The sequence below is a fragment of the Haliaeetus leucocephalus genome, unplaced genomic scaffold (genome assembly GCF_000737465.1).
Source record: "Haliaeetus leucocephalus isolate CR32 unplaced genomic scaffold, Haliaeetus_leucocephalus-4.0 Scaffold140, whole genome shotgun sequence".
Lineage (NCBI taxonomy): Eukaryota > Metazoa > Chordata > Aves > Accipitriformes > Accipitridae > Haliaeetus > Haliaeetus leucocephalus.
The window spans coordinates 15,655,907-15,800,085 of NW_010972576.1; the positions used below are offsets into that span (position 1 = coordinate 15,655,907).

Sequence of the window (144,179 nt, forward strand, 5' to 3'; positions counted from 1 at the left end):
CATTAAAGAAAATGTTTGCTGGTAGAACTGTGACACATAATTGTCTGTAGTAATGATGACTAAATGTTGTGACTGCACAAGTTTTTTATCAAAATTTTCTTACTTTAGATTAGGTGAAAGATGCAGGATGTCTGTTTTGGAAAGCTGAGGAGTGGGAGGGAATGCTCTATGAGTGTTTCATGGGTTAGAGAAGGGAGAGCTTTTCAAGTATACTTCCTTTCTATGGGATGGCTATATTCCTCAGTACTGCCTGTGTCACTACACCCTTATTGCTGCTCAGAAGACACAGCCCTAGCCTGGGAGCCTGCCTGAGCTGCCTGCGAACCACGTACAACTGAAGAACCACTGGTTGCTCATCCTTGTCACTTTTATACCCGTTATGAGTACAAAACTGGAGGCAAAAACTGTATGAAGGGGAACTGGTGGGAAACACCTTCTTTGATTGCGTATACTGATACTGCATATAAGCTCTTTGGGCAAGGGTTTATTGCAGCTAATATTTTTGCAGGATTTTGTGAAAGGTCTTTACTTTGGTGTGCTGCTACCCTCATCATTGAAGAGAAGAAAACACAAGCTTCTGCTGCTCAGGGCTTTGGAAAATGCCTAATGATTTTCTGCCCAGTAACATGCTTTGGAAAATTTGCCCAAAGTAAGCTTACATGTGTGTGTTTGGGAGAGGGAAGGTGTCAGACTTGTAAGGCATATTCAACAACCATTTTCTGCAGACCAGGCTATTTTAGAAATGTAGCAATTGGGTTTTCTGAAAGTCATGCTTCACTTCAGAAAATACTGGACTGTGTTCTTGTGTCTTCTGTCTGTGTCAGTTTGAGAGTTTAAATCAAACGAGGAATCTTAAAGAAGTAGGTCTTTAAGGATTTGAAGGGATGGACTTTAGAGTAAGCGTATCCTGCTTTTTAAAGAAATTGACATTTGTGTCTATGTTGTGCTGCAGTTTTGTGTGTTCACTGTGATGATGGGAATTAATTCCAAGCCAGGCTGATGACCAACTGGCCTGAGCCAACTTTTGTTGAGGTTTCCGAAGCATTGCACAAGAGGTTTGAAGGAAAAAGTTTGGGGGCATGTGACAGTTAATCTCTTTAGCAGTAAGAATGAAGTTTAAGCATACTGTTGGAAATGTACTCTGTTCTGTGCTGCTCTTTGTTTTAATTAACAATCTCCTGCAGAGATTGGGAGTGTAAACTTCTTTGCACTTTAGTCCAATTAAATCATGCTTGGAGGCTGTCAATGGTGGGGGGGGAACTCCCACCTACCCCCCCTTTTTTTAATTGTTCAGTGAGTCTGTTGAATAATGAAAGAATTTGCCTGACAGGGTTTTGTAGTGTTTCGTCGTCTTGATGAATTATTGCAGAGGATAGACGACAGTCTCTTTTGTCCAAAATGCATTGGAATGATTCATCCAATTCCTCAGAAAGTGACAATGAAGCTCATTCAGCCTTTACACAGACTGAGCACAACATAGTTGCAGCTTACTTAATAACAGCAGGTATGGGCATTGGCAAATTGTTGCGTAACTTTTTAAAATAGAACTGTAGATCTGAATGCTCACTTTGTATAGTAACAGCGATGGTATTTCATTTTGTATTACACAAATGTCTGATGGCTTTTCTCCATAGTTTACTGACAAGTTAGCAATCAGCAGGCTGACTGAAGTGTGCAGAAACATCTAAGCTTTCTGTTCTATATTTGAAGGAAGCGTTGTATCTCGAAAAATATATTTTGTTGATACATAATTATAGAATAGAGTGAGAATTGATTTCTGCCAGCTTGCAAAAGAGATAAAAATAGGGCATAGCTGTCACATCTTGCATTTTTCTGTGATGTGCTCGAAGCTATCTTGAGATTTCTCCTGGGCCACATGTTCGTAGTAATATATGTGTAGTCTGAGCATGTGAGCGGGTGTCTGTTAGGGGGATGTAAGGGGAAGGGTTGGAATGTGACTTCGAGGGAGGGAGCTGGTCATTAATCAGAGAAGAGCAGACTCCAGTTGCAGCTGTATTTTTCACCGATGACACATGTTAGAAAAAGCACGCTGAAAGGCTTGACATCGTGTTCATTCCCTGTGACTGCAATGGCCTTTGGCTAAACTTGAATTATTATGGAATTATTTTTTTTTCCTTTGAAAACTTCCTCATTGTTATGACCACAACTACTTCAGTAATGTTTTTCTGAAACATTGAGTGCTATAGCAATGAAATATCAACCTGACCAAAACCTGAAACCTACTGTGTTTAAAAATAGGCCTTCTATACCTTTATTATGGAAAATTAAATCAGTCTATAAATACTTTATTCACAGACTGTACCATATATTTTCTATGCTATAATTAGCTTTTAAAAAACTTTAAAATATTAATGTACTTTAGGTTTATATGAAATAGTATTGCTAATGGTCACATTTTATTTAGCATATCTGTTTGAAGTGGTGACTATCAAATTGCTGTTCTGATAAAGAGGGTGTTTTTGAATGCAAAGGCAATATATTTCAGGTTTTTAGAGAAATCGGTAGAACAGCTACACAGAGCAGTAGACTTGTTAAGAAGCTGTAGAGATGGATGATGGTCAAGTATTGGAAGGCTAGATACACTCTGCAGTACTACCACACTGTTTGCAGATAACTGGATCAATTAGGTGCTGCAAATATGTATGATACTTGTTATTTTAATTAACATTGATTACACTGTATGTAATAAGGTGGTCTTTTCACATAGTTTGACCACCTGGTGTTAGGGATCAAAGCTATAATAGGTGATCAATGGGATTAGTCAGAATCAACCCAGCTCTTCTTAATCTTGCATGGAAATTAAATGTCTTTCAAAAAAAAAGAAGTTGGATTACTTTGTGGGTTTTTTTCTTCTTTTTTTTCTTAATATAATTGGGGGAGTCTAGTAAATCTTTCACCTATAGCTTGGACTTTCCTGTCTTAATGAGGAGTGTTCCTGACAGTAAGGTCTATAACGTCTTTGAAAGTATGATCAATTGCTTTGAAAATGCCTTACCACAGCAAATCTCACACCTGGAAAAATTAAACTGTGTTAATACATAGATGTCTAAGAATAAAAATGAAGTACAGGTACAGGTTCATCATTATGCTGCTTTTTAAAAGGTTTGAATGCTTTTCTCTCTTGCAAATAATTGCTTTGTTTTCTGAGAAGGAAGTAATTGTAAAGTATTGCACTCTACAGTGGTCAGTGTATTAATTTTAGTGATGACAACAGGGATACACAGGCTGCAGGAAGCAACACTGCCTCATGGATATTCTTCACCTTATAATGGTGAAATTCTCTGGTATCATTTTAACTGAAAAAGTAAATTCCATGTTACACACGGACCTAACCTTCAGTGTTTTGATGCTACTACCCGTGTGTCTTGCTTAAGTCTGTTAGGACTTGTCTTTGCATTTGGTCTGCCTTTAGTTTTGTTGCTTCCCTGGGAAGAAGGAAGGTAAGAAATTCTGCTCTTGATCAGGTCATGAGGTTTTTATCTTCACCTTCACAAACCTACAAGATTTAATTAAAGAAATACGGGAATAGTTATCTAGCCCTAAGATGTTTCACAGGCCAAGTGGCAGCATCCATGTGCTTTTTCTGAATCACATGAGTTCGTCCCAGCTGATGATTTCAGGTTACTGAAGGTCTTGGTCTGCACTCCCTGCCCTCTAAGAAATCAGAGAATCATAGAATTGTTGAGGTTGGAAAAGACCCTTAAGATCATCGAGCCCTACCATAATAAACCTAATACTGCCAAGTCCACCACTAAACCGTGTCCCTAAGTGCCACATCTATACATCTTTTAAATACCTCCAGGGGTGGTGACTTGACCACTTCCCTGGGCAGCCTGTTCCAACACTTGACAACCCTTTTGGTGAAGAATTTTTTCCTAATAGCCAATCTAAACTTCCCCTGGTGCAACTTGAGGCCATTTCCTCTCATCCTATCACCACCTGACAGAAAAGACCAGCACCCACCTCGCTACAACCTCCTTTCAGGTAGCTGTAAGAGCGATAAGGTCTCCCCTCAGCCTCCTTTTCTCCAGGCTAAACAGCCCCAGTTCCCTCAGTCGCTCCTCGTAGGACTTGTGCTCTAGACTCTTCACCAGCTTCATTGCTCTTCTAAGGGACACTGCTTAACTGCTGCCTGGAGAAACTTTGTTCTACTTGACCTGATTCTGAGAAACAGGGAAGAGCACTTCTTGAATCTACATGTTGTTTCTCACTTTGTTCAAGATGGAATCCATCTTCTTTCTTCCATTTTGCTCCCCAGAACATTTTTTGGGGGCTCTATTATTAATTTGTTTTAGTGGTGCTAAAATTTTTAAGGAATTGGCATTCATTAGCATTCACAGCTTACCAATTTCTGCTTTCTCTTCCTTAGTTTAGTTTGGTTCCCTCTCCCCTCCCCTCCCTTCATTTTAAGACTGGGCTCTGAAGCATTAAATTTAAGTGTCTAGCAGGATCCTTCTTTCACCCTGAGGATATGACTTTACAGTTCTGTTGTATTTCTGATTTCATTCTTGGTAGCTGTAATATCTGTTAAAGCATGCCTCATAAGAAGCCTGTACTGTTTTATGAACTTGTAATTCTATTTTGCTTCTCCTCTCCCAAGAGATGACACACTACCTACCTGTCAACAGGTGAGGTGACAGAACTGGCACTGCGAGTGCTTTTACTGTGGTGTTAGTTTCCGATGAGATCCCCAGCTCCCTGCTTTTGTTAATTTTAGGGGCTCATAGCATCACATTGTCATTCCTGAAATGTGTGAATATGATAGCTGATGGCATCTATGTGGCTATGCACCTCCAATGTCATCTGTAATGTAATTTTTATGTACTAAGCAGGAGGCTTGCACCTGAGAACAGACACACTTGGTGGTTTTAAAAAGAGAAGGGAAAGAGAGATAGCCAAGAATGAAGTATAATTTCGCCTCATTAGATTTTAAAATTACAGAATCTGTTAAGAGACTTTCTGTAATGTAGGGGGTTGGCACTGATTAATAAAATGTTGCAGTGAAACTCCTTATGTGAGTTTCAGGTAAAAAAGGTACCAATTTACCTAACTGAAATGGAGAAACTCCATTTAAAAGCTGAAGAATTGGTGGTGTCCCTTGTGTGTGTTATCCAAAATATCATCTTTGTCATATTTTTATGCATGTTATTATGATTGCACTGGCTTTCCTTCTGCCCTTTTTCATATTTGTCATGGTATTAACATAGCTCTTGCTGAGCATAGTGGTTCAGATGGTACTTCTGATGTGTATTTGACTTTAGAAATGTCTGCCTCAGTTTGATGCACTGGCGTGTGTGCTTCACATCTATGGATTGTGTTCCTGTGGACTGCCAATGATGGAATCCACAGGACTTTCCATGAAGGAACTTCCATATCAGTACCAGTTGAAGTCTTCAAAATTCAATTGTAGAGCTGAAGTGCTTGAAACTGATTCTTGCCCTCAGGTTTTCTAACCCTGCTGATTTGAAGTTATTGTTTGAACTGCAGCGTGTTTGTAGTCTGACTATAAACTGATGTTAGATTTTTCACTCTGTGCTGCAGCATTGACAGTGACAGAGATGGAAGAACATTGTATAATACTTAAAAACCTTATTGCCCTTTCCACAGAGGCATGTCAGCAAAAGCTAAGTTGTGTGTGTCAGGTTTTTGGTGGTGGCAATAGAGGAGCAGAAATCCTATCAGTGAAGGTGATGGATTGCCAGGGGACTGGAGCAGGATGGGCAGTGACTGTGAAAGAAGATGGGTCTGCTTTTGGAAGTCCGCATTCAGTATGACAGCCATTCGTTCAATCTCCTTACAGAATTATGCCTCAGATCTGTGATGATGGAAACCATAGTGTTTTGATTCATAGGTGAAACTTCTTAAATAAAAAGAAAAATTCTGAGGGGCATTTCCACCGATAACATGTTAGACTTTTACCAAAATAACATTTCACAATGCACTTGTAATTTAAGGTGCCCAGGCTATACAAATGTTTGTAAGTTTAGGATTTGGTTCAGTAACAGCTGTGCCAGACTAGGGAATCCATGAACAATTTAGAAATTCCTGTTATTATTTACAAGTTATTTTTTTAATGGCTGTGTTTGCTTGACCATGTTGGAATTATCCATTTTATTGATAAGAGCCCTGAGTCTTTCTCTGCTGAGGTGCAAGGGGGAGTTTTTAACCTGATTATCTATTTATTAATAGCTTGTATTAATAGTGGGTTAGTAAAAGTTTAGAGGATGGGAGTTTACTCTGGATATCTCTGCAACAGGCTAGAGTCTGAAGAGAATAAAACCACAACAAACCCCCACCCCGTTTTGTGGGAGTGCCATGTAAAGTCACTCCAAGAGCCATGCAGTAGGATTTGGCTAAGAAGGAGGAATAGCGAGAGAAAAGGAGGATCTGGAGGTTTTAATATAGGTCACCAGGATCAGCAGGAAAAGCTTGCTGATGCCCAGCGTCCTGAAGAGTGTTCTGGGCACCTCAAAGAGCATTAAGTCCAAAGCAAATTTCAGATGGATTGGACATGAAGAGAGGAGAATGTACGTTTTAGCTTTAGTACTGTGTTTTTTTATTACAACTCTTTGTCTACTGCCCGTTTTTTGTGTTGCTTAAAAATAGACTTCAGACACAGTTTGGGTCAAGCCAGACCGAAGAGGTTTAAAAACACACAGGTCAGCGAGGCAGGAGCAAGTTCAGTGCAGAGCTGGACTTTCACCATGGCTATGACACAGCCCTAGAGCTCGTCGGGTGGAGGAAACAGCTCTGGTGCAGGCCCAGCCGTGCCACTGTGGCAGGTTGTGCAGATCATCCAGACTGCTTGACGAGGCCTAGAAAGTACCGTCTGCAGCCGCCTGAGCCACCTCTGATGCTTGCGAAGAGCTGGGACCTCATGAGCAGAGAGGGGAGTTGGTCTGGCTAGGATAGTGGAAGCAAAGTCAAAGCTTCTGTATTCCTTTTGCTCAGGATTATTGTCTGAATGCACAGGAGAACCTCTCTGCTGAGAAAGGAAGACCTCAGGTGGTGGCAAGGGCCTTCTGCTAGATCAGGTGCATCATAAGCCCTGCTTTTTTTGCCAGTCACCAACCTGCATTCTTTTTTGCCATGGAAGACAGCACTGTACTTGGTGGCTGGAGTGTTTGAATTGTAATCCTAGATGCTTTGTAATTTCTGCTATGCTTGTTGTTGCATCGGAAGACCCAGGTTCAGCAAAACACTCCACTTTTGGTCCTTACTGAATCCAAGTTACGTAATTGGAAAAGATTTTCTCTCCTTTTCAGGTGTCTATCCTCTTTGCAAAATTGTGCTTGACTGAAAATAAAGCTTGTTTAGGATTTGGATATTACAATAGGCTGCATTTTCTTCTGCATGTATATTACTGGCTGGTGTGTATCTTCTGTAAAGTTTCCCTTTTTCTGTCTTTACAGGTGTGATAAGCATTTTCAGTAACATTGTTGTGTTAGGCATCTTTGTTAAGTACAAAGAGCTTCGAACAGCAACCAACGCAATTATTATCAACTTGGCTTTTACTGACATTGGTGTTAGTGGCATTGGTTACCCCATGTCTGCTGCCTCAGACCTGCATGGAAGCTGGAAATTTGGCTATACTGGATGCCAGGTATTGCAATTCCGTCGGAGAGAAACTTTTGAGCACTTAAAAGCAAACTGAGAAATAAAAAGTAGCTCTACCTGATATTAGCTCTTTTAAGAGACAACAATTTCTGGATATAGGATTTTTTATGAATTTCATTCCAAAATTACATTTATAATCTCAAAAAAATTAAAGTGTAACCTTATATTTATCAACTAGAGATTTTAAAATAGATTTAAGGAGGCTTAGGAAATTAAATCCCCAAATGAAGAAGGTTATAGTAGCATATTCACATTTGTTGGTTTATTTGATAGTTAAAAGACTTTGGACATGGCTCCTGTTTTGATGATGATTTTGACAGATCTTAATGAGTTCTGCTTGGCAAACACATGTTCTTTTGGATGGTACTATTAGGATATCCAAAATGAAGTCCTGCAAGGCTATTTGTCTCCATTAAAGATTTAGCCTAGTTTTAATAGCTGTCTATTTTTAAAAATAGACTGGCTGAAAAATTATACTTCCATAGGAGAGAGATGGTGCCCTTTGCTCACTGTGTACTGTGATTTAAATCTACTTTAAAAAAAACAAACCTGCTGGGCTTAAGTGCCCAGGAGAATGACTAGTAATGTAAAGGCATGTGCTGAAAATGTGACTTAAGGAAAATATTAGCAACACTATACATTTTAGACCTTTATATAATGGATGTTTGTAACAATCTGATGTCAGTTGCCTGAGTACACGGTTATTTCAAGCTCAGAATTCAGTCACTGTTTGACAGGAAGCATCACTTGCAACATCTTTGGATCTAGACTGACTTGTAGTGGGTTGAAGTTGATGTTAAATCTCACTGCCAGTACTCTGGGAGTTAGGATCACTTGCAGCACAACTCGTGTCAACCTAAACCAAATGAATCCTGTGAACGGAGATGGCTGAATGTCATGTGGTTCTATTATAACCACTGGTGGCATGTGGTCTGGCACAGGGCTCTGTATTTCTGGGGTGCCAGTGGTAACAGAGCCCTTCCAGGCATCCTTCCTGGTCAGGCTGACCATGGGATGACTGGGCAGATGCATTTGGAGCATCTTGGGATTGCAGCATATGTTACTCTGTGCAGTCGATCTGACACATGTAAAAATGTGGGTGATGGGGTAAAGCAGTATACCATATCTGTAAAAAAAGTGTAGTTATACAACAGAGGAAAGAGTGACAATTCAGGACCCCACATTTGCTAAAGCCATAACTTTTTTGATGAATCAAATGCTCTTCAGGTTTCTTTAACATATACTGAAAACATGAATTGAGCCCCCCCCAACCTCCAAAGTCTTTATGTCTGAATCTCAAAATTTACTTATTGAAGTATGGTTTTTGTTTGCTTTTTAGACTACTGTCTTTAGGATTTCTGATGTGCACACAAGCAGGTTGCTTTTGAAATGTTTAATTTTAAATGAGCCAGCTCCAAATTGTCTGCATTGAATTAGTTCCTTCAGTACCCTGCTTATGGAAAAGAACACTGGCTGAATGTAATGTATTGTAGTGCCTTCGATTCAGTCCACAAATTTGTGCTTGTACCTTTGAAAGATTTCTCAGAAATGTTTTTGTCTGTTTGTTTGTTTTAATTTCAGATCTATGCTGCCTTAAACATCTTTTTTGGGATGGCGAGTATCGGATTGCTCACTGTTGTTGCAGTTGACCGTTATCTGACAATCTGCAGGCCTGATATAGGTACTGTACTTATGGTCAAAAATCGTTCACTGTTGGTCTTCTATGAAATAAGAGTCTAATTGTATTGTTTTCTCATGAATGACTCCATAATTACAGTGCTGGCATAATTTGAATTTAGGGCATGATCCTACAGTACTTGGTTAAGTTATCTAGTTGGCATGGATGGTACTGCTTGTGAAAGTGAAAATTGCACAATTAGGCTGTTATTCTGTTTATAAGTTGTATTTTCTTGGCTATCTACAGTCTTTAGAGGGCCACATCCATATACAGAAGGACATGAAAAGCCTCTAGCTGTGGGAGGTTTTGACCTCTGTCAGGCTGGTGTGTGCCTCTAAGTGTTGTGTTAACACTGTGCTGGATGTTTTTCTCTCCTCTCTGCTACAGCTGTACTGTAACAGTCAATTCCTCCCCCTGCAATCATGCAAAGATGTACTTGAATGCACTGTTGCATAGTAAGCTTTTTGGCACGGGGTTAGAATTGCCTGTGTGTTGTGAGTTGGAACAGGTGATGGTATTTAAGTAGCATTAAAGGCTGGAAAGCTTGGATGTTCAGCAGTATGAAACAGGTATGTTACAGTGTTCGGGAGTGTAGGCCTTTGAAATGATCATTATTAACCTGGCATACAGTTGCTGGAAGCCACTTGTTCAAGTTCAACACTGGAAAGAAGCAAAAGATGACAATGGTTTGTGATTCTGTGTGCTTGGCCACAGGAAGAAGAATGACTACCCGTAGCTATGCCACTCTAATCCTTGCTGCTTGGATAAATGCAGTCTTTTGGGCTTCCATGCCTAGTGTAGGCTGGGCTAGCTACGCTCCGGATCCAACTGGAGCAACGTGCACAGTAAATTGGAGGAAAAATGATGTGTAAGATTCCCTGTCACCCTTTCTTTTAAACTTGCTGTCTCCTGAAGGCTGAGATTATTTAATTCACCACTATATAAGCATAACTTCTTCTTTCTGAAGTATGAAGCCTGATTTATAAAAATCATTTTAAAACATAGAGCAAGTCTAGAAAAAATACAGGAATTCAGCCATGCTTGAAATGCAAGACTTGCAGTTGCTAATAAAAAAATTAAAGCTAAAGAAAATTTTCCTAATTCTTTAAGAACTTGTTTTAAAATTTCATAATAAATCAAAATATCAAATTCTTCAGTAACTTTTGCTGGATGACTATTTGTAAGTTACTGTGTTTTGTTTTTCTGTCTTATCAGGTCCTTTGTTTCCTACACAATGAGTGTAATTGCTGTTAATTTTGTTGTACCCTTAACAGTCATGTTTTACTGTTATTACAATGTTTCCCGGACAATGAAACAATATGCCAGCACTAACTGCCTGGAGAGCATCAACATAGATTGGTCTGACCAAGTAGATGTGACAAAGGTATGGTAAATGAGGGCATGTTTTGTTTTAAGCATGTTCTTTTGTGGTAAAGTCTTGGGGGCAAAGGAAGAGTGCAGCCTTTTAAGCATTTCTGTTTCCTACATTCCCCCTTTTCCTTTTGTACTAAATATTAACTGAAATTTAGCCTTGGTGAAAACTCTTGGCTTGACTTATAACACTAGATTCTTTACTTTTGGCCTAATACTCTTTCCAGATGAATAGCTACTTTGAAGGCTGGGAACAACATGAATTTTCCTTGCCTCTGCCCTCTGTCATTACATAGAAATGTACCTCAGAGGTGTCCTAGGAGGCCTTTTACTCTGTGTCTGCAGAGTCCTTAGGCTTTCTGCTAGGTTCACAGGTGTATCTGGTCTGAAATGGATTGGTCAACTCTGATTTGAACTCATGGCCTAAAAATGAAAGTGCATTTCCAAGCTCCCAAGCTGTGTGATTCCGATCCCTTGTTCTTTTAAGTCTGTTGAGCTTATCTCTTTCTTATGTAAACAGTAGCGAATGTGAGTTATGGCATAAAATGATATATCCTGCCTGGAAGGCTGACATTCTTTTAATGTATAAAAGTCCTTGAGAAAACTTGAAGTTCACTAGCTCCTATGATTTTGTGTAAAGATATGATTTATGGTTGGGCATGATAAGAATGTGAGAATTGGACAGAAGAGTGTGTACCTATGCTTTTGAATTACTTATCAATGCAAACTTAACATTCTTTGGAAAGCTCTCACTGCTAGATTCTGAAAATGGTATTTTTACTGAAAAATAATAATTTGAGCATTTTGCTCTTCTGAAGAACTTTCAGAAAGCTTGAAACTGAGGGTTCAGTTATAAATTTAGACTCACATTTGTGAAGAAAATGCATTTTCCTGTTTTGCAGTTGAAGACACTGAGTTATATTTTTGGGGGGAAAAAAAAGGAAAAAAGAAAAAAAGATTGAAGCTTTGGAGTTAAGCAGTATCCTTCTTTAGAATTGGACTGCTTGCTTTTTTACAAATTAGCATCTTCTAAGCTTTCTATGCATGAAACTTCTAAATGAAAGGGTTCTTTCTTTACATTATTATCAATAGGTATTGCATTTGTATTTAAATAGGAATCTTCTGTGGAGAGAGGCACTGCTTGTTTATTAGTCATGCTCTAGAACAGCTCATACAAAATAGCCATTTACTTCTTGTTTCTCATTTTGTTTGTCACTGAAAGACTGAATAAGGGTATAGGTAAACACCACAAGGGAATTCTGTACATACAAAGAGCTCTGCAGTTTTGTATGGTTTTCTAGTGATTTGTTTTGTCCTCTTGATTAATTTGAGATTTCCATTCCAGTTTCCATTACTGATTCATGTCCCTGGCAAAAGCCAAAAAAGTCTGTCCCAACTGATTGCTCTCCTACCCTCCCACTACTCCCAGTTTGTCACTGTTGAGTTCTAGCCGTGACATGGTGTGTTCTGGGGTGTGAGCCCCAATGTGCCCAGACTGTTCTTGCTGACAGGCAGGCAGAGAAGACATGACTGCTCAGGTATCTCCTCAGTATGATGCTTGAACGTGGCTATCATGCTTCATTAAACCAAGCAGACACTTCTGGGTTCCTTAAGTATATGGCCTGAGCCTTTGTGTCCTAGAACATTGACTTTCCTTTATTTAACTGTACCATAGTTAAGCCTTATGAAATGATTTTATTAACAACCTTATTAAATGTTTGGCTTAGATTTTTCTCTCTGTTCATATCTATTGTTTGTAATAGCATCCCTGAGTGACCTGTTATGGTGGTCATAATTCATATGTGCAGTTCTCTCTGGCCATTTAAACTTCTGACGGACAGGTTTAACATAATCAGTAGTGCTGACTGTGAAGGAAGATTGTACATAATGAAATAACAGCATGCCAAAATCCATGGCAGTGTGATGTGCTATTAAATCCCCAAAGTGAGATTTCATTATAACCTGTCAAAATTTGTCAGGTGTGCTTGTTTACATGTTGTTGTTTGGTTCTGGATAGCTCTATTTTCACACAGGTGCATGTGCTTTTGAGGTTAGGTTGCAAGGTCTTCATCTTCAGGTAATACTGGTTATGTGTCTGTTCCTCTTGTTTTACAGATGTCTGTTGTGATGATTGTAATGTTCTTGGTGGCGTGGTCTCCATATTCTATTGTGTGTTTATGGTCTTCCTTTGGAGACCCGAAGAAAATTTCTCCTGCAATGGCCATCATAGCTCCTTTATTCGCAAAATCTTCCACATTCTATAATCCCTGCATTTATGTTGTTGCAAACAAAAAGTAAGTGTTTCTAACTTAGTACCAGTCTACTTCATGATTTTAGCATATCATCTAACTATAGAAGGATCATCTGTAAAATATGACAAACTGACTAGTGAAGAGATAAAGGGTAAGCCACTGTTGGTTTACCAAAGATGACTTTTTGGACTGGAAAGTCTAAAAGAAATTGTTTTGATCATCATCAGAACATACTGAATTGATAAAGATTTTTGAGAACATGTTAACAAAGCCTTTGTAAGACAGTTTTGAAAGTCCCTTTGTGGTTTTTCAAAGGGACTCATTATGGAATTTGGGTTGTATTAGCAGTAGACTGGTTTAATGACTGTGGCCAAAATGTGTGGCATCTTAGTGACATGTAACTTCTGTAGATTTCCTTGCTTGATTTGGGATGTGTCATATTCTGACTGATGAGGATGGATTGTCACTTTTCGTTAAAGTAAATACGTTAAGTCTGTTCTTCTGTTTTAAGCAAGCATATCCAATGCTCTAACCAAGCCAGTGCCTCTGACTGAGAACTGAGTTTTGCAAAGAGGCATCCTTCCTTTCTCTTCTACCAACCTAGAAGCAGAGCCTGTGATCTCTGTCTAGGGGAACTTAGCCGATCGTGTCGAGTCAAAGAAAATCCATCTTGTTTTTTCCCCATTCTGTAAGTTCATCTTTATTGTGGCTATACCCTGCCCTGGGATAAGCAAAAGCTGCTGTGACCCCTGTTGTAAAAGAAACACTGAATTTAACTGAGTTATTCTTGTACATGGAAGTGAAAAAGACACAGGTCCTTTTGAATTCCAAATACACCATTTTTTATTAAGTAAGTTTTAATAAAATGGAAAACTATTGTAATACTTAAGGCCTGCTTACCCAGTTTTTCTTTGTATTTGGTTCTCCAGCTAATGATCTTTCTACTTTCCCTTTCTTGTCCTTTGCAGGTTTCGGAGGGCAATCCTGGCAATGGTGCGATGTCAGACAAGACAAGAGATAACTATAAACAATGCCTTGCCCATGAGTGTATCTCAAAGTGCATTGACATCGTAGAACTCATGTCATTTGCCTGCATAAATTAACTGGAAAGGAGTGAAATCTGGGTTAAAGTTAATTAATCTTTTGGAAGATTAATCTTTTGGAATAATAATCTGCCCCAGCCAGCCAGCTGTTTTCTGTTAATCACAGTAATGTTTTTAGATAGGTTAAGAAGACAAAAAGACAAAATCCACTAAGACTTTAGTTTTTGAGTGAGGTTTATTGGCCCAATATGTCTGTCCCAAACAAAAAAGGCTAGTGAAGTGGTCACTGTGACTCTTACAGGGTTGGACAAGGTGACACGGGGGCAGGGAGAGACTGGAGCAGGAAGCTCTTAGGTTTGATTTTGCACCTGTAATTCCTTTCATGAATTACTTTCCCTCAAATTCCCTTGAAAGTTTTCCAGACTTGAAATATTCTGGATTCTCCCTGTGTGAATATATTTCTATACCAAGTGTCCGTGTTGATATGCTTTGCAAAGTTCTGTTTCTGTGAATATGTTAAGTTACCAAAATACCTAGCCAAACCCTATAGAACGTGTTATCAGCTTTTAGGATTTTGAAGGAGTTTAAGGGTATTTAATGTATTTTTAAAGTTTTGGCTCACGCAACTGAATGAATTTGTAGGAAAGACAGCTTTTGTTTTAGTAGTAGTATGTTTCTAGTGCTTGTGACTGCACAGCAAATCCTGAAAATGAGACAAAATGCACCCTAAAGCTTGACACTTGGGAGGCCATAAAACTGAGTAAATATTTATGGTAATTTCTCATCATTTCTAAGTCAATCTCATGGTTATATAGGTCTGTTGTGTAATATTAAAAAAATACCTTTGGCGATGTGCGCAATGGATTTATTCAGGATGGAAAAGATGACTGTGTATAGATTTATCTATAAATGGTAGTATATGCACTTTTGATGATTCTCAGATTTTGAGAATAAATACCTTCTACTCTTATGTATGCATGCATCTGAAGTTTGGCTTTGCAGTGTGTAACTTATTTAAAATATTTTTGGGGGTAAAAACCTGTTTTTATGGGATTTTTTAAAAGCTCTGGAATCTAGGCTTCCTATTAATTTGTAATTCTTAGTATTAAAGAAAATGCCATGCAGTATCCTCATGCTGTACTAGATTTCCTTCAGGAACCTTGGAATGCTTTATGGACAGTAGCTAATGCATTGCCTGTTAGAAGGAGCAAAGAGATATTTTATTACATGCTAACCCTACAAGCTACATATTAAAATAGCCTTGAAACATGCTGGATATGATTTGAAATGGAGTATGTTCTTCTGACAGAACAAAGAATGAGCTGGTTTAACTGATCCCTTTCAGGATACATTTGAAGGTTAAGCAACTACAGATCTCACCTAATCTGATGTAATCTGCTGTTACTAAATGGATGTCTGCATTCACATTCGTAGCACACTGCACATGAGTGCCTAGGAATAAAGTTTTCAAATTTTTTCATATCAGTTCTGCTGGGAGGAAGCCATGTATCTGTTTATTTACTTCTACCTCCTAATGAGCTTTTTTGAAGAAGTGCATGGTTTTTGTCCTTCACAATGCACTTGCGTTTACCATGGCAGAAGTGATGGCACTGGAACAAGGTATATATTTTATTATTTGTTATACAAGGCAATTTATAAGGAAGAGGATTGAAGAAATTGGAAATAACATTCTTATACATTGCAAATTAGTTCTAGCATAGTTGAAATAAAGGCATATTTTATACTGGTTTTATATGGCTAGCAGCATTCCTGAATAGGAGCAGATGGTGATTATGGCTTTGTACTTAGCAGATAGCTACTCTGAAGCTTCAGTTTTTGCAGAAGGCAATTTCTTTCTGCTCCGTGATTTTCCTGCTATTGTAATGTCCTTTCTATTTCTACAAATTAGTTGTCTACTGTCAGGTGATTCTGGTTTAAATAAATACAGTAGTTTGTTCTTTTTTAATCTGCAGGAAAATCATATAGTTTTTGGTAATAAAGAGGTTAGTTTGAAATTTGATGATCTGGGTATTGTTATGTCAATTTTGGGAGATACTGTTTGTCATTGCTACTTATTGTCACGACATATCCAGTATAAAGCTGCATGAGGAGAAAGTAAAATAAATGAATAATATAGAGAAAAGAGGGAGAAAATTAAAGATGGGCTTATTGAGGGGAGGGGAATCTTCAAGCTAATATGTGCAAACAATGTACTGCAAAGAAATTGAAACATACTGATTCTTGGAACTGCTGAGGAATCCCATTTCACTGAAATCAATGGGAGCAGAAAGTTCTTAGCACCTCTAAAAAGCAGCTCATTTCCATGTAGACATCAGAAAGAGGGCTAAGAAAGGTCTCCTTTAGAGAAATATACTAACACTTTCAATTTTCAGTCTATTCTGAAAGGTAAATACAGACAAATACTTTGAATCTTCATCATGCAGAAGAATTGGGAATTAGTAATCCAATATTCTGAATTTTAGTAAAACAGATGGTGTGCAGTTCCCACTTGAGATACATGCATGTATTATTCCTTATACAATGGCTTTTGTTTTTTAGTTGTCAGTAGAATGATGGACAGAAGATGGTGCTTACATGCTTTATAAAAAAGCAAATGTAGATTTCATGTGAAAGTATCATTGCCATTTTGTATTCTTTTTCTCTTTAGAAACTCCATGTTTGTCTTTTCAGTTTTTAAATGCAGAGGGCTGTTCTTGATTTGACATTCTTTATTCTGCTAGTAGTGTTGCAGAAAGTAATAGCATTTGCATTTAAATCTGAAATACAAATTTCTGATAAAGAAATGCCAATACCTCTCTCTCTCTTTTTTTTTTTTTTTTTTAATGCTAGGTCTGTGCTCTGTAATGATCCTGACATGTATGAGATCCCTGTGAATGTTCCTGTGGATACTGTAAAACTTCGTATAGAGAAAACTGTCATACGAAGGATTCCAACTGAAGCCTTTTACTACCTAGTAGATCTCAAATACCTGTGGGTAACTTACAACTGTGTAGCCAACATTGATATCAGCAGTTTCTATAACTTGAAACAACTGCACGAGCTACGGCTGGATGGTAATCTGCTCTCGACTTTCCCTTGGGAATCGCTGGCAGAGATGCCCAACCTACGGACTCTTGATTTACACAACAATAAAGTGACCAGCATTCCTGCTGATGCTGGCCGGTACCTGAGAAACCTCACCTACCTAGACATATCCAGCAACAAGCTAACCACCTTGCCATCAGACTTGATGGACATTTGGCCCCCCTTCTCAGAAGCTGTCCTGTCCAAGAACACAGACATTCTGGCGACCCAGAGAGTCATTTTGGGTAAGTTAAACAGCCTGTCTCATTCCTTATTAGAATGTACCTAAATGTTAAGTTGCACGTGAGAGCAGGTGGGGGACCAGCCTGGGATTCAGGAGAGTAGGTTTCATCCCAGTCAGTCTTCTGGTTTGCTCTGTGAATGTTTATTTATTTATTTTCTGTTGGTGACAGAAAACTATAAAATGAAGATAGTGACCTCCATGTATGTTGTTATCTCAAGGTTATAAAACAAGTAAAATCTACGAGATTCCGGTCTACAGAAATACAGGCCATATAGAGTATTCAGTATCCATATAAATGCAATACTTCCAAAACCTCTGTTTCTGATGACATTTCCCTCATCACTGTGTGTGGTTGCAACTGCAAGCGTGTCCATTTGCAACTGTTTTTTCCAGTGGCTCACAAGCTGAACAGAGAGCTAGAGTTGATGCTCGTATGAAGCCTGTCCTGAGACACAGCGCTGCAGGTAGTGTTGGTGGCTCAAAAGAGGGCAACTCTGCTCTCCCCATGACTCCTGCTGACCTTGCGTTGCTCTAAAGCTGACTGATTATCCTGAAGTTTTTCTCAATTTACATGTTGAATATGAGAGAGAGAATAGGAATCTGATCCCTACAACTTCACAGTACTTTTTATAGTATTTAAGGTAAGTATTTAAGAATAGTTTGGCCAGACTGATTCTTTTCATAATTTTATTCTATCTCTCTAGTATACCATCGCATCAGTTCTGCTTGTGACTTTTTGCTTTATATTACACTTCCTCTCCACTTCCTAGTCCTGCAGGTAACTCCTTTTTCTTCCTCAGACTCAGAACATGGCTGGAACAGCTCTATCAATAGTGTTCTCTTCGGTCACTGTTTATGTATAAGTGCACTTTTTGACAATTTTGTACTGTAGTGTAGCAGGTGGAAGGGAGGAAAACCAGCTGGTGCTCTCTACTACAGTAGTTCTATACCCAATGGTAAAGATCTGCCATTGTACTGCCCAGTATTTCCAATTTCTTGATCTAAACCCCCACTATTCAGTGTTCATTTGTTCAGCTGCTTTGTTTCACAGCAGAAGCTGCAATTTGAAACTCTCATTCAGATGAGATTGTATGTAAGTAACTTAATAGATGCAAGTAGGCTGAACGAGTTCCTCAGATGCATGGTAACTGTAGGTTGCAGCATTAATAGGATCTTCATTTATTCAGGATTAAAAAAAAAAAGAAAAAGCTGTAAAAGTAAGTCTAGCTCAGTACCCCTTTCCCTGTCCCTGCACTGAAGGCTACAGGAGGCAGTAAAGTAGGAGGTGACCCTGCTGGATCTAATCCTCCTGATGATCTCATGTGGGAGTCCCAGAGGTTATTTGGTTTCCTTGTCTTACACAGCCCTCACCGCTTAAAAAAAAAAAACAAACCAAAAGAAACAACCCAAAAAGCAAACACCCCAAAACCACACACACTCTTCTCTCCTCCCCTTCCCCCTGGCAACCATCTGCGGTCTTTGTTGGTGTGGGCACTTTGCCAGCCTCCTCTAGTCCTGGCAAACCCTCTGGTGCCAGCACTGAGTTCTCTAGAGACTCAGGATGTGACCTTTGGATCATTTTCATTTATGAACTACAGCTGGGTTTGAACAGAGATCTCCAGAGGGGAGCACACACTGGGTTCAAACAGGGCCTTGCTTCTCTTTTTTTTAACTTTACCATGCTGAGAGAGGCTCTGCACAGTCGTTACAGATTTGGGTCTGAGAATGCAAAATGCGAGGTAGTACTTTCATTGTGTTGTGTTGAGTAAATCTACCTTAGGTAAACTGTGAATAATTAGCTGAATTTGCTTTCATTGACATCATAGACTTCTGATTAATATATCCCAATGCAGACAGACAGTGCTTGCTATATAAGAAATTCTATAGTGAATAAGAAAACATCCCCTTCCTCTGGAGGTTAGAAAGTGCAGTGCTCTTTATGTCATGGGTTATTTTGACAAGCTTACTCAGTCTTCACTGTTTCAGTTTATTATCTATATTACTGGAGCTTGCAAAGTTGTAGTTATGCCACTCACACTCGCTGCTAGAGGCTCATCCTTAGGTTGCTGGACTGTTAGAAAGCCAGTGTTTTTCAGGAATGGATGGTTGATAGAAACTATTAGGTTAGAAAGATGACCTAGGAGTTGAGATGTCTCTATAATGCTCCAACCGTAGGAGATACCGGCTTAGAACAACAGGAGCAAGATGTGCTCTGTGGCATTGCTTCCCCTCTGATACCCCGACCCCCTCCTGTCTCTACCAGGATTGCTGGAGCCTGAGGGAGGAGAAACACATCCAGTAGATACTCTCTTCCTTCTCTGAGGTAGAGATGAGGATCACAGAGGTGTGTGATCAGGAAGAATTTCAATAAGGTCCCTAGCCTGCTGGGATGCAGATCCAGATGAACTGAACCGTTCTGGTTAAGTCAGTGCTGTTCTTAAAGCCAGACCATTCCAGAGCCTTCTCTGGTAACCTCTTCCAGTGCTTATCTATCAGGATAGTGAGAAAGTTTCTCTTAATATCTAACCTCAATCTCCCTTACTGCAAACTAAGCTGATTACCTCTTGTCCTACATGAGGTGGACATACAGAAAACCTAATTACCCTCTCTTATAGTAACCTTTCATACATTTTCCTTCCCTGTTTGCCACCTTAACTAATCGCACTATTCTTTCACAAGTTTCTTATAGACTATGAGGGATTCTTTTTTCTCATTTTCTACCATAGTTACTGGTTCCCTTTGGACTCCTTTGGGCTTTAAAAAAAGAGGTTTCCCTTAAAGTGTGATGCCCACAATTGCTTTGATGCTCAAGAGTGTCATAAGTGCTCCATCTGTTCTCTGTGGGAGCATTCAGCCTGACCTATGTGCCCACATGGAATGGTAACTGCAGCCAGAGCTCTCTAGATGCTGGAACCCAAAGCAAATAAATGCTGGTTTTGTCTAGTCAGGAAAACAGCAGTCAGATTCTACTTAGTGCAAGCAATTACGGCTTGAGCTGGCTTCTCTCCTAGTTCTGGCAGAACAAGATTGTCACTTGTATTTAATTAACAAGATCAATAACAGCAAGGCCCCCAACTCAAATGATTGTGCATATGTATTTTTTTAACACCAGGAGGCAATTTTATCTTCAGTGTCTTGACTGAGCATCAAGGAGGTTGCATGTAAGAGAAAGTTCAGGTTCCTCTTGTTTACTTCAAGGACTCTTGGAGGACCCACGGACTACTTTTGCCAGGGGACTGGCAGGTTAGCATCTCCTTTCCAATTCATAATCTCTCTACTTAGGGTTTGGGTTTTTTTATTACCTCCCACTGAGTGATGTTCCTCTGTGTGGACACTATGCTAAATGAAAGAGGGTCAGGGAATGATGCCTGGCCCTGTAGCCAAGTGGCTCGCTCTGGCTCTCATCCACATGTTAGGGCCAACTCTTTTTAAAGCTGATTGACTGTTCCACACTTTGTACGATTTAGCCCTTGGTTTTCTCTGGGCTCAGGGGCATGCTGCAGTGACTCTGAAATGTGACTGTGTGGGTGGGGGTGTTTTTCCTCCAGTTCAAACTGCCTGAAGTAATGCCAGAATTGCATTGCAACCCGTGGAGTTGTGCTTTTGTAGTATAAAATAGCAAGCTATGTTGTATGCCTGGTAGGCTGATAGGCATGTAGGATAGTTTGGAGGTGCAAAGCCTGCTGCACTTATACTGGGGGCAAGAACAGGATAGAACGAGCTGTCCTTGGTATGGTCTTATCCATAAGCCTTTCAGGAAGCGATGCCTGGATTGTGAACTGTCCCTGGAGCCCTGTCTGGCTTTGTCTTCAGAGCACCCTTTGGAACAGTTCAAAACAAAGCTGTGGAGTGAGGTGACAGTTAAGCAGTGGAAGTGATCAAGGAACCAGTGTGCGAATTCATCTAACCCCCTCTTGGTTGTCTCTGGAGCTATAGCCTAATACTTTGGTCCAAATCACAGCTAAGTTTCAGCACTGGCTGCTGTAGAGATTGAAATTTCTGGCATGAGTGATGGCAGTAGCATTTTACATATGGGATATTACATCTAGCGAGTCACCGAGAGGAACAGAAGAATCCAGGATTTGATCAAGTGGCAGTTAGATGAGATCTTGCCTCTGTTGCACGTAGAGGTGCCAAAAATTTGAAGTGCTGCAGGTCCATTAGGCTGCCAGCTGTTATGCTGGGCCATTGGGTAGATGCTGCTTTTCCTGAAACTACTCCCTAGCAATTACTGTGTGTAGGAAACATTGGGACACAGTGCAGGAAGTGGGCTTTACTGTTTAGAACCATGGATCAAAAAATTTGTAGCTTGAGTTGGAAGAGAGCCTTGGGTAGTCTGGCCCAAGCTGTGGTGAGTGTTTCCATCGGCCCAAAACTTGAATATTTCACATACTGCCATTTTATAGGAACTGAAAAGCAGTATATTATACAAGTTATGGTCTGAGACTGGTTACTGATTTACAAAGGAAATTTCACTCGTAGCTATTTTGAATGCTAAAGTCCATATTGACACAGCATGGGGAAACCCTGCTTACTGAGAAGACTGCAAAAAAGTGCATGCACAGGCACACATATACATATATTTGCCATTGTACACACAAGCGTACATATAAATATGTGAGAAGTAGATTTAAAATATGCTAAATCTAGAATAAAGAATGTTTTTTAGGGCAATTTATAATCTATATTTAATGTTAAAATACACTGCATTGGTATATTGCAATGCATAAATATTTATCAATGTTTGTTTTGCCTTTGTTAGTATTTCTTTCTCAGGTCAACAAACTGCCTTAGTATTTCTACAAAAGAATCCAGGGTTTATAAAGACTTGGTGTTCCATCAGATACACATGCCATTGGAAACTTATCATTATTTTTATTTTCTCTTCTTAGGAAATTATTTTCCCGATGGGATTCCATCTCATTCCTTTATTAAAGCTCCCCATTTTTTCTGGTTTCTTCTTTTTTTTTTCCTTTTTTTTTAACCTTTTCTTTATTCTTTCATGTGTTTGTTCTCATTTTTACCATCTTGTAAACACAAGCTGTTAAATTTCAGAATGGCCTTTGTAGTTTGGAAACTAGGTTTACATTCCCATTTCTGTTCTCTCCAATAGCTAACTGAAGGATAATCAAATTCAGTGTTTAATCCTTGCTTCCAACTCAATAGTGCTTTCATCTTTTCATTTTGGGAATTCACATGACTTAATGACTTACTTACAATGGCTGTGCAAGTTTACTAAAAATAATGTGAATACTGTCAGATATTGGCAAGACACAGATAAATAGAAGGGATGAGCTGTGGAGGCAAGGAGGGAACTCCTGTAGCTATATATATTATATGTATCTATATAAGTCCTGCTTCTTTAGCCAGTTCCACTGGAAAGCATGATGGATGGGGGAGATGAGGTGACTAACTGAAATAACTCTTTCTTTGCACTAAAGCACGGAAGTAGAGAGTCTTCTGGGACTACAGCTTTCTTCTAAAGCTGAAACCAAGCCTTCAGAATGATCTAAGGTGGTCAAACCTCTGTCCCAGACTGGACTAAACAATCATCCAATCTATTTTGTCAATTTCTGGTACTTACTGTGACAACTTTGGGTCTTATTTGGGACATCAGGAGAATATGAAAGCTATGTATTTATATATATTAGGAAAAAATTTATTCACTGAAAGGGTTGTCAGGCACTGGAACAAGGAAATGTTTGAGTCGCCACCCCTGGAGGTATTGAAAAGATGGGTAGATGTGGCGCTTAGGGACATGGTTTAGCAGTGGACTTGGCAGTGTCAGGTTTATGATTGGACTCAATGTAGTATTAGAAACAATAATAAACCCCGTCCTTTTCTGCAGTAAAGCTTGTAGGATGCAGAAAGGTTGCAGAAGAAATTATTTCAGTAGCATTCAATGTAAGGGAGAATCTGCTGCCTGGTATGTGGGCGGGGAGCCCTACTGATGCTGCAAATCTGTCCTGATTATCGCTGTGGACCCAGAGCTTCTGCCCTACCGCCTGCTTGTTTGTAGCACAGCTGCCCCATGCTTCTGTCCTCTAGATAGCACAGAGGCCATGTTGGGAGTTCACGTGTGTTTTAGCAGCATTTGTCATGGAGGAACTCTGGCAGTTGAGGGCTTGGTTCAAGGGGATCCTGTCTTCCCTCTTACACTTTAGGGGAATTTAATTTTCAAATGCTCGTATAGTCTCTTTCTTAGCATAGTGAGGAAAATTGACCTCTTATAAGCAAGTGAGAATGAAAAAAAAATTACGGGAATATTGTGTCTAACTACAAACTAAAGCTTGCCTAATTTAAAAGATGAGCACAAATAGTTACATACGTGTGCTCGATTGGGCAGAATTTTTATGAGCACAAACGGTTCATGTGTGTAGACCTATGGAAAACATTCAGACGGTATCTCTTTTGCTTGTGAATATGTGGGAAGTTCACAGGAAATTTTTTTATATTTTGGAGGTTTTTTTCTTTTCTTTTAAAGAAAAGCAGTTGCTGATACAGTTTCCTTGATTTCTCCTTCTCCATTCTGGTGGGCAATAAGTAGTGAATAGATGTAAAATCTCATATGTCTGGAAGGGGTGAAATTGGATTGTGATGTCAAAGTCATGGACTCTCTTCAGGTCAACACTTGTTTTAAAGAGTGGGGATTAATTGGGCTTTACCGCAGTTTTAACCAATCACTGCCATTGTGCTTAAAATAACCTAATCTTGGTCAGGCGATAAAAGGAAGCAGTAGATAATTATTCATGTATTCTTTCATCTACAGGTTTCTTCCAGAATAAAAAGCAGAATTTTTCCATTAGCTGTTTTGATAATTCCTAAAAATACACACTGAACAATATTAGCAGGTGTTTCAAGTTTTTTTCTTTTAATTTTTGTTTAATTGATATGACTTTTCTGTTGCACTAATCAGTGAATTCAACAGCAACGGGTTCTTGCATACCATCCCTTGTTTCAGACTGTAAGTTCTGTTTATTGTTAATACTCAAAAAAATGAAAAAGGTATACCCAAAAGTCAAATGAGAAAATATTTGAACTCACGAGTGATGTGCTGTGTGGTGTTTTACCTGGTGAAGCTGCTGTTGCTCTATGAACATAGTGAAGTAATCAATACAAGCTGAGGATTTAGACTTCTATTCCTCAGAAATGGCTACTCTCTTTCACCATAATAAGGTCACCAAGAGGGAGAGGCCTCTCATTCAAAGGCTTTGGAATCAAGAAGCAAATGTTATAGCCTCTAACAGAAGAGGAGACATAGTGTTCTTGTGTGCCATCATAAAAATATTGTAGTCATCAGCTTTTTTCAGGGCCCTTCCCATTTTCTACTCTTCTGGTATTCTTTTTTAATGTATTTCAGAGGTTGTCCCAAATCAAAGCCAGATTTCTAAGAATATTGGTATAGTTCAGAGCCAGATAAGAATTTTATTGGCCTAAAGCTTTTTCTCCTTAGCCTTTATCCTTTTTTGAAGTGGCAGCGATGTTGATATAAGCACTAAACCCTTAAATCATCATGTTCTCTGCAAGCGTTGAAAAAAAGGTCTGAGAAAATCAAACTGTAAGAGCCCAAAGAAGGACTAAGAGCAGAGGAGAGTGATAGGATACAATAGCCCTGAGAAGGTATCTTTCCAGAAGGCACAGGCAGGTGAAAATGTTTCATCAGCCTTAGACACCTTTTCAAAGTGTTTTTTCCTAGATAAATAGCAAAATTAAGCAAAGGTAGTGCCAGGATGTTACTATGCTCCTGTAAACTGTGAAGAAAATGTTTAGCTTAATGAACATTTGTACTGTTCTTCTGCACCTCTGCAAAAACTCCCCCACCAATCAGCTGAAGGAAAAGGGCAAATTGAAAGAGAAAGGATTAACTCAGAATAGGTCCATAGTTCTTGATTGTACTTGGTGGTAGTCATGTGTCATACTGTAATCACAATATCCATATATTGCCTGACAAAATTTTTTTTTTTTTTTCTTTCCCCTCTTCCCTCCCTGCTTCAGGTTTGCAGGATAACCCATGGTTTTGTGACTGTCGCATTTCAAAGCTAATTGAATTTTCCAAAATTGTGGACAACTCCGTTGTACTTCTTGATCCATTGATTTCATGTAGTGGACCTGAGAGTCTGGCAGGAATCTTGTTCCAGAGAGCTGAGTTAGAGCAGTGTCTTAAACCATCTGTGATGACATCGGCGACAAAAATCACTTCCCCGCTGGGAAGCAACGTTCTGCTACGCTGTGATGCGACTGGGTACCCAACACCACAGCTTACTTGGACTAGGTCAGACAATATACCAGTGAACTATACAGGTATAATTGCTCTTTTATAGGAAATGGGAGAGCCTGAAATTGTTGGGTTGCTTGTGCTTTGAGATCATTATAATAAGTAACAATGGACCAGGTATTGCACCAAGCTGGCAATTGTATCCATGCAACAGCTGTTATGAAATTCTTTGTCTAGGTCTCGGTCTGAACAGGTTCAACAGACCATTCTGATTATGGATGTGGTCTGTAATAAGAACAATATGCATGGACGGGGGGAAATGGATGAAGCGGGGGAAGGATTAAGGAGAATGGGCATTGGGATAGTTGGTCCCTAACTCAGAAGCTGAAAAGCAGAAAGGAGAATCCGTTGCTGGAATCTCCATTTGGGTTCAAAATGTTAATGTTAAAAAAGCTAGTGAGGCCATAACTGAGCCACTTAAAACTCAGCTTTGTAAACATAGGATTATCCAAAATAATGTTTTCTATGTTATTTGCAAATGTTTATTGTTTATTTGCAACACCCATCTTGAATGCTGAAGAGGCTGTGATTGTCTGATATTGTTCTAGCTGCTATGATAGATATTTATGCAGTAACTTAAATATAAAAAATGTTTCTTGCTAATGCCAAGTAGTTAGCAGTTATCTTAAATCGTAGATCCGAAGAAGGTAATAGTCCAAAGCACTGAAATATTTTAAGACAAAGGTAATTTCCAAAAATGTTTTAAATGGCTAGTGTGTTCAGTGTCACTCAGTCAGTGAGACTTGTATTTCCTAGTCACTTAGCAGCTTTAAGACATTTGATTTCTCGTTATGAGGTTTTGTTTTACTTAGTGAAACTGCCAATTATATTGTAATTCCTCCAGACATTCAATTCCATTTTGACCCAAGCTGAGCACTTTTCTGCAGTAATATAGTATGTCAGGGAGTTCCATACTTTGTGTGTGGGGTTTAGTTTGGTTTTGGTGTTTTTTGGTGGGTTTGTTTGTTTGTTTGTTTTTTAAAGTTTAATACATGTGATTCCGTCTGGCAGAAATAACGGAACAAGTAGTCTAATATTTTCTCTTGTCCCCTTTTATAATGTTTTACTCTTTGCTTTTTCCTGTAGTAATTCAAGAAACACCTGGAGAGGGTGTCAGATGGTCCATAATAAGCTTGACAGGGATTTCATACAAGGATGCAGGAGAATACAGATGTAAAGCCAAGAACTTAGCAGGAATGTCAGAAGCTTCTGTTACTGTCACAGTGGTTGGTGTAGTTACTACAACTGTGTCACCACAGAAGTATGGAAGGAAGCAAGAGGCAGAGAGACAGAATACCACTCAGGAGGAATCCAAGCCGGAACCTGAGAGGACAACCACACCTCTTCCCACCACACCGACCACCACAGCACTGGTTAGCACTGAAAGATCAACGAGCGTCAAGTTTACTGAAAAGAAGCAATCCAGGCCCCTGTTTGATGGAAAGAAAAATCCAAAGGCAGTGACAAATGGAAACAAAAAGCAGACTGGGGAGATAAGCAAGAAAGGTGAGGAGACTTCATTGAATACAGCAGGTATGGCTGAGCAAAATGTTACTGTAAAGAACCTAAGAGTGATCAGTGAAACTGATGAGAGAGTGACCTTAACTTGGAAAACTGTCAATGCCACAAGCAACTCTGCAGTGACTGTGTTATACTCAAAGTATGGTGAGAAAGATATGTTGCCTCTGAGCACCGATTCTAGCAAAAACAAAGTCACAATTGATGGTTTGCAACCTAGTACTCAATATATGGCATGTGTCTCACCCAAAGGAGTGCCACCTACAAAAGAGCAGTGCGTTATTTTCTCCACTGATAGGTTAAATGATGAAAACAGCTCTCAGTTTTCTATTCTGATATTGGCCAGCAGTGCAGCATGTGTGGTTGTTTTACCTTTGATATTTTTCTTACTCTACAAAGTTTTAAAACTTCATGTGAAACCAAAAACTGCAAAGGAAGCTGACCTTGCAAAAGAGACCTATGTGAAATTTGAAACACTATCTCTGAAGCCTCGAACAGTGAGTGCAGGAGAGCAGCTCTGGGCACGAAGGTACACAGATGAGTCAGAAAGACTTCTCCTTTGTTCTAGGTCAAGCATGGATTCTCAAATGACCTTCAAAAGTGAGGGCTCTAGGTCTGAGTATCTGTGTTGAACATAGGTGAGGGTGGAGGAGATAGAATGTAAGATAGGTAAAATTAATCCAAAATGATGATACTGCATCTGGAAGCAGGTTGGTGCTAGGTGGTGGTCAGAATATATCATCTGATGTAATGCAGTCTACTGAATGGGTAGGGTGGTGGGTAAGAAGGTGAATAGAAGAAAAATGTTGCCTGTTTATTTTCTTTTTTTATGTTTGTGACTTCGGATATAAAGGAATGACATTCTTCAAAGGATAAATACAGCATGAAATGGTTGCCTGATTAAAGATCTTCTATTTTTTGTTCTCATTGAAACATCATTCTGTTTTCTCTTTTCTCACTTTACTGTACGATGTGCTAGTTGCATGTATCAAACATTAATCACAACCTTATAAAAATGGTGTACTTAAAATTAATAGGAAAACAGTTTAAACTACTTCTATTGAGGTCAAAACTTCATTTGAAAGTACAAGCTTTCTTCTGACTTCAGCTTGTGCTTTGAGATGTCATACAGCTCTGTTTGTACAGTATCTTGGACTGGAAGTGATCTCGGGGCAATCTAGATTGAAACTAGGTAACCACAGCTTATGGATTCTTGAGAGGTACAATACACATCATATTGTTGTTTTGCAGATGCTATGGCAAAGGAGCTTCTTTAGTATTCTGAAGCTCAGGTAAGATATCATTATGAGTAACTCTGTGAGAGATACTAGATATTAATAATGTTAATTTACATCAAATGATCTTATTACAACATCTCAGCCTTAGAATTTACTTGGATGCATATGTCTATATACCTCAATTTCAGAAATCTCTGTACAGAAAATTTTGTGGTACTGTGTAAGAGAAAACACACTCTTATATACCTATATATTACATAGATATTGCACAATATTATGTACTATACTGTAGTAATATAATACATTTCGAGATACAGTAAGAGGAGGTCTTGTCCTCGGGTCATGTTGTATGTGTAATGAAGTTCAATGAGCATAGCGAAAGTTAATTGTGAACATGCTTCCCAATGTTTAAAAAATCAGATATTAATATTAATAGTAATGATGAATGCAGAATTGCCTATTAATGATACTAATGATTTGTCTTTTCTGAGGCTGCTTTTTTATTGCCTGAAGTAAATAACAGAGCTTTTATAGTTTTAGGTTCAGATATTATGGTTAGAAGTATGTATGAATTGTTTTTCCTAAGAATTACAACTGCATTGTTTTCTTGGACTTTTCTATGCCTAGAAAAACTGTTTTGCTAGGAAACTGGGAATCTTCTCTTCCCAGAGGGAGAAATTACTCAAAGCTACAAACCAAAGCTTAGTAAGTTAACTTTAAAATAGTGACATTTCTTGGTGTCGCTACTGTAGGATTAAATTTTGCCTGCTGGAATGCTAGAGAGCTTATCTTGCAAGGCATAGCTTGGTGGGAGGAAAACACTTCATCAAAAACCCTCCAGTACTAAAATAATGGTAGAAAACGAACACACTGAAAAATCTCCATAGCATCTACATGATGGTGCTTCATCGTCAGGAATAATAGAATGAGTATTTGAGACCATGGGAGCTGTAGTAAGGAAGCAGATGAGATGTTCAGAAGTGCAAAATTAGCTTCACTGCATATGCTTTTAGAATTAACCTTGATGTTCCTTTCTGTGTTACTAGTATGTGTAGTTAAAGAGTGATCTTTCTTCTTTTTCTATGGATAATTTTGATTGCAGTGAAAATGTTTTTAGTTTTCTGAGTGGAATATTTTTATTTTGACAGTTTTTTTGAAATTTGGTTTGGTTTTTTTTAGGGAAAGCAGATTCTTTTTGTGTCAAAACCAAGGTTCATCTGACAAGCAGTTTATGATAAACCGAATTTTTAACGGGACCTGAAGTGTTACAATATTTGCCTTCTATTTTCCATATAGATAGTGTAGCCAGTAGTTGTTGCTGAAGGTGTTTCCAATTAAAAACACCATGTTTGTCATTAATGAGAGCAATTATTTTAATATTTATCTTTTAATTCCTGGACAATATTTGATTTCAGGTTTCAAACCTTTCAAGAAACTTGAATCTAATTCTGGAGTTCAAAAGTGCTGTCACCTGACTTGTAGATGATACCTCAATATATCGGACTGAGGTGGTGCAAAGCTCATTTGAAAGAGCTCACTTGCAAATGTGAAACCTTTTGGTTTGACTAATCCTTGTGGAATTAGCATGTCCTAAAGTTAGAAATTAATCTCTATGACCGCGTGTGCTATCAGTATATCAAAGATGGAATGTATTATAAAAGGCATGTTCTTTCAAGAAAACATGAGACACGTTATTTTCTCCACAGTTCTTGAGACAACAGAGTTATATAACCCAGACATGCTTCTGTACCTCATGTCAAAACAGCAAATTTTCTGGGGAATTTTGGTAGGAATTTGATCCAAAGGCCAAATCACACAATAAAGACTGCATCTGCATATAAGATGCCCTGGATCACCCAGGACTGGTTTAATTAAAGAGCTGAAGAAATACTTCTGGTAACAGATGCAAATTTTTATACTGTAAATTGTTAATATTAGTGATGGAATCATTATGAGATAGATTTTGTCACCTGTAATCAATTTGTATAATATCTTCTGAAATGCAATTCTGAATCAGTCATCACTATAAGCAGTGATGACTATAATCTGTGCTTGCCTGGTAGGAGAATTTGGAGAGGATTTAACCAATGTTTATGCATCGCTTTTCATATATTTTGCACTTTGTTAGCTCAATTGATCCTGCATTTCACCAAAAAGGTTAGACCTCTTTTTATACATTACCTACAATGGGTGTGTCAAAATTGCATGGTTAATGAAATAACTGAGTAATGTGAGCTGAATTCTAAACAGACCTCATTTTTACTTAAAGCTTTAGTAGGCTTCAGCACTTGTCATAGCTAATCACAATCCTGGCTTCAATGTGCACTTACTAAGCTCAACTTTAGGCATCCATGCATCTATTTTAGTCCTTGCCATTGCTCACAGTGGACTTTGTATTCCTTGCGCTATCATCAGATTGTCATACTTTTCTCAGGCGGGGGATTAAGAGAGAAAACTCTTTCATGTGCACCATGAAAATGTCTGTAATAGCAAAAACATTCAGACTTGGGCTATATCTAAGAGGCTAAACAAAGAACATTTTAAACTCATTACCTTTTCAAAGAAGTAATTAAAATACAAGTTGTTTTGATGTGAAAATAAAAGATTGTTTTTGTACATGACATTGTGTTTGCCTGACCCTTTCATCTTCGTTTATAGCTTTAGACAATATGTGATGAGTGTAGCTGTGGAGACAAGAGGAAATCTGAGAAGAAATGAGAGAAAATATAAAAAGAAGGCTGAGAAACAATGGAAGGGTAATATCCTAGAGAATGGTGGGACTGCGTACCACAAAGTCTTTTGCTTGCAATTCTGCTATGTCCGTGGGAAGGGTGCTGGGGTGTCTGCAGGCAGGTAGCTATAAAAGGATGGATGAAGATACTGCCAGCTTATTGCAATGAGAGGAGCTCTATACATGCCCAATTTAGACAAGGTGGGGGCAGCTATAAAACTGGAGTCTGGAACAAAGGCACTAGGGGAATTTGAAGAATGTACTTGAACCCGGTCTTAAAGCCTGCCTGTGCCCCAGTGAAAGTTGTGAGACCGTTTTGAAGAACATTGTCTATAAACTGAAAAGGGGGGAGTGAGTAGTTTATGCATTTATTGCAAGAAAGAGGGGTATGCATCAGTAGCAATTCTGGCTAGGGCATGAATCCTAGACATAATATACTACAATAGTCCATCATGATCTATGATATTCTTTTAAAAACAACCAATTTGTTAGATTTGTGGCTGGGAGGTAGACCAACTTGAAGTTCCTTCACAAGCACAGATGAGATTTCAAAATTAAACTTTTTAAAATTATCTAACTGGGTGTAGACTGGAAACATGCTGATCTGAATGCCTTCTCTCACAGAATTCATTGCATTGTTCTAGGTGTTATAGTCAGCCACAAAAGCTCCAGGCTAGCACTGTCACTTTCCTTTCTGAAAATGAGAAGTTTTCAATAGCACAGGTGTTTTCTCTTTTCTTTTTAAATCACTGCAAAAATTGTCCTCTGAATTTCAGAAGATCAAAATTCACATCAGACTGGAGGCATGATTAATATATCATTTTTATAAACTACTTTTTATAAGTCTGAAAGGCTCCCTTGCTAAACAGTGGTAAAATCAAACTGAAACATCAGTATGAAACAGCCTATAGCAAGGAGAGAATTCTTTTTACAAAGCTATGTACCTTATTCATCAGTGTTCAGGATGGGAATCTTTTCAATCAGTAAGGCAGAAAGCAACTATGAACAAAATGATATTGTCTTTCCCAAGACCTAGGTAAAAAAGATGCACTTTTTTCCGAGTTACTATTTTTTATGAAATAACATCCTAACCTTGTGTTTAGAAAAGAATGTGAAATTGCTCCAGTTATTGCAACAAGTTCAGTAGCACCTGTCAGGTGTGTATTTTAAATATATCTGGCCTAACTTAAACTCTGGTATTTTTGAAAGATACTTGAGTGGCTTAAGAGTGTTATGAAAGGAGTTGACTGCACAAACAACTAGAACTTTAACCTCTCATAATAGTGGAATACCATTTTGCCGACAGTGTGTGAATTACTACATTTTGGAGAAGATACTCTGAGAAGAAAATACTTTATTCTAAAATGTGATGAGTAATCAAATATTTGGCACACCTTTTTAAGGAGGAGTCAAAGGAATTTGGCATGGTGTGGGGTTTTTGTTTTTTTTTTTTTATGGCACTAAGGTGACTGAGAGAGGACTTGGTGAAATACTTCATGTCCAGAGAAGGCTAAAATGGAATGTGTTTTCTTCTCTCTTAATACAGGAGAAAGGAGCTTTATGTATGTGTGTATTGAGGGCAGGAATAGAGTATTCCAGTGTTGCCTCAGACAGAGTTCAAGTAGTTTCTTCTGAGGCCTCTGGTACGGGCTGCTTGTACTTGAGACATGCTACTGGCCTAGGTGGAAAGTAAGAACAATCCAATATGACAATTGCTAGTAGTTACAGTGCAACTATAATTTAAATTCAATGGGTTCCTTTTAGTCAACTAAACAAGTGTTTTGTTAATATATTTTTAGTCTTTTCATTCATTTAGACATACAGCTGTAGGAAACCTTTAGAGGCCTCAAACAGCTGTTTCTCTAATCCTTCAAAAAGTAAATTCATAAACAAATCTCCGGATCATGTTCTTGCTTAACTCTTTCTCACTTATTCTTTCCAGTTTAATATTGTTTCGGAAAACAGGAACAAAACAATACATATAGTCTGCTTTGTAATATTTGCCAGTCTCTAAAACAATGACACCTTTGTTGAAGAAAAAGGAAATTAAATCCAATAGCCATAAGTACCTTTTTTTTGTAAGAACCTGATTTAATTAATGGCACTGAAGTCTAATGCCATGGGCTGATCGGATCGACTTCTGAGTCATGTGTCTTGAATTTTATGCTGCTAAGATTTGGCCAAATGTTTGAGCCTCCAAAAATAACTCTTACCAATTATATTTTCTGTTTCATAGCCCAGTCCCTTGTGTTTAAGATCATGTGGAAGTTAAATCACAGAGGGAGAAAGAGGACAATATAAGAGTATGGTAAGCAGCCAGCTATAGAGCATGACAAATTAAATTCAGAATAATATTACTTTCTCTTTTAATGATACTTTTCTCTTTTCTTTGTCTTTCAAATTTTATCCTTACTTGATTTTGGATAGAGCCTTCTTCTGTGTTAGACTAATCCTGCAGTGTACTGCTAGCTTCAGATTACACATGAATGACATTATCCGTGGGTATTTTTCCAGAGCATGCTCTCAGGTCTTGAGTGACATGTTCTGGTTTCTCACTGATTGGTGTAAAAAAGAAAAATACTCAGTATTTCTTGTTCTCTAGCATAAAAGTGACACGGTGGAGTGATTTCCTTCTTGCTGAAGCAGGAGTGTGAAAACGGGAATCATAACATTCCTGCTTGTTCTGGGACTCAAACTGCATAATTGAGGATCACTTACACCTTGCAATTGTAGTGTTTGCCATCATGTCTGCCTTGCATCAATATCCACAAAACACTCAGTTCCTGGAGTTCTGTGCAGTCATTCTGAGTTCAGCCTAAAATCTGAGCATAATATTTTAGTAGAAGTTTGCCCCAAATTATTTCTCTACATTAGGAAAGAATTTCTCTAGAATGGCAGAGACACATTTTCATGCACAAAAGTGCTGCTTATTTGTTCCTTAGCTTGCTTGAGCATTCTTTACTCTTTGACAGAGGAACAGACATTCCCTTTGGATAGAGTAATCAGCAGCAGAAACAATGGAAGCCACGTTTTTCATAAGCCAGAAAAATAACGGTCTTTGTTCTGGTCAGGCACAATGATTGAATAGACATTATGTCCAATATGTATATGAACTGCTTCTTTGAAACTGTAACAGGGACTTCATGAGGAGAGGTAACTAATAAAGTTCCTTGTTTATTGATAGGAAAAAGTGACATTTTCTTGTCTTTAGCAATGACTTAGCTCTAGAGATTGCCTGAATGTGAATTGATACAGACAGAAGTTCAGCCTGTCACAACATGATTAAGTTTTCAGTTTCTTACTACTGAAGACTCACGTAGAAGTGACGTCTGGATCAAATGATATGAGAGAAAAAAAATGGTGATTCTTAAAGCTCATTGACCTTCATAAAGAAATCAGAAGAATGGTCATGAAAATTCTTTTAAGGGTTGATCAGCCAAAAATGATGCCAAAAAAAGGAATAATGGTTAAACAATTGCTCTTTTTTTTTATAAAAGACTGGGAAGGCCTAGAATCAGCAGACAGACATTTGGAAAGGCACTCAGTACAAGCAGAATGCATAGATGATAGTTTGGTGGCTGGGACATGAAACAAGAATTTTTAGTATAACTATTTATGTGCAAGTCTGCCTTGGAAGAGAGCATTAAATTGGCAACCTGATCAAACACAGATTCTAAACAAGCAAAAAGGCTGTGGTGAAGGAGAATGCATGAGTAGCAAAGAAGAAATTCCTGCAGGAAACACAGAAGTAAGATTAAGTAAAGAATAAAAACACTCTGCTGAAATGTACTCGGTTCCCTGAGTGGAAAGACCTCATCCACCAATCTTTTGGCTTATAAAATCATGGGCAAGAACTGCAAGGAGGAAGAATAGTGAGAATTTACCAGTTCAAATAACTGGATCCAGGAAAGATCTTCAGCAGAGTTAAGAGAAATCTGGTCTGGGGGACAAAAGATCATGTTCTTGTACATGATTTATTCATTATATTGAATATTAATTCAGGAGTTGAGGTAGCTGCTTTGTAACAAGACTTGTGGAAGGGGAAACCCTAGACTTAGGCTGAAGGAAAGAAAAAGATTGGCTTTCTGAGTCTGATGAGGCTCTATAGGCGAGGAGCCATGTGATTGACAGCTTTGCCATCAAAGGAGTCTAATGGAAGTGTAAGAATGGGATGGGCCACATGTTAAGTGGGAAAAGCTAGGACAGTATTTGATGACAACTGCCAGCTAGAAAGATAGCTGGAGTGAACCTGGACAACACTGCCTGAATGATTTTCAGTCTTACCGAGAAGAATACTGAAACAGAAGAGAGAAATAAACTATGAAGATAATGTACTTTTATAGGATCTGTTATAGTCAAAACACATCCTTGCATATCTTTCTGATCCTTCACAGTTATAGGAAGTTCTGGGCAGAATGAATTGACAAAACTTTTAACTATAGGAAGCCCATTACAGTACAAATAACTTGTGATTCACCAAAAGGGCAGGGGGACGCGCCTGGAGGAAGTTGAAGTCAAATGTCACCACCTAAAAATATATCTGAAATGATGAGGTTTCTTCCTCTGATGAATATTTGGAGTAAATGCCACAAAAGGCCATGCTCTTTATGAACTGCGTGATGCCGACCTTGCGTAGGCTGGGGATAAAACATAGAAATGTGTTCTGAAAAGATGCTCTAAATAATTTATTGACCACATCCTGACTGGGAACTGGCATTTGACAATGTTTCTAAGCCCACAGCCTTTTCCACAAATGCCACTAGCTCGACTTAATGGAGTGGTACTCCAGTTACAGTGAGCTGAATCCTGTCACAAGTTGTTTCAGGCAGCTCTCAGACACCAAGAATAAGTATGCACAAATAGCGAGAGTGTCTAGCGAGAGGTTGGGCCATGGGAGAGATTCAGAAGATGCTTCCACATCTTGGCAATTTCAACAATGTGACAGGTAGATCATAAGCCACTTGCAGTACTAATAAAACAGTAATAGTCAGACAAAGTGCCCCTCACTAATGTGTTTCATACCCATCTCAAAAAATATTATACCAGGAAAGTCTCTAAGGATGACTGACCATCTATTAAGGAGACCACAGATGACTGAGATTCTCATCGTGATAAAGGAGCCTGTGAAGATGCAACTGAATGGCGTCCTTTCATCGCTGTATGAACCTGGTGTGTATAAGTAACCACTGATGACCACAGACAAATGAAAATTATCCGTGTTTTTTTGAGTTCATCTCAATAGCCATCAGGGACCTGTGTCCTGCCTGGCACTTTTGTGCAAGAGGGGGGAGCTTTTTGTTTATGTGCAGCATTTTCATAGCAGTTCCACCATCCTCAAAGGTCAGCAGTTTATGAGAAGCAGCCCTGACAGCTGCCATATGGTTGCCTCTCACAGAGCTCAACATATCCACTGCCTAAGTAATGAGGCTGCAGAAAGGTAAAGTGACTGCCATTTACAATGTAGCATACCATTTCCTTCTTTGGTGTTGGCGGACTACTTTTTCTAGTTTTGTGGAGATGCTGCTTCTCAGTAACTCTGCAGTTCAGCTGATCACAGAAAATCAATTGCTTTGGCTTCAGCACTCCAATCTCAAGAGTATTACTTCAAGCCCTAACCATTTTGACTAAGCACTGATTGCCAAGAGGTTTGCTGCATCAGAAAGACTTGGGTTTTTTTCTTCTAAGCTACTGAATAGTGACCACAATACTTCTAGGAATAGTCCAATTGCTTAGTCAGGAGAAATCCTGATGACTTTGGAGGTAAATTGATCTATTTTAAACACGTGAAGCTAAGATATGGCAGTCTTTTCCTGTCTGTACATTTGTCTAAATTAAACAATATGCTTAATCTGATGGGTCCTGGTAAAAACAGAGTGATGTGAAATATGAATGTTTTCATTTATTCATTGTGGGTGCAGCTGTAGCAAGGGTTCTCAACAGCCATGGAGCAGTACAGACAAACCATTCAGCCTTAAATGCTTATGATGCTTTCCTCTTTTGAATTATTCTGCACTTAACAGGTTGTTCTTCATCTTATGACAAAAGCATTAGTAGTAGCTGAATACTTGATCCACAGAACACTATGACTTGAACAATTTTTAATAACAGATAATTTCTGATAGCATAATTGCTCTGTTGTGTAGTAGTGAACAGGTGCCTGTTATTGGCAGCAAAGGAAAAGGAATTTGATGTCAATTGCTAGTTAACGTTTGCTGCTAGAACCTCTCGTGGACTTAAAATTGAGAAAAGAAATGTCCGTTTCATATGCGCATGCAGTGGCAACTTGTGTTTGGGACAGGTGTAAAAGTGCATAGCATGAAAACTATATCCTGAAGGCTTAATCAGATTGTCCTCTGATTTTGCCTTTACTTTTACTAATATTTTCTAAAATATTAGAAATATTTGTCAATATTTCTCTTATTTCTGAGTATCAGGCCTAAGTTAAATTATACAGGTTTAAAAAGATGCTTAAGTAGCCCCTGGAGAGCATATGATAGAGATATTCTCTCACCCAGCAACCTAATATCTTGATTTCTGTGGGAGAAAAAAGAAATGTGCTTATTTAGAGCTGTGTTGACAGTTAAGACAAGAGTCTGTCCCTTCCGTAAGATAGGCCTAGTCCAATGTTTTTAATGCAGTCAATGGAAGTTTGATATTGAATTCAGTGAGCTCAGGATCAGTTTCTCCTTCATGTCTGGAAGCAAAGGGCTGTCACTCTGGGTATTTCATCCTGGAACGTGATGATGAGCCTGTCATCCAGCAACACTCGAGGAGAGTCCCCGCCTTTGGTCCGCATGTTTTGCAGCAATGAGTGGCTATGAGCATTGAGAATGTATGCAGGAATGAGTGTCTTTGACTTCTACGCCAACATACATAAGGTAGGTCCTTCTGTAAGTCTCTCTAGAGATATATAGATGATATTAGAATTTACTGTTTGACCCAGATATTTTGTGTATTCAGGTTTCTTCTTATGACATGTTCTGCCTTGCCTGCCAGCCCAGCTCTAAATAAGGCAGTCAAATGCAAATGCGCAAATGGAGAGGTTTCTTTAGCATTGGGAAACACATGCAGACTCTCAGAATAGATTTCCCGTGCCCCTCTCCCCTTACTAGAGTCTTGTTTCATTTTGGAAAACTGGGCACCTATGGCTAATTTTCAAAGCACTGCCCAAGAGATACACCAAACCCTCTCCCACAGGCATTGCTGAGAAGTATTTGGGTGGGTACTCCTTTTTATAATTCTGTCTTAATGCCCAGTTGATCTTAACTGCAGTAGGGTTGTAATATTATACAGGATGGCCCTGAAGTACTCTAGTTTTTAATAAAGCTGCTACAATAGGCTGAGGTGAATCTTATAGATGGTAATTTTGGATTAGCTACTACGTTCGTTATTATTGTGGTTTTAGTCTGGTAACTTGTGAAGTGACTTGAGAGTATAAGGCATTTTTTTACATAGCGTATAAGGCAATGAGTCTCAAAAATGCTCTCTTAGTACTTTAAGCTAGCTGGTGTATTCCTACTTATATATATTGTGTTAGTTCTACTAAAGTCATGGAAGGCTTTTGTGTATTTTATCTCATAGCACTAGCAGGAATTTTATTATAATAAACTTAGTTTGCACTTTGAGAAATAAAAGTTTCTACAATATAGTGCAATGATTTTTGGTAGAAATACAGTATAACATTAACATATCTCCTTTGAAGGAAGTATATTTTTACTATGCTTTTCTGTATAGAAGTAAAGTTATATTGCATTCTGGGAGTAACAAATCATATTTAAAAATTTTCGGTGCCTTGCAACACCACTTGGCAAGAAGATTTTTTTTTTATTTCTGATGCAACTAATGTACAAACCCAAATTAATTTTCTCTTTTTCCTTCCGTTTTGTGGCCTAATGTGTTCTCTCTATGTGATCTTAGCAGTAATAAATTAACAATTACTTTGCAGTTTTGAATACTACCTTACAGACAAGGATCTCGGTGCACTTTATAACAGCTATTAAATTAAGTAACCCTCCTTCATGCAAAAGGGAAGTATTGGTCCTTTTTATTATAAAAAGGTGAATATTGAGGTGCGTAGATCTTGCACAGTATGCCAAGATCGTGCAGGAAGCCCGTGGCAGGGCTGAAGATGGAATGAAGGAACCTTTTAATACGCTGTGCATATGGTTATAGCAGCTGCAGAATTTGTCTGTGTGTCCATAGAAATTTTAATTTACAAAGCCTAACTATGCCTGATTTCACTGTTGCTTTTCCTGGCTTGTAAGTGGACAGCCTAGTGTAAGGCAAAGGCTACGCCAACCGATGTGTACTGGCAACCATAAAGGAGATAGCTGTCTCTCTCAGGAATCTGTTTGTTCACTTTTCAGCTAGGCAGACATTGCTTGTTGCTGTGCAGCTGAACAGACGTTTTGTAAGAATGTATGTGACTGTTAATAACCATTTTGCTTGCTGTTTGCTGGTTATAAAATCACTTGCATGCTGCTCTGTTACAAAATGATTTTCCCCGGTCCTTAATGCTTAATCCAGTGCTTAGTACTCGCTTGATCAGTCCCTGAGACCAAGCCTCTGTTAGGTTGTTTCATTTTCTTCAAAACTACCATGGGAATAATAGTATTTCTGACTCCTACAGGTAATCTCAGGGGATTCCTGTAGTTCAGTAGTGTTTGACAGGGCTCCAGAGGCAAAGGGACTACTGCAAAGAACTTTCTGAAATCACTACTGTCACTTGAGTTTGAAGCGGAGCCTCCATATTCACGCTCCCACCAGCAATACAGGATCTGTCTGAAGCTTTGGGGTATGCAGAACCATTATCTAAAAGTTAGATATAATGTGGCCTATTGCTTGTACTTAGTACGCCTGCCTTTTTCTCCACTGCTCTTCTTTCCTTGTCCCTCTCTAGATGGAGAATTGACAGCTGTGGCCTCAAGCAGGGTGTGTTTGGTAGCTGCAGGATTTGGATGCCAAGTTCTGGGATATCATGCTCACAGCGGCATTTGGGGCTGTGATAGGCTCTGGCATTGCGCTGCCTGCAGCTGTGAGGCTTTCTCTGAGGTGGTGTCAGGTCAAGCTGCCTCTTCCATGGCAGAGCCCGTTGCTGATCACTTGCCACTTTCTGGACCAACTACTTCCAGATATGGTATAAGAAATCCACATGCAGGACTCTAATGGCCACTGCGCGTAGCGTCTGACAACCATATATTGTTTTGCTTTAGATCTGTACTGAGCCTGTAAAATTATCTCACACAGTAAATGACATCACACCAAAAACTTGCTCTTCCAGTGCAAGCTTACTTTCAGCAGGCTCTGGGCAAATTCATCAGGAGGTTCTCAATGCTCAAATACTTACTAGTTAGGACATATTTCCTTCTGGAGATCCCTTGAATCTGTTCTATGAATTGTAGGGAAATGAACATTCCCAGCAGTTAGCAATGTATTTTATTACACCTGCTCTTGGTTGCCCACCAATTCACTGATGAATCCTGCTGGCAGCAGCTGCATGGCCACGTACAGGAAAATGTTAAATTTCCACGAAGAGAACGTGGCTTGCAGCACGCTCAGGAAGTCATCGCCGCCTCCAGAGTGTTGGCGCCTGGCAGCAACTGGGAGCATCCTGCAGTCTGCTCACAGGAGCTCAGTACCAGGCACTGACAACATCTTTGGTAACAGTGAATGCTCAGCATCTCTGAAAATCAGTGAAATCAGATTTCAGCCAGTACCTTTGTTCTGAGAGATCTGTTAGAGTGGCTGTTCTAATATGTGCACTGGAAATCATTTTGCTGTGAGTGAAACAGAGCTATCCCTGGGACAGAAAAACAGCAAAAAAGCCATGGGGAGGATACATTTTTTTGACCCTGGTAGTGAAGTAATGCCATACCTGCTAAGATCTTTCCTTTCTTAAATGTTCTCATGTAGCAAGCTGCATAGACCTTATTCATGTTAACAAATGACTTGCTTTATCTTCAGTTTTATCTCCGCTTCAGGGAGCCAAACGACTGTTTCAACATGCTATTTTAACTACTCCTTTATGTCTGCTAACATAGAGGCCTAATGTAGTCATCTAACATTGATAAATGTCATAAGTCAGTAATGTGCTCTGTGGCTTCCCCAGAATGTTTCGCTCTTGTTCTGAGTGTCTGGATACGAGAGACCGAGCATATTTAACTTTCTTTCTGGATCCTTCTGTGGATTCCAGCGTGGTCTAGCTGATGAAATAAGTATTCACTCTACGGCAACTGGTGAAATGTGCCTGTCAAAATGTTAAATGTAAAAACTGCTTTAAGAAGATAATATTGGTTATAATTAACAGGATGGTTTTAACATGGATTTTTTTGTCTTTTTCTTTTCCTTATAATCAGATTGCAGTAGGAAAAATTGTAACCCTAGCAGAAAAGACATGGGACTCAAACTGTCAAAAAAAAATAAAATGCAGTGGGTATTTGTCATAATTGCTGCTGTGAAACGAATTGACATAACTGGAAAGAAACTACCTACAATAGCACTTGGCTTTCATAAAGCTTTCATGATTTAAAGCCCCGCTCTTTAATTAATTTTACTAATAAATTAAATTACAACATCCTGCCAGCCAAATATCATCTCCAAATTGTTGAAAAGAACAATGAGTGACATGCTTGAGGACAAAACCAGAATGGCTGTCATACCTCGGGAAGAGATTTCAGGCATTCCTGGCTTTTAGAGATCACTGGAATATGCCATTCTCTCACGCTGTGCCTCCTCCTGCTCTGTCTGACAGTCAATTTAATATCGCATAATGTCCCTTTTGTCAGAATTGTACACGATGCAGGCTCAACCTGCTGAAATGACGTTAGCAGTACTGAATCAAGCACTGTCATGTCAGAGAGAGTATGGTGATCAGAGTCAGCCCTCTCCACAGTGACACTGAGATCAGGCTTCAGTAAGTAGGTGTGAGGCATGGCTTGTGAAATGTTGTGTATTTTTCCTGAAAGCTATCAGAAATCCCCGGTATAATTGTAAAAGTTGCTTATGTCAATTAGCTAGTGCTCTGGTGGCAAAAGCTTCTTCTGACAGAATGACACATACATTAACACATTGACCCAGGGGCTGGCAGATTCCCTGGGGCCATCGGGGAGGATCTGGAAGCTGTTTTGTGGGATCTGAGTGTTCCTCACTACTCTGTGCTTTTTGTACTAGAGATAGCCACTACACTTTTCCTACTCTATTTCAGTGAACTCTTGCATTTAATCATTAACCTGTGTTGGTGGTAGTTGGGATCGTGATAACTATAAAATATAATTTAACCAGATTAGTATATGCCTAAGGCCAGAATCAAACTTCCAGAGGCTGACAGGAAAAGAAGTCAAAGTGCTGACAAGCTAGTGTAGTGTGTAGTAAGCAAGAATAAACACCAATATATGATTTAAACAATGTGCTAATTAATACAATATAGATACTGAAAGCTCTGGGAAACTGAGGGAGGGCTCCGTTTCCTTCACAGTTTAGAAACAGCCAGAACATACTGTCCTTGAACTAGATAACAGCAGCTCTTTGCCAAGGTAGGGGAGAAGACCCTCTCCATTTGAATCGCTGACTGGTCTTTACCAACTTTGGCAAAGAAAGCTTTCCAAAGCTAGCTGAGATAGCAGGAATTCCAAAAGAAAGTTATAAAATATTTATTTGTCATTCGTTCATCAGTCTCTTCAGTCAGCAGGTCAAACTAAACTAAGTCAGTTCTTTGCATTTGACATACTGGGACAAATAATTTTAAGATCATTTGGACTGATTCTGTGGTGAGCCCTTCAAATGAGACCACTGTGCTATTTTAGTCTAATTTATCATATGAGTGCTAGACTAAAGTAAATTGCTGTACTTAATACCTGTAGGTGAGCACAATAGTTTTCTTTGTAGAAACTAGTTTGAACAACTTCTTAAATGCTAAATGACTTTAGGTGTGAAGGAATTGTGTGCTGAACCGCTTGGTGAAAAATGGTATATTTGAAAAGTTTAGGTGTGGTACAGCCTGATGCATTTCATACTTTATTGAGAACTTTCTGGTTTGGTCTAAGGGGAGTTGATTGGTTCTATCCACTTTAAGTAACTTATTTACATCCTTAGGCCTAGACCATGTTGTATCATATTGTGGGTCTGGGGATTAGTTCTGGTCTGAGCCATATTTGGGTTTTGAGGGCAAAAAAAAAGTAATCCCACTATTAAGCGATTTTTCTTCCTGTTTTTAAACCATTCCTATAGTTCTAGGATGGTAAAATTAATGTCTTTATTAACCATTCTTTACCTGACTGCAGTGAGGGGATCTCTTCTTCCAGAAAAGGTCATTGTGGCATTGGCATGTCAGACAGTTCTGTCTTCATTTTTACTTTAGAGTAAAAAGAGAAATTCTGGTACATGCCTTTGTGTTTTGAGTAAAGGCAATAAGAGGAAATGGAGTGGGGGTGGGGGGAGGAGATTGAAGGAGATGTTCAGAAAAGACAATTTGTGTAAATAAGAGACTAAAAGAATGTGAATAAGACAGAAATTGCTTCTGGGTTTTAATAGCAAAGCGAGAGCATATTAATTTTGTCTCCTTCAGTGAGTTTGTCTGAGTCTGCCCTGGAAGAGGTCAGGGCTGTGCTGGGATGGCCACCCTCACGGTCTAGCAAACACTCTGCTTGCTGGTGGTTGCTCACAAAGAAGTGACACATTCCTTTTGAGCCGTTTAGGTTGTGTGCTCCCAGCTTGAACACTGAAGAAAATTGTGTGAGGAGGAACCGACGGCTGCAGAATTAGTAAAAGAGGTTCACGTGGAACATACCACAGCTCCTGGGCAGGATCCTGTAATCCTAGATGGGATGGCATTATACTGTGCTTTCACATTGGTTGCCCTTTTGTATTCCAGGCGACTATTTGGAGAAGCAAATGCTGTTTGGCATGAGTCTGGCCCTGCATAATTTACATTACTGTTATTGTATTTTATAGCATGCAGAAGAAAGTCTCGGTTCTGAACAGAGTATATGGAAATGTGGCTGCCATTTGTCAGTACGGATTTAATTAGTTGCATTAGCTGTAGCAGTGAAGATTGAGTGAGCAGAATGTGCACACACAGAGGCAGAAACATCAAGAAACAGTTGCTTTTAATGGAGAGCAGTCCAATTTACAATCAGGTTTCATGCTGCTTATTTTCTGACAGTGCAAGTCTGGACTCTTATTGATTCAGACAAATTTGGAAGGGCGGGGGGGGATTTCCCAGAGATGGAACTTGTACAGCTGTAGGTTACCGTCTGATGCTTCTGCTGTATCCAGCTGTTGTATTAGTATTTATTCTAGCACAACACTGCAGAATTTTTAAAAAACAGGGAAAGAAAAAAGTGACAGAACCAGAATGCCTCACAGTAGTTAACTCAACAAAGCCTGGCTGGCGCAGTCAACCATTTAAACACCTGCTTAAATCTCAACACGTTCAAAATTCAGCAAGTCACTTATGCATGTGCTCTAGAGCTTTGCTGGTCTGGGCCAAAGGACTGGGGAAAAGGAGATTTTTTTTCAGTACTGGAAGAATTATGAGCTTGATCACCTGCAATTTGTCTAGTTTATATACCTCAGCAAAACAGGTGTAAAGAGCACTGCATCACAACAGTAGCCTCTTAGAACACTGATGTGTGCATATAATTGACTGCAACATGAGTGAGAGATGCAGACTTGGAGTACGTTGCCCCAGTCTCTGCCCAGGTATTTTCCTGGAAGTGCAGAATAGCCAAATTCAGACCTGAGAGAGATGATTGCAACTCCTTTGAAATCAGAATTACGAACACATACCCTAGATCTGAACTTGACCTTAAGCCAATTTGTATTTCCAGTTGAAATATGTTGGGGAAACCAGTGGGATTTTTTTTCCCCTTTTTGCATGGAATATTTTGATGACAAAGTTTATTTCTGGTGGTAAAACGCATGACAATATTAAAATGAATGCAACTAATTATGATTGAACAGGCGTGGTATAAACCTGCCTACAATCTCTGAGAAACGAAACTTAGCTGGCATGCCGCAGGTACTTCTCAAGCAGGAGGGGCTGCTTTTCTAAATAGACTGTATTTATTATGGGTGGCTGGGTATCTGTATTCTGGCTCAGTTCCCTGTAGTAAGGAACTGACCACATTACTATTTGCAAACACAGGGTTCACTCAAGTGGCACTAAAAAGAGAAGAGGTGGGGCAAGCAGAGCTTTAAAAAGAAAAGAGGAGCCCGTCCAAGTTTGTATGTAAGAAGCAACTGCATTTTGGAGAAGCTCGGTACCTGGAGATCTCACTCCCTATACTCCACTGAGGGCTGTGGTGAACAGTTTTCCAAATTCGCTGTTTTTAAGATTTAAACAGCAGCTTTGCTTGTTGCGAGGAAATTAGCAGTGATCCTTGCGAGCATTGCTTTTAAGCTGTGTTAAATTTGTGGCAAGAGTGTCAGGCATTTCATACTTGGCTTCCAAAAAAGAAAAAAAAAAAAAGAAACGAAAGAGAGAGAGGAAAAAACAACGTGTGTGTGGAAGAAATCTCCCAGGAATTTCTTCAAGGTTGTAGTCAGACACAGTAAGGGCTAAAGTGACAAGAAAAGCAAGGCAAAGATAAAACTTGGTATTGTGATAAGATGTCTGAGTGTAAAGTGGGAGATTGCAGAAACCTTTTGGGATTACACATGCTCATCTTGTCCTGGATATGACTGAATACAAGCTAGTTTTTCTCTCGTGACAGTTCAAAAAAACCTCAAGATTATGTTTCTCTTCCTTGTCGCTTTTTTGCCAGTGGTTTTTAAAATTGGTTTTGTCAGCCTCTCAGCTCTGCAGCACTGGAACTGTCCTAATGGATACAGATTAAAGACTGAAAACTCTGCTTGTATAGGTAAGTTGCTGACCATTCACAGATTAAGAAAACTACATTTGTATTCTCTTACTTGAGCTTTATAATTTTCAAAGAGTTTTTTTACAGATTGCTTGTGTGTTGTACTGGCAGAATTGATAAATCAGCTTCTTGATATCTTTTGCTTCTCATAATGAACAGAACTAATTTTATTTAGTTTGTTTTTCAGAAATCAGTCACTGGTCTGTCAGTTTAACTATCAGAAAGCAGGATAAACTTTTATATGATCATTAAGAGATCTGAACTGTTCCCTAGTTACCAAAATTCCTCGCCATAGCTTTAGTGTCTCTGTACTTTCAATACATGTGCATGCACATATTCATGCTTCTGTATATGTAAAGTTTGTGTATAGATGTATTGTTGTTTCTCTGTATGCATATAGAAAGAGTATTTTAATGATTATGTATTAGTATATATTTAGATGTGGGCTGGATAACTTTAAAAACTATTCTATGTTTATTGGTGCATGTGGATATGTGTGCTTATATTTAATATGATGTCTCATAAAATACATGAATCTCAGGTGTGTTTGATACTGTAGTACTAAAGTCTGGGTGAAATGTGTGACACTAATATTAGTAAAATCACCCCAAGTGATTTGGAACATGTAAAATGCAGGTTCCTATTCTTTACAAAGTGTAAGACAAAGAATGACAGAACCCTTCTCCCTACCCTGCTACCTTGAAGTCCAAGTTTTTTTTGAAAGCCAGCACCAATGAAGTTGTGGGCTTTGCAGTAAGAAGATGCGGAAATGCTCTGTAGTGATTCAAGCAAACAGACCTAATACTTGGAGTTAATGCTTTTGCCTTAAATTGCTTGGGCTTCAGAGGCTCAGACTCAGTTCTTGACATGATTCCAGTGATTTAATAACAGGTGCCTCCTCTGTGCATTCTGCCAAGAAATACCATCTTGAAAGCAGAAAATAGAAGTATGCATGTTAAATGCTCTCGTATTGAGAGAGGAGGAGCTAGGCATTTTTTGTGTACAAATTATAAACCTGACTGAAGGTTTAATTGAGAGCCAAACACACCTAGGGTGCTTCCACACTGATGCTTGAATTCAAATGAGGAGCAGCATACTTCTGAAATGCATCTCCATACTGTCACCTCTTACTATGCTTGTCTTCACATTGCAGAGCACTCTCAAAGTGCACAAAATGGATTCCCTTTAGGCCAACCTAAACCAGAAGCTGTTCCCATAGGAGAGCATCTATCCTCTCTGCTGTTGATGGCCATTCAGTCCATGGGACCAGACTAGACCTGGTTCTCCGTAAACTCAACCTGAAATATATGCAGTGTGTATGTCATATCCTCAGCAACTGTTGCAGTTTACACACCCTCTCCTATAGGTCCATGCTATTTACTGATATGTACGTAGCTTCCACAAGTTAATTAGGATGTGCATTTGTTATGACTTCTACATTACAGGGTTGTCCAATTAAGAGCTCATGTATAACAAGAGAATCCTACTGACATGAAGGGAATTGCTTGGCTAGTGTTTAATGAGTCAAAATGTACTCTAAATATTGACATTCAAAAGGCTGCAAAGATGTATTTGTTATTTCAGTTGACATATTTTGTATACTGGTGTACTTTGCTCTTCCATTAATGGAGATATAACCTGCCCTGCATAATGTGTTTTCTGTTGAAAATTAGATACATTCAGCTGCTGTACGAATGAGGGGAATTAGGTAAAGCACCAAAACAGAATGGCCAGTAGCTCAGCAAACTCCGCAGGAAATAGTAATAGAAGTTGTCTTTTACATAAGAGCTAACATTACTATGACATACTCTGAGCAATTCCATGTAACATAGCATAAATGAAAAATGAGATGTGCTAAGGTATCTTTTTAATTAGAGACCACTGGGTTACAGGGGATTAAGCAAAGGTGAAATTTTGACATGAAATGTAAGACTGAAGGATGCTTTGATGGAATGGATTTCCCCTGTTCTTTCCTCTGCGTGCTGGATACACGTCGTGTTCTGAGCAGAAGAGCGGATGTATGATATTCTAGTTCATTAACTATGTGAGATGGAGGGTGCAGTGGAAGCAAGTGGTAGGAAGCTGGAGGCAGACTTTGAAGGTAATAGAGGGGATAAAAGTGGTGAGTGGGAGACATGACTCATACCACTGAACTGTGAACAATGACAGCAAGCTGAACTGTGGCTTGGCGACCATTCTTGCTGAACTGTAATAAATATATCAATTGTAAAATGTTCTTTATCATCTGTGACCGTGGTGGCATCCTGCCAGCCATAAGGACTACCCTGAATTGAGAAGGTGTCTGCCCTTGGTTAGGGCACACACTTACTGGAAAGTGTGTAGGCTTTTCTAGATTTGTTTTCCATATTGCCACTACAGATAAAGGTCTAGGTCGTGCTCTTCTTACATTGCTAAATAGCTTACTTCTTAATTAGTTCCTTTTATTTCTAGGGATATCCAAAGATCAAAGACCTTCTCATCCTGTGGAAGGATAATGAAATCTAACCCTAAATATCTCACATAATTTTATACAGTTATTTTAAGAGAGATTATTTGATTCCTGACTTGGTATGCCAAGAGAGGAGAGGCCTTTCAGAGGGGCCGCTGTGTCCCACAACAGCAAGGTTTATAAGACAGAAAGTACGGTAGAACAGATCATGAGGTCAGAACAAGACTAGTCTGGTGAATGAACATACCAATTTATTGGCAAGTTATGGTAGAATTGGAAGCATTTCTGCCAGTTTTGACATTGCCATCTTGATTTAATAATTTATTTTAAGCTGATGTCAGGACTGGGGACTCAGTTACCTTTAAATAACTAACCTGTCTTAGACCTGGTGAAAACATAGAACCTTCTACATCTAAAGAAAAATGATCTGGGCTACACAGGAGTTATTATTCCTACAAGGTAAAAACATGTGCATATTTGATCCCGGGAGAGCTTTGATTTCTAACATATTTGACCGGGTAAGCATACCTGGTACATCAGGGGATGCGCCTTATGCCTGTTGAAATCAGTTGCCTGTGTCCTCCTGAAGTACGGCTTTATCAACACTATTTTTTACTCTCTAATGATGTATAGATGCTTTTCCCACTCGAAACCAAAAAGTTTCCCACATGGCACTGTTTATCTGAAAAAGTGCCTAAGCAGCCCCCTGCATTTTCAATTTTAGACTAGATACTAGTGACTGTTAGTCTTGGGCTACCCTAGGTAAATATATCATGTACTGGATACTGCAAGACTGGAGGTGTACTTTGGCTTCAGGGCTGACTTTGAATACTCACTTTGTAAGTCTTAAAAGTGAAGGAAGATAGTTATTTAAAAAAACCCCAACGATATTGTAAAAAAAGCTTTTGAAGAAGGCAAAACATGATCCACATTATTGAAGTTTTACCTAATCATAGGTTCTTAAATTCTGCACATCTCTACTAACTTCTGACATTAACTGATCAGACTTTGTCACTTCTTCAGGGCTAACATGCTGCACATTCCTACAGAGCTACAGCCTGCAACTGAAGGTGACAACTGCAGCTATCTAGGTCAGCCCTTTTGGTCACATGCTTCTTTCTGTGTCTCAAGCTTTCCTCCTTTCTTTCTTGCTGTTCACCACTCTCCTGCCATGGAGCACTGGTGGTGCAGAATATTAAGTTATTCTGCTTTGTATTACATCTTTAAATCCACTTTAATTAGCTAAATCCTGGCTTCACTTTGCTCCATACAGCCTTCTGAAGACACACTGTTAGAACTTCTTATGTTGTATTCTGAGAAATATGAAACGGCCAAGCCTTACTAATTCACAGCTATCCTTTCTTCACAAGTGTCGCATAAGGAGCAGTAAGAGCCAATGAAATGGGGAACTGTGTTGTCTACCCCTGTCATGACATAGGGATAAACCTGTTGAGATCCCACTCTATCCCTCCAGAAAAGCTGCAGTCGACGCATGCTTGTTTCCTTGCTTTCAGTAGCTGTCTTCCAGCTAGCTCACTTCATATTATAATGCCTTAGGGAAACATGCTTGAAAATATTGCTGCCAAATAGTAGTCAGGAATTCTTGAACAGGGGTCTGAACCCACAGACCAATTCAGGAGAAGATTCCCATTGAATTCTCTGGAAATTGGATACAGCTGAATGTGGACAAATACTATCTTTAGCTGTAAAAACTTAGATCAAAATAGGGAGGAGGCAAATAAGTTACAAAAATGACAGAAATGGTGTCACATATCACATGAAGCTTAATCCTGAAGAGGACTTAGGGGCAGACTCCAGGACCAATGACTAATACTGCAAGACTCATCATTGTTTTGCTCAGTGGAAAATAGCAGATATTAATTTTGTGTTCTGTTTTAAATAAAACTGACTACTTTCTAGTATCTAAATTGAAACCTGATTTTAGAGGGAGCTGGATGACAGTATTTGCTGATGCCTTTCAAAGAGGGCCAGATGATAGCCTTATGAACTTCATCTTTGAAAGTCAAGCCCGTAACAGTATGTTGCAAGTTGCCTGATCTGGGAAGTGGTGGTCCATTTTGTAGTTACTAATTTGCACATAGAATTTATTTCAAAGACAAAACCAATATATATTTTTTTTCCATTATAGTGTCCAAACCCTTGAGATCTGAGTCCAGAAAGGTAAAAAATGAAAGATATTGTAGTGCCTTGATCTTTTTTACCATTTCTCTTCAAGATATCTACAAGTGGTTTCTGAATTTTATTTCAATTCTAAATTTGATTCTACTTTATACTTGATTAAATCATATGATTGCTCTCACTGTCATATCTGTGATATGACCACCTCTGTGGCTCTGGACTGGAAGAGTCTGGGAGTTGATAACCACCTTATTGTAATCACATTGTATTTCTTACCACGATATTTGAGCACTTCACAGGCTCTATCCTCTCAAAAATTGAGTGATCAAGTTGTACTTTAAACCTCTTTCAAAATTAGCAAGAGAAGATACTGAGCCATGTCTCACCTATTTTATTGTGACCTGCTGATGAAGCATCTTTTTCCATTTCTGGGTATTTTTTTTTCTTTAAGCTGTATGCTTTTAACAAAATAGATAAAAGGGATGGGCTGCTTTCTTTGTAAGCCAGATGAAATTTGGGTGATGAAACCTTATTGAAAAGATTATGGTGGTGGCTAGATATAGCAGATTGAATTAATCCCCAGTCCAACTCCACAGAAACCAAATTTGAGTGAGGTTATTTGAGTGTGTGTATCTGCACATGTATATTTTATGTATATAATGTATGTATTTGGGGCCATAATGAAACGCAAGTTCTGGTTCACTGTGGTTTCTCTGTATCCCCGCCAGGCATACTAATGCTTCACCTTCTGCAATCAGAGCATTTCTCAGGACTCTCAATAAAGTAGCATATTTGTATGCAAAGTCATTGAGAGCTGCCAACATCATGATGACATGATTCATCGTTTTTGCTGATTCTCAAGGCATTTTTTGCATAAAGAAGCCTTTGAGAACTGAGCAGAACCTCATTCTTCCTTTCAGGGCTGGCTGTCAGGGCGCTGCAGACAGCTTTTGTGTTCACTAAGCCGATTTCTTTCACAGGGTAAAGTTCCCACTGGGGGATGTGGTTGCCAGGACACGTAAAACAGCTACAGCAGGATGCAACTTCGTGCTTTGCTTTGGCACTAAGAGTGCAGGTGAAGGCACTGCTAGTTACACCTGATGCATGGTTTTATGATCGAGTTCTCCTAAACCTTAAGAAACAGCCTTTTTTTTTTTTTTTTTTTTGGTACTTTAAGCAAAGAAGAGAGCATGTTAAGCATAGGACCCCCTTCCATTGTTAGTGCCATAAAAGCTGAATGATCACAGCGCTGCGGCGTGTTTTACAATAGCGCTGTGTCTGTTGGCGCTTCCTGTTTACCACTGGAAGAGGCATTCTCTGGTGGCCAAGCTGCCTGTCGCTGCTGTGCCCCTTGTCTTTATGGGGCGGTTATTCTTCCACTACAGCCTTTCTTCAGCTGGAGCGGTTGCTTGCTTTTCAGTATGTGTGGGATTTGCTTTATTATGTGAACTTTGGTGGTGGTGAAAATGGGCAGACTGATAACTCTGAAATCCTTTCTTCAAGTACAATTACTGGGGAGGCAGTGTAAATTCTTGTAGCCTGATCAATCAGCGTGCTCTTTCATGGAGAGTCAGTTTTGTACACTCATAAAGAGCTGGAAAATCCGTCCTGCAAATAACAGGTCATTGTCTAGTTACCTTGGTACATAGCTCAGTAACCTGTGCTTGGCTAAAGCATGTCTTCCCAGTCTGATCTTGACTTGAGAATATCCACTGATGTTTTTCACATCGTCACAGTTTTTCTCGGTAGCTAGTCCCCTTAGTGAATCATACTTCCTGTTTAATGCGAATTGAATGTCTAAATTTGATTCCCCTGGCTTCAGTTCTCAGCCATCAGTCCTTGTTAAATCTTTTCTGCAAAAGATTATAATGTCCTTTAGAAAACCTGGTACTTTTTCTTTGTGAAGGTATTTATATACTGTGACCAATCTTTTTCCCAAGCTTCTTTCTGATAATCTAAGCAGACTGAACTCTAAGTGTGTCACCAAAAGGCACTTTTGCTTACCCTCAGATCAGGCTTTTTATCCTTGTTGTATACACCTTCTAATTTTTCAGGATCCTTTAACAACCTATATCTGAGGAATACAAACAACATGCCAATATAGTCTGACCACTGCCATATACAGAAGTAAAATTATTTCCCCACTGTTCATGTCTCCTGTGTTTATATGTGTTATGATTTGAATTTTCTTGCCCAGTAACATGCTAAGAAGTCAGTTTTCTGTCCAGTATGAACACAAATCCTTTCAGAGTAAGCAGACTTCCAGGTATAATCTGTAGGTCAGGCCTATCTTTCTTTTTCTTATTTAATGTGCTCTTTATTGTGACTGAATAATAGTTCTTTCATCAGTGTTTCACATTGCTTAGTCAAACAATCTGTCTTTAGCAATCTTACATCTACACAGTTGCCTTTATCACCCATACTTGTGATTTCCTCAGAGAAATAAAATCAGGTTTATTTAACAAGCCACTATTATCATAAAAGTATATTGACTAACATAAACTACATTATAGCCTTTATCAACAGTCTTGCACCTGCTTGTGTACTGGTGAAAAGATCAGATTAACTGTCCAGCTTAGTCAGCCAGTTACTCCAATTGAAAACCAGTGCATCAGGGAGAGATACAAACAGTAGTGTTCATGCCTGCAGACTCCCTCACATCTCTGTTAACAGTGACAGCAGCTGTGACAATGAGCTGAGGTTGTCAAAGCCCTCCTGTATGGGCTATCAAAGTGCCCTTTAGTTTTAATGACATCCAGGCAATGTTAGCCAGGCGTAGCTGGTTTTAAACTGGTAACCTGGAGCTCACGGTTTCTGTAGCCCATTAACAAACTTCTAAACCAGTCAAACCTTTCTAGAAGGGATTTGGAGGAGTTACTCCTTTAATGCTGTGGAGAATGGCATGTACATCCCAAGTACGTGTGGGAAAATATGCTCCTGAAAGCTGATTGTTTGAAGAAGATTGTGGGTTAGAATTAGAGTGCTTTATGGAATTAAATTGCTGAAAATGCTTCTGCTTTACCTTCATAATCTATTCAACAGAAATCAGTTGCATGTACATTGTCAAATTAGTTCATCTGTTATGTGGAACATAAAGTTGTGGGAAAACTCTGAAAACAACATGAAAACTTTCCCTAGTCTGTACAGACATGTCAGATGGCTGTAAAACACTGACATTTTTTTGAACAACTTTGATACCTGACACAGAAGAAACCCCTAAACACTTCTGCACATAGTTTCTTAAAGCAGTTAAAGGAGACAGGTTCCCAGATGCATGGGATATCAGAGATCTGGTTGCTTAGCTCTCCCTAGGTTACTGAGAGAGAAAGTTTCTTTCAAAGTGCTGGTGTGAGTTGGTTAAATTGCAGTTCCTCGTAGTTATCATGAGGTGCCATTTCTGACCTTCTTTGAATTAGGGGAATCCACACCTAACACTCACAGACCTCCTGAAGCACTGTGATAATTGGCACTTGATTCAAATGATCATATAAGTTATCGAAGGAGAAGTTCTTCTTCCATTGCCTTAAATTCTTGATCACGAATACAGAAAAAAAAAATTGTTGTGAGCTATACTTGGAAAAAACTCAATACGTATATGTAGTTCTGGTTATGAATTGATGTCCTTTAGTGACTTAATCGAATGTGTCTCTAAAATAATTTCTGTTGATTTCCTTTTTTCCTGCATGTGCAAAGTCAGACAATAAAACCCAGAACAAAAGCCACTGACATAAAATAGATCTTGGGCAGGGAAAAAGCTGCTCCTTAGAGCAACCCTCGCAATGGTTATACAAGAAATATACCAGGATATGGTACTGCCAGATGTTAAGCACCTTGGGAATTTACTATCGGATGCATTTGGTTTTAGTAGGAACTGAAATTTATCTAAATTTTCTGGGACAATCATCCATGGTACTGCCAAAAGGGTTAATTTCTTTTGCCCTTAGTGTAAAATATGCTACTCGGTGGTGACCTTTTTTTGAAAAATAAAGTCCTTAATTTAGGACTTAATTAATAGTTACTGCCTCAAGCCCTGATAAAACACCAAAAATACATCAAATATCTTTTAATTCCTAAAGGCTCTAGCCTAATCTACAAGTTAACCCCCCAATTTCTAATTAGTTTGCTTGTTGCTTTGGTTTGGGCTTGTTGCTATCAGAATATAGTGGGCTTTTTAGTGTTTTGTATGTGTTTTTGAGATTTGACTCAAACCAAAATGAGCTCAATATGGAACTCAGTGCTGTGGCAGTCTGTCTGCTGCTTTGCTGTTTTGCAAAGTTTGTTAATTTGTTGGCAGAATTATTACTGTGGAAAGAGGGATAAAGATAGAAGGAAGCAGCTGCAGGCAGCATTTGCACAGCAAACGATAACGCAAATCACAGAAATGGAGTACAAGACAAGTCTGTTCCCTGTGTTTGGGCAATCACGGAGGGACCAGAGTGCCCAGACACTCGGGAGAATGGCAATTTCCCTGGACAGTCTTCTTAAAAAGAATAACAATCGCTGTGCGTGTGACAACGGACAAAACAATAATTCTGAAATGAATGCCTGAAGCAATACAGCCATCCTCCTCTCCTTTTTTAATGATGGGATATTAAATTTTGTGACCAATTATTATTAGATAACTATGTCAAGGGTATCCTTTCTCTTTGCTCTTTGCTGCTTTTGCTGGCTGAATTTTCCTGATCTGTTCAAAACCATGTTTCAGATATTGATGAATGCCTTGAAGGTGGTTTGGGAACCTGTGGCCAAACCTGTATCAATGTTCCAGGGTCCTACATCTGCTCCTGTCAGCCCGGCTACACTTTGGATATTGACAAACGGTCTTGCTATGTGAACGGTAAGGTCATTTTCTTTTTTGATGACTAAAAAAGAGCTTTAGAGATTTAGTTAGCATTATTTTTCAAAGTGAACCATGCCCAGCTAGTTCCTACTGGACAGCAACTGGGGTGCTCTTGTTTGCTGATAGAAAAACTGCCTCTTCTACTGTGTGGGTACATGGCAAGGCCAAAAGTGGGTGCCACAGAAGAGTGATGGTGAAGAATGGGAAGTATGGTGGTGGAGAGATGAATGAACAGATGAAAACAAACAAATAAAACTAAACAACGACTTCTTGTTTAGTAGACATACTCTCCCTGTGCGCTCAGAACTGTAAACTTTCTTACCCCATCCTTACTACTTCCAGGAAAACATGGCACTACACAAGATTTTGCTACCTTTGCCTCTTTCAGTCTGTTGGTGTTGATGTCTTTCCAGTGTGTTTAGGTTCACAGTGCTGTGAAATTGTAAGCAGGAAGTCCTTATTTTTCGTTTGGTCCATTGGCAGTTTCTGAATAAACATGAGTGCTACTGTGAGTTCTTTCTCCCCCTTGCTCTGTCCTGAGTGTATAAACTGATTTTTGAATGTGTAAGATGCATTTACATTTTAAAAGTTTTTAGCCCCTCTAAGAGAAAAATATCCACAGTTATGGCCTTTGAATATCCTTCATTTTGTCCTCAACTGATGCTACCCAGGGAAAAAAATCTAGTTGGATTTTATTGATTGGTATAACCCTATATTGCATCTAGAATATGAGGTGGGAGTGCTCTGAAGTTCACCTCTCACTTCTCCACCTTGGTTTCCTGAATGTCTGGTTTTGGTTCCTGTCTGGGATATGCTTTGGATCCAGGAGTTCAGGTTTTCTTTTTCTGACTAATGTTTACCTGGGACTCTTGCTAATGCAGAGATGGGATGTGACAGGGCATGTTTCTGACCCAAGAAGTAAGTAGGAGATGTACTTGAGTCCCTGTGCACGTAGCCTTTGGGACCATGAACATAACCAAAAGTATTCTGCATAGCTCCCAAATTGGCACCAACAGGATCACTTCAGTCAGCTCCTAGAATCATCATTATTGACAGCAACACATGACTCACAAAGACCCGAGCTGGATTTTTTGTACTCCTGCCTAAACATCTCTAGCCCCTTAAATAGTATTTCTAATTTTTTTTTTAATCAAATGTTTTGTAAACTCTTCACTTCTGAACTGAAGAGAAGTGAAAACAAACATGTTACCTCACAGTGATATCTGTGCACAGGTATCTTTCAAAGAACAATCCTACCTCAATATTGGAGGACTTCAACTTTTTTTAACATTATTACTAACATTTATAGCATGAGTAGAAAGTGACTGATGGTTCAGGAGCTACTGTAATAAATAAGGAACCCTCATGCTAGGAATAAACCCTTTCGTTGGGGGTACACCAAGTGAAATACCCTCATGTTTTAAAGACAGGAAACTCTTTGGTGCAGGTGTTGTTCATTAAACCCCTGATAAAATTAAGTCCCAAATCTGACTGGTGCCTCTGCAGTCAAAGTTACATATGTTCGGTCCCTGTTCCATTTACAGCCCTCATTCATGGGTGCCTGATAAGAAATTCAGAGAGTGGAAAGGACAAAACCAAAGTATATAAATGCTCTTGGTCAACTAATTGGCAAAAATGCAGGCAGTACAGCTGTCAAATTCCTGAGATAAACCAACCTTGCTACACTTCACCATTCATTTACCATTTACATAAAGCAAGTCTTCATAGTTTAAATATTCTCACATGGGGTTGCTCAGTGCAAATAGCAGCAGAAAAAAAGGAATCACTATAAATCCTAGAAGCAGCTGTTATAACTGGGTGATAGCTTGAAAACTTGAGATACAAACCAGTCTGTTAGTATAGAAATAGGGCGCTGATCATCTTCATTGTGAACAGAAGAAAATTACGTCTTGGGTACTTGTTGGAACTTTCTTCACTTGGAGAAACCAAAATTGGTCTCATTCCTCTGCTGTGAAAGGTGTTAAATCAAACAGCTTTGCAACTGTGATGAAGGTGGAGCATCTGGCTAAAATTTGTAGAAGTGATGTCTATTGAGTTTAAAGCCTCAGGTTTCATTCTAATAGTGAAGATATTTAGTTAAAAGGTTGCAAAACTGGTCAATAAAACCAATTTAATTTTCAAAAGTATATGTGCAAGAAAACTGATGATAGTGCATCTTTGATGACATCCATCCCTGATAAATGGCGAGTTGCTTCTGCATTGCAGGAAGATCAATTCAACAAGTGATTAGACAGGCTTGAAAGCTGTCATTCTGTTGGTTCTGTATCAATAATTGCATTTCAAAGTCACTTGGTTAGAGCATTACTTGTATGCCATGATCTGTCGTTTCAGGCAACCATGTTATAAATCCCCACCATTGCCACCACAATGGGCTTTCTTTGAATTTTGTTTTAGTGGTAAATTAAAGACTAGGCTGCATACCCCCAATTTTTTATTTTTTTTTAATTAGGAACACCACCCCCACCCCCACTTCTTCTTTGTTTTGGGTTTGTGTGGTGGGGTTTTGGTAGCGGGGGAGGGGCTGCAGGGGTGGCTCCTTTGAGAAGGTGCTAGAAGCTTCCCCGGCTCCAAGTCGGACCTGCCTCTGGCCAAGGCCGAGCCCATCAGTGATGGTGGTAGCGCCTCTGGGAGAACAGATTTAAGAAGGGGAACCGGTAGTGAGTGGGGGGATTGGAATGTGAGAGGAACCCCTCTGCAGACCCCGAGGTCAGTGCAGAAGGAAGGGAGGAGGTGCGCCAGAGGAGGGGATGCCCCTGCAGCCCGTGGTGAGACGGCAGGCTGTGTCCCCCCAGCCCATGGAGGGGAGCGGGGGAGCGGATGCCCACCTGCAGCCCAGGGAGGACCCCACACCGGAGCAGGTGATGCCCCAAAGATGGCCGTGACTCCATGGGAAGGCCCGCACTGGAGCAGTCTGTGACTGAAGGACTGCACCCCGTGGAAGGGACACACGCTGGAGCAGTTCGTGAAGAACTGCAGCCCATGGGAAGGACCCATGCCAGAGAAGTTCATGGAGGACTGTCTCCTGTGGGAGTGGAGTTGAGCCAGGAAGAAGGGAGGGGAGGGGGGAAGGTGCTTTAAAATTTGGTTTTACTTCCCATTATCCTTGTTTTTTATTTGATTGGTAGTAAATTAAATTGATTTTTTTTTTCCCCAAGTTGAGTCTGGTTTTTGCCTGTGACCATAAGTGGTGGGCAATCCCTCCCTGTCCTTGTCTCGACCCACAAGCTTTTCTTTATATTTTCTCCTCCTCATCCCACCGCGGGGGAGGAGTGAGCAAGCGGCCTCCTGGTGCTTTGTTGCCAGCTGGCCTTAAACCATGGCATTTTTTAAATGAAGGCTAAAATGTGACTGGTTACATAAAAACTCCTTTCCTTGCTACACACTTGATAGACATCCATAATATTCAAATTGCCTAAATGAAAACCATTGTGCTTTGGAAATGCAGTTGAGGTTCTTTGGGCAATCTTAACCCTGCCCTGTGGCAATACCCTAAAAATAACAAAGAGGACGTGATAAAACTGGGGTAGTGTAATGTGCAGCCCCAACAGTTACGTCCTACTAATTGTACTTCCATAATTATCACCTGGTTTTAAGGCTGCATTAAGGCTATTTGGACCATCCTAGTTGCTCATCACTTTCAACCTTAATTGGATTTCTAGAGTTTGGGGAACAATTAGAACACCTTTCATTTTAACATATTTTATTTAAGTTACTGATAAGCTTTTACCCTTCACTCAGTATGAATACAGTTTTTGTCTGGAAGGAGATGTTGCTGTTGAGCTGTAGCAGTTTTAAGTACAGGTCTTTAGGTTTCCTTCAGCCTTCTGGATCACAAGAAACCTCCATTGTCTCTACCTTCTTCCTTTGCCCTGTCTTGGGATCTTCGATTTCCCTGTTTAGATAGTTAAAGTGAGACTCCAGACTGCCTCTCTGTGACAAAATCTTGCTACAGCACAATAGTTGGAAGTGGTCTTCAACTTGGTGACGCATCCATGGTATAGTTCTTCTAACCCCTGTTGGCATGCATGCAATGGTTCTTCTGACTTCCAGCCAGGCTGTAGGATTTGGGATTAGTGGTAACGACCACTGCAATCCCAGTTTCATGGCTCAGATTTTTGACCTAGCATTCAGCATTAAATGCAAAAGGACCATTACATTTATATCTTATTGGTTCTCTGTGATATGCCTAGAAAGTTATCATTAAAATATGAGAGAGATGGTTAGATCCTGAACTTTCTCTTTGGCTAGTATAATAATGATGAGAACTTAATTCAGCAAAAATGCAATGCTTATCTATTAATTGGTCTCTTTTTGTTTTCACCACACCAGACCCTGCACCATTCCTACTTTTTAGCCATGGAAATGCCATCTTTAGAATTGACACTGAGGGGACCAATCACGAAAGATTGGTGGCTGATACTGGTCAGTCAACGCTTATGGATTTTCATTATACAGAAGAGAAAGTGTATTGGGTAGACTCTGAAAGGCGACTACTTCAAAGAATTCACCTGAATGGCACAAAACGAGAGGTAAAGTAATCAGTTCTTTGGAATTCTCCAAGTTAATGGGCATAAAATCCTTTATGGAAACCACCTGCTTTTCAGGTACAATTCTGCCATTCCTGTTCATTGGTGAGCACTTCAGACTTATTTAATAGTCTTCGCTGTTGCAATAGTTATGGTCCTGAGTCTAGGCTGTTTTACTGGCATTCACAGTACATTTAGTATTTTCTGTGGATCAAGTAAAGGGGAGGAAGGAGAGGAAATTCAGGCAAACTAAAGCTTTGAAGTCAATAATGTTTCTATCAGTTTTAAATTAATCCCTGGCATTATAGAAGTTTGTCTTACAGATTACTGTAACTCAAACTGGCACAAATGGTATGAGAAGAATGTGCTTGAATTCCTACTCATTTTTTCTCAAACTTTTTATTGGTTTCTATGGTTGCAAAAATGCTTCTTTTAGCACTTCATCCGTTGTTCAGAAAAAGCGGTGCAGTTCATTGCATCTGGCAGATTAAGTAGGACAGACAGGCTGTTGTGGCTGAACTTCAATGCTGTGAGAGCCTTCTTTTGTTTGAGAGAGATTGCCAGTGTTCGTGTACCCATGTGGAGTCTTCACTGAGGTATTTTACGTTGATTTTTAAGGATCAGGGTCCAGCAAGAGTGTGTTAGGAAGTCTTCCATCTGTAACAGTACAGATCTGGGTGCTTAACGATATGCCAAATGCAAGAAGTTGTAGCTAAAAGATCAGTCCAATGTATTTCTTATGGACAACACTTTCCCCTTTCACAGGGGGTCACTCAGTTCATAAGGTGTATGTGCAAGTACAAAGACCAAATGAAAGTGATTACAGAATACAAAAGAGAAATATCTACAGGTCTGAGAGAAAATGAAACAGGCAAAGGAATGAAATGGGAACCTTCAGTCTGGCACCCTATTCCCTATATTGAAAGTCAAGTTTAGGGTAATCATTAGGATGCTTCTTGTTGTTAACTTTTTTTTTTTTTTTTTTACAGAGACTATGTTACATAGACAAAGGCATTTCGGGATTTGTTATTGACTGGATAAATCAAGACATTCTCTGGGCCAATAGACAGAAAGCAACCATAGAAGCAACAGACATGAATGGGAAGAAACGCAGAGTTCTTCTAAGAGATGTTGGTCATCCCACAAGGATTACTATTGATGCTGAGCAAAGGTAATTTTGACTAGGTTAGTAATTTCATTGAAGTGGACTCAAAATATGCAAGGTACAATGATTGTGGTTTATAGGCTGCTGGGCTAGTCTGTGCACAGTGTATTATCTACAGTCCAATACCTCCTTGAACTTTGCCAAAAGAGGATAAAAGATTAATAAGCATATAAGAGATAAATAGAGAAGTGCGTGGGAAAAAGCCCACTGAAGTCTAATGCAGAATCTATACCTCCTGGTCATCAGGGAAAATTTTGCTAGTGAGGAGAGCTGAGGGAAAAGAAGCATTGCTGGTCCTTTCTCAAAGGCAGCAGAAAGCAGGACTGGAGCAACAAGGGGAATGATGCCTGCAAATGCTGGGAGTCCCTTGTGTTGCAAACCTGGCACACACAGAATATAAATTGCTATGTTTTCTGAAAAAAGGTCTAAACTTACAGTTTTGCTCCTGTTTCCCTTGTCACTCTGTCAGTTGCTCTGAATACTGGTTCTGAATCTACTGTTGCTACTTTGTGTCACTAGTAGTTTGGCCTTCATAAAGGTGCTTCTTTCAGCTTCAAGCCATTTACGCTGAGAACCATGCTCACATAAGAGATTTGGCCTCCTCAGGAATTATCAGTATGAATTGTCACAGTGGTCTCTCCATGGTAATTTCTCTTTACTCATAAACCTCTTCCATTAAAGTTGCAAAATAAAAGCTTGAGCAGACTTTGAGATGCTTCTCTTTAGTACAGCAAAAGCATGTTTCTGTTGCCACTTCTGATTTGCAATAAAGTTGCTCAGCAGTGTGTGAAACTGTTTTAATATTAAGGCTTATGTGTCTTTTCCTAGTACATTTATACATAAACCACTAGTAGCATTACTAGTATTCATTGGAGTCTTGTCATTTGGGTAGGATTTAAAGGCCTGAACATCAGCCTATTTTTTTTTTTTTTTCCTGTTTTTTCTTTCAAATGTAGTATTTGCCAGTCTTGGAAATATTCACAAGTCCTTAAAGCCACCGTCAAATGCCACTGAAACACATGTTACTGGCATTATAAGAATATATTTGCTGAACTTAGGCAAAAGTCTGGGGAGATTCAATTGCCTATATTCACCCAGGTGTGATTCACCATGCTTAAAAGCTGTACTCATGTGCTTACAGGGAGGCCAGTAGGCCAGTGATAAACTGTAAAGAAAGTAGACTCCAAGAAGTCTGACATCATTTTTATGCCCTATGGTAATTTCCTTGTATGAAAACTCTGAGGGCTCTATTTTTAATGTAAAGTCAATTAAAACGCCCAGTATGTTTATGTGCACAGGTGTAAGCATGAACTAAATCTGATATTAACAATGTCTTCCTTCAAATGTGTGCAACTCTTAAGTAATGAAGGTCAATGTGATACCCGAATAATAAAGTTTTTCTCAAAAGATGTGTTTGGATATTAGCGGTGATAGGATTATTTTAGTAGTAATAATGTAACTATTGCTGTAAGATTGATTTGATTTTTTTTAATTGTGTTTGGAAATGCCAAAAAATAAGGATTAAAACTAAAGAAAAATAGAAGGCAAATACAGTAAAGGCTGGCAATTACTCAAGCCAGTTTCTAATCTTCATTCTTTTTCTGTCTTCCTGTTTGTTCATATCATATTCTGCCCCTTCAATGATTAGCAAAATTTTCGCATAGAGACTATAACCCTATAGCCACCTTTGTTTTTTAGTTTCCTTATCTGTAAAAAGAGAATCCTAGCATTTCTCCAAACTTCCAAAGTAGTGACATTTCCTAAATAACAGGTGCTCTAGAAATGCAAGCAGATATTAATAAAATGTTTTAAAAAGGCAGTATAAAATTGGGCTATCCTTCTGGAAACATGTTTTCACCTCTACATTAATAACCTATATAGACTATATAATGTGAGGAAAAGCTGTGACGCAGGGGCTGATTCTTCTCACTAGTTTGGTATAGTCCCTTGCCAGGGAGATCTAATCCATTTTGGGGCCTTTAACAAATTCTTAAAATAAACATAGTAAAGCTGGCTTTATGCTACATTTTTTTGTATGTATAAATTCTGCAATTTTGTGGAGACAAGGCAAAATGATGATGCTTCTTGGAATTTTTGTGCATAAGAAACCCAGGCAAAGAATCTAAACCCAAACATTAAAAAATAAAATATACATAAATGAGGGATAACTTGCCATTTTGGAAGAACTGTTGTTAACCTTAGTCACATCGGTAAATCTGGGGTCTGATCCATGAATAACTTGACATATAAGTAGTTTCAGTGCATAACTGTTTTGAGTATTGGAGCTGTATTTTGACTGTGTCTTAATTTAATAACAGCATAGTCTGTCTGCTATAACCAGCAGGAAGGTAGAAAGAAATGAGAACAATCATAGAAATGGTATTTTTAAGTTAAGCACTTAAGTGATGTGCTCAACTAGTTTCTGGAGATAGATTCTTCCCAGAGGCAGAGGGCAATGTGGATCTGCCTCAAAGACATGCCTTTCTCCAAGTTTGCAGGAGTTATCCGTAGATTTGAGAGGTTATTCCAGATTCCTTCTCTGACTGCATGGCCAAACAAAGGAGAGGGACAGACAATAGCGCTTCATGGTTAAGCTGAGCTGATTCCTGCTTGACCTACCTGAGAGAAATTTCTAGTATCTCATTGCTTCCTTGAACAGTCATATAGTCTCTGATAGAAATTTATTAAAATAAGAAAAAAACTGTAACAAAACTTCAGTGGTAACATTGCTTCTGTGAAACAGACAACACTTTGTTGTCAAAAATTATTTCCATTCTTCAAAGAGCTATGTTAAGTGGAGATGTCTGGGGGGCTTTCCTGAAATAGGTGAGTATGTATTAAGTCCCTTGCTTTATTATTAATTTTGGTTCTGAAAGCAGTGTGGTAAGACTGAAAAATTCTGTATATAGGAACAACTAAACAAGGAGTGTGTAGCAGTGATGTGATCTTGCAAATGTGGGGTTTGTTTTTTGGTTTTGTTGTTCTTTTTTTTTTTCCAAAACATACCTCTCTTGCCTGCAGGCTATTATTTTGGTCTTCAGATGGTACAGTTTCCAGCATACACCGAGTGTCCATCAGTGGAAGTGATGTGAGAAATGTTTTAAGAACCACAGTAAAAATAAAGGCCATCTCACTAGATCTGGTTGACACGAGGATCTACTGGATCCAACATGGCCACGGGAAAGAGATTTCCCATATTGGATCGTGCAACTATGATGGCGGAGCTGTTCGTTTGCTCAAAAATTCTGCCCGGTGAGTTTTCCTGAGCTTGTCAGAAATGAAATGCTCATTTCCTGGGGATGCAGTTAAGCTCTCTTCCTCATTGTCCCTTTTATTTTGTCAGTTCATAACACAATAAGGAGTATAAAGTGTAGTGCAAATGGCCTGTAACTGTAAATCTGAAACTACTGATAGAAAAATGGAAAAAAGTCACTGTTGTGAGGATAATACTGCCACTCAGTACTCTCCATCCTCCAAGCTTTTCAGCAAATGATAACTACTTAATCCGTAGAAATCCTCTCTGAGTGTTTATCAGTGGCCTTTTTCTGCAGACAGAGAAGCCAAAAGCAGAGATTAAATGATTTGTCCAAGGTCACAGTGGGTGAGCTCAGGTGTCTGAGCTGTACTCAAGAGACTGAGCTAGATCAGGTCTTTCCCATTCTCCTCTAAGCCTGTTGTCCTCCTGCGCTGCCAGGAGGAGAGGCTCAGGCCCGCGCTCAGGCTCTCCAAGCGTCAGCAGATGTGGCGAAAACTGTCCTACGCAACAGACTTGCTCCCCTCTGATCCCCGGTGCCGGGGCTAAGCACAGGGGGCTATTAGACTCCTGTGCTTTTGGATGCCTTTAATATTTGGCCTTCATGCTTTGCAGTGATACAGATGTTCTGTGGCAGGTGTGTTTTCAGCAAGGTGCTCAGCACTGCAGTTTCTGTGTCGGTATGGCTGGATCAGCATATGTGTAATAGGGATTGCCAACGGCAAAATGAGAAAAAGACGTGGTTTCGCCAGCCTCCTGCTTTAAATATGCAGCACACCATTTGCATATGATGAACACAAAGCTGGTTTCTCCCTATGTTGCCAGCTGTCACATTGGATTTTTCTCTACCCTTTCTCCTTCAAGTTGGCTGGTGTTCACTAGGATATCAACACTTTCCCTTTGAGCCTGGATGATGTAGATTCTCCTTTTTCTACCTGGAATACGTACTGGAGAGTGGAGGCCCAAAATCCCTCTTTCAGTATTTTTCTGCTTTCCCTCTTATTTAAAACTGGACCCTTCTGTGGTTCCTGCTGGCTGCTATAACTGACCAGCAAATGGAAAATAAATTCCTGTGATAGGAGAAGCAGCAAGATGGATTTTAGGAACGTCCTACTCCTTCATCTCCACCCTAATTTCCTGGGACAGGCAGAAGTGTCAGAGCAGGCACTGGAAATTGGGAAATGGGAGAATTTATCTGGCCTACATCCTTTAACAAAGCAAGTGTCCATTTTAGTTGCTGGGTTCTCCAGAAGCAGGGTGATACCTAGGCTTTCTCTGTCATTTGAGTCAGTCCTGAACAACAGGACCTGTTGTACACAGGACAATATAACCTGTGAGAAATGCAGGTTATCCATTTTGCATCTATTTCTTGCAAATCTGCAGGATTCTGGGTGGTGGATTATATGGGAATGTCTCTGACACCTCATCTGATTCTCATATATACAAGATAATATAAGATATATAAGAATACAAAGGTTATTTACAGTGAACTTGACTGAACTAGATGCTCAGAAAATGTATGGCTGAGTAAATATATAGGGATCATGTAATGTGCCACTTTGTGTTATCTTCTCTTTGTTGTAGACATCAATTGCTTGGTATGTCTCTCTTTGCTGAGCACCTGTACTATTCAGAGTTGAAATCTGGTATGATATGGAGAGCCAACAAGTATACTGGAAAGGTTGTAGTCACAATTAGCCTGAAGCCATCATTTTTTCCGCCAGTGGAGATAAAAGTTGTACATCCATTTAAACAGCCAGGTGCAAGAACAGATTCTCAGGATTTTGGTAAGTAAACTGTAATGATACAGTTGTATGTGTGAGAATAATAATGTCATACACTCTGATTTTTCACAATAATAATTTTCTTTGGCAAAATTCCAGGCCTCGGTGAAGTCAGTGTGCTGGTTGGCAGCCGGCTGAATGTGAGCCAGCAGTGTGCCCAGGTGGCCAAGGAGGCCAACGGCATCCTGGTCTGTATCAGAAATAGTGTGGCCAGCAGGAGCAGGGAGGTGATTGTTCCCCTGTACTGGGCACTGGTGAGGCTGCACCTCGAGTACTGTGTTCAGTTTTGGGCCCCTCACTACAGGAAAGACATTGAGGTGCTGGAACGTGTCCAGAGAAGGGCAACGAAACCGGTGAAGGATCTGGAGCACAAGTCCTATGAGGAGCGGCTGAGGGAGCTGGGGCTGTTTAGTCTGGAGAAAAGGAGGCTGAGGGGAGACCTTATCACTCTCTACAACTACCTGAAGGGGGGTTGTAGTGAGGTGGGTGCTGGTCTCTTCTGTCAGGTGGGTGGAGACAGGACAAGAGGAAATGGCCTCAAGTTGAGGCAAGGGAGATTTAGGTTAGATATTAGGAAAATTTTTTTTACTGAGAGGGTTGTCAGGCATTGGAACAGGCTGACCAGGGAAGTGGTTGAGTCACCATCCCTGGAGGTATTCAAAAAGCACGTAGACAGGGTACTCCAGAACATGGTTTAGTGGGCATGGATGATGGTTGGACTCAATGATTTTGAAGGTCTTTTCCAACCTAAATGATTCTATGATTCTATCATTCTAAGTTCAAGGAAGAAGTTTCCTTTAACTGCAGTGATCCACAGTTCCAGCTGGTGTGTGTAACTCCAGCTGGAGTGTCAGGCTGGAAGTGTGCTGAGCATGAACTTCTCATTTCATTAATCTGGATATACATGCCGATAAATGTGATTTTTCTCCTTCTCTTCCCTTTGTTTACACAAAGATGTTTTTATACTTTCCTGCTAAATGCACAAAAGCATACAGCTTTTTAATCCTTCATGTAGATTATCTTCATCAAGTGTCTGCTCCCTTCTGGAAGTTTTATTCTAATCTGCATCCAAACACCTCTGATGATTAGGGCACTGAAGGTTTTTAAGTGCATAGTATGTCCTACAAGTGATACTGTGGATGTCTCGTCTTTGCTGTGATATGGCTGGATGATGAGTCAGGCTATTTTAGACAGACTTGAAGTTACCATAACAACTATGAAATAAGAGCCTTGGGTCTCTTTAATTGATATCCGTTGCAGCCTACAGTATGAGGTGGTCATGTCACTGCCTTTCACTGTGGATCAGAAAAAGAAGGTAGTTGATTATGGATAGCTTACCCTCCTTGAGGATTCCTGCTGAGGCAGTAGGAAGTGGAGGGTGTCCAGGGAAATAATATATTGTTCTCTGATCTCTGGAAAGCAGACATAGAGTATTCTTGCTTTAATGGAACAGCTTTGTCACCAGTTTGCTTGGGTATGAACAACTGACCAAACAACATAGAGGCATTTTTGTGTCAAGCAATGGTTGCAGAACCTCCAAGGGAAGATGGCCGTGGGTTCCCAGAGGTATAGGTAGTATACAGACATGAGGAGAAAGTAGTGTTTGTTCATATGAGCAAAAATGAAACTGTAAATATCTACTATAAAAGAGGCTTTGTCTTTCTTCATGCCAACCAACAGCTTTTTATGGTACCATGCTGTCTCTTCTTCCTGAAGTCTGGTCTGAGTGGGAAAATCAAAATCTTCAAGGGAACTTTCTCCTTCAAATGCTTTGTTTGCAGTGCAAAGAGCTGTTGAGATGCAGAAGAGAAAGTGTTCCTGGAAATCAAGCTTATAGTTGTAAATGCAGGGACCCTCCATTCAGAGATAATACCTGTTCTGTGCTTCCTTTGAGGAAAATGGTCATCCTGGCAAATGGAAGCACTTTTTTTCAACGGACATGTTTGGTGCTCTCATACAGAGTAACTAGGGAAGGATACGTTTGTGGTACAGACACTGTGGCATGTCCACACATCTCAGGGTTGTTACAATGAGATTTGGAAGGTCTCATGAGGCCTCCTTGGGTGTCTGTTACCATGTCTGCATATGCATGAAGTTGGAGAGGAAGAAACAATGACCAAGAAAGGTAGTTCATGACAGTGGTCTCCTGAATCTCAGGGGCTATTGGTCGTGTTACATATGTCCTCTCCACGAGAGTGTGTAGCACAATTTCATCGACTATGGACGCTTAGCTTTTATTCTTCTCTCAGAAGATTAACTCCACTTCTTCCACAATAACATGCTGCTTTCCAGTCTTTCCCTTTCTGTTGGAAAGAGGGTTTCCCCACCTTTATTAATAAATAAACTACCAGTGTTTTTAAATGTCTTGCAGTATATACCCCGGTATTTCCAACATGTTTAGTAAATTTTTGTATGGCAGTAAGTGCTGTCAGCAGTAGGCCTTTTTTTATTCCAAATACCTTCTTGTAAAAATGTCTGGGAAGTGATGGAGTAGAAAGAAGCTTAACAGGCTGAATCCAGATGAACCTTTTGGACTTTACATATATGTTGCTTGGCTTATCCAGTGCAAGAACTGGGATGAAAGCAGGACTAATGAGCCTGGAGTACAAATGAGATTTATAGCTGCTCTTACAACAGAGAAACATGGAGATAAAAGCATACCTAGACTAATTGGATGCTCTGTAGAAGCTAAAAAAGTGTATGTTGCAATGTAGTGTCAGCCGTGAATTATCAGGCTTTCTTTAAAGCAGATAGCAAGTGAGTTCCTTCAGTTGAAAAGGGAACTGATGAGAAGTGCTCAACTAACATGATCTGATTTTTTACTGGAATTTGGATTATTTACTTTACTACTTAAATTCCTTATGTCCCTTCTTCCCTTTCTCTTTTGAAAGACTTTCCTGGATTGGTCAGGGCCAATAAGTAGAGAGAAGAGCATTAATTCAGCTAGGGGGTTGCTATAACCCCACACAACAACTTTAGTACAGTAATATCTGGAAGAGGGCCTCTAATTTACCTCAATTCTTTTTGACAGCTAACCCTTGATTTGATGACAGTATGTGTATTTATAAATGCCTGCTGGAATGTTCTTTAGACTTTTATTAATGGCTCATAAAATATGTTCATTACCTTAAAATCTCAAAGACTGACTCTGGAATTTTTTGGAAGTATCTTCTCTGACAGATTAATGATATTCAGTACACTCAGGATATTTTATTGGAGGAATTATGTTATGTTTCTTTCCAGTGTAAGATACCAACATCAGGCTATTATCTGAGAACACCCATTTCCATAGAAGAGAGGTGATGGAAGGGAAAAAACCAAACCACAAAAAACAAACTAGAAAGTATCGTTCATAATCGTTGTTTTTCCAGAAAAGATTACCTTTAAAACTTCATGATTCATAATTTAGTCACCATTCGCTTTAAATTTTGAAATATGATTATTTTTTTTACGTATTGATTTGGCAATATCGAGTTCTAATAATTATTCAGTTAAAAAAGAATATCTTCTTGAGATTGCCCAGATGGCAAAATTATTGCTTCTGTTATTTGTCCTGTAATTTCTGGTTGTCTTAGGTCTCATTAGACCAATAATGGTACAAGCAAGGGGCAGAAAATCAGCACCAGTGATAAGCATTAGATGCAGCCTTGAATGTGGTCTTGTTTCTGGTTTGTATTGTTTTGTGATTGCATGTACTTGCACTTTTGTCATTCTAATGAGTTCTGTATTTGAAGATTAGACACCCCACTACTATATGTTCCTGATTCAGTTGCAGGAGGGACAAAGATTAAGGGTCAAGTCCAAAACCAGTTCTACAAAAAGAGAGGCTCAACTAAAACTATGTAAAATTCAAGTCTCTCAAAAGTTAACATGCTTAATAAGATAGATAATATCCACCTAGTCATGCATTCATCATTTTTCATTCACTGATACAACTTCTGTCACAGAAGAATTAATCAGTTTGACCCAAATAAGTACAATGTTGATGATTTCAGCCAAGCTGAAGTGTCTGTCTGGGAAATTATTTCAGTCTTTTATAGATATGATTTGTCATTCCACCAAATAGCCAGCATTTTCTCTGTTGTGGCTAGCAGAAGACTAAATGTCAAATTTAAATATTATGCTACTTTCCATCTCTTGGAATTTGGAAGGTGAATTGGAAACAGCACAAGAACATTGTTCACACACAAATTTCTTTGCCTGTATGAGCCCCTGTTCTCTTATGCGTTACACAGACAGCACAGGGCAAAGACAATATTGTGTGTGGGTGGCTGCATACCCACATTCAGTAGCAGCAGTTCAGCTATTCTTAGCTTGGGAAAGGGGCAAACAACCCCAGAAGAAGATTAGGAAGATTAAAACAAAAATAATAGTTTGGGAGGCAGAAATAACACCATAAGCACCAGCTCTAAAAGATAGCTGAGCACAGACACCCTGCAAATTGTTCCCATGAAAAAGGATACGTGGATACCTGTTTGCCTTTTTCAGTGAAGCAGCAGAAGGAGGAAGGCTTCTGGGGGTCTGTTGGGTACTTTTTTCTGCTTCCTTTGAAGAAACTTTGAGCATATCTTGGACATCAGAAACATCCCGAGTTTTAAATCTGAGTTCAAGATTTATAACACTTGTATTTCTTATAGTCAGAAACCAGGATCCACTCCAGTACAAAGATTCTCTAGACTGTGCTGAGACTTCTTGTCCAAATGAAACATATGGTCATTATGATCTGTCCAGCTATTTTTTTTGTTAAATAATGTGAGACTTGAGCACTGCTTTGTGCTAATAATTTTCAGTCTTCGTATACTCTCTCTCTTTTAAAATCTCTCTTCTCTCTCTTTTTGCGTGTGTGCTGTCTCTCTGTTGCTCTCTTCTTTCTGAGTGTTTTACAGAGCCTGGTAATGTAATACTGTGCAGGACTGGTGGCATACAAAGCCTGTTATGCAGGGTTTTCCCTTTCATAGTGACTATAGGTATGCACCCAAACCAAACCGTCCCCTACTTCAGGCTCTCTCTAGATATGCTTATGCTGACACAGAGCTAGAAATTATCATTTGCACAGACCTACTCTTAAGCTTCCAAGTATTTTCTTTTTTTTTTTTAGTGACTTTTTAGCCTGATTTTACCAATAGAAAACAATAGAAGTTATTTCTATTAATAAGAAGTTCCTCGGGTTGAGCAAGTAGCTGTTGAGAAGTAGACACATCACTTTGCTCAGAATAGTTTCTCCTTGAAGGTTGGTATGGTAAGAACCCCATTATGTTTACACTATATTTGTTCTTCCAGAAAAAGGAACCTGTGACTTGAACAAAGAAAAGTGCAGAAGAAGAATCTGCAGGCCAGACTCAAGGACTCATCGGTGTAAATGTTCTAGTGGCTTTATTTTAAGTCGTAATAAACAGTTCTGTGAAGGTAATACATGAATCTCCCACCAGCTTTATTCCATCAGATGAAAAAATTCTTCTGTTCTTTTACTTTACTCATATTTTATGAAAAAACACTCTGAGGTCTTAAAAATTCTAGTTGTGCCATTTCAGTTTTGTGTCCTTCCATGTTCTGAAATAGTCTAAAAGGAGACCTATGAAAGTGCCACAAGTGCTATTCTTGCAAGAAATTTTGGTCTTAGCCTGAGTAGTTAAAGGAGTGTCAGATAAGTAGACATGCTTATGGTTGCTAATTTAATTTTTATTTAAAAATTAAAACAGATATATCACCAAAGGTGAAACATTGAAAAATCCTGCAACAAGATGGCTGTCTTAAGTCCCACTTTCAAAAAAGACACAAATTTTTACCATGCTTCTAAATGTTTTGATCTGGATTGTTTTAATAAAAATCTAACATTACTATCAATAGTAGCTAACATATCACTTTTAGAAGCATCTTTTTCACTATGTAACAAGATTTGAAAAGACATAAAGGCATCAAAATTTCTAGCTTACAGGATTTACAGACCTGCCTGAGGAGCAGCCATCCAGTTCTCAGGAAATTCACCAGGATTGCTTTCTGAATTTCATCTTCTAAACCACTTCTGTATTTTGAGAATTTTACTTAAGTCATGTTGGAGCCAAATTTTTTAAAAGAATTTTTTGTCTGAAGAAAGTGTCTAATGTAAATTTTTTGGGTGGACACAGGATTTAACTGGCACTGGAAATCTGTATGAGAAGGCATACTTCTGAAAGTCCTCTAGGCATCTATGCTGGACACATGCAGCCTGAGTAGGTTTTGCTAGAAGGTTTTTAAATTTTATTTGAATAAGGTCTGCAAACCTGCTTTTTTATCATTCATTAGGGCCAACGTATTTTTGTAAAATGAATGAGAAAAAGAGGTCCTTCTTGAAGACTGTTGGTTTGTTTCATTAATCAAATTCCCTCACACTGGCTGATGACATTATTCTGACAGACCAAGTGCTTCTTTTGGCAGATATCAATGAGTGTGGCTTCTGGAATCATGGCTGTACTTTGGGCTGTGTGAACATCCCTGGTTCCTATTACTGCACCTGCCCGAGAGGTTTTGTTCTGCTGCCTGATAGAAAAACATGTCATGGTAAGTAGCAGTAATACATAAACACTTTGAGTATCATATTGGAGAGAGTCCTCATTTAACATCGGAACTGCTGAAAGTTTTGTGTGTTGCATTGCTTGCTTCTGATCCCTTATTATGTAAGTAGGATCAGCTTAAACTGAGTGAACCAAGTTCAGATGTCATGTTTAAGGAAGTATAAGTTACACGTGAGTAACCAAGTGTGAGCCTCCTCAAAAAAAAAAGAGTAGGTCTCCAGAGAGACCTCTTTGCTCAGATTAGGCTCTGTGGCACGTTCCAGGTAGATAAGCACTTATACCTTTTTAAATGTGGTTTCTGAATTTGGCTCACTCTGGCTATCCTGCATAAGAATTTGCACAGTCTCTGAATGAGCAGCTTACAGCATCATCTTTTTTTCTCTTCAGATCAGGGTTGATAGCATTGCTAATGTGCGTGACATTAATGAAATTAAATGCATGTGCATCAGTTTACAATAAATAAGACACATGGAAGTACTCATAAAGTTGTTTATTCTGGGGATCTGCTGCACCTGTGGGTTTTTTTTGCTTTTATCAATTAAATTGTGTATGAGAAGTATGCCTGAGAGAACTTATCCATATAACATAGGTACATAAAGCAGAAAGCTCTCTGAAGCTGCATAAATGTGAATAAACTAAATGCAGAGAACACAGAGAAACGTGGGGAAAAAACAAAGATCTGTCTGTCAGTAAGCTTCAAGGACCATATTTTAGTCACAGTAGGAGTCAGAGGTGAACTTTTTTTTTCTCCCTTTATGCAGCACTGCGTATATTCAGCCTACAAATGAATTAAGCCTTTTGAAAGTAAGTCTAGAACATAAAATGTGAAATGCATCCAAGTTTTGAGGTCTTGGGATATTCCCAGTCACTTTTCTATTTCATAATGAAGTGGAATTTAGGCATAGGCAAAGGTCCTTCTACCTTGTTTCCATGGAAATAAAACATTGGTATATGCCCCAAGTAGAAGTGCCAGTGCACACCAATGAGTTCAGTCTGGATCACAGCAGGATCAGGACGTAGGGTACATTAAATATCACTACTAGAGAGTAAATGTAGCTGTAGAGACTAACAGACTCTAGCAGTCAATTTATTTTAGACCTCTAAGAGTCACTTGTCCCTCTCTATTAAGAGGGAGCCAGGAGCAGGATTCAGTGACACAAACATGGGGGTCCAGGCTGTGTGTGACAGCTGGAGAAGGCAGCCAGATGTGACAGAAGACTTATGGGAGACCTGCAGCCAGAGGCTATTGGGAGGTGGGATATCCTTTTGTGTCCAAAACAACACTTAGACACTGTGCAACTCAGTCCTACTCTGGATGACTAGCTTGAACTATATGCCTACATTTTGAGTGGCTCAAATTAGATAGAAAATAATGTTTTTCTAACACAGGCTAGGGATGCAGCATGGACAGTATAACTCCTTAACTACTGCAGCACAAGGCAGATATGTCACCAACTGTGCAACTTGAGAGAAAGAGAGATGCAAGGTGAGAAGTCCACATGCTGACCGGACATTTTGATGCTCTCTCCTCCAAGTCCTTTACGAAGCTCTTCATTTAAAGCCACAAGCTCTGGTCAGAAAGAAACATGAGAACAGTTTCTTGACCCTCTTCACTGTGCTTAAGTGGTTAGAACAATCCAGTCCAGAGTGCAGTTGCCCTGGAGAAGCAATATTTGCAACAGCTATGTACCATTTAAGCTGGTGTATGCAGCTGATTCAAAGAAGCAGCTGTGGGAAACTCGCATTAGTTCCAGTCTTCCAGCAGATGTTGCCATATGGCACTAGAATTGGCGTAAAGAGATGCAGCACTGCAATACAGAAGGTGGAAGGAGCATATCCTGTGAAACTGCATTAAAGAAATGCTCACAAAAATGTTGGGGCTCCAACAATTATAATGGAAAGTAAAGGAAAGCTATTTCCAGGTCCTCAGATGGTTTTGCCCCTACAGCTTCAAAAATTGCTGCTAAAGAACATAGCTTTATTTCTGGAAAGTTCATCTCCTGTTTTCATTGATTCTACCTCTGTTACCCTTGGAGTTGTAGGAAAGTAGTCTTTCCTCATTCTCTTTTTGTTTTATACTTATTCTTTCAGTATAACTTCCTTGTAGTTTTCAAAACCAGATCTATTTTTGATGAAATGTAAAAAAGAAAGTTTAAAAAATTATTTCTATTTTGATAACATGTCTTCATACAATTTTGGAAAATTTAAAGCTGATCAGTATAATGGCTTCAGGACCCAGCAATTTTGGCTTTCTCCTTTGCTATAATTACAAGAGGGTGGGAAAAAACAACTTTGGAAAAAAAACAAAAAAAAACCCAGAAAGACCACAGAAGTGTTGTACTCTCAACATCACACTTCTATTTTTTTCTTTTTTCTTTCTTTTTCCTTTTTTTCTTTTTCTTTTGCTATTTAAGAAAGATTTTTTTTTCCTCTTTAAATTACTGTAGAGCTAATTTCCTGTACAAGTAACGACACCGAATGTAGCCATGGTTGCCTTCAAACATCTGAAGGGCCTGTTTGCTTTTGTCCTGAAGGATCTGTACTCAAAGTGGATGGCAAAGCATGCACAGGTAAGTAACATTTTTTCTAGCTGTGGTGACTCCCAAACTCTGTTTATTCTTGGCACTGAGAGCCAGAAGTGAATAAAGGCATTTTACACTCATTTTGCACAGCTGTAAATGATTGGACAAGATAGGAGGCAATGGAATGTCAGGTGCTTTGAGTGCCGAGATGAGCAGTATTCATCTTCATTTTTAATAGATGTTTCTTAGCAGCAACATCCAATGTTTGGAAGCCAAATTCTTTTGTTGTCAGCACAGATCAAGGCATCTCCCACATGTTTGTTGCAAGAGACATCTAAAATTTATATTTGAGGGGAAATGTAGATACAAAATTGGGGCTTGGGTGAAATCTGAAGATGACTTTATTGACATTGTGCAACCCAGGTTCAGAGTCACTCTAACTTACAGCAATTTCATCTAATTACCCACAAATGTAATTTTTGCAGTCAGAATATTTGAAGCTGCTACACCCACTAATTTGTCATTCCCCATTCCAGCAAGATTTCCAAATTCAGGGACCTGTAGCTTTTCAGCTGTATCTTTTCAGTCTTAGGGATCCATTAATGCCAGACTTAAACCTTGAAAAATCCCCTTCCCTTTTACATCCCTTAAATATTGTGGACTGTACTGTATACGTAGATTCAGTCACTGTTGCTGTTTTGTTAAGGACACTCCACTGAGTAAGCTCAGGTTGGCATTGAGGCTATAACCATTGTACAGCCCCAAGAAGAAAGAATTGTTTCTTTTTGTATGAAATCTTGGTTTGTTGTATTAGAAAGTAGCAATTCACCATCCTAGCCCAATTAACTTCTGGGGAGACAACGACATTAATTTGCTGTTTCTTTGCATGGAGTGCAGAGTGTGATAAAATTTGTTACTCTATTGTAAATGGGAGGAGACTTGCATGGGAGAAAGAGTTCTCTGAAATAAGAACACATGGAAGCCTTCTTCGTATAGACCATCCCCCCATCTTCTGTTGTGAATTTTCAGGAAAAACTCTGGAAGAAGTTACTACTAATTTGCTTTCACTTCCTTAGACTTCTGCTTTCAGCAGGAGGCCTTTCAGTAAATCTGTCAGTCACTGAGATGCTTTGCAGTGTAAAAATCCCAAGCAGAGTGAATCATTCTTTTGCTCATACCTCTGATTTTGTTGTATTTTTTTTCTTAGAATGGCGAAGTTAAATTTTTCAAATGCTCTGTTTAAGGTTGCACATCTCCAGATAATGGTGGCTGTAGTCAGATATGTTCTTCTTTAAGCCCATCCTCCTGGGAGTGTTCTTGTTTTCCTGGATATAAGCTTCAGCGAGACAGAAAGCACTGCACTGCTATAGGTCAGTATCTTGGTATGCCTCCATATTTCTGCCAATATAAGCAAAAACATTTGAGAGTCCTTTAAAGTGGATTGCATAACTGGGATCCATTTTTGCACTGGTTTTACGTTATTTTGTGAAACTTGGGAAGTATTAGTTGTTTAGAACAATAACCTATTTTGGAAATATACCAGAACAAGTACCAGTATATGGTTCACTCTCCCTCATAGAAGATTCAGTCTATTATCCAACTTCTGCATTTCACACTGGGCTCCTGTACTGCGGACATCGATCTGCCAGTATTCAGGTTTTTGTGCCTTCATATAAATGTGGGTGTAGTTTCTGCCCAGTGGTACAGAATTGGGGTTGAGGTGTCTACATTTGGAGAACAGGGCAGGGAATAGTCTGTTGAAGGACCTTCCCTACAAGGGTATTTCTCCCCCACTGGCCCCAGGAAGCCCAGGTATTTGATGTGCATGTTTGGATTCCAGGCTCTTCTGTTTCGTCTGAAAAAAGGGCAGACCGTGGAGAGCAGCAAGGTATAACCAATTGCATGAGAGAAAGGAGGAGAAAGAAGTTTGTGATTTGTTTCAGGAATAAAGGAAAAGCTTTATTTTTTGGAGGACAACATTTTTCTTGCTTTTACTGTGAAAGGCTTCTCATGCGCAGAAGTCAAGTATTCTGGCATTTATGGTGATGCTGTGATTGTCTTGAGGCTAAGTCACTCAGTGTGAAATGCAGTGGGGCTAGTGACTGCCTTTATCACAAATTTTGTGGCTGATCTTGGGCAAGGCACTGATGCTGGAAACCTATATTCATGTTTATCTTTAATTTCTGAGGCAAGTGGAATGTAGGACAAGGGCCTTAATTTCTTCGTGCTTCCCTTCCTCATTTTGTCTTCTACCATTACTTACTAACAATGTTAGCTAGGTGGTAATGCAGGCTAGGGATCGCTTTGAACCTAGTGGAATTAACATATGTGCAAATTTTCATCAACAGGTCCTAAGCCATTTTTGTTATTTGCAAATGGCCAAGATATCCGCCAGATCAGTTTTGATGGAACAGATTATGCAAGTTTACTTGACTGGCAGATGGGAGTAGTCTTAGCACTGGACTCTGACCCGGTGGAAAATAAGGTAAGGCATTAAAAATGAGAGGATTTTGAAGTGTCGCAAGGACAAATGGATTGGACTTTCATGTGCCTTAACCCTTCTGCTCTCAGTGATCTAGATTACAAGTTGTGCTTCTTGTTATTCTGTTGCCTGTCCAGGAGCACAACTGGTACAGGATGCCAAACACTAGTGAAGAGTTTCATCCTTTACTTACCAATTGAATGTGCTTTGTACATTGACATGGCTAATTCACAGAGAATTTGGATTTCTAAATTCATGTCAGGCATGATTTCAGTTTCAAAGAACTTTTGTGTGATTGATAGTTTTCTCCCTTAAAATTTCAGTACTATTTTCTGGAAATATTTTGTGGGTTTTTTTTTCACTGGGTAGCTGTAAAAGCAACAGTATCTTTTTTTTCTGTACAGCTACATCCCACGAGTCCTACTAAATGTACGAGTAATCTTAACAAGAATTACTTCCCATGTCCTGACATTGTTGAACAAAACTGCTGAACACTCGCTGGGTTTATTGCTCTTACAAATTGTATTCCTTATATTACCATACATTGCTGTTGGAAACGGGAGTCACCTCTGCATGAAGAGCTGTTTGTCTGTGTGGCCGCATCCCAGTGCCCTGCCCCTTGCCTGCAGATTTGGGAAGAATAGGAGTTCAGCTGTGCTTTGCTAAACCTTCTGTGGCAGATAGTTATTTTTTCCCATGGTGAGACTTATTTACACTGTAAAAGTGTTAAGAAAGATGCTGGATGGTGCAGTGAAAGCTGATGAGGAGCCCGGTTAAGTTGCTGGAAACATCTCGAGGCCTGGACGAACACAGCTAAACAAATGCGAACGTTAACAGACCTGTGTTACAGGAGGATCATTTCAGGCGCTGCTGGAACATCGCCACTTGCTCCTGAAATAGGGCCCTGCTGGGGAACTAGCAGTTGTTCCGTGCTCTGCTGAACGCAGATCAGCTGCGCCGGTGAGGCCGGGTGTGCAGCCTTGTTCCGCTTGTGCAGGGAGCTCTGCACGCCGGCGGGGTCGGCAGCGCGCGGGAGAGGAGACGTGCACTGGGCCAGCCAGGCTGCAGCAGCCTGGTCCTGGTGGCACGGAACTGAGGTGCAAGGCAAATTAGCTCAGCATCGCTCTGTGCTCCCGTGGTAATTGAATTAGCTGGTTTAATGCTAGAGGCCTCCCTCCTGCTTTGTTTGGCCTCGTGTTTAGCATCAAAACTAAGTTATTTGTTTTGTTGCTACCGTTTGCCAAGAAAGCCTCGGCATTGCTTTGCATATTGTTCTGCCATACAATGTTTGGCTCCTTCTGGATATCAAATGCAAGACAATTTTTTTTTCCTCATTCTTGGAAAACACAAACCTAGTTTCCCCACCAGCAGAGAACTTTTATGTTGATCCAAAACTGAGAAGCCTCTTCTGGAAATGTCAGAGCCTTACAGAATAGACACCTGGTAAAAAATTAAGGTAAGTGCAGACTGAAAGAGGAAAAAAAAATAGAAGAAAATTATATAACTCCTCTTCCCTTCCCAGCTCCTTGGCACACATACACTACTCCTCTATTCTCCCTGCTCAGCCCGTTTTAAAATGAGCAGCCAGTGAAATGATAACATACTTCTTTTTGCCTGCGCCTACTCTTGCTTCCTCAGCTGTGCTTCATGTGAGGTAGCTGCTTGCCGAAACAAAACCGCAGGATATTCAGAGGGCTGTATATAGGGCAACAAGGATTTACGGCTAAGCACAAGCTGCCTGTAGAAGTCATCCTGGTTGAAGGATAAGTGCCTTTTTATTTGATCAGGGATCACAGGTTACCTGTGCAGCTTTTTGTGAATAAGCAGTTCAGGGAACTTTCAAGATGAAAAAGTTATTTTAGAAGTGGAACTATTAGACAAGGGAAATAGAGCAGAAAGTGAGATGGGAACTAATAACACCTCATCTGTTATTTCTTCACAGATTTACTTTGCCCACACCGCCTTGAAATGGATAGAACGAGCTAATCTGGATGGCTCAAATCGTGAAAAAGTTATTCATGAAGCTATAGATATACCCGAAGGCCTTGCTGTGGACTGGATTAACCGTAAATTGTATTGGACAGACAGAGGGTACATGCTCCATAGTGCATTTATGTTGAAGCATGCGATAAAATATTTGGAATAAATGACTGTTGGTACAGAAATAGCTGATATATCATCCTAAATTCAGTAACACTTCACATTCTGATTGGGTAGCTGTAATCTCAAGTATATACAGTTGGAAGGTTCTTTAAAACTGAAACACTGGAAGTTCACTTTGAGTCTGCTATTGTATTTTTATCTTCGTCTTTCCAAGAAGCAAGGGTTTGGATTCAGTTGCAAGGAATCTAAAGCACGTACTGCATATATACATATACGTATGTGCACATGCGCATGTGAATATATATATGTCTACATTTCTATTTATATACATACACTGCATGTGTGTATATATACATATATCTTTATATCTTTTTATATATATACACACACATATATATATTAAAAAAAAAAAAGTATTACTGTACTGAGTATGTCTTGGGCAGAAGTCAGCATTGTTGACAGCTAGAATCATGCCTATTTAAGCTAATGGAGAGTCTTTGTCAATTATCTCTAATAAAAGAGGAATGACCACTGGCAGACAATATTACTTCACATTTCAGCTAATATCTAACCTTACATGCAGAGAGAAACAAAACTGACCTTTGGTGAAAAGGCAGTGTCAAATCAGAACACATAATGAAGACTCCTTGAGAGTGGTCATGATGTTTCAGTGTGACCGGTAATTTATTAGTCAATAAAAAGTGGGTTTGAATGCCCAGATCACCTTCTTTCTCCCTTTTAAATACGCTGCTAGTCCACTTCCTCGTTATTAGGTACAATCTTGTCTACATGATTGCACTCCTGTATAAATATGCCAGTGTTTCTTGTGAAACGGGAAATTGTGGTGCTCGACTCTGTAGGACAAGAGTCAAGGGTGAAGCTGTGAATTTGTATCTGCCACTTCCTTCTCACACTCACTGCATTTACCTGTTTGTACTCCACGTTTGCATGAATATATTTCTCCTCCCATCTTCATGTGGCCTTTCTTTGCAGGTTCAGATAAGCATGGAAGGCTGTAGGCTTGCGTTCAGGTAGAGGCTGATACTTGTTTGGCAAGGTGAAGTTTGTAGCAATAAGTACAGTTTTCTGGAAGAAAGTTGGATTCGGGGACTGGCAATGTAGGTTCTATCCTTGACTCTGCCATAGACTTTATGAGTGATCATAAGGACCTTACCTTCATTCTTTCCTGTAAAATAGATATAATGTGTAAAATGGTTGGCAAGTTCTGGATGAAAAATGCTATGCAAAAGTACTATTTAAGAAACTTCTTTATACATTCGATAATGCCATTCAGTTAGGAGCTTGTTTTCCTCCTGACTCCCTTTAAAGCTAACACTGATCTATTAGCGATCATACTTCCAACTCATTATTTGCCCAGAAAAGGAGAACTTCATGTCTCCTGCAGAGCAGCAGGTATTTTATCATCATGACCTGGACCAGATAACGAGGCGGTAACATGAATTACTTGTTGATAAAACAACTAGACATTGTACATCAGCAGGATTATTTCCTGTCATCGTAAAGTTACATATTACAGTTTTGTGCTAAACTAAAGCAATGCAAAAACTTAGTACATTCTGCCTGAGAAGGTAATTAAAAAGATAGCAGGGAGGACCTAACAGTGCCATGTGTGTTGCAGGAAGGCATGCATTGAAAGGAGCAATCTGAATGGAATGCAAAGAAAAATGATCATCTGGGAGGATATCTCCCAACCCCGAGGGATTGCTGTTCATCCATTTGCTAAGTAAGGAATGATTAACCCAGTTAATTGTGTAATACTTGGGGAGGCTTTTCAAAAATGAGCATGCCAGCCTTGCCCTTTTGGCAGTCAAAAAGTACATTAGTCTTATGTTAGGATAGTCGTTGCCTTGCAGAGTTGTGTGAACTGCAATGTTTTATTGCTGGGTTTCTTTTGTGAGTTGGGACATGTTCATTTCTCATATAGATTTAAAAAAATGCCAGAAACATTGAAGATATTGTGTGCGGTTTAAGCTAAACAATAGCATGAGCAACTGAGGTCACCCTGACAGTTGTAAGCACCACACTACGAACTTTGATGGTTCCATATCTATTAGCATGAAGAAGGTAGTCACTTTTAACCAATGGTGCTTACAAAGGATTTTTTTCACCATGTTTCAGTTTCTGAGGAAACTAAACCAAATCTACTGTTGTGGAGATTTGTTGATTTAAATGCACCTTATATCTTCTTATCTAGTGCTGAGATGATCACAGCAGTTTTGGATGTTTAAACTTTTGATGAAATTCTGGCCATTTTAATGAATGGCAAAGCCCCATGGACTACAGTCAATATGGCTGTAGTAGGATGATTTAAAATCTTTTTTTTTTTTTTTTTGATGCTCTTATCCTGCTATAACTAAGTACTGATGAATGAAGGAATGAAGCCAAGTTGTGGTGCGTGTTTTGTTAACTTCACTCTGGACATAAAAGACCTGAAAGAATCTTTCAGTAAAGGTTGAACACAATAGAGACATTTTGCAGGAAAACTTTTATGAACAAGTAGGTTCAGGGAGATTGTTCATTAGAATTATTGGTAGAGGCAAAGCCTACTAGGGGAAAGAGCGGAGGAAACATCACTAAAACCTTCTTTATTAGAAAGTTAACAGTGAAAGGAGGAACAGACCTTATAGCAATGTCCATAATTGTAAAGTCAGTATTAAAGAGGATCTGAGACACAATTAAGGCTACTGAAAATACTGATCCCTGCATTGGCTACAGCAAAACTGCTCATGTAAATAAAGCTAAGTGAATCCGTGGGTTATTTCAGTAAACCTGACAGAGGCAGCTGATGCCTGGGAAGACTGGAGTCCAAACTTCAGCAGTAATTTGTGATTTTGACTATCCTCATTGTGAGCTGCCAGGTAGCACTGTCCATTCATTGAAAAACAGTAAGCACTCAGTGACTAACACTCAGGACTCTAGAGGGAGACCCTGAGAATCATGATTTTATTCAAAGAAGAAAAGAGGCTGGGCCTGATATTGGTTTATTTTTTAAAAACAAAATAACCTGAGGACTCTTGCTTGCTTTCTGTGAGTGGTGGGTAATTTTGGTTCCCTTTCTGCATTGTTATACCCTTGTTTAGACAAGGGGCTGGCTAATGCATCATCTTCTGTTGCCTGGGTTTGCTAAATCGCTGTCAGCAGTCACGTGCAAAATGCAGAAAGCAGATATGAAGAGTTGGCAGTTAGCACAGGTGGGAGTTGTTTTTCAAAGGTTTTGTGCCAATGAACAGAGTGGGGATTCTGCTTAAGTCCCAGTGTAATCACCTGGAGTCTTATGGCAAGTGTGAAAAGATCAGCAGCCAATATATTTGCTTGAAGTGTGCACTTTTTCTCATGTGCCCCAGGCCTGTATTGCTCTGATCTGATCTTTCTGCTTTGAAAGAACTCCATGGAGAGGAGGACAAACATTTACTTACTGACTTCCTGTATGCATTTTGTTTTCTAAAGGAGATTATTCTGGACTGACATGGGGGTCAGTCCCCGGATTGACAGCTCTTCATTAGAAGGCATCGATCGCCAGGTTATAGCCCGTACTGGTCTGGTGTGGCCCAGTGGAATAGCTCTCGACTACTTAGCCAACAAGGTGTACTGGTGTGATGCTGAGCAGTCGGTGGTTGAGAGTGCAAACCTGGATGGTTCTGGTCGTCGAATTCTTGCACAGAATGATGTAGGTGAGGCTTTGGGGTTGATAATTACCTACTGCTGCTTGTCAATATGCATGTGTATCTGCATATGTGCATGTGAATTACAGGCCAGCAGCTGTGCTGTATATCCCATGCAACCCTGTGCTGAAGTTAATGGCATCACTTAGTTCTTCATTCTGTTACCCAGTTGCCTTTATTTATTCATTTTAGCAAAAGAACACCTTTCTAACACTCTTTGCTTTTACTAAGCGGCCACTTTGCATTGTACAGAGAACTTCTCTGCCTTCACAGAAAAATGAAAAGAAGGGAAAAGTTAGAAATGTTGTTTGCTTGTCCCATGCATGGCTGCTTAGTGTAATTCAGGTTTTGCTGTGTTTGTCACACCAGTGAGTTATATTGATGTAAACTGGAAAAGAATTAATCTTGGCCATTAAGGACCCTGAGCAACAAACCTGCATCTGCACAGTGTTAAACACTGGGATGATTCTAAATACACAATAGACACTGAATGGAAAAATGATTTATGTGATATGCTGGTAGTTGTTATGGCTGAGATTTCTATTGTTTGGCACATAACTGTGTTGTTGTAGAGCAAGAGAACAGAAATATTAGCAATGAGGAACTGATGTTGTACCACATCTAAAGTAAACCATATGTTTAAAAAACCTTGTACATGGCAAAGTAGTTTCTGGAAAGGACAATTCCCTTTGTGCATGATATCTCTCTGGGGACCATTTTGTAGGTGTGCATACAAAACATGGGCACAATGAGGACTCTTGGCTCAATACCATGACTGCCATGGGTAAAGAGTTTACAGTTACTCTGTTAAGCAGCTGCTGTTCTAGTGCATGCTCTGGGAAGACCTGTGTTCATCTACTAAGCCAGATGCCCTCCCACTTGTTTGAAGGTGAGCAGAGTGAGGTCTTGGAGAGAGCAGTGTTCTCCAGTTTGTAAGACATCAAAAGCCCCGAGCAGAGTGACTTCCCAGCATTCCTCTCTTTTCCCCTGCTGTACGTATTCTGCTGTATGCTCCACCTTGCAACTGATCTGCAAAGCAGGACTGTGAAGCCTGTTGACAGTTTCACTTTGTTCCTCCACAAGGAAAGACACAGTGTCGTATGGAAGAAAACAGAGAAGGAAAGCTAGGAGCGCTGGAGAAGCACAGGGTATGGGAAAGGAGGTAGGCTTGGAGCAGTGATACGGCTCTTTGGAGGTGGGAAAAAAGGACATCAATACCTGTATGGAAAGAAGTGAAAGAGATGAAGTGCAGACCTGTAGGGGTATGAATATAGAGGGGCAGAGAGACTTGATATCCTGATGTTTTGCTAATGCTGTTAGTGAGACCAGGATTCAGCTTCTGTTCTTGGACAGCTGTACACTCGAGGACAGGAAGGTGGCGTCTCTTCATAGGCATTCTGCTGTAACATGAATTTTTATTACAGCAGCTCCCTCTAGTGCCCCTGTACTGAGAATTCATTCAGTACAGCTGCATGCAAAATAGGTAAAATTATTTCTGCTCTTCTGCTAACCCCCTTTTCAGCTGTGAGTAAAACAACCTGTAAGCACCTGGCAGTGAACAACACAACCATTCCTTTTGTTTATGCAATGGGTCAGGCTTGCACTGTTGTGGAAAGGGTTCATGTGATTATTTTTCTGTTCCTGCTATCACCATTCATGACAATACACTTCTATTTTTAATCCTTAATTTATTTATAAGTTAAGAGGTCGATGAATTGCAGGTCAAAGCAGGGTGTTGTTTGTTGATAGTGCAAGATATAGATCCTAAAATTGTGAGTAAATGTTTGGATGGGGCCAGTATCTAGATCTTGGGCTAGTTGCTCAAATTTCATGGAAAGAAAAACCAAGAACCATGCCCAGCAATTAAGCATGGTTCACTGGAGGTAGTGAAGTGCTAATAGAATAACAATATGCTCTTCAGCTTAACACTTAAGAACACTTAAATGGTGTCTTAGAATTTTTTTTTTTTTTTTTTGTGTAGGAGTGGGGTTTTTTCAGTTTATTTGTGATGTGTATTTAGGATATACTAACACATACTCCTTCTCCAAAGTTCTAATTTATCTGTTGTTTTGTTTGCTTTTTTGCTTGGCTTTGATTTTTTTTTTATTATTTTTATTTTTTAAACTAATACCTTTTGGGATCCCAATTTCATTACTGAAATTAAACGTCACCTAGTTGAGGTCTACATCAAAAACAAAAAACCAGATCATTAAATCACATGCCTACAAAATATACCTTTCAGAGGGGCTCAGACTGCAGTGGTACAAACTGAGGTGCATATTTAGACTGTGAGTAAGGACCAGGACAAAGCAAACCTGCTTCAGCCAGGAAGCACCCACTCTGAAACGAGGTGGACATCCATGGAAGAACAGTATATGTTCTCACCTTCCATTGCAAAAAGCTTGCCCAAAGGCTATCCTGAAAGCAGGAGATTTCTAAATATATAGAAAGAATGCATAGTCCCATATGGACTAATGACAACTCTCCATCATGACAGAGATATTAAAAAGAGTCAGAATCATTTTGCAAAGATCTTTATAAGTATGTCTACCTTTATATATGAAAGTGTCCTTTGGATTCTGAATTGCTGAACTTCTCTCTGGAAGTTAAACTAGGGATCTGAGTTTTCCTAGTGCAGATAGTGTTGTGCTACTAAGGAAAAATGCTGTAATCTGAACTTGGGGTGGAATTTCTCTCACCTACTGTTAATCATGTAAGTGTTAGGTGCCTGGTCCAAGCTGGTGTCTAGATTCCTGTTGTAATCAGTGAAAAGAGAGGAAGCTCCCTGGATGATCTATTTCATCCTGCGGTTTGTGTTAGCTGTTACTGTTAGTCAGCTGGCTAACAGACAGTGACTAACTAGTCACAGCCTACTGCTGCTAGTTGGCTGAAGTGAAGAAAATTAATTCCCCTCTTGAATTTTGCACTGTGATGACTTGGCTAGCGAATGTCTATGCATGTTTGTATGTACATGTGGATCACTGTATTGCACTTGTGTGTACTTTTGGCACTTGCAGAGACCACACACTGGCTTTGGGGTCCTACCATGAGTCAGTGGCTATAGTGTCTGTAGCTACCAGGCTGCCCTGTGCCGGTACACATATGCAGGATGACACATGCCATGAGCTCCTCTCCTCCTTGTTATGTGAAGGCTGCAAAAGGAGCTGTGTACCTCAGCAGCTCTGTGCTAGGCCACTTACTGGCAGAGGAAGGAGGCAGTCCTTTTCTGAAAGGCTGGTCCCAATGCTACTTCAAGAAATGATGATGTCTGATGTAGAAGCATCTAGTGAACTTGATCTGGTTGGAGGTCACCAGCAGTATAGAAACTGTACTGAGCCAGCCAAGCGTCATAGCCTCCTCTGCTAAAAGCATAAGTAACATGTGCCCATGGTCCATCATTCATGGACACTTATCCCTCCCCATGAGACTTCAAAGTGTAGAAGTGCCTATAGCTATGCCAATGTATAGGAGGAAGCAGACCTGTATGCAGGTACTGCTTTTGTTTATGTGGTTTCTTGTGTATGTCCTACAGATATGGAAATGAGAAATCTAATTTCTTTGTAGGCCACCCTTTTGATGTAGAGGTGTTTGAGGATCACCTTTGGTTTTCCGACTGGGCTAGGCCATCACTAATGAGGGTGGACAAGAAGACCGGCCAAAACAGGGTACGTCTTCGAGGCAGCATGCTGAGACCCTCATCAATGGTTGTAGTTCATCCTTTGGCGAAACCAGGTATACTGCAAAAATTAAGCAGTCATTCCCTTCCAGCCTCCTCTTGTTCACTGATATCACTAGAACAGATGTCCCTGGGGAGATGATTATCTTCTCAGAAACAGGCTCTGTAAAAGGTCTTGCATAGTCAGACTGGCATTTATTGAAAGCATCATCTGGGCATGTGTCCCAGGAATGCTAACAGATTTTGTATATTTATGATCAAGCCCAAGAATAGATGCTGATCAATTGCCACAAGGCTACCATAGTCTTCTAATTCCTATTTATCCTAGTTTATTAGCACCCCTCACACACACAAATGATAACAAATGACATGGAGAAAGATTTTGTAAGATTTATTAGTTTTGGATCAAATAATTTGATTTTCTGTTGGGAACAATCTCCCTGTAAGCAGAAAAAAGTAATTCAATAGACCAGGATTGAGAGAAGGTAATCACAGGTTCCCTATGCCCTTGTAATGTTCTTTCAGGGAATGCTAGGACTCTAAATATTAAAGGAGAAATAATGAAGGAAATTTTAAAAAAAAGTGATAAATTTATAAGACAGAGAGTATGCGAATTTGCTTTCCTGCCAGAGGCTAGGTGATAATATATGCTTTATATATGTGTCTGGTTTTAATTAAAAAAAAAAAGGATGTTCTAGTTTTTGTCAGTCCTTACTCTTTTCCCAACTGCTTCAACTCTGCACAGCTAACAGAAGATGTTGCCTGAAGAAGCAGCTTGTTAAGTTGCCTGTTTTTCTGCATTAGGGGCAAATCCTTGCCTTTATGAGAATGGAGGCTGTGATCAGATCTGTGAAAACAATTTTGGAGTTGCCCATTGCATGTGTCATCCAGGATTTGGGAAAACTCGAGATGGAAAAACCTGTCATGCTCTGGATGCTTCCAACACAACAGCAGGTACAATCCTCCAGTTCCAAAAAAGACCCTCTCCAAACCCTTGAGGATCCTGACAGAAAGGATTGGAAAATATTCACCTTGCTCTACATAATGAATGATGGTTTCTTTGAAGAATGAAAACACTGGGATGCTGTCCTGGGACAATAACATGTTTTCTGACCATTGTAATTTTCCCCTTGGCTTATTAGCAGTAAGAGAGATGTGTGCAGTGCTAGCAAGTATTGTGAGCAATGAGTTGCATTCCTTGTCTTTTGTATTTGAGAAAACCCACCAATGAGTGGTTTTAGGAATAATTTGAGGCCAGACACAGGCTAGTCTGGGAGGATATTGATGTTTGTTTTGAAAGGAAACCCCCATGATTATTGGAAAGTAGACAAGTGACAGAAAATGAGAAAGTTAGTTCATTTAAATAGTCTGTGTCACTTTTTTCTTCTCTTTTTCAGGAAGCATCTCTGTGCACGAGGGGGTAGCACCAATGCCAACACCAGAGACCTTACTCCGGAGCACACAAAGCAGTGGGATATTCAAGGATACAGAGAGTGGGGAAAAGAAGATCAGCATTTTGTTGATGGCTGAAATCATGGTATCAGGTAGAGTCCAATGATTTTCTTCCTTTATTTACTGTGGGGCTCTGGACAGGTTTATAGAACTGAAAGAAATCATAGGCCTGAAAGGAAGAAAGGCTCATTGTCAAGACTGTGGCATTCACACTCTTAACCCTCTTACAAGAAGCTGGGTCTATGCAATTATGCCAGGTAGCACTGCTTTTTTGTTTGTCTCCATGTTCCTTTGCTATGTCAGCAAAACTTGGTAATATTATCCAGGTCTAGAGAGCAAACATTTCTAATTTGGAACACTTGTGAAAGGCTCTCCCTTAGATTTTCTAAGTATATTAAGTACAAATCTCTCAACAAAATTGCAATAGAACCATTGAATTCTACATACGTTCAATGACACTAGATCATGAAATTGTACAATAGGTTTTGCATACAATATTCAGAAATCCTAATACTAAACCGACCCTTCAACTCCACCTCGACAAAGACTACAGCCCTAATGATTGTATTGGCTTATCATAACTAACCCCGGAGAGCTATGTTTCAAACTTGGACTGTATGTTCTCGTTTTCTTGTTAGTTTTTTGCTTGGTTGGTTGGTGGGGTTTTTTATATATGGTACTGTCCTGGTTTCAGCTGGGATAGAGTTAATTGTCTTCCTAGTAGCTGGTATAGTGCTATGTTTTTGAGTTAGGTATGAGAAGAATGTTGATAACACACTGATGTTTTCAGTTGTTACTAAGTAGTGTTTATACTAGCCAAGGATTTTTCAGCTTCTCATGCCCAGCCAGCAAGAAGGCTGGAGGGGCACAAGAAGTTGGGAGGGGACACAGCCAGGGCAGCTGACCCAAACTGGCCAAAGGGGTATTCCATAACATGTGATGTCATGCCCAGTATATAAACTGGGGGGAGTAGAGGCGGGGGGATTGCCGCTCGGGGACTAACTGGGCGTTGATCAGCAGGTGGTGAGCAATTGTATTGTGCATAATTTGTATATTCCAACCCTTTTATTATTACTGTTGTCATTTTATTAGTGTTATCATTATAATTAGTAGTTTCTTCTTTTCTGTTCTATTAAACCATTCTTATCTCAGCCCACGAGTTTTACTTCTTTTCCCGGTTTTCTCCCCCATCCAACTGGGTGGGGGGGGGGAAGTGAGTGAGCAGCTGCATGGTGCTTAGTTTCTGGCTGGGGTTAAACCACGCAAGTACCTCCTTTGGTCCAAATGCATCTAGTAGCTTTTTTTGGTTTTGTTTATGCTATAGATCAAGATGACTGCACTGCACTAGAATGTGACGTCAATGCACAGTGTGTTTTGCTGGAAGATGGTGCTATGTGCCAGTGTTTGAAAGGATTTACCAGGAAGGGGAAATCGTGCTATGGTAATACAAGACATTAATACAACCTTCTGGAAAACCGTAGACTAGGAGAGAGGAAAAAAATCTATATTTTCTCACATTGGCAGCTCTGCTGCGTGATCCATCACAGAAAGGTCAAAGGTATTGCTTGTTTTGAAAGAGATGATGAGCAGAGAGCATGTGGGATGAAATGGCTAATTATCACATGCCTTATTTTCCCCTGAGTCATGAGTGTTAATCCTATTAATATTAACAAGCAATAATGGTGATAATAGAAATAAAAGCATAGTATGTTTGTAAAAATTGCCTAATTAGAAAAGCTTAGTCCATAGACATGATAGTTGATGTATAATTTAGAAGTATGTATTAAGGAATCTCTTAAAAATTAGTATTCCTGAAGTAATGTTTACATAAAAATGCTGCTCTTGTTTCTTTCTAGCAGTAAAAAGAAACTCTAACAATCAGACAACACATTGCTCAGAGTGGTCTTTAAGTTTTTGGACTTTCATACAACATAAGTGGAAGCACTTTGTTCTCTCATAAAGGCCAAGACAGGAAGGCATTAGAAACAATTTACCAGTTGGTGTCTGAGCGTGAAGACTCACAGGAGTCTATGTTGCTATGGAAAGGAAAAAAAAAAAAAGGAAGGTGAAATGAATGTAATTTTTTTTTCATTGTGGTACCTTTTTTTTTAAGCTTATGTGTTCTTTCTGAAAGCAAAGTTTCTCTCTAAGTAGGGTTTAAGAATATAAGGCTAGTTTTGAATAGGATCATTCCCTTCAAATGGGAATTTTTTTTTAAGCAAGTGGTATTTGTGGAACCTCTAGGTCTCCAGTTGAAAGTAGCTGGTTGACTGTCTTAGGCTCTTTAGAACATCCCCATCAAATTTCATACCAACAAAAGACCACAAAGCCCTTCTCTTCCTATTTGCTTCAGATGCACAAATGACAAGTGACAGCATAGTCTGAGGGATATTCATTATGTAGACATTTCTTTATATCGATTTACCTGATGGTTTCATGACCCATGTGTCCCGCCTCCTTGTTTTGTCTTGCAGATGTTGATGAGTGTGCTGTAAATATGGACCACTGTAATCGCAATGTGTCGGGCTGTATCAATACGGAAGGGGGCTACGTCTGTAAATGCCTGGAGGGCTACACTGGAGATGGAGTCCATTGCTACGGTACGGGCATGCGCGAGGGCTGTGCTGTATCTGGAAGGCTGGGGCAGGATGAATAAGCAAGAGACATGTCTTATGATTTGGGCTAGCCTTGCATCAAGCTATGAAGCTGTCAAATGAGCTCTTCTCATTCTTTTTAAAAATCTGGTAGGGGCATGGACCCTAACAGTGGCTCCTCCAGACAGTTGACATTTATCGTTTCTTCCTTTTTTGATTCTTTCCTTCCTGTTCAAAGTGTGGCAACCCCAGTAACTGATCAATATGCAAAGCCTGTAGCTGTCAGTGGATACCTCCTCTCAGTGTTTGCACTCCTTTTAGTAGCTACAGCAGGAGAGAGAGGAAGAGTGGAGGGGAGGAGGGAAGTGGAGGTGAAGCAGTAAAGTTTTATTGGAAATCGTTGCCATGAATATAAACGAAAGCAGGTATTGAGTGTGTCATAATACTCATCAAATAATTCCAGGTCTGTTTAATAGGCATGAGGTTCAAGGTGTTGACACTGACAACTTGAGTACATTTAGAGTCTTGTTAATAATCAGACCCACTGATTTTTCTCATCCAGCTCTAATGCCAGGTCTTTACTTCATTCCCTACATTTCTTAATTTTTTAATCCATTTTAGCAGTAAATATGATGGAACAGGAAGTTCCCCCCCCCAGTATTTGACTAGCACACAATTTGTTCAGAGCTTTATGAGAGTCTTGGCTTCTCTTTTGTCCTTTCTTTTTCCTTTTTCCTTTATAGCATAATTCAAAGCCTATTAAATTTGACCCAATTCTTACATAGTCTTTACTGGGCTTTGGTTCTTCGACACAGATAAGGATGACTGAAAAATTAAGAACAATATCATTATTATGGGCAGGGTGTGGAAAGTATCAGAGGCAGGAGGTTCGAGAAGGCATTCTGCGTACACTGGTCAGAGATCCAGAGCTTATGTCTTTGAGGATGTTTGCAAGTGCAGGCAGAAGTGACAAGCTCCTCTTGCTGTCCCAGTACCACCTACAAGGCATGTCCCCAGGCAGCCCTTGGATCTCACTGTCTGTGGTATCATTGCTCAGCTAGAATGATTGTGGTACCTACCACTATTATTGAAAAACAGTCCATTATCTTCCTGAAGTCTTTGAGTCCAGAATATGGTAATATATATTTTCACAGTATTTTATAAATGATGCAATGTTGCTATGATGTAAACAGAATTCAAACTAATTTTGTATTTGATGACTTGAAATATACTATAAAGCCCAGAAACTGGTAAGTAAGTAATTTTATACTTCAGTTTTAGACACCTGCATGCATGCACAGTGTCTAGAAATGTGTCAGTACATCCAGACAAGGTACAAGATGAGTTCATGTTGTGTTGTTGAAATCACGTTTCTTGGAACATGCTGCAACAGTTTTGTTCTTGTATTTTTGCTTCTAAAATTGCTCTGAATTTTCTATACTGTTTTGGGCCAGACCCTGTTAATTTTACTGTAGGAAAAGTCCCAGTGGTTTAAGCAATAATTTCACACAAATTGGGATGGTAGATCTGTGATTTTGTTTTCCCAAAGTAGATCTGGCACATGTATTCTGCTGACAGTTCATAAAATGAATCAGAGGCTCCCAAACTCTGGTATGTGAACCCTTTCAAAGTTCCCACCTTTGAGGGGGTGCTTAGGCAGGTGCCAGCCCAGGGGGTGAGTGCCAGCCTGGCAGGAGCTGCCGCCATGGGCTGTGCTAGAGAAGGTGTGGAGGCAGGGTGAGGGTGTGCAGCAGGACGTGGGTGAGAGGAGTATAGGAACATAACACAGGCTCTGAGCCTGGAAACTCTTCTTGTAATCAGGGAGTCTCTTCATAGTAATTCAGAGACTCGCTTCATTTAAGTGTTTACACAAACCGGATAAACCTGTAGGTTTCTAGACCCTTTCATTCTGTCTAAACTTTTTGTTTAGGCTGGACCAGGCGGGTGGTACAGGGGTGGGCAACTCCCCACTCCCAAACCCTTGTGCTGTCTTAATGCAAAAATGCCAACTGACAGTACTCTAGTATTCATCCAGTGTGCGAGCTATGACTAGCAATGCCAGGAGAATATAAATACAAATAAGTCTTCTCTTCAACTCTAGTGTACTCATTACGTGTCATGGGGAAGCTTTTCCTTCCTTCTTGTGGAGATCTTCTGCAGCAGCATAGTATGCTCTGAGTGGCTGGGCAGGCTGTGATTACTTCATGTAGAAAGTATGCTGGTTGCTCTTCCATTATGTTTTCCATGAAGGCATATCTGCAGAGGGAAAGTCTTTGGTGTTTCTCCTCACTGCCAGGAGACTGTAATGCTGCAACTGCTGCCCTTTTAACTGATGCTCTGAGGCCATTTCATTCTTCTAACTGCAGACTGTTTGGGTGACAGATATTGATGAGTGCAAGACAGGGTCCCACACCTGTGGAGAGAACATAACCTGCACAAATACAGAAGGAAACTTCACTTGCTCGTGTGCTGATGATGCTTCTGGAACTGGCATCGGTTGCAGTGAGTAAATGGAGTGAGCAATTAAAAAGGAAGTGGCCCTTGACTAGGTACTGTGCTCTTGGATAAATTTTTATACCTGGAAATTAAGGAAGGCCTGTATAGTGATATACTGGGCAGCTTGTGGATCCATTTAGCCTTGCTTTAGGAGGCTGTTCTGAGGTGGGCTAAGGAGACCAGATTCGAGTTTAGTTTGGAAATATCTACATTAAAGTTTAATGCTAATTTTCACTGTCTAAATGTAATGACACATTTATCTAGTAGCCTTTACAAACAGCAGCAGAAGTAAATGCTCCTTGGAGGTAACATTTTTGGAGGTGATTTCAGTCTGTGTAATTTTCCAAACTCTCCATGCCTTCTTTCGCTCTGCAGAAGGCTAGCACAAAAACTGAACATAATTTAAGTCCCATTTAATTCTTCAGAATAAGCTAGTCTTTCAAGTCAATTTTTCAAAAGGGCTCTGAAACTCTTTAGAAAATCTGGTTACCAGTTTAATTAAGGGAGCTGCTGAAGGTTCAGCACTAGTGACTGTCTGACCCTCATTTCAGTGCCTCAATGTGACAGCAGCATTCTCTGAAAATGTGGCGCTAAGTGACTCATCATCTTACTCTGTGTCAGCCCTCTGCATCGGGGTGAATTTTACTCAGATCAAGTGACACTCTGATGATGGAGGGACACTGTGTGATTGTCACAGATTTGTTTCTGCAGAAAACCAGAAGGAAATTATGGCTTTTTTAAGTAGAACACCTATCAGGATCCCTACCCCCCTTTTCAGTTACTTAAGTTTTCAGTAGTTTCAGGTGTGACTCAGGAAATGATGATTTTAAATGATGCATGACTTGGAAGTAATGCCTTCTAGGTTGCTCAGCTGTAAGTCTGATCCCATGTCTTCAGGGATGTTAACACGCTGTTTTAATTCTTTGCCTAATAAGCTCTTCTAGCAAGTTGAAATTTTCTTTGCAGAATGCAGTCACACCTGCAGTTCACTAAAATCACTCATCCCTTTCGATTCAGGCTCTTTGCCATGGTAGTTCTTCTGCAAATGAAATTTTAAAAACCAAATGTCATTGAAGGTCATGTTGCAATAGAACTTGTGTGAGTCATAAAACTGATCCCATAAATGTATGAGAGTGATTAGGAGCATTTCTGCTAAGCCATACTGCTAGAAATTCTTTGCCATGTAGATGTGTCATGGTTTAAACCCAGCCATCAACAAAGCACCACGAGGCTGCTTGCTCACTCCTCCCTGCCTCCTCCAGTGTGATGGGGAGGAGAATCAGAGAGGAGAAAGAAAAAAAAACCACAAAACCAAATAGAACCTCATGGGTTGAGATAAGGACAGTTTACTGGGACAGCACAAGGAACGAAGTGACAACAACAACAATAGTACTGATAAAAGAATAGACAAAGCGAGTGATGCACAGTGCTACTGCTCACCACCTGGATCCCAACACTCCTCCACTTCCCCTGCTGAGAAACCACCCCCCAGCCCGCTCCCCAGTTATATACTGAGCATGACGTCACATGGTATGGAATATCCCCTTGGCTAGTTCAGGTCAGCTGTCCTGGCCCCCTCCCAGCTTCCTGTGAAAATTAACACTATCCCAACCCATCCCAGGACAAGCTGTTTGGTTCTGACCTATAGATTTGCTGTAGCATGAAAGTAGGCAAGAAAGCGCTCCTTTTCTGTAAGGGCATGTTTGCACTGTAGGTCATGCTGTCCAGAGATATTAGAGCTACCTTTAAAACTAGGTAGTTTGAATACCTATGTAGGTGACAGTGTGTGCAATTCACAGAACCCTCTGAAGAATTGGGTCAATAGAGTTCCCTGCTTCCCCAGTGATGCTGTTATCTGTACCTGAGCTAGCTTGAAACAATAAAAAATGTGATCTGCAGTCACACACGGATGCAGTCAACTGGACGGCAGCAGAGTAGAAATAATCTGCATAAGAATGACAAGTTGCATGTAAAAACTTCTCAGTCTGAGATCCAAGTGCATGAAATACAGTCACCCTTCACCTGTACATCTGACTGGTATTTTATGCATTGTAGAGTTTTACTATACCCTAAAGCTGCGTAAGTTGCAAAAATAATTTAAGCGTAAGTAACTAGACAGCCAGTGCAGTTTTTCTTCAGACCTGTGCTCACACATCTAAACAGACAGAATGCTGCCAACCGCTGTGGGTTTTTTTGTTGCAAATCTAGAATCAAGCATATTTAGTATTTTGATCTAAAGTTCTGTGTGCCTAAATTTGATAAGCAACATAAGTAAATAGGTAAAACACAAGTAATTGGTCGAAATTAGAGATTTTTACCTACTTTCCTATCTTGAAGTCCTGGAACTCTTTTGTAAGATCACGTTGCCAATGCAGCCAAAAGTTTTACATGTCCTTGTGAAATCCTGTGTTTCAGAATCTACTGTGTCCCCCACTGTTGTCAGCAATGAATACTCCACACACCCTGTGCAAGGTGATATTGTAGGATGCCCTCCTTCGTACGAGTCATACTGCCTCCATGGTGGAGTGTGCAATTATGTTTCTGATCTGCAAGACTATGCCTGCAAGTAAGTACAGAAATTTGTATTGTCTGTGCTGATGAATGGTATCCTTAGGGCTCAGTTGAGTGCAGATGTGAAGTGTTTGTCCATAAATTATCTGTTCATTACTCATGCTAGCAATTATCATTAGACTCTGCTCTTTTCTGTAAGTGATCACTGTAAGTTTCTGTAAGTGGTCACTCCATTCACACCCGTTACAATTAATAGTAGGATTCGATTTGTTTCCTAAGCACTCGATTCTTTGCTTTGGAAATGTGAGATAAATTGTTAAATGACTTAGTGCTCATAGCTTTATGAAAGATGTGCTTGCTCTCTCTCCTTTATGTGTCATGCTGACTTGTACCTCCCTGTCGGCCTTGCTGCTCATGTGTAGCATTCACTGGGATGGAAGAGGACACCTCTGTCTTGTCTTCTCTGATTGGGACCAGGGAGGAGAAGCCTGGTGTCAGCATCTTCCCTTACAGTTTGAAGAGTCTTGATTCCTGGCAGAAAGGGTACAACATGATGGTCCTCTTAAAAACAGGGAAAGTAGCAATGAGACCTCAAAATCGAGACCTCCTTCCTCTTGTCAGTATTTTTGTGAAGCCTAATTTCTGGTTCCCCAAATGCAGTTACTGATAAAAGCAAAGAGAATCTTATCTCTCCAGAAGTCAGCCTTGGTCTGGTCAATGTGATGGCCTAGTCCCATGGGGTAATCATTTCTTCAAAACCATTAGTGCTGGAACTTAATTGTGTAACTTGATTATATTTGAATCTCTCTTCTATCTTTCTTCAAAATCAAGCATAGAAGTATTTGCAGTGGGAAAAATCCAATACCTGCGTCCTCCCCTGGGGTCTCACCTGGTAAGTGAGGACCTGTGCAGGGGATGGATGCTGTTCTGTAGTAGGCAAATCTCCCTCTGTGTCTCAGTAACTCGGGTGGCCATGGTGTAACCCTGGAGCGAGGAGAGCAAGCTTTGTGCTGAAGGGTTTCTTTGACCCACCATTCCTCCAGATCTACCTTGTACTGCACTGCAGGAAACTCTGTACCAGGCCATTCCTGCAAGCACTGTCAAATCCTAGGCTTTCTTATTTTTAAATATGGGTCGTCTCCCCTACCTACAGACCTCTGTACCTGCAGGAATATGAAAAGAATGTATCTCATGTACATACATGGGAATAAAGTGGATGCTTTGTGCCATGGATCTCCTAAGCTCGGCAAAGCCATTACAGGAGATGAGACTCATGGTCATGTCTGGTATATGTTATGAATTTTTAGTGTAAATTTTAGAGGCATTGATAACTATGTTTTTTTCACTTCATTGAGCTTCTCCTATTGAAACTGAAGAGTCTACATCTGCAGAACTTTCAAATCGGATCACATCTTTTTTCTTCTATTTGTCATGTGTTAGTGCAGAATAAGAATCCAAATGTACATATTTTTCGGTTCTGGAAGTGGAAGCCATTTAAAAAATTAAGAAGCAACTGTGCTTAGCCGTTTTCTTGGGGGTCAGGGTTTGTGTGTGGACCTTGCTGAATTCTCACTAGATGGCAGCATTAATTCATGTAGGCTGTATATATGAACTAACAAAACGAAGTAATGGAAAAATGTTATCTAACAAAAATATCTAGCAAAAATCACATACCAAATGTGATTTGTGTTTTAATTAATGAAAGCTCTTACACTACAAAGTAAATCTTCTAGCTTGTTTGGAATTTATTCTGATCTTACATTAAAAATTAGCATTTTTCTGCCTCCTGACATACATGCATTCTAATTTGTGACAGAATGAGAGTGCTTGCGCCTAATTTAATAATGAATGCTGCTATAATGTTTTCAGGACATTAGATAAAAGCTGCTGCAGGTAAATCCTGCTTCTTTTGCTCATTTGACTAGCTCTTCTGACTTGAATAAACTAGACTGATAAGAATTGTGAGAAGGATTTGAACCTACATTGCTGAGAGATTGTTATGAATTGAATAGACTGTTCATTTTTTATGTTTACTATTTCCTTTTTTATGTCTCTCACCTTGGACAGTAAAACTAGGCTGAGATTCTTGATGTATTTCTCACGTCCTAGTAATTTTTGATTTGATGAAATGATAAGTAATTTTTGTATTGGGTTTTACAGTGGTAAAAACAAACAAATAAAAACTACCTACAGAAGAAGCTTGTATTAAAACTAAATTATGAGGATATTTCTAATCCATACTAGTGTTTTTTTTTAAACACTTTCATTCGTCTTTTATTTTAAAGTAAGGATTTAGATTCAAATTTGATTCCCTTAACCAAATCACTCTGAAAATACGAACAAGTCCTATTTGCCTATTTCAAAGAAAGGGAAGCTTGCTGCTGTAAAGAGTTAAATGGAAAATCTTGTGGGAACACTAATCACACGGCAGGACTTAAGAGAAGATTATTTTTTCTATTCTTTACCATTGGAATTTGGAAATTGTAATCTCTGTATAATTCTGTAGGTGATTCAATAGCTTTATAGTAAAAAAAGCCTTCTCATATTGAATTCTACAGGTTTTGACAGCCATTCCTTTAAAGTAATTTTGTCTTCACCATTACTAAATTAAACCAGGTATTTCCATAGCAGTTGCCAATGGTAAATCAATACACAAGGTGACTGAAGTGATGATCCGGGGCTTTTCCTCTGCCGCCAGTTACAAAGTGTGCTCACTTCCTTTTGGCAGCTGTGTGACGGGCTACGTCGGAGAGCGGTGCCAGTTCAGCGATCTGGAGTGGTGGGAGCAGCAGCATGCTGAGCGGGTGAAGATGCGGAACATCACCATCACGGTGTGCGTAGCAGTGCTGGTCCTCCTGCTACTGCTGGGGTCCCTGGCTGCCTACTGCCACAGGTAGTGCTTCCAAACACGTGCTGTGAACGTGTGGCACAGGGACTAAGGTCCTGCTGACTTTCACAGAGAGCTCATGGTGAAGAACACGAGCTGTTCCTCAGCTGGTGGAAATCGCCATGTCATCCTTGCTACTCTTTTGCTTTTCAGTAATTGGATCTCTGAATAATTCAGAAAGTTCTGGCATGTCCCTTGCCTGCAGTAATCACATTGGTGTTAGTGAGTAACATGTGTCTGGGGGGAAGAAGGATAGACCTGATTAGGTTGGAAGAGGAGCCATAATTTGTATTGATGAGAGAGTTCAGGAGCCATGCTATTCACTTCTTCCTTGGTTTCCCTTAAGAGCTCTAGATGTCTGAAACTGTCATGGTAGGGTTTGGTTCTTCTCTGCTAGCTATCCCATTAGTTTGGTTTTGCTTCCCTTTCAGTGTAGAGTGAGAGTTTCCTTGCCATTGAGAAAAGCAGCTTACTAACCTTCCAATAGCAAACTTCCACAGTGATGCCTCCAGCATCTTCCAGTGTGTGAAAGCATTTTACCTGGCAGTAGAAAGAATAAAATTAGGAATGTGAGCCTAAGGCACATCTGTTGTAAAAGTAGTCCCTGGCATTTTCCATGGCTATAATGAATTGTGCAGGTTTGGGATTCTTCTCATGGCAAAAAGAATCCCTACACTCACTGTTTAAGAACCCAGTCTGATGTGAAATTAAATGTCATCGAGGTCCCTTGGACTGGAAAGTATTCAGCATTTAATAAGTTAGAGTCTTTTCGCCATGACCTTGGCAGATAACTGTTCTCAGAGGCTCTTGTTTAAATGCATATTTATATTGAAAAGTAAACAAACAAAAATCCAGACAGCACCCAAATCAAGAGTCTCCTGCTGCATGCCAACCTGCCCTCTGTGGGCAGGGGTTTTGTTTGTGGTTTAGGTTAATTTTAAAATTAGGCTCTCCTAGGCATAAAAAGTTAAGCTACAAAAGAAGTTAACTATGGAAGCCAGTATTTTCCATTCTTATTTAATGGTTCCTAGCATATTTAGTCCATAATAGTAGACAAGCTGCCATGTTTCTTATTTTCTATTAACTAATGGTAGAGGTCCAGAATTAAAGCTAAGTGCAGCCTGGTTTGTTCTCATGACCTGGGATTCAGAAGCTAATCAGTGGAATGAGACATTCAGAATAGACAAATTGTGAGATTCTTATATTTCCCATGTATGTCATATAAACTGTCATGAAAAATAGCTAGAATGTGGCAGGTTTTAAGGTGTGAAGATACTCATTCTCTTCCCTTCCTTTCTCTTTTGTCATTTCTCCCTGATTTACCTTTCTTTCTTGCCAAATGCTTTTGATCAATATAACTATTTACCTCGACAACAAGTTTTCAATTACATGCTTGACTGAATTTGTACTGCAGCTATTACTAGCATAACTAGATCAAAATGAAACCACTGACCTAAAATCCCTATTTAACTGGAATCTGGAAACCAGTATTTGGGTTGAAATTGCTATACTGCTTTTTCACATTATCTACTGTATTTTGAAATATACTGATTAAGTCTTTAATAGTCCTGTTCCTTCCCCTCTAAAATGCAGACGCCTATCTCCTTTTAATTGGAGGAAATTAAGTTGGAGATCCACACTTGCCAATTCAAAAAATGTGTAAACTGGAGGCCAAGAATACCAAAGTATCGTGTTGGTTTGTTCAATGACTTGTCTGCTGAAGAGCACTGTGTCATCCTTAATGTTAAGTTTATGTAGTCTGACTGTATACTATGCCAAGTTTCCTATCTTTCTTGGGAAGCAAGGAAACAACTCTTTTTCCAACAACAAAAAAAATCCGAATCACAGATTTAACACCCACAATCCCTCCACCTCAGTTGGCCAAGGCCATGCAAAAAACGACAGTAGGACTGGGATTAGGATTGAGAAATTCTTGGCCTCTTGCCCATGCTCGGTCAGCTAGATCTCACTGCCTCGTCTGCTTGTGCTCAGTCACACATGAAGACTCCCATGCCTGGCAAGTCCGCCTGGCATCTGTTACTCTGCATGCTGTAAAATAAGATGTAGAATTAGTGATCCTCTTGAGCGGGGCATCCCACTGAGGACCATGCCTGTGTGTGAGCTCTGTGCAATGGATTTTATAACTCTATAGTAATGGGCTTGAGTTTTGTCAGCATTATGAGCTGCAGTGCAGAATGAGCACATCCAGGTGATAAAATATGAACAGCAGCCTTGCCACAGTGTCAGGAAAAGTCAAAAAGGACTATTTTACCTTATTTCTCAGCATTCTGCTCTGTGGATGTACCCTCAGATCCGACACCTATTTGATTTCATATCAGCAGTCCCAATCTTATCCCCTGCTGGAGACAGTTGGGTTTTTTTGTTGTTTGAATACACAGGAACATGTTATGGAGAATCTGGGGAGAAAATCTGTGGTGGAAACAGGTCTTCCTCATTTCTAGCAAAAAGCAAATTTTATTTACATTGTATATTCATGAAGGGAGCAACATATGATAATTACTGCAGATGCACTTTCCAGTTAGTATATGAATATGATGTAGAAATAAAAGGAAAATTCCTATTTTCTTTGGTACATGTCTATTAAATTTCATTTAAAATTGATTGAGTAAAAGGTTATTCTAACTTGAGACTTCCGGAATTTGAAGAGTGTAACATTAATCTTGATAGCTGATGTCTAGATGGAGAAAAAACATGTATGCAAAGTCAGTAAAGATGTACTGATTTGAATCTCAAGCAGTGTAAATGAACTCTTTTTCTTTGGACCATGTTTTCTATGTTGGGGCCTATATGGGCTTTTAATACTGCCTTATTAAGTGATTGCTGTTTTACTGTAAAAATAGCAATTTTTTTTAATTTCTGGAACTAGCCACTTAGAGCTGATTATTTGTATCCTTTTCCAACTGCAGGTTGTACTCTTAGCTTTTTCACCCCTTGAGTTAATTTGTTGGTCATGCTTTTCCCTGGAAATGTCTTAGTTCCAAGGTTTTTGAGGCTTTCAGTTTGTTTATTTCATAGTAATTTTTGCAATTGTTGTTCTCCATACATGATGCAGATGAATGCAGAAGCGACTTTCATAATTTTAACTATGAGTGGTGTACAAAAATATTCAGACTTTTATTTCTGAGCTTCACCCACAAATGCTGTTCATTGTATTGGCTGAAACCTAAATCTTTATAAGAGGAATGTATTATAAAGAGAATGATATAAGAAAATGGAAGGGGGTAGTTAAAATTATGAGGTCTATTGTTTTTTCTAATGAATGACCCTTTACAGATGGCACATTTGAAAAAAAATTTGTTCACTTCTTACTGACTTCTGTTTCTGACAAGCTGTTTGTTTTAACCACTGTGCGGTAATTGACAGTAATACACCCTTTCAAACCAATGAAAGAAAACAAATTATATATCCCTTCTGTAAATACCTATAGAATAATGTGTGAAAGGAAGCAGCATCTGTTCCTCCCAAAGCAAAATAATTTGTTTCAGCTTTTGTTCTATTGCAGAAGTCAAAACTTGTATAAGAAGAATCTCTATGCAGAAGCGATAAGAGATGCCAGCAGCCGCGCTGACAATGAGAACGTGACACCTACTAGCAACAAGTCTCGGGTAACTATATTAATGTGGAGTGGAGAGGGAAGCAGGAAGGATCAAAGAGTGTTAGGGATCCACTTGAGATTATCCATCAAATAATTCACATCTTAAATATATTAAATAACTGCTAGAGTCATCAAGTGCTTTGCTGTGAACCCTAGTTCATCTTACCTCATTGTTATCCCTCAAAGTTCACAGCTGCCTGGATGTATTGCAACCATTAGCCAGTGTTATTGTTAGCTTTGAACACAACAGTTGGGGAACTGTGTTCTAAATTAAGGAAATGGCAATGTGATGACATGGCATATCACGGAGTTATTTTCACAGGAAAGTATGCCCTCTGTAAAAAAGGCTTCTTGGAAGCCAAGTATTGTGTGTGCTACATGAGATGTTGAACTTTTATTTTGGGGGTTGATGAAATGAAATGTCTTTGTCTTAAAAGCTGCTGCCTTGTAAAGAAAAACAACCAGAATGTTATCAGGCAGTTTGGGAGGGAATATAAAATACCAATTTTGCACTGGTGTAGGTAGAAATGCCATCATGATCTGGTTGTACTGGCCTGTTTCTGTTGTCATTTTTGAAGTTGCGTCAGAGAATTTGGCCCCATAAGATCTGACCTAAGGACCTGATTCTCACTGGCATTAAAATGACATTACACTGCTGGGTGATGGCAATTGAAACTTGAAGTTGGCCAAAGTGACAAAATTGGCATCTGTGGCTACTTTTGTGCCCAGTCTGAGACTCCTTTCTCAGAAATGTGTGACTTACCCTAAGAGCTTGTCTGCACACGCATACCATTCAGCTCTGAATAAGCTGCTGTAATGCAGGTATCACCATACTTGTCCAGGTAGCATCACATTAGCTAAGCAGCATCCACTCTTCAAAACAAGCACAGTTATGCCTCTGGGAAAGACTACTGGAAGAGTTTATACTTGTACAGGATTGGTGATAAACTCTAGTGAAGCACACACCTTTTTACTGGGGTAACTGCACACAAGTTTTTCTAGTATAGGTATTACTGCAAGGCTTTAAAGCCTTCCACACCCAACTATAGCTGGAAAGGTACAAGAATTGTGTGCATAGTAGTCATAGTCACAAAAGAATTTGACTTTAAATGGCCTGAAGTTTGACTCTGCTCCAAATTTTTGAGTCCAGAAAGAGATGAGTTTGTTCTAACTGGGAATCTGAGGGGTTGAATATCATGGAAAATTTATAGTGAAAATCCAAGCATTTTTAATCAACCCGAAGAAGGCCTCGCAAATGGTTTAGTTTGAGTGTCTGGCAGGATTTGTGAGTGGGTAGCCACTGAAACACTATCAAATATATGTTGGGAGTACTGAATTTACTTGACCCTGGTTACAACATATTGTTCCTTAGCTGGTCAGCTGCATACTCTTGTGGATCTTTTATTACCAGCACTTTGTTACTCCACATACTGGACAGCAAATGTGCTGAATCGTGACGATGCCATCATTTGTTCATAGCAGAGACAAAAACCACAGCTTGCAAAGTATATGAGGCTGGGAAAATCAGAAACATTTGTTGGGACTGGGAACAGCTCGTTGCCTGGGAGCAGTGCTGTAGGAGGCCTGCAGCTCATCAGCTCTGTCCCCACCTGCTGTTGCCCCCACAGTTAATGCTAGTGGTCAATGATATTTTTGCTGAATATAGGAGTAATTAGACAGCTAAGCAATGGACCGAATCAACAAAAACAAATCCAACCTACTCATTTATTACGCACTCGTGTTAAATTTCACCATGCATTCTTGTACTGGGAGACATCAAATACATTAATAAAGTAATTTATTGCAAATGGTTTGTTGCAGGCTGGAAGAGGAAATCACTGACCCTTTGCTAATTATTGATGCTTACACAGTAATGGATTCCTGTGGTTTCATGCGCGTGATTTGCTCTGTGCTGATGTAGCCATCGAGTGTTAAGTTCACTGGGGCTTCATGCATGCATGCACTCAGGTTAGAAACTGTAGAGTTGCCAAAAAGCAGCAGGAAGTTGTCCATTTCTACTGTTCACTTAAAGTGGATTATTTGGGAGCTTTATGTAAAAAAAGAGATTATACTACATCAGGGATAGAAAACTCTATAGCTCCTCAACTCTTAAGGTACTGGAAGAGGTTTTTGGGTATTGATTTACACAGCATTAATAATCCTAATGAAGGACTTCGTATGGGGACAGGATAATGTGTATGCAATAACTGTAAAGAGCTCATGAAATTCACTTCTTTTGTAACCCATAGTGCTACTGCTCATTTGTGAGACTGGGGAGAGGGAGAGTAAAGACTTTCTTGTTCTTGCCCATCTACGTTAATGCAGAGGATAAAAAGATTTTACACTATCACACATATCAAATGCTAGGTATCATGATACTGAAACTATACCTATAAATTGTCCAAGTGTCATGCACTTTTTCCCTTTACTTCTATTCTGCCAGGTGAGGCTACATTTATCTGAGGGTATGCCTGGATATTTTTTCACATTTGTATTAGAGTTCCATAATCCAGGCTAGGTTTGTCCTAGGGATATGTAAGCCTTGGTAAACTTCTGCACATGCCTGGATTTTGATGCTGTTCTGAGACTTTTCATCCAGCAAGTGTTCTGCTTTGCACAGTCAAAGATATTTTGCAGAACTGTGCAGAGCTGAATCTCCTCCAGGGGTCTGTCACATGTGGGTTAGCAGCTGTAAGCCTACAGATTTTATGTAAATGAACTGATGCCTAAATAGCCACACCTGCTACATCTGTGATCTATCCACATAAATCCACCAATTAGCCACCTGGACCACTGAATCTGTTGGTCCTTCTGTTGGAACATCTTATACAGACATTTTCTCTTCTTCCCTGTCTCTGCTCTTTAAACATCCCCCCTTTACTGGGTTTCCCTCTTTCCCTCTATACTATTTCAGCACAGTGCTTCACATTGCTTTCCTCTGCTTCTGTTTTTTTCTGTTTTCCCCCTGGTCTTTTCAGCACATTCCCCCAGAGGGTCCCATCTTCCGCTTCTGAGGTGTCACTTCCACTGTCACTGTGGGATGATGGAACTGCACCCCCAGATGGTGCTGAGAGCCAGAAAGGGAGGCTCGCTTCCTTCCCTGTGTCTGGCAGGGTTTCCTGCTGTCTGGTTTGCAGGTCTCTTTAATACTCTAAAAGTGGCCCTCAGTACTATGGAGAGGGTTGATTTTCATGAATTTTTGTTTGTGCATCTGGAAAGGTTGTTTTGCAAGGCAAGAGAATGGGTAGTTCTTTACTAGACTGGAACCGCGCACTTTCCAAAGACCGGGGCTGTCATCATCTCAAATGTTTAATTATCTGCAGGGGAAGGGTCATCCCTGAAGCCAAGGTGACCTTTTTCCCCCTGCTGTGGTTGGAGTGTGTGGCCTTTCCAGTTTGCCTCTTGGGTTTCAGAAAACCAGTTCATTTTATATTAATTTGGGGTCTGTATATTTTGTGCATATTGTATGTATTTCCAGTTTGCGGTTATTAAGGAGTGTAACAGTTCTCCGGAGACTAAAGCGGTTGATCTAATTGAGTGTGAGACAGCAGATCCTCATCCTGCCTGTCCTTCAGAATACGGTGAGTAGGATTTCCTTCCTTATTAGATCTCTCCTCACCTTTGTACCAGCAGGAGCAGTGGCTGATAGAGGAGACAGAGAAATTAGAATTACATGTCTGGCCTGTTTAAAGCTGCTGTGCACAGCAGAAGCCGTGTTTGTATTGCTGTGAAGAGACCATTCAGTCCTTCACTTACCAGATTATTCATGAGAAATTACACTACAGCAGTGCTTTCACACTCATAAGAAGCCAGATGCTTCTTCTGATAGTAATAATATAATATTTTTGCATTTGTATAGAACTTCACAGGTTTGCTTCATAGCAAGTGAAGTTATGCCCATCATACTGATGGGGAATGTATATCCATGGAATGAGTCCTTATTCATTTAGGCAGGATAACTGAAATGGTGTGAGAAGCCCAGGTCTCCCCAGAAACCTTTTGCCCTGAGGCAGCAACTGCAGTTTTGCTTTTTGTGTTAAACGAGGTCTTTGACTGCTTGGGGATTGTTTGGTGCTTAAGCAAAAAAGATATGAATGAAGGAGTTGTGCCTCTCATACCTGGTGCAAAGGCAGCAGGCAGCACAGAAGCACACAACAGGCTTCCATGGCCCACAGGTTACTACCTGGGCCACTCTGAGTTTTAGGAAATGCTGCCTTATAGATGGCAACTGAATCTCCTAATTGCTCAGATGGTAAGAACTGATCGAAAAAGACTGATATCCTTAACCATTTGTCCTCTTTACCATATATACCTCCTAACTACAGAAATTACTAGAGAATGTGGTTTGCATCCATCATTTAGAAATATACAAAGACAAATGTCTGAGGATACTTGAATGGGCAGGCATCTCACAAGATTTTCCAAATTGCCCATCCTGTCCGTAGACATATGATGGGAAGTCACTTTATTCATCAGTAGAAAATATGCCTCACATTTACTTGGTTGGACTAATATTGTGAACATGTGTAGAACTGTATTGTCCAGTGAAGGAAGCCTGATGTTTCCCATTAGGAAGTTCTGTTTTCATTTATAGTTTTATCAGATGCAGCTATTGGAACAGAAATTTCCCATAACAGGTGTCTGATTTTTTCCTGGTTGAAAATTTTAGCAGAAGTGGTTCAACCATTTTAGACAAGACTGGTAAATAAACTGATGTCTTTTCTAGCATGTTAAAGAAAGTTCTTATACCATGCCAGTGAATAATTCTAAGATATTTTGACTTTGGAGCAGGGGCTTTAATTTTGCCAGGCAGGTAGTCTTCCTGTCCTGGGCATGCTTTTTCCCATTCTTATGTATTAAAACAGAAACCCATGAAATTTGCCTAGGACAAGTAATTTCTTAAACTCTGAAGCAAGTTCTTGACTTTGCCTCTTTTTTTTGTTCTCCCGACATGAGTTGGTTTTGTAATTTTCTGAACCCGATTCTGTGCTTCCTTTCATAGCTTTCCTCTCTCAAAGATGCCATTAGCTTTCTTTTAGCTTAGTTCTTGTGAAGCTTCTCAAATGGCTTTCAGTAATACATATTGGTTTTCTCCAGCGGAACAGCCTATAACATACGACAAAGCAGCAGAGACTTTGGCAGAAGAGAAGAAAGAACAAGGCTGTCAACAAGAGATTCCCGTTGGTGAGAAATCATGTCAGCCCATGGGAGCAGCAAAGGGCCCTCCCCAGGCTCCCTGGAGCATCCCCCCGAAGTCCCTGCTGGAAAGGGAGCCCTGCGAGCTTGCCCCAGCCAGCCTGCTGATGCAGCCAGACTAGAAGCAGCCTGGGTTTCAGTAGGAAAAGGAGGAAGGATGAAGTCAGTAGAGAATGGGAACTCATGAAACACTGAAGCAACCCTCATTTTTTCGTTAAAATCTGCTTTAGAAAAAACACAAATCAAAACAAAACACAGAAGTCCTTGCCACTCCTTCCCTGTCATCTCTGCTTGGAAGAATTACTGTGAGCAATGTATTAGCAATGAGTACTCTGTAAGTATCACTTTAAGGGTCACTGCTGCTAACTTCATTAACTGCCTGCTAAAAGGACATTGAGGGGAAAACAGCCAAGTGGGTGATTTATCAGAGATAAGTATTTTCTAATGGAGTTTTTTGCAAGTAGTGGTCTTTACACATACACAGAGTCCAGAAACTGCCTAGAAAATGGGCCACAAGGACAACTGCAGAGAAACTGGAATGGAAAATGATGCAGGAAAATGAGTTAAAAATGAATATTTTTATTAAAATACTGTTCATGGACACTTTAAGCCTCTCCCCAGCACTGCTGTAAGGCCACTGTAACTTCCTGGACTTCACCACAGATATTCTTGTATCTGCTTCTGTAAGTGAGCACCAAATGGGATCTTGTATTTCTCAGGTTTGGTGGGCTGGAGGATTGTTTGTGAGCATATGGTATTAATGATGGTCACATCTATGAAGTGAGAGGTAATGTTTGAGGGGAAAGGTGATTCTTCATTAAATTTTCCAGTCTACACTGGTCTTTCAGAGCGTTACTGGATTGTTTCTGGACTGAGGCAGTGGGCCTGAGTCTGCTTTCAGCCCTGCGAGGAAGCATGTGCTGGAGCTGTCCCTGCCTCACAGAAGTGTGTCTGACAGCAAACCCTGGTCCATTATATAGGAGTTAGTGTGGGGAAAGAAGTCCGGCCAGTTGATGCTCGAAAAGAACAGGAGAAGTGGGACAAACAAAAAACCACCTGGGTTTAGACTGACTTCCATGTAACTGATCTGTGCTGCCTGGTAAAATCCATGGGAACAATTGGAAAACAACACCATTTTTTCTTGTAACTGGCTTTCTAACAGCTACGGTTCCCTTCCAGTTATTTACTAAGAACTAACTCACTTATAAAGCTCTGTTGTATACAGAGTTATAGCTTAGTTGTTTATCAAGTGATTTTCACCACTAGTCTTGACTTCCTAAGGCTGTTTTCAGAACGTTTTGGAAGATATCTGGAAATCAGCTAGATTACTAATAATGTTTTCATTGTAGGGGATCTCTCAGTTCTCTGTCTTTGAAGCCTACTACTGTAACTATCAGACACCTTCTTTAAACTCCACTAGAGTGCCCACCACCTGCGTTCCTTGTAATTCATTAGCTGGATAATAGTAGCAAATGTTATTGATTTGTGTGTTTACCATCCTGTTTTCTGTTTTTTTTAGAATTCTGCCGGCAAGGTATGGGATGTTGTTGTTTGGTTACCAGCTCTGTAGGCCAGTGAAGGGAAAAAGTATTGAAAGGCTCTTACCTTTTGTCCAAAACAGTTACACACTTGTAACTTTGTGGAGTCGGTTCTGATTTATGTTGGTGTAAACAGTAAGAACGTTGAGCCCAAGGTGTCTGAATTACAAAAATTATAATGCTCTGTTGTGTAGAGGGTTGTCACTTATTTGTTTATCTTCTAAAGTGATTTTTGCTGGTGGTTTTGAATTGTTAAGTCTGTTTTCTAATCACATCAGTTCTGAATTCAGAATAAACTTGTAAAATAGGCGTTTCCAGAGGTTAGTTGGAACTAGTAGCAATGAAGATGCATCCTCTTTTGTGAATGGCAACAAGGTTACTTCCATGAAAAGAGAAGTGGTTGGGGAGAGTTGGCATATTAAACTGTGTTCAGGAGAGGACAACCACTGGGCTGAACCATTAGTATTTGATAGATTTGATTTTAAGTTCAGTATAGTTTAATTTCATTAACATTGTTAAAAGCATCTAGTTTGGATTCCCTGGTCTTTCACAGTTCATCACTGATCTTGTGGTTTTGATGGGAAGAGAGTCCAGCTATAAAGGCCCCGATTCAGTAAAGCATTTAATTTCCATGAGAGCTAGACAGTAAAATGACTTTGATCCCCATACTTTGATTATCTCTGGTGAAACATGTTTGCATGCTTAAAATCAAGGAGTTGTGTTGAATAACAGTCAACATTTAGTTGGAAGTTTCCCTGGTCAAAGGAAAAAAAGATTTGTAACTTTGACTCTTGTCTAAACAAAGGTGTTTCATACTCCTTACAAATTAGTTTCATATTCTACCCTGTGTTTTGTTTACTTTGCTTTCCTTCAGTCTAGGGATCTAATTTTAAATTTGATAGTGTTCTTTACAGAATAAGATAGGAAAATTAAGCTGATATGTTTTTGTAATTAGGGTGTTTTGAGTTTTAAATGTTTTCTAAACTCAGCTCTAAACTCAAAATAATCTTTAATGTAAAACCTTGAAATGATATTTCAACACAAATATAATATATTTGGTTTATTTGTATGTTTATAAAGCTATTGATTTATAAAATAAATTTTAAAAAATCCTTGGTGTCCCTCTTGTTTTAAAAGAAGAGAATGCAAAATTTTGGTTTCAGTTAACCCATGTCATGTTTGTTGATAGCTCCATTGGTTTCATACAGCCACAGTGTGTAATGTGTTGGTGCAGCATGTGCAGATATCATGGGTTTTTCATTCACCGCTCAGAGAATCTATACTAATAAGGATTATCTTCTGCAGCTCACAGGCAGATCCCAGCTTGAATATGGTAAGTTTTTATTTATTATTTTAGTTATACATTCCCATAAACCAGTAGAAGCCATGTCCTCCTTTTTTTGCACATTTAAATGACTGTTATGAATGTTGTTGCTTGTTTGTCTGGAAATATTACCCATGGCTTCACAATATGTTTTCAGACTGGTCTCCAAGATGTTATTCTTAGGCTTTACATGCACATCAGTTGAAGTGAAATGGTTGAATCCTGGAGGTTTCTCAGGTTTTTTGGCTAAACTTTTTTTCAGGTATGCAAAAAAAACCCCCAAACTTTTAAAATTATTAGACTTTCTGGGTATGTAGCTAACAGTATAGACCTCAAATCCTACTGGTATACTCTGACTTTTAAAAATGAAATTAACATGTGTTATATTAAGCTGTAAAAGAGGAATTTAGAAATGTAAGGGGAGAAAGCTTGACAAGGTCCAAAGTGACAAAACTATTGGTCAATTGTAAAAAGCAAGGGAGAAAATGAGTTTATTTAGTTTAGTAAACCCTGACTTTATTGAAGTTGACATTTCAATTCTCTAAAGCCATATTTTCATCGTGAACAAGTGAGGAATGATTCATGCTCATTCATAATGGACATAGGCAATGCAATGGTTCCTAGTCATAGGGATACATGACACATCTCATTTTAAGCCCCTTTTGCAGTCACTTGCAGCTTTGCAGAGGTTTATCTGTTCAGGCAAAAAAAATTCCATCCTGGTAATGTCTTTCAGGATGAAAATATTTAAAAAAAAAATCTAGGGAAAAAGGTAAAAAAAATTATTCAGAATGGATTAGGGAAATCTCTGTCTTGTTAACATATATTGTGTTTTTTTCTTATTGGGAGTCATTTTATCTCATGTTATTTCAGGGTGATGCCTACCCTCTTCCGTTAGTCTTCAGGACACACTTGGTGTTATTGCTTCACTCCCTGATAACTTGCCATCTTTATCTCTGTGCATGTGAAAAGGAAAGATGTTAGTGGCATTAGAAGCCCCCCCCCCGAGCCCCAGGAATGCACCCCAAACACAATCTGCAAGGGTGATAGCATATGTTGGCTCACGTTCCTCTGATCTTTTATTGAGACCGCTGTTTAATGCCAGTTTTGATGTGGACCAGGAACAGCCAACTTTGTGAAGACCATTCATCATGGGATTAACTTTCAGGCACTCCTCAGTACTGAGGCAGACTAGACTCAGACCAGTGAAAAGCCTTAGTCCCTTCTAACCAGCCACACGGGCCCTCAATATCCTGCAGTTTCAAGAGCTTGGAACTTGACTTTTGAGGCAACTGCTACAATAATAATCTATAAAGATGTAGAAGTGCTTCTATATTGGGATCCTGGCCACTATCGAGTCTTCCTCCTCAAGCCTAGGTATTACAACCACAATGTTTTCTCCCTGCCGACTTTCTTTTTGGAGGGGATGGTTCTGTCTTTTTCATTCTATTAGACACAAGCAGAAGCTAAACCAAAGCCTAGAAGGAATTTCTACACTTCATAGATCAAGACCCTGTAGTCTGGCAGCTACCTTTTTTCCAGGTAAGAAGTTAGGGTGTGTCTCCAAGATTAATTTTAAGAACATCTTCATCCTAGACCCTTGGTTTTGCTCTTATCCACTACTGCATGACACTGTTACCTTTCCAAGCATCCAGCTTTGTACCACATGCCTTCCAGGAGCTTCGGTTCACATGTAGTCTTGTCCACGTTACCCTTAATCTGGCCCCATCAGTCTGACCCTCACTGTATGCTCATTACAAGTTATGGGATCCTGTCTGCCAGCCAGTTTTCAGTCCATGCAGCAATATTGGCCTTACCCACATGGCCTTTATCCAGACCAATTTGGAATGGTGTTAAAAGTAAGTCAAAGACACCATGTAAGGGAATTTCTCACTTTTATGTGAGCAGCTACTGGAAACAGAGCAGCTGGACTTCTGGTCCATTAATAAGTCCCCTAGGTATGAATATGATGCAAACAATGAAAAGAATACTTAATAATTTATAAAAGAATTAGTTACTCGTGCCCATATAAAAAAGAGATTTATTAAAAAAAAACCCAACACTGTTTAATAGCTTCGTAGTTTCATGACCCAGCAATTTTTGAGCAGCTCTGGGCTTTTTATTGATTAAAGCCAACAAGTTTATGTGCTGTCTACAGAACAGTGTGCACGTTTTAATGGACATGATCTTTGTTAATATTGATTGCATGAAACAGTACATTTGAGTGTGATGTAATAAACTGAGAGAATGCACAGCTGACATTTCATTAGTCTATTAAGAGTAGTTAGTCATAACGTAAGAGTAGTGAAAGTGTGCTATATATAAATTTAAACTTTTTTCACTCAAGAAAGAAATAGAAATAATTAGCCTAAGATTTTAATGGCCATTTTTCTGTTTACTTCTTGTTTACAAAAGTAAGTTGGGTCCAGATCTGTGTAGCCTTTGTGCCGCGTGTGTGCCTGTAAATAGTAAGTTCAGAAGAAGAAACATGTATTTTAAATGGTTCTTGACAGGTAACCATTTAAAAAAGAAATCAATAAACTAAATACAGCCAGATGCTGAACAACTCACTGGAGACCAAAATCACTAATAATTCTGGGAGATTCAAGGATCCCTACAGTATTGGTATGAAATAATAATAGAGTTCAAACTTATTTCCGCTGACCTTAGTGTTGCTCATCAAAGGTTTTAGCAGAGACCTGGATACAGTTGCATTCAAGCGAGGTGTTTGGAATTAAAATACAGATAAAAGGAAAAAGGTTAATCCAGGTCAAGGGAACAGACCAAAACTGGGATTGCATAAGATTATAGTATCTTTCCTCATTTCTCCAATGGTCAACAGCAGTTAGTTTTAAGTAACACCCTTCTCTGAAAAATCTCCTAAATGAGAGCCTAAACATGGTATTAACTGTCCATTTTTTGGCTTTCTCAGTATCGTTAATCACTATACAATGATTTTTGATCTCTAAGAGACTTTTGTTTGCTTAAACGCAGAAATGTGCTAAACACCACCTCCGGGAGACTGAGATATATAACAAGGCACCCCCTACTGCTTATTATATGTTGTAATCATAATAGTTCTTTTCTCCTTTCTCATACCTAATAATCTGTATCAATTGTAGGAAGTACGTCAAAACACACCATGAGCCCATTTTCATAATAGTGAGTGAACCATGACCCCAGAGCTGAACACTACCAAATGCTGAGGCAGTTGGGTCTGGATCTGATCTACATTGTGGCTGGATGTAATAATAAACCAAACCTAAAGTCTTCATCCAGCCCATGGTTCCCTACTCCTCTTCTTCATCTCATGTAACGTTCCCTCAAAATGCAAATTCAGAGCTTTGTGGCTGAGGATGCTGCTACATTAGAGTGGTAGTGAGCAATCAAGAGCTCTTGGTTCTGTTCCTCACTCCACTGCTCGTGGGGTGGGGTCAGGCAAATAACTTAGCAGGTCCTTGCAAGCTTCCTCTCCACTTGAAGAAAAAAAGAGAAGGAAGGAAAGAGAGAGAGAGACACACACAAGAATTCTTACCTATAGTCTAATAGCTCTCCGTGTGGAGTGTTTTCTGATCTTTGAAAGAAATTCCCACAGAAGGGCTATTCTTATAAACAAAATTAACATTAAAATCAGTGGACTTGGAATCAAGCTGGTTGAGATTTACATTTCTTGCGGCTCCAGAGACAGATTAAGACCTGTTTGAAGTGGACGCAGCTTTAGCACAGTTGTTACTGTTGACTTGTTTTACACCAGATCTGAATCTAACCCCATTCCCACATTATTATACACAAAGGAGGGGTACTGCACACCCGAACTCACGCAATATTTTATTTTTGAGTGATGTTAACTAACTAATCTTTCTTGGTAAAACTCAGCCCTTTGTCTAGAGCCTGTTTGCCATAGAGTGCAACTTAAATCCTCAAACAGTTAATCTGTGCTAACCTTTTGTGTAGAGGTGAATTCACCCTCTGTTTATATGTGTAATGATAAGCAGATCCAGATCTAAGATTTTAGCAATGCTTTACAGAACAGAAGTACTGAAGCTCTGCATCAGGAGGCTTCAATAAGCAAAACACAGGTATGTTTGCCTCAGTGTATATTTTAGGATGAAGGGAGCATTAGAAGCATTTGAATGTATTGGTGCGAGGTCTTCTGATCTACAATAACACAAAGCATGCAGTGTGAAGTCTGGTTCAGGAGTCTTTTCAATTAAAGATTTCAGCCAAAGCCATAGGGTGTAAGCTCGGGTATGCGAATGTGCTGTGTACCACCCAGCTTGCTATGAGCAAAGGAGGGAAAAGTGGCTGGGTTCTTTAAACAGTTAGACCTAACAAATGACTCGTTTTGAAGTCTTAGGAAAGAATGTCTGCTAGAGTGCACTAATACTGGCAAACAACAGAAGAAAAACGGATACGGCCAAAAGTTGGCAGATCTTCTCTTGGAATGTGAAGGGGGGGGGGGGGGAAGCCAAGAATAAAAAGGCTAGGTGTTATTCTTTCCACATGTGTTTATAGAAAAGGGATAGATTTCACGTTTCACCTTTTTCCAGTTTAATGTGTATTTTTTCTTCTGGTTTGGTTTTTTGCTACTTTTTTTCACCATCCATTGTTCTGTTACAGGTCATTCAGCCTTAGGTTTAGATGGCTTTGTAACCCAGGTAGTATCCCTCTGCTTCCCATCTGCAAAATCAAAGGGTCATATTTAGTACACTACTAATCATTTGCATTTATCCTGCATGCTGTGCATAGATAACAAGCATCCACAGCCTGCTGCTTCAAAAACAAAAGCCAAACACATGCCCAGAAGGATGGGAAACACCTTAATTGACAATGGCTGGCAGGTTTCAAATCTCATCATAAAAATAGGAATGAAATAGGGAGGTTATTTATTCTGCAAATGGTCTAGAAGAGGGAGAGAGAATGAAGAAACGGTGGTTAAAGGCAATGGTTCATCAGAACAGGTCTTCCTGAAGACAAATCCAGATCATCTCTCATATGACATAAATTAATATAAACTCTTCTTTCTAGACCTCTCTTTCCACTATTTCTATGTGTGAAACTACCATTTCTGGTGCAATGTTTTGAGGTTCTTTTGTATGCAAGTTTGTGTGTTTCTGTCTTTACATTAGCACATAGTGAATTAGTTTTAAGGATTTAGTAGAACAGATTATGTTATTATACTAATGGACAATGGATATATCCAAGAAATATCACAAAGCTGAATGTAGTGTTCAGTGGAACTGAGCTCTTTCCAAGGGTACAGAGTCTCACTCTTGCCCCAGCCTGTGGATGAATGCAGTGTGTGCTACCTCTTTGGGTTCAGTTCAGTAGCTCTGGGCAGTGGTCAGGCCACTCTGCAACCTGTATTCACGCTGGATTGTGCTTTATACATGTGCTCACTGTTGCACTCAAACTAATAGAGAATGTAGATCAAATATCCACACCTTTCTGCTGGTTACCTACCTGAACTGTATCTGCTTACCATATACTGTCTTACTGAGTGACCACCTAGCCCCCTTGAAACACACAGATTTATGTAGGAAGACCATTTGTTTTCTTCACCACCATGGCTAAGAAGCAATATCAATTGACACTTTCTCAAATAGGAACTTTAGGTATTCCCAGAAATGTGTAAGTTAATGTAACATTTTCTGTCCTATCAGGCGAAAGGGACACAGCAGAGAATTGCTTCAGTATTACAGGTGTTAGATGAAAGTGGATCCAGTGGTTAGATGAACTGGTACTCTGAGCTGTAGGATACATTTTTTTTTTTTCTTTAAAACTCTAAAAGGTAAATATCATTCTAAGTGTATGATTTGTCTTCCTGGCTACTGGATAGAAAAGTGATAGTAAGTTTACGGTAGCATCTCCCTCTCGCTGAACATACAGAATCAGTGTTGCGAAACCTGAGAGGCCAGGTACCTGTAGGCAAGATTTCCAGTCACAGCTCCAGTCCTGCAGGGTATGAGACCTTCAGCTTTTTTTTTTTTTGTTTTCCCCTTCAGGACTTTCTAAAAAGCTTTTTCTTGCAGAACTTTGCAGACCACAAGGGTTTGGCTAAGCTTCAGAGAAGAGTTATGTGAATGTATAGGATCTGTTTAACATCTTTGTTGGTGACATGGACAGTGGGATTGAGTGCACCCTCAGTAAGTTTGCTGATGACACCAAGTTGTGTGGTGGGGTCAACAGACTGGAGGGAAGGGATGCCATCCAGAGGGACCTTGACAGGCTTGAGAGGTGGGCCTGTGCAAACCTCCTGAAGTTCAACAAGGCCACGTGCAAGGTCCTACACATGGGTCGGGGCATTCCCAAGCACAAATACAGGCTGGGCAGAGAATGGGTTGAAGGCAGCCCTGAGAAGAAGGACCTGGGGGTGTTGGTTGATGAGAAGCTCGACATGACCTGGCAACGTGTGTTTGCAGGCCAAAAATTCAACTGTATCCTGGGCTGCATCAAAAGAATTGTGACCAGCAGGTCAAGGGAGGTGATTCTGCCCCTCTACTCTGCTCTTGGGAGACCCCACCTGGAGTACTGTGTTCAGCTCTGGGGCCCTCAACATAAGAAGGACATGGACCTGTTGGAGCGGGTCCAGAGGAGGGCCACAAAAATGATCAGGGGGCTGGAGCACCTCTCCTGTGAAGACAGGTTGAGAGAGTTGGGGTTGTTCAGCCTGGAGAAGAGAAGGCTCCAGGGAGACCTTATTGCAGCCTTCCAGTACCTAAAGGGGGCCTACAAGAAAGACAGACAGGGACTTTTTACAAGGGCATGTAGTGATAGGATGAGGGATAATGGCTTTAAATGGAAAGAGGGTAGATTTAGATTCGATGTAAGGAAGAAATTCTTCACTGTGATGGTGGTGAGACACTGGAACAGGTTGCCCAGAAAAGCTGAGTATGCCCCATCCCTGGAAGTGTTCCAGGCAAGGTTGGATGGGGCTTTGAGCAACCTGGTCTAGCGGAAGGTGTCCCTGCCCATGGCAGGGCGGTTGGAACTAGATAGTTTTTAAGATACCTTCCAACCCAAACCATTCTATGATTCTATGATCATAGCTGAAAGGAACCTGTCAAGGTTCCTTTTAAGTATCTGGTGAATGCCACTGGAGCCCCTGGTTTTGTAGAACTCTCAAGTTGTTTTTAGATTTTAAGAGTGTTTGCATTCAATAAACTTTCTTCTTATACTTTGAAACTCCATTTATTTTCTTGAGGAGGGTTTGAGGGTCTAATTTTTAATCAAACTTCTAGCTGAGGGCATGCCTCAGCTGTAGGAGCAGAGAAAAGCCTCAGAAAAAAAAAAAGGTTGACATGAATGAGCGAATGCTAGATATATAGTACAACGCTCGCAAAACCTCCACAAATGAAAATCCATTTATTTACTAGCAAAGCTGATCAACTAAAAATTATTAAATGTTGCACTAAAAAACTGTCTGTCCAGCATTAATTTAACCACTTTGTTTATGTGCATTACATTCATTTATTTTCTTTGTTCCTATGGATTTTTGCTTCACTCATGAACAAAATGATTTAGAATAGATTTACACTAAAAAATTATTTTGGTCCTCAATCCTGATTGTATTTTACCAGCAAAATCCCTGTTGTGGTTTTAGAGAAAGGAAGTGTTAAATTAATTTAAACAGAATCTTAGAAAATATAAGACCATTTTCAGATAGAGCTTGGATTTGAAAGCTGAGTTCAAACATGCCTGCTTCACACACTAATGCCATTGTGTAAACTATTAGCAATGATGTTCTGGGTTGTCTCTTTGTCCTGCTTTACTACTGCTGTTACAGTTGCTCCATCAGGAAGCCTCAAAAAGTGGAATTGCCCCTGATGCATCACCTAACTCCAAACCTGTATGCCTGTTGTGCTTAGCTTTCAGTAGGGGCAATGAGACTTTTGTAGAACCTGTTCACATCTGAGTTGCAGAAGTTAAACACAATGAGTTTAGGAAAGGATGGAGTTCCAGCTCGAACTCTGAATTTCCTGACTTCTGATTAAAACCAGATGCTTGGTACTGTTACAAAATAGAGTTTTATGGGTGAATACAGCAATATTTTATTTCATAAATGTGTGCTTTACAACAAATCTAATGGGAGTTGTAAAGTAGTACCTGACTATCAATGTTTAAATGTCCCAGTGTAGCATATTAAAACAATTGCAATTCTTTGCTCGTGACACAGCTGAGGTGCAAATCCTTATGCTGATATCCTCTGTAAAATGTGTCAGATGGAAGAGAGGAACACAGTCTCTCAGGACAATAATTCAGGGCCAAATGCAGTCTCTTATGGGAAGTCTTTACAGATCGATTTCTTGGGGCTATGAAAAATAAATGTAAACATTCTTGCAAAAGTCTGTCAGCATTTATGGCTTTGCATTATGTATAACTTCTGCCCATTTATGTCAGAAAGAAACACCACCTTGTGTCATACAGACTTTTCTATATTACATGCTAAATGTTGCATTGGTGTGTCAATGGGATTTTGAAGAAAATCTTGTCTAGCTCAATGTTTGCTTTCTTGGAAAGAATTAATTGCACACCCACATCCTTCTCCAATGGGAAAATCCTATGTAAAACACTTTTTTTTTCTTTTTCTTTTTTCCCCTGTCTCCCTGCTCTGGGAAGGTATCCAGCCATGTAGCAAGAAAAGCAAGAGCACTGAGAGATACGCTCCCAGCCAGTAAGTGGTGGAGCCAACCCTGGCAGCTGTCAGTCCAGTTGCTGTTCCCCCTGCCTGATCTGTTCATGCCAGTGCCAGACCCAGTGGCTCATATAGGAAATAACAAGGCTTTGGTTGTGTCAAGGCTGCTTGATCTTGGTGCCTCAAGTTTTCACCCTATATTGCATTTTATAGCAGAGGAAACTTGCCTCTGGGGTAAGGCAAGGGCTGGACCTGTTCTACAAACAGGGGTCAGAGTGCCATCAGGTGTGATTTGTAACTGAAACAGCTGTACTGGCAAAAATTCCTCATGTGAATGCATATGCACAGATTAAACTTTCCTTTAATTGGGGCAGGCGGCGAGGTATGGTGCAAACCTGACTTTCTATGTCCGCCTTTCCTTCTTGTTCTTTTGCAGGAGCTGCTCCCTCTGCTTTCATTGATCTTTCCTCAAACCCAGTATGAACACAAGCATATGAAGGTAGATTTCAAGCCCACAAGAAACCATGTGAGCAGCAGATTTAAGAGCTAGAGCATTTGCTCCAAAATATTGGAGGAAGAGAGCTGACACAAAGCATCAAACACCATTTTTCTTTAGGAATGAGAGTCAGGACAAAACACCACCATGAAGTGTCTTCCTCATTTCAGAGTTACAGCGGTCAGAATGTTGCGTGGTTCACCTGTAAGGCTCAATTCCTGAATTGGGTGTTATGCTTTTGTTCCACTTTACAGATGACATGGCTGAGATCGAAAGTGCTGGAATGGGTTGGTACCTTCAACCTGTCTCCTGATTTCTGTGCCAGGGAGTCTGTATTTCTATAGGGAGTACAAATGAAGGCATTATATGGATGAAAGTCTGGATCATCCTGGGCAAGGTCCATCACTGTAACCGTTTGATCTATGGGGGAAAAAAATGTCCTCTTATGTTAGATCTATTTGGTGTTTGTGAAGACATATGGAGTGAGAATACTGGAAACCACATGCCCACATTTATCTGAAGGTTGGGGATTACCTTCCTGACAGGTGAGAAAGAAGTTGTCTCAAATCTCATTCGAATGTTTCCTTTGTTTCAGTAAATCTTGGAAGAGAGACAAATTATAGCAAATATGTAATTTTGACATGAAAAACAGTCCAAAAGGGCCTGAAATGAAACCACAAATTCCCTTCAGCTAGGCACAGATATTAAGCATGGTTCTCTTGCACACAATCTGCTCTCGCATGTTGAAATTCCAAAGATTGGTCTCTCTCCTTCTTTTTCTCTTTTTAATTGGAAAAAAGGATCATTGCTCCCCCACCTCATTAACTCTGCCAGTCTCCAGTGGTATTAAATCTCTCTTCCTAGTAGTTTAAAGCAAGCCTTTTGCATCGTTTTAAACATATACCAGCATCAGCTTGTTGAGCGTCCTACGTCCAGGTGTCAAGCTGGGCGTGGTGGTAAGAGCAGGACCTCAAGGAAGGGATCTTCATGTTCTGTCAAACTATTTCTGGCTTTGACCTTAACAGAGAAAATGTGGCCTGAGGGGACGGCGTGAATCAATGTAAACCAGCAACCTTCTCTTCTGGTCCCAGGTTTGCCACTTAACTGCTCTTTGATGTTGGACAATGTGGTGCCTTATCTGTGTCTCTTTTCTCCCCTTAGTCTGTACCTCTTGAGACACCCAGCTCTTTGGGTGCATGAGACTCCCCTCCTGTGTGAAGCCTACTTATGCCATGACCTGCAGCGCGGTGCCCAGAGACTTGCCCAGGTCTACCCGAGTCAGGGCCAGAGCAAGATCACCCTGTTGGTGCGGCAGGCTGGGCACAGGGCTGGGCCATGCCATTGCTGGGTTGGGAGCAGACCATAAGAGTCTGGATGCTGCTGCAATGTGATTCGGCTTAAAAGTGCCCTAGCTGATCCACAAATGGTAATAATAAAATAAAATGTATGGTGTTGCTGTAGGATGCAGCACTAGTGTTTATCTAGAAAATAGAACATGGGGTTTTTTTTCCACTCATCTTCCACTGAAGCTGGAAGACACATTCACGTTAGGAAAAAGTGTACCACTGAAATAGCTATGAAAATTACCCATGTGAATGATCATTTGCATCAGCTCACTAGTCCTGTTGCAAGTTCTAATGTTAAACTTTACTATATTTCAGTGAGTGTCAGCTGCCAGCATATATTTTATTAGTATATAGGCTGTCACTTCACTGCTCTCAACACTAGAAAGCGATGGCAGACTGAGAAACATAGAAAGCTGCTGCTATTTTGTCATCCTCTCCTTCCCCACTGAAGGTCCCTTTCCTCTACGTTGTATCATTTAATCTGGAGAGCAGTGTTTTGCCTTGCTGTGGATTTACTTAAGGCAGACATTGGTGTGATGGCAATCACTAACAGGCTTTCTGCTCACAACTGTGACACCACAGAAACTTTGTGACTACTTCTCTTCTGTTCTCAACTTCTCTGGCATCACCATTTAGGACATGCTGGGGAAAAATAAACCAAACCAAACCATAAAGTTCCTATGTAAGCAAAATAGGATGTTAGGTTAAACAGTCTGCTAGAACCAACTGAAAGCTCTGCATTAAGGGATAAGCCGCTTGTTGGACGGGTTGGAAACGGTGTGAGGAGGAATTTGCAAAACAAGGCTGTGCTTCTGGGAGCTCTGTGCAGGCCTCTGGAGGGAGGGAGGAAAGGAGGGAGGTCTCCTCTTTTATTATCTGATGAACATCAGTCCCTTTGGTCAGACTGCTAGGCGCCTCCTGGAGCTTAACCTCAGATTAACATCTGCTTCATTTCAGTGTCTGTCTGATAGTGATATCAATAAACATCATCACCTTACAGTAAAAACTGATAATTAAATCTGTGCCTGCTGACTCACTATCTATTGTGCCCTGGGGAATAACTGCAGATAGTGAAGATTTAATAGATTAAAAAAAAGTTATATTTCACTGAATAATGAATATGAAACTCTTGTAAGTGTGATTAACCACAAATAATGTGTATCTATAGATCATATGAAGAGCCGCCAGAGGCAGGCTGGGTTTCCTTGTGTTGGTTTAGACCTGCTGTAAATGGGTAAGTCTTGTTGACCAGGTCTAGACCTGTTAGACCAGGATGGTACCTGCAGGTCTGACCCCTGCCTCCTTTCTGCTTTGCAAAAATCTGTGGCAACTGAAAAGAGTGTATTGGAGGAAAAACACAGGTGAGCACAGTGTCACATTGCATATACATTTGCAACTAAGAGCTCTTGCACTCTCTAGTAGGCAGATTTACTGTCAGGTTTTAGTTGGACAGACCTGCTCTTGAGCTACCAAAATACATTTTTCATGACTTTCCTCTAAGCTGCCCCATGGTGTCTGGTAAACAGTCTCTCGAAGTGATGGGGCTGCACCTCCCACCAGTGACGAGGAGTAAGAAACGTCCTGAAGGAAAGCGTGAGGCATGAAATGCTTTGAGCAAGGCAAGGGCTGACAAGCACTTTCTAGTATTACACGTGAGGCCCTGTTAAGAACCGAGCGTTGTTCAGTGGGGAAGCTCCTCGCCGGCAGAAACTTCTCTCCTAGGACCCTCCGCACGGTAGCGGCTGAGCATCCTGCTGAAACCAGTGCGCAACCCCCCAGTGAAGTGACTGAGCGGTGCTCCTGTCAGCCTCCATTCGTCACTCACCCTGTCTCCTACGGTCAATGCCATGCTAAAGTGTAGACTAGGAGCTGGAGAGGACTCAGTCCGCAGCTTTGGAAGAGATTTAAGTCGGTGTTAATTCTGTGCACTGCCACCTGTTTCTTGGGTGGTGCTGCAGGCAGGATCAGGGCCTTGAGCGGAGGGGGTTTGGTTGGTTTTTTGAGAAGACAGAATGGGAAAAAGATAAAAACTGAGTATTTAATTTTGCTTTTCTAAACAGCCAGCCTACATGTTTGTACATGCAGAAAAAGTCACTGTCAGGAAATGAAAATGCAAAGAGTGAATCGGAACAAGAGTACAACAATGTAGCTCTGCCATAAACAAGAGAAAAAGAGACTTCTTTCTTGAATTTTATATCAAATTCTGTCCTGCTGGTTTGGGGAAAAAGATACAGTAGGGGATGTTAAACTGCTTGCATAAGCACTGATTTTTATTTTTTTTTAATAAGTAAAAGTGTAAAAAACAGTTAAGATACTTCAGCTGTGTGCACATTTATCTTCTTCAGTCTACCTGTTGATGAGGGGTTTGTGCAACTCGCCTAATGTCATTACTTCTGGAGATGGACCCAGAGACACAATGTGATCCTTCTGTGATTGGGGCACCACGTCACCAAACCTGCATGAGGATTTGGGCTCACTTCTGAAATCGTGTGTACAGGGCATTTGGGGTGCTGTTAGCAAGCGGTGTACGCTGGTACACAGAAAATGTACGTTTGAGTTAGGATCTGCTCGGCGGCCCAAGTCGCAAAGCCAGAGTCATACCTGAAACTGCCCCTGGAATCTTTCAGGGTTTAATTTATAGGTCTGAATTTTGTGCTGCTTGAGTTGTTTATGAGTGAGGATATTTAAATGCCCTTGCTAGACATTCCTAGATTGCACTATCGTTAAAGTTTACTTAGATTTAATTAAAAACCCCAAACACTGACAACCCCCCACCCCACTACCCTGCAGTTCTGCACTACCACTGACTGTCATAAGGTGAAAGCAGAGGTAGGTGAAATATCACAGCGCTCGAATGTGAGAACCCACAAAATAGGGATCTGGGGACCCATATTTAAGGAATCTTTAGAGATCTGAGATAAACTGTTCCTACTTTAGCTAATCTCCATCATTAAAACACGTGCATTTATCATGGATTAATACATATCATGTTGTGATCCTGTTAAAATCAAAGGCAATTTGGTCCTTGATCTTGATGGGCTATCATTTCAGTTATTTAAATAATGTCTATTTAAAAAAAAAGAATTATCTGTAGCTCTATGTGTATATTCAGTGCAGAGACCCAGTGTGAGATCAGTAGCTTGTACCAATATTTTATGTAATGCTTCAAAACGAGGCCCTGCTGGCAGTGAAATGGGGGACTGAGGAAAGGCGGTAGGACACATTCGTCAAAGTTTTCATTGACAGGACAAATCTCCTTTGCCAAGGTTTAGGCTAAAAGCTTTTGCTTCACTTTTCCCACGTGGACGGTTCCTGTGGTTCAGCCATGTGCATTAACCCATTTAGCTGCCCAAACGCGTCTGTTTGTTGAGAGAAAGGAGACACCCTCCTCCTACCCTCTCCCCAGGGGAAAGGAGGGGACACTTGAGCTTTGTTTGGCTTAGCCTGTTTATAGTCGTATTTTGCATTAGGAAAAGAAACTTTATGTTTAGTGGTAGGTAAGAGTGGCAAAGCTTTGGGGAGACTGTGTGTGGTCTCAGAGGGTCTGAATTTTGAATTGTGCTTGGCTGCAGATTCAGGGGTCTCCCATCCCACAGCAATGCCCTGGGCAACTTGGAGGGAACTGGGGGCTCCTCCGCTGCTTTGAGCACACGGGGGCACCTTGCGGTTTTGGCTGTCAGGGGCATCCTCACCTGCAAACTGGGGATAGGGTACTGGGGGGGAGCATAACCCCCTCCTGCCCTCCTTGCTGAGTCTGAGGCTCGGGCAAGGGTTTGCCCTCTCTCTGCGGCCACGTCTCGCGGACCTGCAGAGCCACGCTGTGGCCTCCTCCCTGCTCCAGGGACTGATGGACCTCGTGAAGGTGTTTAACAGGTCCTGCAAGCTGCTGTCTGGCTTTGCCCAGCACACATGGCCCCAGCGCTGCTTTGCAGCCCGGGGAGGGACAGCTTCTGGTGTGTGGAAAAGCTTACTAGAAAAGGTGCTCTTTGGCTTGACGGAGTACCACGGGTGGCCGAGTGGGCTGGAGGCAGCTGGCCAGCATATGCAAGGTCATACCATCAATTTTCCTCCTGGCACGGGGTCCTGGGCCATGGGGGCGGGCGCGGAGCTGGCCAGTGCAACGGAGCAGGAGAATCCCGAGCAGCTGGGGTTAATCGGGTAATTTGTGCATGTTGCTTTGAACATATGGAGGGATATAAAATGCCAATTAATATTACGAGGTGTCTAACGTCCCTTTTTAATGTACCGGTGCTGTTTTCTTTAGTGTGCATTTGTAAAAGGCTTCTGGCAAAAGGGACTGTTATTGTTAGCATTCAGAAAGGAAAATTTTAGGCTACGTGTCCAGTGCTGTCTTGGAAAAATTGTATCTGATAACTTGCCTGGCTAAAGTGAGACCAAAATTAATGGAGCAGGGCTTACATTAATGGAGCAGAGCCAGCTCCTAGCCTTTGCTCTCTGAGCCCTTTTGAAATTTCTGGAAGCATACAGATGCCTCAGAAACCTTTCTACTTCACTAAATGTATTTCAGCTATGTTTCTTAAAGGAATGGTAGCTCAGTGTGCAATATTATTGGCCTATATTTATAGAGAAAACACTTCCATCCAAACTCTTAAGTGCTTTACTGATGTTAATGAATCCTGGCTGGAGAGAAACTCATTTGTATTTATGAACAGGGCACCTGGGGCATGGAGAGAGTGAGTTATTTTTGTGAGTGCAGGAAGGCACTAACATCCACCCATGCAACATGCTCTTCTTTGTGTCTGCATTGACTAAAACTGGGTGGCTCCTAAAACGTGCCTGTGGCTCAACAGCACCCTCGTGGATTGTATCAGCACTAACTTTCCTCTGTCCTTCTCTCCCTGTCCTCAGTGCTCTCACACCTAAAGTAAAAATGCCAAACACTTGCAAAGATCTTGCTGCTTCTGCAGATTTCATGGTACATTTTCTTTGCTTTCAGTGGTTTCTGGTTGGGCTGGACCTTCCACAATAGACACAGTAGAAAAAACGTCACTCGTGATACCAGGATTTGTGTCTAAACCAGGATCACTTCCCAGCTCCTAGGTCTCCCACTTGCCTTGACCAAATCTATCACCATCTCTCAGTGAGACCTGCATGCACCCATTCTGCTGGCACCCTGTTTTCCGAGTGATGGAAACCTGCATGCACAGGGGAGAAAGGAGCTGTGGCAGCCTCCACCAGGCCCCTGTGTGGATGGATCATCAGGGCAATATGACCCCAGGCCGTGCAAGCAGCACATGTGCCAGACAGAGACCATGAGCGTAGTCAGAGCCATTCAGCAGCAACTCGCTGAATCTGAGTGCGGTCCTCCAGGCCTCCAACTTTTTTCATCTCCTTGAAGTGTACCTGAGGAAGCTCAAGGGAGCTGATAAGGGAGGCATGGCAGGATCACAGCCTGCGGGTGACTGTTCAGCAAGGGGATGGTACAGGCTCTATTCCAGCAGGTGGTTTTCCATGAGCTCAGTGAATAGAAGGGGAGATGATTTGTAAACGGCTGTTATCAAGAAGGTGTCTATTTCTTTTCTAGATCCTGTCTCTGGTTCCTGGCTTACCACTCCAGTTTTTGCATCTGGAACACAGGTCGAGCATGAGAAACATCGCTCTGAGGCAGCAGCTGGATGGATCGCTACAAGGTAGTGGCATCTCAGGTGAGTTTCCCATTGGCTTTACACTACACACTGTTTCCTCCCTTGTTTTCTCTTTCATTTTTCCCAAGCAATAAGTATTCCTGGTATCGACAACTAGCATGTCAAAATGCACAAATTCAGGTTGCAAAACCAGGGAACTTACTTTTCCTTTGAAGCTATAAAATAAGGTATTATTAAAAGCCCAGCCTGTACTGCTGCCAGACAGTGCCATTAAACAGAGATGTGAACTAATTCATGTAACTTAAAAACCTATACAGTATTTCTCCCAAAGCTCATATAAAACCCTCTGGGGACATGTCAGGAGAATTTGACAATTTGACATATATTTGAGAAATTGCATAGCAACAGCCTTGAATATGTTTGGGAATTTGTGTGGAATTTTTTCCTTTTGGGGAAAGGAGGTATCTACAGCAAATTTTGTGTTATATTCTCCCCAAGCAATCACCTGGGAAGAAATTTGATGAAATGTGCACAAGAAGAATAGAAACTAGAGCATTGTTTTAATGTGGCAGGTATGAAGGTGAAGAAATAAAGAACTGATTTAATTTCCATACAGAAATGTGTAACTGGAGGAAAAAGAGGATTTGGGGGTCTTGGTTTAGAAAGAAGTTCTTTTTCCTACAGGAAAATGTGAAGATTCATGTTCAAAACATTCAAAAAGTGTTTGGCCACAGTCAGTTCTTAATCCTATAGGCTAATAGGAAATAAATTGGACAAAGTGAAAACAGATAATACATACCATATAAAATTGGGCTTGCCATAATTTACATACACTCACCTTTAAAAAGCTTGTGCAGAGATTTTTGGTAGATATCAAGAGCCTCTATAAACTGTAAGAGGCAGCATGGTGACTGATGTAAATGCTGGGTTCTGAGTGGTGGTCAAAGACTTTTTTGGGAAAGCAGGACCCCACTGAGCCACAACCTGGATAATCTGTCCACGGATAACCAGGACTTAACTGTAACTCTGATAAAACTAGCTGTTTAGTTTGCCAAGGGGTTTAATGTCTCTCAAGATTTCTTTGTGAGTATCTCGCAGAAAGGCCAGGAAATTGAACTCTAAACTCCGTTGGAGGCAGGTCAGGTAGTTTTTATCTGTAAGAGAACTGTGTGCTGGGGTTTGGTTTGGGGCATTTGTACTCAGTGCTAACATCTCCTTTCATTTTATTGCCTAAACCCTTTAGATGTGAGGTTTTACACAGATTAAATTAGGATATAACAGCTGTTGTTTAGTCTTCCATTCAAAAGTAAGTACATTTGAAGAAAAGAAGCTGTAGCATTTAAATAAAGGAGAGCAACGAGTGTATACCCAGAGGGGCTGTCACTTCAGATAAGTGTAAGGGCAAGTTCTGTAGCATGCTAGCACAGAGAGCTGGTTTCTTCGTGTGTTAGTTTTGCTCATTACTTGATATAAACAGGAATCCAGGAGCTGTTTAACCTGACCCAGTAGAATAAAAGCTATATTGAAGTATAATGCTGATAGGTATTCAGGATCTAATATATATCCCCTAATATATAGGGTAACAGTGACTCCTATCTGCATTCAGCACATAACAGTAAACATGGAGCTGGTTATTCACCATGTTCTAAAAGCATATATATTCAGTAATAACACATATGCCTGGATGACTGGTTTAATCTCTTCACCTGGATTTATGAACCTGTTAACAAGCCTTCCTATTGTCTCTGAAGAAAGCTGGTATAAACATTGTAATTCAATCAGAAAGATTTTGACCTTAGCAGTATCAATGAGAAGCCTTATTGCTGGCTGAGGATGTATAGCTGTATGCTTGAAAGTAGGTATTGCAAAAATATGTTTGCCATGAATTAACATTTGAGTGAATTTCGGCAGCTAGTTTTATGTCTGGTTTTGTCTGTTTTCTGGTAAAAAAATTTATCATGAAAATAGCTGAGAAGAGTTAAATTTGAATTCTAACACAAAAGTATTCAGTGAAACAGAAATGTATATAAACTACACAATTATTTTTGCTCTTTCAGCCAAGGGCTGGAACCAGTCCCAAGTGTGACCAGTAAGAGCTGACCAAGCCTCAGTCTGGAACATTAAGTATTTGTTTACAAGCTGACTTGGTAGATAATTATATATGTACTTATTGAAATAATTGGTAAATTAAACAGTTGCATACATGTTTGCAGGATGGTGGTTACAACTAGAACTGTACAGAACAAAACAATTCTTTCGGCAGTGGTAGAGCAAGAAATACATTTGAGGAAATTACAATTGGTCTCAAATATTCTGCAGATAGAAGGAGACTCTTATGTCACAGGATGAGTTATTTGTTGAGAATGAGTTGCTCCAGCTCCAGTTGTGGATGAAAGACAGAGTTTAAACTGATCAAAAGTTACACAGAGCCATAACTGTGAGGTTTACAATTCAAGTAGGTGAAAGCTCAGAAGTGAAAAAAAGCTATTTCCACATGGCTGAATTGAGATAACGACTTGGGATGAGATCCCTTTGACACAGCCTTGGTCATTGCAAGAAATTGCTTGGAGGGCATGAAAGAGCCAAATTTGGAGAGTGCCTAGGGAGAAGGAGAAGACAAAAGGGTAAATTCAGCTGCACTGTTTCAGACTTCAGTGAATGCTTTGGAGGTCAAGGAACTGAGTTGTGAAAGCTTCCGTCATAGCCTCTTCTGCCTGATTTTCTTTTGTCTCCCGTTTCAAGGAATTTAAAGAAGGAACTTGGGAAATATCATGTTAGCTAACACTGCTGACCAAGTGTGAGGGTTTTTTGGTCAAAAAAGTAGGTGAGCTTTAAAAGTACACTTTGAAGTGGGTTTTACTGATCTGTTTGATTTCCACCTGGGTTCTGAGATTGGCCGGCAGGGAGAGACAGTGACTACAATGGCAAAGCAGAAAACAGTGCCTCTTCTGTCTCAGAGGGGTAGGACATCCATTTTTGGAGCAGAAGGTCTGGTAGGAGTAGTCTATATTCACCTCTTTCAGGATACCACTGTACCTGAGCTCTTGCAGTCTCAGAGTACTTATCCTTGCAAAGGTCTGATAAAGCAGGATAGTACTATTATTCTCATTTTACACGTGGTGGAGTCAGAAAGAGAAAGAGTAAGTAACTTTTGCCCACTGTGACAGAAGCATATTTGAGGCAGAAAGTTGAGTCTCATTACCTCATAGTTTGCCCACATGGAACACATGTTCCAGAAAATAAGTCGTTTGAAGGCTCAGGTTAATATACTGATTTACAATGTGTTTGCCAAAGGAAAGGGCCAGTATTTATTTTCATTGATTTCGAGGCGTGATGGTTCACAGCGAATAGTTTGGACAGCTGTATGGACCGCTCCTCCTTCAACCACATGACGCTCTTCTGTGAAACTGCACCTCCTCTTCTACACTGATCAGTCTCTCTCTTCTTCCACATCTTGATGCCCTTCTGCAATTTTTACCTGTGCTGAAAATGTTGGTTAAATTTCTTCTTCTACTAATGACTCCATATGCAAAACTATGGTTGTAAGCCTTTCCTTGAGTACCTTGTCTCACATTCTTTTCACTTAAGTCCTCACAAAATTACAGGGCTCCTTTTTCCTCAATCATATGTTTCAGCTGCTTTTTACTCTCACCTTTCAACAGTTTGTGGACCTTTCCTCTCTAGTTCTTCCCTTTGCTCACTGGGGACGCTTCCTCTTTTGTCTTTGTGAGATGTTGTCACACAGCTCCAGCAAGCCACATGTAGAAGAGATTTATTGCAAACTAATGATAGTCCCTGTGTTTATTTGAGTTGCTGTCGTGTTTAGTCTCTATCAAGTCAGAGTGAGTGGCTGCATCACTGGCTCTCACTTACAGTCTTGTGTTAAATGTTGTTTTCAGCATGTGTTATAAAACATTTCATGGTGAAGATAATCCATTTTGTTAGTTCTGAAACACAAAACTCTCACCAGCCATCAGGAAGAACCTCACATAGGTTGTATAAATGACTTCGTTATGGCCAGAATAGATGCTGAACTCATAGATTTGTAACATCGTTAACTGCTTAAGCAGAAGTGCCTGGCAGGAGAATTCACACTGACAGTACAGCATAACTTGGTTTTCTACGAAGTCAGGTGGTAACAGCATCCAGTTTTGTCCAGCAAGCATCCACGGGTCTTCCACTTCTTGCATGTTAAAAGCTATCCCTGCTGTAGACAGCAGCTCATTGAAAAGAGCTGTACTAACTGATGTCCTAAGGCATTATTGAGCACCTGGACAGGAGTGGTCCCTGACTGCAGCTTACATACTGGGTGGGGCCCCCAGCAAGGAGAAGGGGCAACTGGGAAGCTTTCCTTGGAGTCAAGATCCAGCTGAAAGCAAGCAACCCGTAATGATGGAGCTTGTCTAAAGAATCAAATAGCCATGGAGACCTCTCAAATGTAACTGGGGAGGTATTTTGGCTTCAGAGGCTCTTGGGTGAAGGGGACACACACAACACTGAGCTAAACCAGGGTGAGGAGGCTGGAGTGCTGCAGATTTGTTTCTCAGTATCTGTCTCTGAACAGATTAAGTGATTCTTTAACCTCATGTTTGGGAAAATAATCATCTTTACTTTTACTCCAGGTCTTCTCCAGTGCTGAGTGGTTTCAAGGTGGCAGAGCAGCGTGCTCAATTCACTGGGACACATTGGTTTTATTCTCCAACTTCCTGACATCTCACCCAGTGTAGACGTTCCACAGTATTTGGAGGGTCATCTCCACAAAGATGAAAGGATTGGCAATACATTATGTCTCTTGGGGAATGGCATCTCCCTTGGCCAGATCAGAACCTCCTTGGCATGCAGCGGGACATCAGGAAACAGCCTGAAACTTGGGAGTCCTCCAACATCTGGAGAAAAGGCCTTCTGCTCACCTTATGCATGGGATAGATAAGGTACATGTTCATCAAAGCATGCTGTGTTTTAGAAAACCTGGCCGCATCTGTGACTCGTATTGCACCAGTCAGGAGAAGGGCTCCCTACAGATGGGGCAGCTGATGGAGAATTGCTTCACCGACTTGTCCATTTTGGGGGGGAAGGGGATGGATGATGATCCCGTAGTTTTATGTATTGCTTACATGTCCGGTTGGTCCAGCAGAGGGGGCTTTTACACAGAGGAGAGAGAGTTTTGTGTGTGCAGTTCCCAACACCCAAGAGCAAGTGCTCCTGCAGCAGGGAACAGCAGTCTGACCAGAATTCACTTACAGCACTTAGTATGTAAACACAGTGATGGGTTTATTAGATTAAATTTGTGATGCAGGAGACGTTTGGCATTTCTTATTTGTGCCTGGACCAGTCATCTCAACTGTATTGTTATGTCTGATAACAAAATGTTCCCCTGTTGTCACTCCACCTTCCCAATCATAGGATGTTTCAAGAACTGCTATAAAATATGTTCATGCTGAAATGTAGCAGCAGTGATATGATCTAAAAACTCATAAGGTTGTAGAATTAAATTAATGCAGCACCTAGAATTGACCATCTATAACACAGAAAAAGCTTTATTTATTGCTCTGAAATGTCTTGTTTGATTTTTAAGTAAGTTAGTTGCCTGCACACAGAAAATTAAAACTTCATGAAATGACAATTGGTCATTTGTGCAAGCAGGGCCTTGGTGGATAAGAGAAGCTTATGACCTTGTTTTTGACCACTAAATCCCACTCCTTGCAGGCAGCCACACTGTGGGTATGTTGCGCCTTCAGATTTCATTTATACATCCCCAAATCATGCACCAGACCTGCAAATAGCTGTACACATGCTTTACAGCAGCTTCTGACTCCTCTAGTCAGCCAGCAAGCTCTTCCTTGGGCATGACTGGCCTTTAGAAATTCACCCATATATTTATTCATGATAAATAAAAAAAAAAAGTTGGCTATTTTATGTCATGCAGAGGCAGATGTGAGTTATGACTGAAAAAAATAATATCTTCTCAGATATTCCCAGCATGATCAAAGGTTTGTTATAGGTTATTTTAGATGCAGAGTGAGAAATGACTGTTCAGCTGAGGTGGCTTCTACTGTGGAGCAACCCTGGCTATTGAAATCCAGACGTGACTCCCACTGGCTTTGTATGTTCCTGTGCGATGTATGTTTTAATCAGCTGCTGCTTGCAAGCCATTCATCTTCCAAGATTTCTATATACTGCTGCATATACAGCTGTAAGCATTCTGGGCAGACTCATCTCAACATCTTAATTGTGCTAATTGTTTTGTACTTCCTAGTTTGTTTTCTTTTTTTCTTGCTGTAAATGCAGCCTTTTCATTTGAACTGATTTGCAACCTGCATATTTCTTGGCACTGCCTCCTCAAATAGGGTGTTGTCAAATAATATTCAACAAAAAGAAAGTATGATTTAACAGACAAGTGTGAAGAAAAATGTATTTCAGCAACAAAGTGCGGGGGAAGGAAAGAGAAAGGTGTGGGACACCCTTAAAGCCTTACTGAGAGCCTTGTAGGAAGGCCATGGCTGCTGCAATGGAAGAGTTGATAGAGAGGTGAAATCTGCATTTCATCAGAACCTCCCCCTGCAACTCACTTTCGGAGTGATCATTTTTTCCTAAACATTTCTGTGCATTGTATTAATTATCAGTTTAACAAAAATTTTAATCAGAAAATCCATATACTGATGGAAGAATCCAGGAAACTATCTGAGACTTTGGACCCAGAATTCTGCAAGGCAGAGGGATTTATACAAGGGAATGCAGGTGAAATAGATTAAGTTTTTGAGCTGCTTCCACAGTGGAGGAAGAATACAATGTCCGAACTGAGATGAAATGCACTTGCTTGGGAAAAATGCTTGAGCAAATTGAATTTTCTGGCAGCCCTTTATCCCTTTTAAGTGTGAGAGTGGAATCCATATTTGTATGAATTATAGCACAGCCACAAAGAATAACAAATTAGCACAGCATAGTTTGTTCAAGTAATCCAAATCTGACAGTGCTTCTCTCAGCTTCTTTTTTCTGACTCAGATTTTTTTCTTCCTACTCAGGCATGTCCAACAGCAAGTAGCAAAACTCCAAAACTTCCTGTGCAAGTAAGTAAGTAAATGAGCTTTACTTGTTAAACACGTCATTTTAACATAGCAAGTTTTCAGTGATGCACGAAGACCATGCATTGTAATTTAATATTGGAACCTATTCTTCAGGTGTAGTCATGCGCTGAGTTGTGGTAGTCGTTTAATACTTTGTTTCCATGCTGAACCTCAATAGGAAGACAAAAGATACCCCATTATGTTAAAACAAACACACAAAAAGGCACCTAATCTTATACCTAGCACAGAATACATTAACACTTGCTATTGAAAATCCATATAAATTCTGCCACCAACAGTGGCCCAGGGTGACTACTGGAGAAATACCAGTTGCTTTTTAGAGAGTTACAGTTTTTCTACTATAATTTGCTATTGATTTCATATATGACATATAGATTGATTATGCTTTTAATACCATTTTGCCTAGTAGCCGCTTGAGGGTTTCTTTTGGCCATTTTCTGCAAGTATGCTTTCTTGGTCATATCTGATCTTCTAGAATAAAACTCATCCGTTCAATTTTAGAAAGTGAACTTTTGCAGCTTTATTACCAAGCATACAACTTGGTAATCATGAATTTTATGTTTCTTAGCAAGTGCTTTGTATAGCTCTAGCTTGGAAGAAAAATGCCAGGAAAACCCATTAAGGGGTGCAATAAAAAGCACAGAAGCAGCACAGGGCTGAAAGGTAATCCAGTAGTTTGCCTGGTTCTTTCTGCTCCAGGATAAGGCTGATTACCTTTATAATAATATTGTATTCTGTTATCATATTATATCTTCCTAAAACATTCTCTAGTACTTCCAGTGATGGAAACACCACACCATAGCCTTGCCCTGCAATACACTGCAGTACTTCTCTCCTCTTACCACCACCCTATGCCTAACCTTGAAACAGTGTGTGCTACAAATCCTTCACTCATTCTGTGGATACTTTGAAATAAAATAGATGAAAATGTCAAACCACCTGTCTGTTGCAGAACAAAACTTTCTAAATGACTTTCCCCAAAATGGCAGTTTTGCAAAACCAGCATCACTGAAATTGTCGGGGCTTTCTGTTTTATGAATAATCAGGACTATGATCAAGAAACATGATTTGATTTTAGCAAATGACAACATGACTGTGAGTAGTGAAAAATGTCCCCAAGAGAAAAGCCTTTGTACATCCCATGAAATGAAAAATAACGTTGCAACTTGCATATATGTGCATATGTATGTTTGAAAACAGAATTAGTTGCTTATTCATCTCCAGAGAAGGAGTTACTCTGTGGTTTGCACAATTCAGAAGCTCCATGAGTAACAGTTCACAAAGTTTTGAAATGACTCAATGGCACAGAACAAGATGTCCCACCGTGTTCAATCATTTCAACTGAAAGCCACTGTAATATATTAAAAACTATCACTGCCTCTGCAAAATTTCCACCTTTCCCCAGGACGTATTTATAGAGAACTAAGGTCAAGGAAGGAGATCACTAGGGAAGAAAAATTAAATCTCAGCTGATACATAAATAGCTAATGATTGAGTTACTATCTGTAACTTAGGAATAGCAGCAAACCGCTGATCCTCGTTTGTTCTTTATCACATTGAATAGTTGCTGTGTTTGGAAAAATGGGAGTAACTTTGCCAAGATTTCCTATAAACTGTTTTTGTGGTTTGATACTCTAAGGGAGAAATTATACCACAGTGAATTAACAGAAGAGCTCAGCCTGCATTATGGCTTCGTACACTGACAAGGGGGGAAATACGTTCAAAACATACCTGCTATATGACTATCAGAATAGCCTACCATCAAAATTTGACATGAAAACAGATAGCCTACTTTTGGACAGTGGGCAGGTAAAGACCTGACCATCTCATGGCAAAGCCCAACCGGCCCTGCAGCTTAGCTGAGGCTTGCAAATGCTAGTTCAACACAGAGGTTTCCTATACAGGCATGCAGGGACCATCTTCAGTACCTCAGGTTTTTCTGGGCAGAGCGTGCCAAGGGCCAGAAAGACCCTACCGACTAAAACGCCCCCAGCCTGACACTGAGAGCAAAGAAACTGGAGGAGGAAGAACTTCGACTGCCGCATACTCGCTGAGAGCCTGGCTGAGCTGGTGCAGCCCTGCTGTGTAGCATTGCTGTGGATGTACTGCCTGGCTAGGTTAAGAACGAGGAGAAGCCCCTGTTACCACTGCCCCAGATTACCCACTAAGCTCCTACACCAGTATGCTGCAATACCCTATAAGCTAGGGGTATTAGCAGGTTAGCAGAGAGGCCTAGGAGTCAGATCTCCTCCTCTTCCTCACTCTTTTTCTCTGGATTAAAAATAGAAGAGTAAGCAAGGCTGGTTTGTTCCTGAAGAAGGGTTTTGGGGCATGGGCAAACAAACCACATCTAATTTGCTGTGTTTCACACACAGATATTGTAGTTAATGCTATGAACTTAATTCTAGTGATGCTTTTTGATCTTGCTTCATTTGCAAGAACTTTACAGTCTTAACAATAATTGAGTGATATCTTAGAATAAGGATTCTTTTGTCATTTTTTGAGCATTGTCATTTTAAGCTATGTTTTAGGTCAATAATATAGCTTTTTTTTTTTAATACAGCCGCTGAAATTCCATGTGTTCGTCAAGCTATTAGGAAAGATATATTTGCTTCAGTATACTTTATGTCAAATTCCCAGAAAATAAATAACTGCATCATAAGAAAGAAAAATAGTGGTTTCTATTCCCAAAAAAGAGTCTGTCTTGTTGAAACCTCTGAGCATCCACTTCACTTTGAGTGTGTATGTTCATTCTTTCTTTGATCACTTCATTAAAGATGGAGAAATGATTGATTTGCTCTACTTTGTTCTGGCCTTAACAACTTTGCAAGCTGTGCGATACAAAGACTCCTCAGAAAGGAGAAAGAGGAAAATAAGAAGGAAAGAAAATGCTGAAAGGTCTCCTGGCACTGTGAGTTGAAGCAAAGAAATTCGATTATGACAGTTCTTCTGGTGGCAAAGCATAGACCTGCAGAAACCAAGTGTTTAACTTCTCAGGAGGCTGGTCTCTTGGCTGATGTATTGCCTAACAGCAATGTATGCCATTCATGCTACTCTGCAGACACTTTACCATGCTTGTCCTGGTCCTTTCTGGGGAGCGAAGGATCAACAATTACCCCCTTAATTTGGAAAAGAAATTACTTAATCCTGCTAAAATTCCTTACATCACTGCATAATTGCTCTCCTCTGCTAATAGCACAATGTATGGGCTCTTCCTAAATTGAGGGAAACAAATTCCCCTTTTCCTTCCTTCCTTTTTTTTCCCCTTCCCATTAATCACTTACAATCATATATTAATCTTGTTCTTCCTTACCACATTTTATGTTAGCATAGTAATTTATTTTCTCAGTGATTTTAACTCCTGAATCAACCTCTAACTGCTAGCCCTGTGATTGGAATTTGTCCTCCTACGCTGTAACTCAAATTAAAAGAAAAAAATAACATCCACAGACAGTGCAGGTATTACAGCAACCTGCTTCCTTTCTCTCTTAGGCAGAACGAAAAAATTTACAAATCCATTAGCCTGGAATAGACAAGTTCTGAACAAAAGGATTGGCAAATAGCACAATTTCACAGCATTTGAATCAAGTTCCCATAACACCTCTGCAGACTAATTTCTCCAAAGAGCTTATCATTCTCATCATTCTCGAAGACATTTATGATTGTCGTTGGTTTGGTTTTTTCTACTATGTCTAAAAAAAACCCCAAAACCCTTCCTCCTCTCCTGGGAAGCCCTGCAATTTCCCACTGCTTCAGAAGTAAAAAGGGAAGAAGATAGGAGAGATGTGATATGGAAAGGGATGCGAAGCGCTGGATAGCAATTTGTGGTACTTGGTCCCATGCTGTGAGATGAACTCAGGCTCACTTGAAGGCCAAGTTCTATTTAGAGCCTCTGTTTGCTCTTCATGCTGCCCTTCTCCACATTTATTCCAGTCTCAGTGCATCTGTCTTGACTCTGGGGGCGCAGGGTTAGGCTCTTAGACGATTAGCCCCACTTCTGTCTTTACCATTTCCTAAGGGCTGGTCTCTCCCTTTGGGCTGCTGGCTTTCTGGGTAGCTCCTTTAAGGACAAAGTTTCATGAGACATTATTAACAGCAGTGTTTAATATTAATCTATGAAATATCAACAAGTTTTGCTTGAAAAAAACTTTTAAGAGGGAAAGTGACACTGGAGCTCTTAATCCCTAGTGAATGGGAAGAAACTGGTCTAGGAACCTTTTTGCCTCAATGTAATTTTCTGAATCTTCTCAAGGGGATGCTGTCATCTTTGCCAGTTTGCGTTGGGTGAGCAGTTCCCCACTGACTTGCTGACTGGCCTGTGTTACTTATGCAGCGTCAGGAAAAAATTTGTCAGCCTTGCCTTCTCTCTTTCGGCTTAGCAGTTGGCCCTAGCTATAGGGATCAAGTCTATTGCTTTGATGTTATTAGCCAGTTGCACTGACTTGCTAAACTACAAGCTTACATGAGCACCTCCTACTCTGTCATACACTCCCCCAAATTGCATAAACACCACATTTAATGTAGAGAAACCCCTGGGGCTAGCTCATACTTGTTTGTACTTTGTAGGTGTTGAGGACTAACCCAAAAGCACGAGTGATGTCTGGGACCTGAAATGTTTTGTGCATCAGATGAGAGAAGAGAACCACTGGGTTGACCCATCTACCATGTATGTGCAATCTCCTCCTGGTCTGCTTGCCTGGGGCAACGGACAGGAGGAGTGAGAAGGGAGCTAGGATGAAAGGGACAACAGGTGGGAAGCAAGGATGTGCACCTGAAATGCACAGCCTTAGTAGGAGCCGTAGAGGGACCTGACCCTGACACACCGGCATATCAGCTCTTTCCACCATGCTGTCAGCTCTAAGCTGATACAAGTTTCCCTGGCTTGCAGTTTTCCCTCTGGTGCTCTTCACGCTGCCAAAGAAATCATAAAGCCATGACCATCTCTGGAGAATGGTTTTGTCCATCCCCTTACATACAAGCAGCCAACACTCCCTTCCATGTCCTTACTGCCCTTTTCCTTAATAGAGAAGGATGCTGGCAGGGGGCACTAGGGATGTTTCCCACTACCACAGCCCTGCTGGGTGATCCAGTCTCTCAGAGGCACCAGCTGGGAGAAAATTCCCAGTATTCCTGCCTGTCTGCTCTGCCTGCCAAAGGCAATGCCGGGCTGCTAGGTGTGACCAAGCAGGGCGAGAACAGGAGTGAGACAGCATGGCTATCAGGCAGGGCTTTCCCAGAGGTGTGGGAAATGCTGCTGCCAGACCCCACTCTGCTTGATTCGTATCAGACTTGGTAAGAAAAGGCGTTACTCATCAATCAGACAAACCCCTAGGCTCCTAATTGAAGAGAGAGTGAGCACAGCAGGTTTTCTTCACAGCTTCTGCACGCACAGTCCTTCCCTTTTATATACAAAATATATTTATGGGAGCAGGAATGTGAACTATGGTCATTTACACAGGAAAAACAGATCTACCAGGCTATCGAGCGAACCGCTCCATTGCAAACTCTGTCTGGTCTTCCAAGTAACAAATTTTAACTATCCAGCAGGAAGCAGCTATTTAACGTGTGTAAAAAAAATAGAACTGAAAAGTGCTTAGGGAAGCCGTGGGGCAAGCGGCACTGAGCCAGCACTCACTTGGTTCCCTTTCTCTGGACTTGTCATGTTTAGTGTCTGTCACCTCGTCCTGCTGCATGAGGATTTAGAGAGGAAAATCAGTTTAGTTAACATTTTTTCCAGCAGAATTTCTGAGAACTCCACTGAGAAAAGTCTGCAGGCAGGAGGAGAAGCATGCCTTTTTTTTAATTTGAAGGCTGCAAATTTTTATTCAAGGGACTGATGTTTTACTAACTAATGAAGCAGGCTGATTAGCAAGTTCAGGAGTTTTGCTTTCACTCATGTGAAAGAAAAACAGGGCAACTGTCACTTTCCACACCCACACTGCTTTTAGCAGGGTCTCTGCACTCAGGTTGGTGTCCCACAGAGCATCCAAATTACTGTTGAGATTTCTTTTGCATTTCGCAGTATTACACGACATGACTGACCACGCTGCTATGAAAGAGCAGGGCTGCAGCCCAGCTTCATCCAGCAATCGGCTGGGCGGGTGCTGAGCGTGCCACACAGGCTGGCTCGGTGGCAGGTCACATTTCTGATGCAGGGCTGGGGCTGCACCGCCGGCGAGCATCTGTGTCAGCATGGAGACCCGCTGTTTACACGGGTGCCTCCCACCTTCCTCCTGAAATGGGGAGCCCCGACGCAACTCCCTCCATCGCTGCTTGCCTAACCCTTATTTCAAGGGATAATAGGAAAGCAAGGAAGCCCATGGGCTTTTACTTTCACAAGTACACTGGTGTATACTTCAAGCACTGCCTGCTCCCAGTGCTTCTCAGCCCACAGATGCCCACTCTGCGCTGCCCGGTAGACGATGTAAGGGAGGAGTGTAGAACTGCAGCACACAGCATCCATTGGTTTTCATTTGTAATTTCCACAGGAAGATGAAATAGAGATTCCTTCCCTCTCAAAAAGTCTGCTGTCCTCCTCTTAAAGGCTACATACCTGGATGATGAGACATTCACTTTCTCCCAATGATACATGTGTTGGCATCTATATTTGTTATTCACTCATTTGCAGTCAATTCTTATAGCTCCTACCTGATTTCAGGTCTCTTGTCTAGAAAGCAGGAATTTTGGGGAATGGGAGGGTTTTTCCCCTTATTAGACTGCCTCTGAGGGTTGTCAAACAGGTATTTTTCTTTTGGAAGCTATGCAGCTTTTAGGAGTCAGGTACTCTCGCAGTCATTTTCTCTCCCAGCTTTTGATATAATCTAACTGTAGGCTTTGCTAATGGATCGCAGAGTGCCATGGTGCATGGTGGAAGCATGCTCAGAACTATACATCTCATCCACACCCTCCACCATATAGGTTTGTTATAACACAGTGCTCCTGATGGAAACTTGCTTCTTTTTCTTTCCTTCAGATTCTGTCCAGAAAACCTGAAATAGGCTTACGTTTAAAGGAAGAAAAGGAATATGTAAGAGAAAACACTCCTTCCTCCCTGCCATGTCCCTGCTGAGTATTGGCGTCTTTTCTTCCATCAGGGCTAACTTTCCACATAAATATCCCTTTACGTACCTGAGAGCTCATACAAATGCAAACATACAACAATCCCTTTCCAGAGCCTGAGGAACCATTGCTTCCTCTGTCCTGTAACTGAGTATCATGAGACAGAGTATGTAATGACATCAGTCAATTAAAGCCCTTTTGATACCTACTCCAGAGGCTTGTGCACTGGCTTGCTTGGGCTCCTTTTGCAGGCTGGCCTGCCCAAGCTATTAGTTTCCCCCTGTAATAGCAACCCCGGGCCTCACGGCTCCTCCGAAATAACTACCTCGGGAGGTTGGCTGGAGCGCTTGCTTCCTCTCCTCCTGAACTGCGATAGCAAAACCCTAGGCACACTGTGATTTTAGGATCGGCGCCCTCCACTTTTAGCCAAGAGTTTAGTAACAAAATGTATTTCTAGGAAGAAAAAGTACTGGCTGCTGAAACCGAGGACTGCTTTTCCATTCCACAGCGGTCCTCGCTGCTGCGAGCTGCCCGGCTGCTGCTGCTGCTGCTCCTCTTTGCTCAGGGACTCAGTGATACGGGCTTTGGTTGCAGACAGTGGACATTCCCCCGGCACGCATTGCCTTGGCAGCGAGAAGCAAGGCTTTTCAAATGCCAAGTCATGTATTTGTGTTGTCCTGCTCGTCCTTGTGCTGCTGGCAGGGGATGGGGGGGCCGGCACTGAGGCTTCACCTTCACGCTGTGTGGCAAAAAGGAAGCCGATACTGGGAAGGGCATGGTATTTCTCAGTTGGAAAGCATCTCAGAAAAGAATCTTGGAGGCCAACTTCTTCTGCACGCTTCGTGTCTGAAGCAAACGCCTTTGTCAACAGGTTTGTCACCCCACCTGCTACCTTCTCACCTAGTCACGCTCTCTGTTGGCAAGGAAATCCTAGCAGCCTCCTGATGGCTTCCTCCATGGGAATAAAGTTTGTCCAAAGCAGGAACAGAGATGATTGTGTTCCCTTCAGTCTTAAACATAGATAATTTTTTCAAAGTTTCCTTTTTGCTGGATGAATGGGAAGAGGAGTTAGCACAAGAACAAATCTAAGCTTCCCTTAAAGTTTGAGCCCAGAAAGTTGAAAACCTAGTAGCTTAGGATCCAAGCTTGGGATGAAAGCTGTGAAGTATTTTTCCTGAAATGGCAGATTCCAGAAAGTTTTAAGGGGAAAAAAATGCTTTTACAGTTTCCAGGTCCAGCGGGCAGAAGGAAGTTAAATATCCCCTCATTCCCCAGAATACCGTCTCTGGAGAGAAGGAACTTGTGAAGAGCAACAGTCACTGGTCAGCCAGGTGTGATCCAGATGTAGGATTGCAGGCCATTGCAGAGCTCACTCTCCCTTTTGCTCAGCACATGAACATGCGGATTGCAACATATCCAGTGCCTCTGCCTCTCAAATCCCATTTTTGGAAGGACTGGAAGGAATAGAGAAAGGCAGGTCAGTAGAAAGCCTGCACGTGGACTGTGCATCTGTGGTAATTTTGCACTGCAGAGCAGAGATTGGTAATACCAGTACGGTCTCTCATAACCCAGGAGAGGTTCTTCTTGTGCATATCTCCTAGCTGGCCTCCAAATGGAGAGCTGTCGGGCTAAGTGGGGACAGCCATGTTCAAGTGAAACATGAGTTAAGTAATGAGTGGCAAGAACTTTGTTAGAAGAGGGTTCATGCTTAGAGAGTAGATCACACAAATCCTGTAATTATGTACTACCCTCTAATTACGACGTCAAGATTTTAATTTTGTGTCTTTGAAAACAAGTTTAAGAACTGCTGATGCAATAGTTACTCCAAAGTTTAGGACTCATAAGTAAGTCCTGCTGGTGAGATACCTTTTTTTAAGGAAAACATTGGCTCCTGTTCTACATGACCAATGGAGAGATTAGCTTTAGTTAAAATACCAAGATATTTTCTTCTGGGTCTTTCTGTATATTGGCTTTGGAAGCTTTCCCAGTTAATAATAATTATAACAGTACTCGGCTCAAGCTGCGACTGTGGAAGACGCGTAAAGAAAGAACTGATGAGTCACTCTAGCGAATGCTACTTTCTAAAGTTATATAGTTTAACTTGACTTTCTTATTCTAACTATTCCTCCCTCTACAGAGTTATAATCCCTATAAGGTATATGTTACTTAACAGTATAAACAGTCTCTGTGAATCCAAGAAGGACTATTTGTACTACTCTTGTACAATTTATGACTACTGCCATGGACGTCAGTACGTACAGGGAAGTGTGGCTTGGAATGGCTCAACCAAACAGCAAGCAGGACTGGAAGTTTCATGCTTGCAGGTCTTGTAAAGAAATATGAAAGTCAGTGGATAATATTATCTTACTTTTTGGAACCGGTGAAAAGCATCTAAATGGAGAATGCCAACAAAAGGCATAACAAATGAGGAAATAAAGAGGTAGTTTGTAGATACCTGAGCAGAATTTTTAGGGAAAAGTTAAATAAAGGGTTTAAGCTCTGGAGACCCATAGAATTACAACCACTGCCTTACCCAGATGGTGCCTGTCTTATCTAGGCAATTTCAGTAAAAACTAGAAAGTCTGAATAGTTTAACCTGTCTAATTAACACTGATTGTGAAGGTGAAGATAACTGGGTTCAGTACATTGATATAAATGCACTCATCAGCAACTGCACTTGAGCCCAGTGTTATCAGGAGGAAAAAAAGAAAAAATAATCTATTAACAAACATATTGTGGCTAACAGCAGGTTCACAACTGACAAGCTACAAGCAATTATACACATCTCACCAAGCAGTCAGAGTCATTAAGCCATGGATATAAATAATCCTACATCCAGAGTTGGGTAAGTGAACTGGGCCAGTACATTGCAACGTCACCGCCACAGCTCTGTAGGCTACTGCCCGTGCAAAGCCTTTGCTTGTTGTTATTCTTAGTACTTTCATTGCTGGACTTTGTCTGGGGACACGCCTCAGACTCACTTTTTCTAACTCCTCACGGCAGAGAGGAGACAAGCGCCCAGCCAGCCCAGGCCTTGGGCAGTCCGGGCACCGGCTCTGAAGACGCGGATGCTGTTTCAGAACCCACCGTGCGATGAAATGACTGCGAGCAGCCTCCGTACCTGCATCTTCTCAGACAGGTGAAGCGAGTTCAGGTGACCCTTTTACAATTCCATCAGGCACCATCTGGGAAAACAACTCATTTCTCTCCCCCC

The 144,179-nt window shown here is 40.3% G+C and overlaps 3 protein-coding genes across 3 annotated transcripts; all 3 read left to right on the top strand.

Moving 5' to 3' along the window:
• Positions 1-1,293: 1,293 nt before the first annotated feature.
• On the top strand, positions 1,294-14,162 carry RRH (retinal pigment epithelium-derived rhodopsin homolog). The gene is made up of 7 exons (XM_010586249.1): positions 1,294-1,504; positions 7,434-7,624; positions 9,220-9,319; positions 10,031-10,184; positions 10,532-10,700; positions 12,803-12,981; positions 13,908-14,162. The coding sequence occupies exons 1-7, from the start codon at positions 1,399-1,401 to the stop codon at positions 14,011-14,013; spliced, it is 1,005 nt and encodes a 334-aa protein (XP_010584551.1). The 5' UTR covers positions 1,294-1,398; the 3' UTR covers positions 14,014-14,162.
• Positions 14,163-15,486: 1,324 nt separating this feature from the next.
• Positions 15,487-27,735, top strand: LRIT3 (leucine-rich repeat, immunoglobulin-like and transmembrane domains 3). The gene is made up of 5 exons (XM_010561060.1): positions 15,487-15,602; positions 16,833-17,311; positions 25,306-25,611; positions 26,672-27,045; positions 27,100-27,735. The coding sequence occupies exons 1-5, from the start codon at positions 15,487-15,489 to the stop codon at positions 27,733-27,735; spliced, it is 1,911 nt and encodes a 636-aa protein (XP_010559362.1).
• A 17,999-nt stretch (positions 27,736-45,734) lies between these two features.
• EGF (epidermal growth factor) lies at positions 45,735-108,088 on the top strand. The gene is made up of 25 exons (XM_010586250.1): positions 45,735-45,930; positions 55,224-55,355; positions 59,709-59,908; positions 60,895-61,076; positions 64,092-64,322; positions 65,908-66,110; positions 71,388-71,513; positions 72,522-72,644; positions 75,106-75,228; positions 76,425-76,550; positions 77,529-77,665; positions 79,605-79,753; positions 81,405-81,509; positions 83,234-83,457; positions 87,013-87,180; positions 87,929-88,078; positions 88,522-88,668; positions 89,901-90,017; positions 91,051-91,176; positions 93,553-93,672; positions 96,082-96,232; positions 98,906-99,070; positions 102,588-102,690; positions 106,159-106,261; positions 107,778-108,088. Exons 1-25 carry the CDS (start codon positions 45,804-45,806, stop codon positions 107,996-107,998), a joined length of 3,759 nt encoding a protein of 1,252 aa, XP_010584552.1. The 5' UTR covers positions 45,735-45,803; the 3' UTR covers positions 107,999-108,088.
• Positions 108,089-144,179: the final 36,091 nt, after the last annotated feature.

Bases quoted from the DNA above. Each gene is read 5' to 3' on its own strand.
- RRH (XM_010586249.1), top strand. From the start codon at position 1,399: ATGCATTGGAATGATTCATCCAATTCCTCAGAAAGTGACAATGAAGCT. The intron at 1,505-7,433 runs GTATGGGCATTG...CTGTCTTTACAG, and splicing joins AGCTTACTTAATAACAGCAG to GTGTGATAAGCATTTTCAGT. The intron at 10,185-10,531 runs GTAAGATTCCCT...CTGTCTTATCAG, and splicing joins AATTGGAGGAAAAATGATGT to GTCCTTTGTTTCCTACACAA.
- LRIT3 (XM_010561060.1), top strand. From the start codon at position 15,487: ATGTATCTGTTTATTTACTTCTACCTCCTAATGAGCTTTTTTGAAGAA. The intron at 15,603-16,832 runs GTATATATTTTA...TTTTAATGCTAG, and splicing joins AGTGATGGCACTGGAACAAG to GTCTGTGCTCTGTAATGATC. The intron at 25,612-26,671 runs GTATAATTGCTC...TTTTTCCTGTAG, and splicing joins TATACCAGTGAACTATACAG to TAATTCAAGAAACACCTGGA.
- EGF (XM_010586250.1), top strand. From the start codon at position 45,804: ATGTTTCTCTTCCTTGTCGCTTTTTTGCCAGTGGTTTTTAAAATTGGT. The intron at 83,458-87,012 runs GTGAGGCTTTGG...ATTTCTTTGTAG, and splicing joins TCTTGCACAGAATGATGTAG to GCCACCCTTTTGATGTAGAG. The intron at 106,262-107,777 runs GTGAGTAGGATT...GGTTTTCTCCAG, and splicing joins TGCCTGTCCTTCAGAATACG to CGGAACAGCCTATAACATAC.